The 144,179-nt window shown below is 45.1% G+C and overlaps 2 protein-coding genes across 5 annotated transcripts; both read left to right on the top strand.

The window, feature by feature from the left end:
* The first annotated feature begins 24,419 nt into the window (after positions 1-24,419).
* On the top strand, positions 24,420-98,441 carry exoc3l1 (exocyst complex component 3-like 1). The gene is made up of 14 exons (XM_069899431.1): positions 24,420-24,438; positions 25,814-25,897; positions 29,971-30,131; positions 40,881-41,100; positions 54,020-54,692; positions 65,604-65,724; positions 69,073-69,198; positions 70,087-70,187; positions 71,698-71,805; positions 72,591-72,744; positions 76,708-76,830; positions 80,623-80,778; positions 95,688-95,812; positions 96,888-98,441. The coding sequence occupies exons 1-14, from the start codon at positions 24,420-24,422 to the stop codon at positions 97,072-97,074; spliced, it is 2,358 nt and encodes a 785-aa protein (XP_069755532.1). The 3' UTR covers positions 97,075-98,441.
* A 17,999-nt stretch (positions 98,442-116,440) lies between these two features.
* tmem208 (transmembrane protein 208) lies at positions 116,441-127,990 on the top strand. 4 transcript variants are annotated; one of them, XM_069901014.1, is made up of 6 exons: positions 116,441-116,823; positions 117,734-117,832; positions 118,493-118,552; positions 122,018-122,154; positions 123,600-123,684; positions 124,811-127,990. In XM_069901014.1, exons 1-6 carry the CDS (start codon positions 116,818-116,820, stop codon positions 124,946-124,948), a joined length of 525 nt encoding a protein of 174 aa, XP_069757115.1. In that variant the 5' UTR covers positions 116,441-116,817; the 3' UTR covers positions 124,949-127,990. The 4 variants fall into 4 exon arrangements, with proteins under 4 accessions (XP_069757115.1, XP_069757118.1, XP_069757116.1 ...); XM_069901017.1 differs by lacking the exon at positions 118,493-118,552 and adding an exon at positions 118,587-118,744 and having other exon boundaries at positions 116,445-116,823; positions 117,701-117,832; XM_069901015.1 differs by lacking the exon at positions 118,493-118,552 and having other exon boundaries at positions 116,445-116,823.
* The last annotated feature ends 16,189 nt before the right edge of the window (positions 127,991-144,179 follow it).

The raw sequence follows: 144,179 nt of genomic DNA, 5'->3' as shown, positions 1-144,179 counted from the left end.
CTCATTATTGTCGTGTCACCTCAAACTTGTTCATGCTACTGCCCTGCCCCTGTTCATGCAACTGACCCAGAACTGGGTCTGGCCATGCCATTGTGGGTCAGTAGCACGATCAGGAGTGGGCTGAGCACAGCCTTGAGGTGCACCCATGCTCAACATGATAGTGCTCGATGTTTTGCTTCCGACCCAGACAGCTAATGAAGGAACTGAGCCAATTGCATTCCGGAGGAGTACCTTAACCAATGGCCCTTTCTGCTTGAGGCACTGAATCCACAGGATCTGTGAGTTGACAATGTGAATGTATATAATTCTTGCTGATTCATTCTCTGATACTTAAAAACAATCCTCTGGAGGATCTCAGCAGATGAACAGCATCAGTGGGATAAAGAGAATGGCTGAGGTTTTGGATTGGAGCCCTTTTTTTGAATATTTTATTTAAAATTTTCTCCAAACATGAAGTAGTCAAGCTTAATATAGTACAGATTATACAAAGGGGAAAAAATATTAACTCTGCATACATGATGGTATATAATGCCCCCAGAACCTCCCTCCCCTCCCAACCCCCCTCATAATAGTAAGTATAAAGATAAAATATAGTTATATAAAGTGAAAGGAAAGAAATAAACTTTCATGGTTGCACAGAGGGATATCGATCTAACACACATATTTGGGGGAAAAAAAAATCCTTTAATACAATTCAGAGGAGATTCTCACAGGTCCAGGGGCACAGGCGCAACACTATAAATTTAAACCTAATAATTTGAGTATACGGGTGCCAATTTTGTAAAAATGTAGCATATTTATTTCTCAAATTATATGTAATTTTTTTCTAAACATATACAACTTTGAATTTCTGCATTCCATCATGCCATATCCAAATGTAGTTCTGATTTCCAAGTAACTGCAATACATTTCCTTGCCACTGCTAATGCAATTTTAAAAAAAAATTCTAATGGATATATTGACAGTTTTGACAAAAATAAATCTGGGTTTTGCATAAATTGTTCCAAACAATTTCCCAAGTCCAACCAACCAAAAGGATCTTAACTTGGAACAGGACCAAGTTGAATGTAAAAGAGTTCCTGTATCCTCACCACATCTAAAATGTTGGTCTGATAAATCTGATTTCAATCTATTCAATTTTTGTGGTGGAAGATAGAACTGATGTAAAAAAATTATTCTGAACTAACCCATATTTTACATTGATAGTATTAGTCATGCAATCTCTGCAGACATCTCCCCATCTTTGCTCATCAATTGTTATTTAAATATAGTTCCCACCTCTGTCTATATTTATGAACTCTCCATTTAGGAGTTCCTAATTGTAATAAAGAATATATTGTGGAAGTAAGTTTCTTAACAATTCCTCTCCTAATAAGAATTTTTACTTCACTACAGCCCAGCAACAACATGGTTGGTCCTAACTTGTCTTTCAAATATGGTCTCAGTTTGAAATAGCAAAAAAGAATATTTTGGGTTATTTCATATTAATTGTTCAAATAACATCAATTGACCTCTTTCATAACAGTCTTCAGCATTTATAATCCCCTTCTAAAGCCACATATCTAAAAATTGATAATCTTTTGAAAAAGATATGAGAAATGTAAGTCAAGGGCATTTTGGGTGATGTACATCTTCTTGCACCAATTTCATCATTTATTTTATTCCATATATTAAATGTTTCAACAATGGTATTTCTATTTTTTTAAAGCAGCTATGAAATTTATATATAAATTCTTCGCTTTTCTTTCTCCCCTTTTGTCCAATTCTATTTTAACCCTTGCCGGTTTTTCTTCACTTCCAAAAAAAGATGTGAGAAATTTCATTTGTGCCGCTTGATAATAATTTTTGAAGTTAGGAAACTGTAGGCCTCCCAATTCATATTTCCATGTTAACTTCTCGATAGAAACACTTGACGTTTTAACTGTCCACAGGAATTTCCTTACATATTTGTTCAGTTCTTGAAAAATCTTTTGAGGGATTAAAATAGGTATGTTTGAAAAATATACTGTATTCTTGGAAATATATTAATCTTAATACAATTAACCCTTCCTACTGAAGTTGTAGGTAAATTAACTGATAATCCATTATCAGTTACAGAGATCAAGTTTGTTCACAAAATGTCCAAATTTGTCTTCTATCAAACTCACAAAAATCTTTTCTTTTCACTGACAATGAATTCAATCTCCATCTATAAATCATTTTCTCTTATTCAGGCATTTCAATCACTATTAATAAAGGCAAATGATCCGATAAGAACCTCGCTTTATAATCAGTTTCAAGAATCCTAGTTTGAATTTGCACTGAAATTAAAAATAGATCAATTCTAGAATAAGAATCATGTCCATGCGAATAAAATGAATAATCTTTCTCTCTAGGATGAATCCTCCTCCGTACATCTATTAAATTCAAATCTCTCATTGAGACCAATGTAGCCTTTGGTGATTTTGTTCTTGTCAATACTTGAGTAGATATATCAAACAATGGATCAAAACAAAAATTAAAATCCCCTCCAAATGAAATATTTTCATGTGCCTCTGCAAGGTTAAGAAATGTTTCCTAAATAAATTTCTCATCATCAATATTTGGAGCATACATATTTAAGGAAGTCCGCAAGCTGGAATATATTTGACAATATACCATTATATTAGGGTCTACCATGACATTTTGAATTTTAATTGGAAGATTTTTAAATCAAAATTGCCACACCTCTTCTCTCTTCTTTGGCTTGGCTTCATGGACAAAGATTTATGGAGGGGTATGTCCACGTCTGCTGCAGGCTCGTTGATGACTGACAAGTCCGATGCGGGACAGGCAGGCACGGTTGCAGCGGTTGCAAGGGAAAATTGGTTGGTTGGGGTTGGGTGTTGGGTTTTTCCTCCTTTGTCTTTTGTCAGTGAGGTGGGCTCTGCGGTCTTCTTCAAAGGAGGTTGCTGCCCGCTGAACTGTGAGGCGCCAAGATGCACGGTTTGAGGCGATATCAGCCCACTGGCGATGGTCAATGTGGCAGGCACCAAGAGATTTCTTTAAGCAGTCCTTATACCTCTTCTTTGGTGCACCTCTGTCTCGGTGGCCAGTGGAGGACTCGCCATAGAATACGATCTTGGGAAGGCGATGGTCCTCCATTCTAGAGACGTGACCCACCCAGCGCAGTTGGGTCTTCAGCAGCATGGATTCGATGCTTGTGGACTCTATCAGCTCGAGTACTTCGATGTTGGTGATGAAGTCATTCCAATGAATATTGTGGATGGAGCGGAGACAGCGCTGATGGAAGCGTTCTAGGAGCCGTAGATGATGCCGGTAGAGGACCCATGATTCGGAGCCGAACAGGAGCGTGTGTATGACAACGGCTCTGTACACGCTGATCTTTGTGTGTTTCTTCAGGTGGTTGTTTTTCCAGACTCTTTTGTGTCGTCTTCCAAAGGCGCTATTTGCCTTGGCGAGTCTGTTGTCTATCTCTTTGACGATCCTTGCATCAGATGAAATGGTGCAGCCGAGGTAGGTAAAATGGTTGACCATTTTGAGTTCTGTGTGCCCGATGGAGATGTGTGGGGGGCTGGTAGTCATGGTGGGGAGCTGGCTGATGGAGGACCTCAATTTTCTTCAGACTGACTTCCAGGCCAAACATTTTGGCAGTTTCCGCAAAACAGGACGTCATGTACTGGAGAGCTGGCTCTGAATGGGCAACTATTACCTTAGAGTTAAATGAAGAAGACACTACTTATCCAACCCAATCTATTTTTAATTTTATTGGAGTCCTTCCTCAAGACTCCAGCATCTGAGGTCACTTGTGTATTTCCAGTATCTCTTGCTGTTGTCCTTGTTGATGGAGGATTGGAACCTGCAATGCTGGTTGATTGAATACTTGAACCTTTAAAGCTTGCTGACGGGGCATCTAAAGCAAGACCATGAACTCATGATACACCTTAAGCTTTACCGTTTACTGCTGGAGTAGTAGCAGCAACAAGGATGGAACTTTATGTCAATAACAGTTCTTTAATTAAGAAATAAAGCATGGTAACAGGCCCTTCTAGCCTGCAAGCCCATGCTACCAAAATACACCTATGTGACCATTTAACCTTCTAACCCCTTCTAACTTTGGAACGTGGAGGAAACTGGATCACCGAGAGGAAACTGGTGCAGTCACGGAGAGACTACTCACTCGTGGATGCCTGAATGTTCAGTGGTTGCCAATAATGAATCCAGTTGGGTTTTTTGCTTTTTTTGTGAGTCGATCTCTCTTGTTTCCCTCTGTGAAGTCTGACACAGCATCTAAGGCAAGTGACCAGGAAATGGGAGACTTTGGCACTTTACCCACTTTGCTGCCAACTTTTACCCCGACCTCAAATTCACTTGGTCCATCTCTCGCAGAACTCTCTTCTTTCTCAACCTCTCTGTCTCCAACCTGATAGACAAACTCTTGATGGATATCTCCTACAAACTCACCAACTCCCATAGCTACCTCGACTACACCCCTTCACAACCTGTCCCCTGTAAGGAGTCCATTTCTTTCTGTCAGGAAGGGTGTGCTACCCACCTGTTTCAAACAGGCATCAATCATACCAGTACCTAGGAAGAGCATAATAACTTACCTTAATAACCACCGATCAGTAGCACCTACATCAACAATCAAGGTGTTTTGAAAGGCTGGTGTTGCCTATCATAGTAACATTTCTACAGCAATTGCCATCTCCCTGGCTCTACACAAAGCTCTGGAAGACTTGGAGAGTAAATATGCATAAATCAGGATGCTTTTTATCGACTCCAGTTTGGCATTTACACCATCATCCCCTCAAAACTGATCAGCAAACTCCAAGACCTAGGGCTCAACACCCCATGTGTAATTGGATCCTGGATTTCATCACTACCAGATCACAATCAATGAAGATTGGTCAGAACTTCTCCACAATTTCCATCAGTACCAGAGCACCACAGGGTTGCATTCTTAGCCCACTGGTCTACCTACTCTCTTTATACCTATGATTGTACGACAATAACACCATCTACAAATTTACCGACAATGCCATGGAAGAGGGTTGCTTAAAGAAAGACTATGAGTCAGCGTACAGGATGGAGAGTGAAAACTTGGCTGAATGGTGCACCAACAACAACCTCGCACTCAATGTCACCAGAACTAAGGAGCTGATTGTTGACTTCAGGAAGGGAAAGCCAGAGTGTACAAACCAGAGATCATTGGGGGATCAGAGGTGGAGAGGGTGAGAAATTTTATATTCTTGAGAGTCACTATCTTGGAGGATCTTTCCTGGACCCAACACACTAATAGCAACATGAAGAAAGCACCTCAGCACCTCTACTCCCTCAGGAGTTTCTGGAGGTTTGGTATGACACCAGAAATCCTGGCACATTTCTACAGAGGTGTGGTGGAAAGTGTGCTGACCGGGTGCATCACAGCCTGGTAAGAGGACACCTATGCCCCTGAGCATAAAGCCCTCAAAAAGGTAGTGGACCCTGCCCAGGACCTCACAGGCAAAACCCTCCCCACCATTGAGAATATCTATGGGGAATGCTGTCGTCGGAGAGCAGCAGCAATCGTCAGGGATCCACACCACCCAGCACACACTCTGTTCTCACTGCTGCCACCAGGAAAGAGGTGTAGGTACCACAAGATTCACACCAGCATGTTCAGGAACAGCTGCTCCCCCTCCACCATCAGACTCCTCAATGACAAACTCAATCAGGGACTCATTTACGGACTCTTACTTTTGCACTTTATTGATTATTTTTTCTCTTTATTGCACAGTCAATTTGTTTACATTTCTTTACTTGTTTACATGCATATGTATCTTCTTGAGTACAGTTTTTCTGCACTACCAATAAATGGTAATTCTGCCTCTCCCATAGGAAAAGGAATCTCAGGGTTGTATGTGATGTCATGTATGTACTCTGATAATAAATCTGAAATCTGAAGTTCTCTGTCTTTGTAACATCTGCTCCCAGGACAAAGACTACCATGCCAGATCATCCGAGATGTCTTCCTTTTCAGAAAACTTGGCTTCCTTTCTACTAACACCAACTCGGCCCTCACCCACATATCCTCCATTACCTGCACATCTGCTTTGGCCCCCTCCACCCCCACACACAATAAGGACAGGATTCTCCTTGTTCTCATCTACCACCCCACCATCCTCCACATTCAACAAATCATCCTCTGCAATTTGTATATGATCCCACCACCTGACACATTGTCCCTTCTCCTCCCCTCTCTGCCTTCCACAGGGACCGCTCCCTCCATGACTCCCTCGTCCACTCCTCCCAACTCACCAATTGCTCTCTTGGCACCTACCCCTGTGAGCATGGAGTGGATCCACGTGCCCACACCCATTCAGGGCCCCAAACCATCCTTCCAAATGAAGGAACTCTTCACTTGTTTCTGCAGGGGTCATCTACAGCATTATGGACTCTTCTACATCGGAGAGACTGGGCGCAGACTGGGGGATCACTTTGTTGAGAACATTGGTTCTGTCTGCCACAATAGTGTGGCTCTCTCAGTGGCCGCCCATTTCAATTCCCCATCCCATTCCCTTGCAAACATGCCTGTCCATGGTCTCATGCACCTCCTAGAACTGAGAACACCTGCAAATTGGAGGTACAACACCTCTTATTCCATTTGGGCACCCTCCAAATGATGACATTAACATCGAATTCTCTAGCTTCTGTTAGCTGCACCCTTGCTGTACCCCCACCTCTGATCTTTCCCCATGTCTTCTTTACTTTAGATTTCTCTCTCTCTCTTGCTTTTTCCCTCTGTCTCCTTTCCCCCAGCTCTGCTTTCACAGAGCCTAAAACAAACTGCCCCAACCTCTCTTCTCTCCTGTCCTCTTGTCCATGTCCAGTTAACACCTTTTGTCTGTTGGTCTATACTCCTCCCCCTCCCATTCTTCCCTTCACCCCAGGAGCCTGTCTGCTTTTTATTGACACCTTGCAGAAGGACACAGGCCCACTGTGTTGGTAATATATCTTTACCTCCTACAGATGCTGGGAGACCTGCTGAGTTCCTCCAGCATCCCTGTGTTTTGACCAGCAAGTCTCTCGATTTCTGACTTGTAAATACAGATTCACACCTATCCATCCCCAGATTAGTTCAGGGGCCCAACACTCTTCATATACAATAAAACCTCTGGAGTCCAGCATCTATGGGGATTGGTTAGAATCTGGATAAGTGAATTTTCCAATGCTTGAGATTGCGTGTGGCATGATTGGCAACCTAACAGCGAGGCGTGCCAGTTCTAAACTTCTGTAATTTTTAACCTGTGTTATTTTCTGATTTTTTTTGCCGGTTGCATGAGGTTGCCAATCGCTTGAATTCTGGATAACAAGAATTTTTCCATATTTGTAAAAATCTTTAGCTTTGCCTTGATGTTGTTAAGAGATTTTTTTCCCCTCTCGTTATCCTTCTTCACATTGTCTGCCAGACTGTGATATGTTGCTGGTTTTTGTCATTTTTCAAATTCTTCCTTCCTTGGGTTTATTGAGCTGGTTCCCTAATTTCTTCAATAGAGCCCTTGTTACATTTCTTTGTCATAAAGTACCTATGAGAGGATCCTATGAGAGGATTCTTCTGCGAGCAGACCAACAGGTTACGTCTGGCATTCATATGGCTGTGTGAAGAGTGCAATTTAGAGTAAAGAATTACAGTGGAGAAAGGAGGATTAATTAGCGCCAAGCAAGGGCAGTGTGAGAGTTCTTTTATAGGGTTCATTCAGGAGCCTGATGACTGCAGGGTAGAAACTGTCTTTAAGTCTGTTGATGCATAAATTCACACTCTTGAGCCTTCTCCCGATGGGAAGAGGGAGAAGAGAATGTATCCCAAGTGTGATGGGCCCTTCAGTATGTTCTCTAGGAATGGAGTCCGCAGAGGGGCCGTGAAGTTTGCTTGATGTTCTGAGCTGAATTCTCCACCTCCTTCAGCTCTTTCTGATGTCCATCCCATGCTGTGATGCACTCAGTAAGATTGCTTTCGATAGTGCACCTGTAGAAGTTCTCAAGGGATAATCTTCATGGAAGGGAGAGGTGTTGGTGCATTTTCTTGACCCAGGTCATTGCAGATACTTATTCCTAAGAACCTGAAGCTATCTACTCTTTCCACTTCACAGCAGCATTAATGTGGACAAGGGTGTGGACTTTCTCCTGAAAGCAAATGATTATCTCCACCATTTTAATGATGTTGAGAGAAAGAGGTTGTTATCTTGGCACCATGCCACAAGACTTTCAATCTTTCCTGTGTTCCATCTCATTTCTATTTGATACCCAACCCATCGGCAAAGTTGGTGTGGATCTGCTTTTAAGGGTTTGTCCAGAACATTTGGATCTGAATTTTGTGGAATAAATGTTTACTGTTTCCTGCATAATTACAGAATAATTAATGTGGTCTTGTCACGAGGAGGTGCAGTGAACAAACCAAACCGGCAGACGTAAGTGAGCTAGACCAATTGATTTCAATGGAACTCGTGCCCGGCTATATATCTCAGTTCCAAACAATGCTTGTGACTCTTGGGATGGAAATGATGTCAAATCCGAGGGCTGGAAGTTCCCCCAGTAAATCAGAGCTCTCTGACCCCATCAGCCCTTAGCTCCGTAACCTGGTTCACTTGCAGAGTGGTTCAGCCCAACACAGGTATATTTATTATTAATGCATATATGTGTGTGTGTGTATATCTATAGATATATATGTGTGTGTATATCTATTTATCTATAGATATACACACACACACACACACACACACACACACACACACACACACACACACACATAGATAATATGTATAGATATAGATATATGTGTATGTATACATATGTAGATATATGTATATATTTTAATTTTTTTTTAAATGTAGACATACAGCACAGTAACAGGCCATTTTGGCCCATGAGTTCATGCCATTCAATTTACACCCATTTAACCTGGGCGCCCGGTACATTTCGAAGGGTGGGAGGAAACTGGAGCCCCCGGGGAAAACCCACGCAGACATGGGGAAAACGCACTAACTCCTTACAGACAACCCTGGTCTCTATAAATATAAGACAATATATTATTGCTATAAATATATGTGTTTGGTTTGTTTGAACTTATTGAACCACTTTTCCGCTTTGAATTTAATATTGAGCAGTAAACTATAGTCTGCAAAGTTAGCTGTCCATGGTTGGATGATCAAGAGGGTTTCAGATACCTAAAACTAGAAATGTTATGATCTGCTGAATATTCTGCACCTTTATGTGTGAGGTAATGGTGGGATCAGATTCCCCAAACAAATGAATATGCTCCTGGCAACCCTAAAATCACAGAATTAATGGTTGGCTGCCTGTGATGCAGTCAGTCATGAGTCTGATGCTTAATATGAGTCAGTCAGAGTCTCCGGGAGAAGAGAGACTGCAGCATTTGGGGAGGAGCTGGTAATTAGTGGAATTGTAAATACACTGGAATAGTGTTAGATTCTGTACAGTCAAACAGCAGAATGACACCAATTCCTGCTGACATGAAGAACATTGGATGAATTTGCCAAAGGCTGCTGCCATCTGTATCAGTCGATCTCCAAGCTGTCAATTTTTTTTGTCTTCTGTTCTCATTCCCATTTATCCCATTTTTCTGTTGTCTTTTCCTCATCTTCTCATTCCCTCTTTTACTCTTTCCTCATCTTGCTTATTCAAATGGAACCCCTTGAATCAACCTCATTTTATTCTCTTTCCCTTCCGTCTCTCCTGTCCCCATCCTCTGTCCTGCTTTCCCTTTTGCATCATTCCCATTCCCTCTCTGCCTTGTGGACCAAGTGTCACCATGGTGTGACTGGGTTCCGTCTTCCAAGTGCTGGTCAAAGTCAAAGGAGCAGGAGCATCTCAGGAAAGCCGGCTCGGGTTTTCTTGGCGATCTTTCAAGTGGACACTGCACTGTCGGGGGAACAGTGTATGAAAGGAAGATGTGGATTTTTAAAAAAAGCTCCTTACACAATCTCACGCCCAAACTACTGTCTTGCCAATAGCCATTAGCTCCTGCCTTAAAAATAAGAAAAATCTTTACTCACAAGCTCCCACAAAGAGCCATGCAAAAATGGGTAAATTATCTGCTTTCTGTTCTATTGATGGAGATACAAATGTTAGCCAGGATACTAGAAATATTTCAAAGCAGTCAGACCATTAAGTCATCTGAAAGCAGCATCACTGACAAGGCAGCACTCCTCCGTTCCTCATGGAAGTGTTTGTATTTGGGTCTTGGCAGTGCAGTTATCATTCCAGATGTTTCCAGCAGACAGCTCTATGCACTCGGTTTTCCATTCAGTGGAACCAATGCACGTAAAACCACCTCTGGGCAGGATGCAGAAGCCTGTCAGTTTTTTTGCAACCTCTATCGGGTTCTTGAAACTTCTCCTACTGCCTTTACCCTAACCATAAACCTCACTACAACCAAAGTAGTCAAGTCAAGTTTATTGTCATCTGATTGTACAAGTTCAACCCGATGAAACAGCATTCTCCGGTCCTCGGTGTAAAACATACCTAGACATAAACATACAGACAATAAACATGCAGGACGAGTGGTATATCTTTAAAAGTAAATACACATCATTTTGAGAGACTCAGAGGGTTAGTGTGAACAGTTGCTTTGGTTGTTCAGTGTCTCACTGCCTGTAGGAAGAAGCCTGGCTCTGACATTCCTGTATCTATTCCCCGATGGGAGCTGCAGAAAGATGCTGTGTGCAGGGTGAAAAGGGTCTTCATTGATTTTGGACGCCCTCTTCAGACAATGATCCTGGTAAATCATGTTGATGGAGGGGAGGGAGCCTCCAGTGATCCTCTCTGCCACTCTATGGTCCTGTGGATTGACTGTTATTATCACATTTTGTTTTGCAGTAACTGCAATTGTGAGTAGCCATCTTTCCTTTCATGTGTTTTTTTTGTCTCTCTTGTTTGGTCATTTAATGTAGGCATAATCTTTGTGTGACAAGTTGGGTGTTGGGTTTTTCCTCCTTTGTCTTTTGTCAGAGAGGTGGGCTCTGCGGTCTTCTTCAATGGAGGTTGCTGCCCGCCGAACTGTGAGGCGCCAAGATGCACGGTTTGAGGCGATATCAGCCCACTGGTGGTGGTCAATGTGGCAGGCACCAAGAGCTTTCTTTAGGCAGTCCTTGTACCTCTTCTTTGGTGCACCTCTGTCTCGGTGGCCAGTGGAGAGCTCGCCATATACCACGATTACCCCTCCATGAATCTTCGTCCGCAAAGCCAAGCCAAAGAAGAATCTTTGTGTATTTTGCATAACATGCGGCTGCAAGAAGTAGGAATTTCAGAGCCTATGTACGTTGTAATTATGAATATGACAATAAACTCTCAACATCATTATCATCCTATCAGTGGCATCGGCCATGGCAAGTGCACCGCTGTCATTTGATGTGAGCAATGGATGTAATCTTCTCACATTTCCTGTGCAGCAGATTATTAAAAACTTCCTCACTGATGCAGTGTCATTTTAAGGAGTCGGGAAAGAGAAGCCAGTTTATTTTCCAAGGCATAAAATGCCTGCAGTGATGGTAAAGAATCCATTCTTATTGTGCATTGCTAGGCTATCATTAGTGACCTTTGCAGTCATCTGGCTCAGGATCGATCTTGAGTGTGGAGTAATTTCAGGAGAGAATGATTTCATTTGTGCTGACTGAGACATTGCTGTGGAGTGATTCCTTCAGCCCTGCTGCATGGGAAGCCGTTTGCTTTTGATGAAATGACTAACCTATTTGTATTGTCCAAATTCATGTTGAGGAGGCAATTGGGTGGGAGGTGATGCCTAACATTGTCTGTGTCTTCGACCCTTTCCATTTGCCTGAAAGACTGGCATTCACATCCAGTTTACACTGATGGAATGAGAGCAGGGCCCAATCAAGGCCAACGGATGCCCTAAGCACAGCCCAACAATGGTTTCCCCCTCGACCCTTCCATTGTCAACTGACAAGACTCAGTAAGTGCTGAGTGTGAAATAATAGATTAAAGGATCCGTTTTTTTTCCAGGCCAGACCCAGTAACTATATTAAATACAACCTACTAATATATATAATGTTTTTTTTAACCATTCATTGTGTGGGGCCCTAGTTCAGCTGCACCATGGTAAATCCAACACTGGAAAAAACTGTTTCCCCTTCCCTTGGTGCCCTAAGCATTATCGTGCTTAATGGTTAATCCAGGCTTGAATGAGAGCCTTCAGCATGTATCTAAACTTGCACTCTTTGGAAAAGGTATCAACAGCTGTCAGGCCCTTGAACTTCTGTTAGCACCCTGCTCCCAACCATAAACTAATCCAGGACCACAAGGGGATGTGTCTACAGAGAAAGTCACCGTTATCTTGCACTAACTGCAATTGTGAATGTTTATTTCTCTGTCCTTTCATATTTGTTATCTCTCTCTTTCTATCTTTGCCCATTGTGGTCATTTAATGCATGTAATTATTGTTGGTGCACCTCACATGCCTGCGTGGCTGCAGCAAGTAGGTTCAGAGCATTTGTAGATTGTTCTCATGTGTACGACAGTAAAAACTCATCATCAACATCATCGCCAGATGAAGAATATTGGTGCCCTTCGATGGGCATTGATAATTGATGCAAAGTTATAATCTCAATATTTGTGAACTAACTCCAAAATTCTAACCCTCTGACATCCTGCAGCCTTGGATTCATCCTTGATTTCTTTATCTCCACCAATGGCAGCCAAACCTTTCTGCTCTCTGGGCCCTATTCTCCAAAATGCCCTCCCTAAACTCCTCAGCCTCCCTCTCCTCCTGTTAAAATTTCCCTCATCAAAATATAAGTAGGCTTATTTTTATACATATTTGCAATTCTAATAATTAGTTAATTGTCACACACATGAGTACAATGTGTAGATTCGCCAAAGTTCTTACCAACTGTAGTCAAACAACTCCAATAGTACACATCAGTGGTTCTCAACCTTTTTCTTTCCACTCACATACCACTTTAAGGATTCCTTAGGTGTTCTGTGATTAATGAGGGATTGCTTAAGGTGGGATGTGGGTGGGAAGAAAAAGGTTGAAAACCACTGTTTTAATTGTCCCTCATTGACTCGTTATGTGGATGGTTTCATAACTCTAAAGGAAATGGGCCAATGACAATTTTTCTCAAGCAAAATATTTCAGTAACAGTTGGGTCGAGAGCAGTGGTTCTCAACCTTCCCTTCCCTCTCACATACCACCTTAAGCAACCCCTTTCTAATCATGGAGCACCTGATGGCACAGGGATTATTTAAAGTGGGATGTGAGTGGAAAGAAAAAGGATGAGAACCACTGGTACATTAAATTAAGAAGAACACAGGTACAGGAGTCAGCCATCCAGCCTGTTGAGTCTGCCCTGCCATCCAATAAGATCTGATCGTGGACTCAACTCCACTTACCTGTCTTTTCCCCATAAACCTTCATTCTTTTACTTTGCAAAAATCTAATGGTGACTTAAACACATTCCAAGAGGCAGCCTCGACTGCTTCCTTGGGCAGAGAATTCTACAGATTCACTACTCTCTGGGGAAAGCACTTCCTCCTAATCTCCATCCTAAATCTACTTCCCCGATTCTTGAGACCATGTCCCATAGTTGACACTAATAGCCTTATTTTTATAGATAATATCCACATTTATAGTTAGAGCAAGGTGAAAACTGATGTTTCTAGACAGACCTTTCGGTGCCGGAGTAGTTCATGGTTAGGGTCGTCAGGAGAGCCAACATTTCTGACCTGATGCTTGAGTGCTAAAGAGGACACAGGCAAAAAGAAAATGTCCTTTCTGTTAGATTTCCACAGCCTTTGTCGCTTGTGTTGAGGTTTGAACATTATCCCTTGCTTCCACACTGATATTATTTCATATTTCCTCAAAGGTCTTGATCAAGAGATTTGACCTGAATCGTTGACCATTCTTTTTCTCCCACTGATGCTGCTCAACCCACTGAGATCCTCCAGAAAATAGGTTGTAGCTCCTGATCCGAGCATCTGCGATCTGCTGTGTCTCCTGGACACTAGAGCTCTTCTCAGGTCCTCCTGACCTAGCCCTGTCTGCTCACCCTGTCCTTGGAGTATGAACCAGATAATGGGAATCCTAGTGGAATGCTTCAATTGCTTTACTTTTATGATGAAAACAAGTCAATTTGATGATTGAATGACTTCCCAGTAGGCAGCACATTTTGGCATTAACTTGCTCTTGATGCACCGGTAGGTTTCACATCTGCTGGCGGGAGCTGCAAAACGTGCACTAATTTGATTAGTTTGGGTACTCTGTGTGTTGAGCCATTGCTTCATGTGTGATTACATTTTGGTAAGTGAAGACAGAATCCATATGAATGCCAGCTATTTTGAGAATTGTCTGAGATAATGGAATGTTATACATGATCATCATGTTTGCTTTCACTGGATTCTACCTGACGTTGCAGTCAACCTGCTTGTTAGTTAGCCTGGTCGCCGAGAAGCACATTGGTGCTCAGGTGAAGGAAGACAATGGAGTGGCACAGCCATGGGAGCTGCTCCCTCATTGCTTCAGCAAGCCAACTTGGTGTCTGCACATTCTCCCCATGACTGTGTGCAATTCCCTCACCCACCCACCACTCCCCCCCCCCCCCCGGGTGCTCTGGGTGCCTCCCACATCCCAAAGGCATGCAAGTTGGTGGGGTGATTAGTCAGTGTGCGTTGCCCTAGCGTATAGGAGTGTGGCAGGATCTGCTCTGAATGTGGGGGAGAATAAAATGAGATTGGTGTGAATGGTGCTTGATAGATGGACTGAAAGCCCTGGTTCTGTGCTGGGTGACAGGATGATGCAAGGAGGCATGGTTAATATGGCAGTTAGTGAGATGCTATTGCTATGAGTCCAGAGGACCCATAAACCCAGCAGCAATAGAAATTCATCAAGACAAATGTTTACTTAAACAAAAGTTGTTTTTAATTATCTTTAAACATGAAAATAGAATCAAACTTTAACTTAACTCTATTGACTTACTTAACCCAACTTAACCCCCTTCTAATTCTAAGCGCATGTATATGTAATGTGTGTGTAAGTTCAGAAAGTTCTTTGGTTCAGTCCAAACTCACTTCTCATTCCTCCAGGTTCACTGGTTGCAGGTAATTCTTATACTGTGCACAGAATTTAACATTTATAAAGTTCACCAGGCTTTGGTGCTTGAAAGGTAAATGATTACCACTCAGAAAGGTTCTTGTCAGTTTTCAGAGAGAGATTTGTTGTTCCAGGACACCCACAACTGATGTATTTCCATCAGCCACTCCATTGTCTTGCTGATGAAACTTTCCCCTTCAGAGTTCTCCAGGTGATAACCTCTTTCTTTCAGGTCACCACAGAGTTCCTTTTTGTTTCACTTATTCCAAGTGAAACATTGGACAGCCATTCCTCTCCTCTTGCATGAACCACAAGGGCTTTGACCAGACAGTCTTCCAAACAGGCTTGCCAGCTTGTTCTGTTCCAGTCCCAGCAATGTCTGCTGGCTGTAACACTGTACAAGTGATCTCTGTGTCTCTCTCTCTCTCTCAGAGAGAAAGCCTGTTTGACTCTCTCTGCTTGCAAAACCACATGACTCTCTTCCAGACAGCAGCGGCTCCAACATGGTCTTTTATATGTTGCCTTTGGTAAACAACAATCCATTAGTGAAGTCTCTTGAGCACTCTTCAAAGCTCTTGCAAATGGTCTGAATACCCCAATATGTCTAGCATTAGCAGAGCTCCAGTATTTCAAATAAGATCTGTTTTAAAGTGTTTGTATGTGACAAACCTTTCCCAATTTCTCTCCCAAAAACATATCTATATACTCTCTATACTCTGTCACACTATTACAGTGCCAGCATTTCGGGTTCAAACCTGGCACTCTCTGTAAGGAGCTTGTATATTCTCCCCAAGTCTGTGTGATTTTCCGCCAGATGCTTCAGTTTCCTCCCACCCTTCAAAATTTATGGGGGTTGTAGGTTAATTGGGGTATTTGGATGGCATGGGCTTGTGGGCTGGGAAGGCCTATTACAGGCCTAAATAGTTTTTAGAACATAGAATATTAAAGCACAGAACAAGTTCTTCAGACCAAGATTTGCCAACCTATGTAAACCTACTCTACAAGAATAATTTTTTTTCCCCACTTCATACCCATGACCCTCCATTTTTCTTACATTCATGTGCCTATCTAAGAAGTCTTTTGAATGTCCCTATTCCACCAGCACTCTTGGCTAAACGGAAACAAGATGCATGTTACATGCTTGCCATTAAGGTTGAAGATTCTAGAGTGAACATGTTTATTTTTATTTCAAAAATACACTGTATTTTCAAAAAAGTACAAGAAATATAAAGCAATACTTAATTTACATTGGAAGTGCTGCCAACCCTTTACATTCGTGGTGTCATCCAGTTAGTACATTCTGTGTCCAAAGCACCAATGCCACTTGTGTCCCCACTCAGCAGGACGAGCTCGATTCTACACCTGACTTGCACCCTCTGAGATGCAGTGAGTAAGATTGTGACAAAAACTGGTGAACGTTTTACAAAGGACAAAGGAGGATCCAAGAATTGCTTTCTTTTTATATAACTTTATTTATAATATATAAAATACAGAAATATATATAAAGAACCCCATATTACAATTCATTATTCATAAAGTACATAGTGATAAGTTAGTACTCTACCCCTCCCCCCACCCAACCATCCCACTACAAAAAAAAAACCCAAGCTACCCCTATCTCTACAAAATAATGGAGCCTTTTACAAATACAACTTACAAAAATGAGTGCCCTTTTGTTTCATAAAAAATAATTTGCATATAGACAAACCCATATATTTTAAGTTTGGTTCCCACATTTTAGTAAAAAAAAAACTAATTATTATGTAAATTATGTTATTTTTTCTAAATAAATGCATGATTTCAACACATTGTGCCATCTTTGAATATTTATCTCTACATCATCCTTCCATGTTACCGCAATACATTTTCTAGCCACAGCTAGGACCAAGCAAATGAATGCAATTTTAAATTTATCCAATCCTAATTCCATTTTTTAGATTCGTCATAAATCCCAATAAAAAGAATATTGTACAAACATTCTAAAAATTCTCTAATTTTCACCAAGAAACTTTGCACCTTTGCACAAGACCAGACTGAATGTAAAAATGTCCCTTTTTGTGTTCCACACTGAAAACATAAATCCGAATTTATTTGAATCCCTAAAACCATATCGCTTTAACTTTTCTGGTGTCAAATATAACTGATGTCTATCTCACAAAACTATATCTCACGTTAGTCAGCCTAGTTACAACATCTTCACATATCTTTATCCAATCTTCCTCCAATATAAAAAGTTGTAATTCCTTCTCCCATTTATCTTTTATTTTAAAAACACCAGGTTTGTTCATCTTTCCTTGCAGCAATGCGTACATTTCTGATATAAAACCTTTTTTCAAAGTTTCTATAATCAACTTTTCAAACCTAATCAAATTCGGAAGTTTAAGTTCCTCTCCCAAATTTTCTTTTTTAAAAAAAACTCACACTTGATTGAATTCACAGCAAATATTGAATTCACTGATATCCCAAATTTCCCTTGCAATTGGGCAAAAGAAAGAAAAACACCCTTCTCTAATACCCTTCAATTCCCAATCCTTTAAATATTGACTATCCATCAAAAATGGAATAATCCTATTCCGATAAATGGGGGTCTGAGCAGTAATTTTACCTTTAGTATCAATCATATGATCTCACTTACACCAAATTTCCAATAAATGTCGAAGTACAGGTACATTATAAGTCTTTAAAATAAAATCGGTCTCCATTAATATATAAAATAATTAGCATTACTCTCTGATATCTGTGACAATTCAACTTTAGCCCATAATGGAATTTCTTCAGTGTCTGACATTCATCACACATATTTCAATTGTGCTGGTTCATAATAATTCTGAAAATTTGGTAACTGCAAACCTCCTAAAGCGTATTTCCAAGTCAACTTTTGCAAAGGGACTCTAAATAATTTACTTTTCCATAAAAACAATCGAACTGAAGCATATAATTCCTTTTAAAAAAAAAGCCTTTGGTAGAGAACAAGGAATAGATTGAGAAAGATATTGTATATGCCCTGGATTGCTTTCAATGCAAATATCATTCTTCCCCACCCCCACCCCCGGTTTATTCCTGGAGGTGGTGCTTGAACTGTTAAGTAATGACTTTGGAATAATCTTGGTGATGATTGAATAATGCAGCAAGTCACAGCTCTGAAGATTGATGAGCTGCCTCTGAATGGGAAATATGAACATGTTTATTCCTGAGGCCCTTATTCCAGTAAACATAGCCCTGGAACCACCTGGGAGCTTCCTGACAAGTCTCAGTCAGCAGCAAGGGTACCGTCTGACTCACTGCCTCCCACTGACCAGGCATGCATGAGAATGACTTTTCAGCGCCATATATCAACTTAAAATAAATCAGTTACAACAAAGCCCACTGCTTGGATTAAGGGAAAAAGGTACATATTTGCATAGATTTTAGATGGAGGCTACCTCTGTAGCAGGTGGTTAAATCTGTGTGACTGTCAATAGAGGTCTTAAATGTGTGTGATTACCAGTAGCTGTGGATAAATATGTGTGATGACTGTAGCGGAAATTAAATTTTGTTTGATTACCTGCAGCAGTGGTCAAATATGCATGATTATCTGTAGCTGTTGTTAAGTGTGTGTGATGACCTGTAGCTGTTAAGTGTGTGTGATGACCTATAGCTGTTAAGTGTGTGTGATGACCTGTAGCTGAGTTAAATGTGTGTGATGACCTGTATCTGTTAAGTGTATGTGATGACCTGTAGCTGAGTTAAATGTGTGTGATGACCTGTAGCTGTTGTTAAGTGTGTGTGATGACCTGTAGCTGAGTTAAATGTGTGTGATGACCTGTAGCTGTGGTTAAATGTGTGTGATTGCCTGTAGCTGTGGTTAAATATGTGTGATGACTGTAGCTGAGATTAAATTTTGTGTGATAACCTGTCACTGTGGTTAAATGTGTGTACTTGCCTGTAGCTATGGTTAAGTGTGTGTGATGACCTGCAGCTGTTGTTAATGTGTGTGATTGCCTGTAGCAGTGGTTAAATGTGTATGATTGCCTGTAGCTATGGTTAAGTGTGTGTGATGGCCTGGAGCTGAGTTAAATGTGTGTGATGACCTGTAGCTGTTGTTAAGTGTGTGTGATGACCTTTAGCTGAGTTAAATGTGTGTGATGACCTGCAGCTGTGTTGAGTGTGTGTGATGACCTGCAGCTGTTGTTAATGTGTGTGATTACCTGTAGCTGTGGTTAAGTGTGTGTGATTGCCTGTAGTGGTGGTTAAATGTGTATGATTGCTTGTAGCTATGGTTAAATATGTGTGATGACTGTAGCTGAGATTAAATTTTGTGTGATTACCTGTTGCTGTGTTTAAATGTGTGTAATTGCCTGAAGTGTGTGTGATGACCTGCAGCTGTTGTTAATGTGTATAATTGCCTGTAGCTGTGGTTAAATGTGTGTGATGACCTGTAGCTGTGGTTAAGAGTGTGTAATTGCCTGTAGGTATGGTTAAATGTGTATGATTACCTGTAAGCTGTGGTTAAGTGTGTGTGATGACCTGTAGCTGTGGTTAAGTGTGTGTGATGACCTGTAGCTGTGGTTAAGTGTGTGTGATGACCTGTAGCTGTGGTTGAACGTGTACGATTGCCTGTAGCTGTGGTTAAGTGTGTGATATGACCTGTAGCTGTGGTTGAATGTGCATGATTGCCTGTAACTGTGGTTAAGTGTGTGTGATGACCTGTATATGTGGTTAAGTGTGTGTGATGACCTATAGCTGTGGTTGAATATGTATGATTGCCTGTAGCAATGGTTAAGTGTGTGTGATGACCTGTAGCTGTGGTTGAATGTGCATGATTGCCTGTAACTGTGGTTAAGTGTGTGTGATGACCTGTAGCTGTGGTTAAGTGTGTGTGATGACCTGTAGCTGTAGTTAAATGTGTATGATTACCTGTAAGCTGTGGTTAAGTGTGTGTGATGACCTGTAGCTGTGGTTGAGTGTGTATGATTGCCTGTAGCTGTGGTTAAGTGTGTGAGATGACCTGTAGCTGTGGTTGAATGTGCATGATTGCCTGTAACTGTGGTTAAGTGTGTGTGATGACCTGTATATGTGGTTAAGTGTGTGTGATGACCTGTAGCTGTGGTTAAATGTGTGTGATGACCTGTAGCTGTGGTTAAATGTGTGTGATGACCTGTAGCTGTGGTTAAATGTGTGTGATGACCTGTAGCTGTGGTTAAGTGTGTGTAATTGCCTGTAGCTATGGTTAAGTGTGTGATGACCTGTTGCTGTGGTTGAATGTGTATGATTGCCTGTAGCTGTGGTTAAGTGTGTGTGATGACCTGTAGCTGTGGTTAAGTGTGTGTGATGACCTGTAGCTGTGGTTACGTGTGTGTGATGACCTATAGCTGTGGTTGAATATGTATGATTGCCTGTAGCTATGGTTAAGTGTGTGTGATGACCTGTAGCTGTGGATAATGTGTGTGATTAGCTGTAGCTGTGAAGTTCAGATTTCCTGTGGTCATTGTTTCTTAATACTTTTTCCTTTCCACTCACATCCCACTTTAAATATTCCCTAAGCCATTGGCACTCTGTGATTAGTAAGGGATTGCTTAAGGTGGGATGTAGGTGTAAAGAAAATGGTTGAGAACCACTGCTGTAAGTCTTTTATTTACCTGACCGGCAGTGTACCAGGGCCCTTCAGGGATTTCCTGGAGACTTTTCTACATGGCACCAAGCCTTTAGATTCTCAGTTCTTGATAAACAGTGTTTCACTAGTTTTGTGAAGGCACCAGATCCCTCAGAAGCAAGTGAGATAACATCTGCAGAGCCAACAGGATAGTCAATGTTTTGGGTAGAGATCCTGATCCAAAACATTGACCATCCTTGCCTTTTGCCATTCTTTCCTCATTGCCAGGGAGAAATCAGAATTCTCTCCCCATGAGCTAATGGAAAGTACATTCACTGCAAGCACTAAAGCCATTCACCTTCGTTTCCACAGGCCAGAGAGGAATGGGATAAATACTCAGTCACCAAGGAGTTACTGAGAGAATGAAAAGAAAGAATCCTACAAACCATTTGACTTTGTGGCTTCTTGATAAATCTGGACTCAATTTTCTGAAAATTTTCGCTTTGGCCTCCACAGTGCTGGTTGAATGTAATAATGTTTCCTGGTGTCTCTCTGTTGACCTCTCTCATTGGTGACTGACAAGAGAGTTGGACACTCTATGCTTCCCCTAAACTGACACATTATGTGGCTCTCACTGTTTCAACATCAGTCAGATTACTGAGTATGCCTTAATCAAAATGAGGGAGAATGATCTGATTATGTCCCAGTGGCCACCTAACTGCTGTACAAATTTATCTGTTGAACAAGAACAGGGTGAGCGCAATTTTATGATCATCCAGGTGCATGTCTGAGATCAGGGAATATCCAGACTTACCTTAGAGCAGCAGATCTCGCTGGGGTTGGGGGTCATGTGATCTTCATCATGCAGAGAGGTGTTGTTCCTGGATCAAGCATTGATAATGCTGTTCTCCCTCCTGATAGTTCTGTAGTAAAGGCTCTACTTTTAAAGGCTCTTTGGTTAGCGAGTTCTCTATGATGTTTCACAACAATTGAGGAACAATCTCTTCTCCCCAGTCCCCCTTCCCCATCTGGCTTCCCAGTCCCCCTTTCCCGTCTGCCTTCCCTCCTTTTCCCCTTTGCCCTGGTTCCCTTCCCCCAGGTCCCCTTTTGTTCTTTGCCCTGGTTCCCTTTGCCCCAGACCCCCTTATCTGCTGGCCACTTGCCCTGCAGTCCGCCTACTGTCTGCCATTTGTGTCAACCTGGTCGACATCCTGATGGAGGAGTCTTGGTTTTCACAATGACCAAAATGAATTGGCATTTACCAGATGGGAGCTAACAAGAGGTCAAAGTTTTAGTTTATTGTCGGTGAATATACTGTACCTCACATTACGTACAACCCTGAGATACCTTTTCCTGCGGGCCAAGCAGAATTGTTACTTGTTGGTAGCAAAGACTACTCAAGAAAAGATTCATATGCAAAGGGGGAAATGTGAACAAGAAAGAAGTGCTAACAAACTGCAATACAGAAAATAAATATTTAATAACAAATAGTGTGCAGACTCTGCCCAAGACATCACAGGTGAAACTCTCCCCACCATCGAGAAAATCTACAGGGAACACTACACTGCAAAGTGAGTGTCCTTAGACGAGTCCCTGATTGAATTTGTTGTCGAGGAGTCTGATGGTGGAGGGGGAGCAGCTGTTCCTGAACCTGGTGGGGCGATTCTTGTGGAACCTATACCTCTTTCCTGATGATAGTAGTGAGAACAGAGCATATGCTGGGTGGTGAGGATCCTTGATGATTGCTGTTGCTCTCCGATGGCAGCGTTCCCTGTAGATGTTCTCGATGGTGGGGAGAGTTTCATCTGTAATGTCCTGGGCTGAGTCCACTACCTTTTACAGGGCTTTCCGTCAGAGGTATTGGTTCGTTCATACCAAGCCATGATGTAGCACACTTTCCACAACAGATCTGTAGAAATTTGCCATGGTTCTCGATGTCATACTGTAGAGTGCGTCGAAAAAACCAAAGACTTGTTGATCTAAACCAAGGCTTTTATTAACTAAAAGACTGGAGCATATCACAAGTAGGTCAACCAGTCCAGAATGACCTGGTCTGGCTAGGAGCAATCCTTTAAGACCTGCCAGTAGGTGTGGCTACGCTCTCAGCCAATCACAGTCATCCAAAACTACAATCTGTACATATACACATTGGTGATAGAATCTGTACTATCACACATACCAAACCTCCGCAAACTCTTGAGAGAGTAGAGGCACTGACGTGCTTTCCACAAGAGGAGGAAGTAACTGTAACCTATCACAATCCACACACGCACGCACACACACCCACGCACACTAAAATATGCACATACATACATACCAATACACTCACGCTCACACCCATATAAAGATGCACACACACCACACACAGACAGGCAAACACACACACACATGCATAGACATATACACACCTACACAAATACATAGACAGACACAGACACACCCCCCCCCCCATGCACAAACACAGAGATACACGCAAGACAAAATGAAAAGAAGTTGAGGTTATTCAGAGTTATTTTTGAACTGTTTGTTAAGGCAGATGCAAATCCTTCCTCTCCATTGAAACAGCTCTGGATATTGTCCATTATTCTTGAGGCAGGTCAAATATTTTGCTTGCTATCTAAGTTGAATCTTCGTATTTATTTTAATTTCACGTCTAGGTCTTTCGAACTTTAAAAAAACATATTTCCATTAATCCACTACTGCAACAGTGGGGGGGGGGGGTTTCCAGAGACAACCCATTTCAATTTCCTGCCCCATTCCCATTCTGCCATGTCTGTCCATGGTCACTGCTAAATGGAGAGCACCTGCAAATTGGAGGAACACCTCATATTCCATCTGGGCTCCCTTTAGCCAGATGACATTAACATTGACCTCCAATTTCCATTAGCTCCAGCCATTTCTATCTTTTCCTATCCCTCTGTTTCCTTTCCTTCAGCTCTGCATTCACAGATCTACTCTCTCTCTCTCTGATCAATTCTCAGCTCTCCTCTCCTGCCATCCTGCAACATGTCCATCTATGGCCTCTTTTACCTTTCTTCCTTCCCTCCCCAAGCCTCTCTATTCAGGCACCTGCCTGCTGTGGTGCTACCACTATGTATATCACTAATAACATCATTTCTCAACATATATTCCACCTCCTGATCCATGATTTTACTCTTTTGGATGTTATTTTATGGGACTTGCTTCTCCCACATCCACCTCATGAAAAATCCCTGATGTCCTTTTTTGGCCCATCAGGAAACAAGTTTGTATATTTCAAAATTAATTCTTTCAACTGCATCTGCTCTTGTGACTTAAGATGGCCTAACGTTTCCTCCAAATTTTCCAAACTGCTGAGTTAGACAGGCGCGCAGGAACCATGGTTTCTTTAAGGTTGCCCTCACAAGATTCTGTTTCCATAATCTTATGATCCATCACTTCCTCAACCCTGTCAACAACTAACATCTCTGATACAGATTGTTCTCCACTACCTTTATCCTCATAATAAGGTTTCAACATATTTATGTGACAAACCTGAGTTTTATTCCTTCTATCTGGAGTGTTAACAACACAGTTAACATCATTCAGTTTTGATTTAACTACATATAGTCCAGAACATTTAGCTCTCAAAGGATTGTCATGTGTTGGAAACAAATTAAAACTTTACTTCCTGTCTTAAAATTCCTCACGTGAACTTTCCTGTCAAATAAATGCTTCATTTTACCCTGACCCATTTCTAAATTCTCTTGAGCCAAAGCTTGTGCAAAGGCTGTTGGGCCCGACATGTCTAAGCAGAGCTCCAGTATTTTAAGAAAGATCTGTTTTAAAGTGTTTGTATGTGACATACACTAAAAAACCTGCCCCAATTTATTTCCCAAAAGCATACCTATATTCTGTCACAATGTGCAGTATGGGCTGGCTGGCCCAGCCCCTGAACCTGTGACTCCTCCCTCCCAGATATCCCCATAAAGGCTGTTGTGCCCAAGCCCCCTCCCTCAGTACCTGCCTTGGAACTGGGCCAGCCACACTGCAAGCTGTGCTGACACTTTAAGGTGATTAAAGTTTATTAATCACAACACACTCATAGCTTGAAACGGTTGCTGCAATGTTTAAACATCTATTCTGGGGTGATATTTCCAGAAGGACTGCTGGGGTGTTGGAGGGGTATCCATCATTGGCAAAGACTCAGGCTGTTGTTTGAGGTCCATTAAAGTGTCCCTTCTGAGGAAGGGCATTATATAAGGAGTGAAAATGATAGGTCTCATAGCCAGGGGGCAATGGTACCAGGCAGACAAGCTAGAGCAGGGGTGTCAAACTCAAATTCACGGAGGGCCAAAATTAAAAACTTGGACTAAGTCAAGGGCCAAAATAAATATTTATTGAAAATTTTCAACAACATCTGCATGTTTTCTCTTCTTTCAACATATGTAATGTTAAACTTTAGGATATAACTTTAGGGGGATAATGTTACAGGTCAGGAGTAGGTAGCTCAAGTTCACCCTTTGCTTGACCTGAGGGAAACCTATTTGGTCCCTGTGGAGATGTAGTCAGCATTCACAGGCTGTGTCCATTTTGGCCTGCATCAGGACTCAGCATTTCCTGCTCACTCCTCAGGCTCTAGGCCTCTATTCACCCTCGACCCACCATCCCTCTACCTGACCAGTCCTTTACCCAACCTCTACTCACCCCTCACTCCACTCACTCTGCCTCTACCCACCCCATCCTATACACGCCCCTCTACTGCCTCTCCCCTCAACCTGTTCCTCCCTCTACCCGTCTCTCACCCTCTAATCACCCCTCCCCTACTTGCCCTGCCCCTCCCTTTTACCTCTTCCCTATCCACCCCTCCTTCTACTCATCCCTCCCTCTAACTGCCCCTCGCACCACCATAACTTCCCCTGCCCATTACTCCTCACCTACACCCTCTGCCCACCCCTTCTTACCCACCCACTCAGGCCCAGCGCGCTGCCGATCAGCCTTTGCGGAACAGCAGGGGCCGTGCGCAGCCTGCCATGTCCGTCGCGCCGACAGGAAATCACAGGCGCTCGCCAATCCGCCGCACCGCTCGACAGGTGGGAGAAATGACTGGTTGTGCAGGGAGCCTTCCAACCGGCTTGCCGGCTGATGACATCGACAGACTTCTCGTGTTACAATTTTGTTTTCCCCGTTCTCAAAGTTTGCACGGTCAACCTGCAAAACTCTTGCTCCCTCCGCGTCCCATGGATCTGATGCCCGGGTGTTGTTAGGATTCCCAGCAGAAGGTTTGTGGAATTTTACCATTCTGGATTCATTTTTGAGAATATTCTGGCCATCTTTTAAGGGGGGTGGTTTTAGGGGGGAGGGGATAGTTAGGGGGTGGGGAAGGATGTGCAATGAAGGGGGAGGACGGTGGGGGGTGACATTACCAAAAAACAGCATCGGCTCTCGCTGCAGGGCGGGCCACCTCTAATACATTTTTGAAATGACCTTGCGGGCCAAATATAATTATATCGCGGGCCAAATTTGGCCCGCGGGTCAGAGTTTGACATGTGTGAGCTAGAGGGTTATGAGTTACAATCGTATCCCAGCTAAAATTGAAATTGAAACAATAAATTTGGTTACTTGTGGGCTGAGGCCAAAGCAGGAATATCCTTGGAAGCTGGTATGCTGTTGTAAAAACATGTTTACTTCAGTGATGTCCCTCATCCGTCTTTCAGATGGGATGTTAAACCAAGACTTGCTCTATCCCGTCGGATGAAAGGGAAGATCCCACAACCTTATGTGGAAGTAGGGTAGTTCTGCAAACCTCTAATCCCAACAGCAATCACCTAGAACATCACTAAAGCAAATTATCTTGTTATTATTTCACTGCTTGTAGGAGTTGACAGTGGAAAAAGATTAGAAGCATATGTGTGAATACACAAGAAAGATAGCTGTAAAAATGCTGGGCTGTACCGAGGTTGTGAATGGAGCAATATTAATTCAAATCTTTTTATCTTTTCTCTCTATTATCTTTTCCCCTCTCTCATTCTCACTTTTCTTTGTTTTTCTTTTCCTTCTTGTTTCTGTTTGCCCACTCTCTCTTGCTTGCTTTGGCTCAAAACCAGAATGATACGACTGCTCTGGAGAGAAGGCAGAGGAACTTCACTAGGATATTGGCTTAATTGGAGAATCTGGTGACAGGAGAGAGAGGGGGGGGGGGGGGTGGGAAATAGATTGGATATTCTCCCTGGATTGAAGGAGATTGATGCGTTTTGAGAGGCATGGATAGGGTAGACAGTCATAATCTTTTTTTTCTTATGGTTGGGGCAGCTAAAACAAGGGCATAGGTTTAAAGTGAGAGGAAGGATTTTAAAGAGAGGTTCTGTGTAAGCAAGTGATTATTATCTGGAACTTGCTGAACTCTCGTTGGGCAGAGGATGGACGAGTTTGAAACATGCAGCACCAGATTCTAGGAGAGATCTTTTTCGTACTGTTATCAGACTCTTAAATGGAGCTCTGAGCAATAAATTGATGATGCAAAAATAACTGAACTTCTCAGTAACTTTATACTCTGCACTTTTGTTTATTTTTGCACTACACTTGAAGATAGACTGTCTAGCCTAGATAGCACCAAAAACAAAGTTTTCACTGTAACTTGGCACGCAATTCGCAATTGTTGGCAATTTTACTCAATTGGTGGGGGGGAGGGGGGTGGAAACTGATACAACCATAAGTGAGAGAAGGATACAATCCGACTCTGAGCAGATGGACAGAAAGGTTGGGACAGACATACTGCCCTTCCAGTGCCATTGCCTCCTGATATGCTCAAGACAGCTACGGGGGGAGTAACCTCCAGTTGGTTGATCTAATGTTTGTATTGCAGGCCCACTGTGGTTGGTTCTGATTGTGACTCGTTACTGCAGACTTGTAAATCTGATTCCTATGGATTGCAGGATCTCTTGTCAAATAGGTGCGTGAAAGTAGGAGCCAAGAGATCGCCCCACATATAAAATGGCATGACTATAATGTGCTAGTTTCTGTTGAACTAAAGTGGATCCACAGTAGGTTGAAAAATGTGTGTCAAACATGAAAATCTGCAGATGCTGTGATTGTCGTGCAATACACAAACGTGCTGGAGAAACCCAGCAGGTCACCCAGCATCTATCAGAAGTAAAGAGGAACTAACATTTCAGACCTGAGCCTTTCATCAAGGTATGAGCAAAAAGCAGGCAGGCATCGGAATAAAAAGGTGGTGGGGAGGAGAGGAGGAAGGGACAGGGAAAGAAAATGTTTGAAACCCACTGTTTTAATCGTCCCTCATTGACTCGTTATTTGCATGGTTTCAGAACTCCAAAGGAAATGGGCCAATGACAATTTTTCTCAAGCAAAATATTTCAGTAACAATTGGGTCTAGAGCAGTGATTCTCAACCTTCCCTTCCCACCCACATGCCACCTTAAGCAATCCCTTACTAATCACAGAGCACCGATGGCATAGGGATTACTTAAGGTGGTATGTGAGTGGGAAGAAGTTTGAAACCATTGGTCTAGCTCTGTGCTTTCCCTTATTTTCCTCCTGTTGCCTGAATTTTTGCATAGGCCACTTTAGTGTCATTGTAAGTTGGATCTCTCTCTCTCTCCACCAACTCCAACTTTGTTACAAAACCCGCAAGGATGACACGGTTGGTGTAGCAGTTAGAGCAACGCTGTTACGGCGCTAGCATTTGGGACCGGGGTTTGAATCCAACACTGTCTATAAGGAGTTTCTACATTCTCCCCATGCCTGCGAGTGTTTCCAGGGGCATCAAAATCCTCCCATCCTCCAATGGGGATGCAGGTCAATTGGGTGTAGTTGGGAAGCACAGGCTCATGGGGAAAAAGGGCCTTACCTTTACCTTGTGGAGGTTTAAGGTGCTGCCTGACCTACTGACTCCCTCCAGACTCTCCTTGTTCACCCAGCATCTACAGTTGGCAGCTCTGTGGGAGGACAGCAGCTCCCTCCCAACTTCCTAACGGATTCAGCTCTGGGCAATAAATGCTGATGCTCGTATTGAGTGAATGAAAGAAATAGTCATCGCTTTATAATGTCATTTATTTAGTTGGAAATAGATAGAAAGGGAAAAATATCCAAATAGAGGAATTCATATGGTCCCATTTATAATAAGAGTCAGGCAGTTGTTTTATGGCTGATTTGCATTATTATATTTTCAGTATGCAGGGTTCTTTGTACAACATGGTACTGGGTGAGTGGTGCTGTACAACTTGGTATTTAATAACCTGGAAGATAGAACGTGATTATACATAATTTAGAAGGGAAAGGATACCTTTCATCTTCCTGCGTCCATCCATCAAAATTGCAGTCAGGCACAATGCCAAGCTTGCGAGTAGGTCTGATGGGGTATATAGCTTGATGGACCAGCAATGCACAATCTGCCACTTGGTCACAGATCTTACATACTGTGGTTGAAATAGCAGGGTAGCGAGCACCTCACTGCAGAAATAGGCCTGAGAGCACACACCACGCTCCTCTTTGACGTCAGCCATGGCTATGGCTTCCACCAGCTGCCTGGAGCTGAGGCAGACATTGCTTCTAGACCTTGACAAGGACTAGAGTTGGTGTCAGCCTTAGGAAGACCCAAGCAACTTTCAGCAGGGCTAAGTGAGGAGACTGCAGACGCTGGGGTCTAGTGGAGCACATGGAAATGCGGTGGGAACTTGACAGATCACACAGAATCCATGGAAGGCAATAAGCAGATGATGTTTTGGGCCTGAGCCCCTTCTTCAGGTATGTCGAGGCTCATGCAGACATCCGCATAGGAAGATGGGGGAGCAGAAGGGAGAGCCCGGGCTAGTGGGAGGGGGAAGGAGGTGATAGGGAGATAAGAGTGAGAAAGATGCTCACTGATAGGAGGAAGGAAGGGAAGGGGTGGGGAGTTGGAGGAAGCAAGGAGTGGGTGATGGGCAGGCAAAGAAGGGGAAAGGTGTCAGAGAGATGATGGGGGGGGGGAGGGAGTTGCTGGAAATTGGAAGTCGACATCGATGCTGACTGCTTGGAGACTGCCGGTGTTGCTGCTCCAATTTGCAGCAGTGTGGCAGTGGGGTGTTGGTCACTGGGAGGTCCACACTGTGACAGCAGACAGACCTGAATAAAACGATCTCCCAATCTGTGTTCAGTCTCCCCGTCTGGAATGGGGGGTGGGGTGGGGGGGAGAGGGCAGAAGAGGTCCCAAGCAGGGTCAGCAACCAGACCAGCTTGATGAAACTGACCCCTTGGCACAATATTCCTTTGTGCTTTTCAAAGATCAAAAGGGAGGCTTTCTACATATTGGAAGGGAAGGTGTTTTTTGAACCCTCTGTCCACTCTATTTCTTTCAGACAGTGTGTGGCCTGAGTTGGAGAAAGCTGAAAAGCTCGCCCGGGGAGCAGCATTAAAATGGGCCTCGGGGATCTTCTACCGCCCAGACCAACTGGAGAGATTGGGCCACTATCGCAATAGGGAAACACAACGGACATCCTCTGTTCAGTCCAGATTAAAGGTAAGCATGAATAAGGTTATATGAAAATGAGGTCATATAGAATTCAGGAATGGTTAGCTGCAAAGCTATCTCCCTTTTAATACAAAGGTCCAACACAGAAATTGGCCCAACAAAGGACATTAGGGGAAGCATCAAAGAAAAGGGCTGAAGGGCTGAGAATATTTTAGCAAAGGAGCAGCGAGAAATGCAGGTAGAATATCAGAATCATCCAGCAAGGAAAAATAAATAACAACCTCACCTTCGATTGAAATGCAAAAATGGAAGGATTGACAATGGTTCATGTAGATCCCACGTAGCCTGACTGGGGAAGAAGGAAATGCCAGAGAAATTAAGCAAACAGTTTGGCGTCTGTCTTCACAGGAGGCACAGGAAACGTTAAGAACTGAGCATCACCCAAGAGAATGGAACTGGAGTGATGGATGGGTTAAATTGCCAATAAATCCACATGATCTGATTATCTTGGATTTCTCAAGATGACTGACTGTCGCCTTTCAAAATACCATGATCTACAAATGGTTCTGACCAATTGAACGCACCATATGTGGTAGTACAACATAAGAATGGAAGGAGAGAGAACTACAGAACAATTAGCCTGAGATTCAGTTGTAGGGATTTCCATATTTGCTTATGACATAGAAGGAGGCTATTGAGCCCACCAGTTCAGTTCCACTGTTTGACCAGCTGAGTTTCTCCAGCATTTTCTTTACTTCACCCATGGTGTCTACGGACTTTTCCCCTGTTACCTAATCAGCCATTATTTCCCTCAACCTCATCCCCCTCACCTCACCTCCATCCTAGTGGCCAATTAACCCACCAACCCTCACGTCTTTGGAATGTGGGATGAAACTGGAGCACCCATTGGAAAACTACATGGAGGCAGGGAGAACGAGAAAACTCCACACAGGCAGCACCCGAGGGCAGGTTTGAACCCGGGTCACTGGGACTGTGAGTCAGGGGCTCTTCCACCATTGCCAGCTCTGCTGGAGCGCATAATGAAGGGCAAGGATATCTTGCACAGACTTTGGACAATGCCCAACCATCTCCATGCGTGGACTTATCAGCCTTCATTTCCCTCCTCCACCACCATCCGCCGATTTCCCCTGAGCAGCCAGGACACCTACGCAGGAGCCGCCCTTTCCCATCGCTGCGGCCCAGCTACTGCTCCTGCCCCCACACCGTGGTGCACTGAAGTCAGGATCTGAGTGGCAAAGTCCTGTGACCCTCCGGCTTCCACTCCCCAAATGGAATGGTTGCCATAAGCAGGGCCTTAAAAGGAGAGCACAAGACTGTAGGGAGAGGCAGATCAGGCCTTTCTGAACATTCTGAATGGAAGAGGTTGAGTGATGGGATGCTCGTTTCATCAGTCTATTTCCCATGGGAGGGAAGACTAAAACTTGAGGGTAAAGGTTTAAGATGAAAGATTTAAATGGAACGTGAAAGGCTAGTTTGTCACACAGAAGGTAATGGATCTATGGCACAAGCTGCTAGAGGAAGCAGCAGAGGCCAGAACAATTACGATGTTTAAAAGACATGGATAGATTTGAGATTTCTTTATTGTCATGTACAAAATGATAACTTTTGTTTGCCCATACGAGTAAACCAAGAGACGTCAGTGGTTTGACTCCCCCACCAATGAGAAGCAGAAGGGGGGTCCCCTATGAAAACACTGAATATCTGTAGATTCACCTCCTGTGCTCGAGCAACCTCTGTAGCCATATGGCCTCCTGTCCGTTCTAGCTGTGACCCCCCCCCACCCCAGCCCGCCCGAGCTCCCAGTTCCAGACCCAATAGGAGCACGACACTCTCAGCGCCCAAAGCCCATTCAGCACCCTCTCGAATCGTAGTCCTGGTTCCCATGAACTGGTCTGGATAGAAAAGGTTTATGGGAATGTGGGCCAGTCGCAAATGGAACGAACCGAGGAGCGCATCTTGACCACCATGGTTTAGGAGCCTGCGTTTGTGCTGTGTGACTCTACGATTCCTAATGATGAATAATGAGCTTGAAATCATTTTTAAGGATTCGTGATCTACCTCACAGTCACTGGCACCCTGTCCTCCCAGCGTAGCATTTCCTCATCCCATTGCTGATGTGTCTCTGAGTGTAAACAACATGTGCCTCAAATCACAGGACAGATTGTTTTTGCATGTTTCAGCCACTGTTGAATACCTTGCTTTATGATACTACAGCATTCCTATGAAACCTTTCATAAGCTAAAATGGCGTAAAGTGAAGACCCATTCACTATTATTGGAGGCTATTTTCGTAAAAATGAAAACCCATTTAAAACCCATTCAAATTCATTCGTAAAAGTGAACACGGCTTTCAAAGCGAATTTTTGTAATTTTTGTAAAGCAGGCCACACCTGTAGCTGTAAAAGTGTGCACAATATTCAAGCCCTTGGAAAAGGGAGAGGTGGTGGGTCTTGACTGATCCTGCGTGAAGTGGGACAGGCTTCTTTGGTTTTCACAGTCGGATACTGACTGCTCCATTCATCTCCCTCCATGGCCTTGGGACTGCCCTGCTGCCCCACTGCACAATACCTCCCTTGTGCTCTCCCTACACTGACCTCAGGACCACCCTCCTGCCCTGACCACGCAGCACCTGCCTTGGGCACTTGCCTTCCCCCCCAACATCCAGAAAGGTCCCATGTTGGAGCTGCTCGAGGTGATACTGTTGGCTGTGCCCACCAGAGCTAATTGCCCGCCCTGACAAGATTCCACAGAAGTGCGAGATTACCATTTAGCCCATCAAACCTGCCCCACTGGTTGTGGCTGAGCTTGCACTATGACATCGTTCTCCTGGCCTATCTCCCTATCCCATGATTCCTGCTGAAAGCTGGAATTATCTATCCATCTCTGTTTCGATACAACCCATCCCCACTGGGACAGACGATTTCAGAGACCTCATCACTCTCTGTGTGAAGATGTTTCTTCTCATTTCTGTCCTGAATGGCCAATCCCTTATATTGTAACCACTAGTTCTATAACCTCAGCTGGAAAAAACATCCTTGCCAAAACTATACTCAAAAACATTACGTACTTCAGTGAAGCCACCCTTCACACATTGTGGTTGAGATAATAATTCATGAAAATAACTGCAAGAAAAGCTGTGCATAGCATTTTTTAACACCCTTTGTTGATCAGTCTATACATTCCTATGTTCTGTACACTTGTGGTGTGAGCATATTCCATGTTGGTTCATCATTATCACTTGCTCTGTTAACGTTCTGTTGTTTGAGGGTTTAGCCTCTGTGTAAAAGCATCACATTGTCTACACTAGTGGTCCTCAACCTTTTTCTTTCCACTCTCATCCCACTTTAAGTAATCCCTATGCCATAGGTGCTCTGTGATTAGTATGGGATTGCTTAAGGTGGGTGTAAAGAAAAAAAGTTTGAAAACCACTGGTTTAATCAGACTTCATTGACCCGTTATGTGCAAGGTTACATAACTCCGAAGGAAATGGGCCAATGACAATTTTTCTCAAGCAACCTACTTCAGTATCAACTGGGTCCTGAGCAGTGATTCTCAGCCTTCCCTTCCCACTCACATCCCTCCTTAAGCAATCCCTTACCAATCACAGAGCACCGATGGTCTAGGGATTACTTAAAGTGGGATGTGAGTGGGAAGAAAAAGGTTGAGAACCACTGATCTAGCTTCTGTGTTTCTATCTCCTCATTAGTGTAGCCTCAATGTCTAGTTACTAATTTGGAACTGGTAAGGCAATGTCTAGTCTCTGTGTGTGCCTCCTAGTTAATAGCCCCTCAGAGTCTTGGAGTTGGTAATGCAGATCATCTCCTCAATCCTGGCTATCTAAGGTCTTTCGAGAGGTCCTTCCCCTCAATAGCTCTTCATTGATTCAGTACGTGCTCCTGCATCCTGGAATGTGCCAGTAGGCAGTTGTACTGCTAGACCCAAGAAAATTCAAGTGACATGCCTGTCATCGCAGTAACCAGCCTGCTGCATCTGTGCTCCCTTTAGAGCCACCAAATCCTCCTTTAGGTAAGCAAACCAAAACTGCACACAGAATCGTATTGCAAGTGTGGTCTCAACAATGTCTTGTATAAATTACTGGAAGATACCCTATCTCAACTTGGTTTTGTTAAGCAGGTGCACTGAATTGATGAATTGACTCTCACTCACCATGTTTTGATAGGTTGGACTTAAGTGCAGGAACATATGAAAATTAGACAGAAAGTGCTCTAGAACAAAGAAGCACAGACCCCCCCCCCCCGCCCCACCTTCAGGTTGTCATCTGAGCAGACTTGTTTCTGAAGGGCTATTGAATCCCTAGCCTATGGTCCATGGAGGTTCACAATACAAAGGTCAGCTTTGTGCCCTCCGACCTTTGGCCTGGTTTGCCACCAGTTGTGTGGCTAAAACTTTGGAGGGGGGGGGGCGCGGGTGGTCAGGAATATGAGCTTTCAGCTCTCATCCAGAAGCAAAACCACTGCCAACTGTATCAGTTACTCCTGCTGACATGTTGGGAAACCCAAGCCCTTTAGTTCACAATACTCCCTTTTAACTGAGATCCTGAAGCAGGAACATATCTGCCTGGCTGCATTTATCATTCTTCCCCTCGTTCCATTGTTGCCAATCACAGGGCCATGAACAGAGGTTGCAGGGCCTCATAACCTTAGGAAGTCTCCGAGTCATAGAATTTTACTGCAGAGAAACAGGCCCTTTGGCCCATCTTTTTCATGCTGACCAAGCAGCTACTCAAGCTCATCCCATTTGTCTTTGCTTGGCACGCATCCTTTCCTATTCATGTTCATGTCTAAATGTCTTACATTGTACAATTGTTTCCCCCCCCCACAACTTCCTCTGGCAGCTCATTCCATGTGCCAACTTTCAGCTGGATCATGGAATAGGGAAATAGGCCAATAGGAGAGCGATGTCATAGTGCAAGCTCAACCACAATCAGTGAGTCAGGTTCGATGGGCTGAATGGTAATCTCACACTTCTTCTGTTACATCGTATAAAAGGACATCCCTTTAGAACAGCGATGAAGAGACATTTCTTCAGCCAGAGGGTGGTGAATCTGTGGGATTCGTTGCCACAGATGGCTGTGGAGGCTGTGTCATTGGGTAGATTTAACGTGAAGATTGATAGGTCCTTAATTAGTAAGGGGAACAAAGGTTATGGGGAGAAAGCAGAATAAAGTTGAAAGAAAAATGCATCAGATAGGTAGATGGATGGGGGATGTTGTGTTAACGAACAAGAGCAGGTGAATGGATCTTGCGGAATAATGGTTGGCGCAGATTAGAAGGGCTAAATGGCCTGTTTTCTGTGCTGTAGCATTCTATGGTTCTATGTGGAGCAGACTCAATGGGCCAAATGGCCTGATTCTGCTCCTATACTATTCTGGTCTTTTTAAAATCTTCCCCATCACCTTAAATCTATGCTTTCTAGTTTTAGATTTTTCTACCTATTGATGCCCCTCATGATTTTATAAGCCTTTTCCTCCTATGCTCCAGGGAGAAAAATCTTGTAATTTGAGCCCCCCCACCCAAATCCCAGTTACTCTCTTGTGAACCTTTCCCACGGAAATATTTTTTTAAAATTTTTCCTAGACTCATACAGAACATTATTGCATATGTTATATAAATAGTTTTTTAAAATTAGAGTCTCATATAATTGCCCCAAATCTCACCCCCACACGCAACTGCTAAGATTTATATTAAAAAAAATTCTCTAAAAGAAAAAGGAGGGGTGTTTGAGCCTTCACTAATTAATCCATATCCTGATCTTTATTAACCCAACTATACTATTTAAACCTTTCCGGGAAAGTTAATTATATCCTTAAGCCAGTATGATTCCTATAAGGTTGCCATATTTTAATAAACACGCCATATTTCTTTCTAAGGTTATCAGTCTCTTTTCCAGCGGGGCACAACTGTGCATTTCCATGTTCCAGCGAGTAATAAGTAGGGGGGAGCTGGACTTCCATGTAACAGCGATACATCTCCTGGCCACAGGTAGTGTAATCCTCACCAACTGGATTTGATATGTTGATAATTTTGTGCCAATAACCATAAGATGCTCAATAAATACAGTTCTGGTTCCAATGGAAAATCCACTTCCATAATTTCTGCCAAAAGGAGCTTACTTTCATGCATAGCTAGGTTGAATGAATAAACGTTCCAACCTCTATACTACACCTAAAACACAAGTCCGGAATTTCAAACCGTGTAATTTTTACGTTGTAAGGTATAATTGCTGCTATTACGGAGTCCAGAGGACCCCAAAACCAGCAGCAAGATATTCACAACACAGGGTTACTTCAACAAAAGTAGTTTTTAATTATATTTGAACAAGAAAACAGAATTAAACTTTAACTTATTACTTAACCTACCTAACTACTTAATCCCCCCTCTAATACTAAGCACGGGTGTGTGTAATGTATATTTAAGATTAGAAAAGTTCTTTGGATCATAGTCCAATCTCACTGGTTGCAGGCAATTCTTGTTCTGTGCACAGAAGTTAGCATTAACAAAGTTCACGAGTCTTTGGTGCTTAACGGGCAAATGGTTACCACTCAGGAGGGTTCTTGCTGGTTTTCAGAGAGAGATTCCTTTTCCAGGACATCTGCAACTGATTCCTTCTCAGTCAGTCTTGCTGATGAAACTTGCCCCCTTCAGGGTTCTCCAGATGATTCTCTGTCTTTCAGGTCACATTTCAAGCCGCCAATCTCCTCCTTTGACCAGGCGGCCTTCCAACGTTTGCCAGCTTGTCCTTCTGGAAAGGATTTCTGTCTCCTCTCTCTCTGTTTCACACCCACCCTTCTGAGAGTAAAACTCTTCTCTTCTGCCTGCAAAGATCACATGCTCTCCCAGGCAAGCTGCTGTTGATACTTTGTTGCTTCCTGCAAAAAGCATTCTGCAAAAGTCCTGCAAAAATTCTGTTTTAAAATGTGTGTGTGCAAGCTGCTCTAACAATTCCTCCCAAATCATCTCTAAATACTGTCATTCTACCAATCTATATCTGACATTAATAAATGATGTCATATTCTCAGAGCACAATTTTGACCAATATTGTTCTTGAATCCTTTTCCCCAAGCTTTTCTGCATCCTTTCCATCTTAATGACATTTTTCTTGTAGCTGGATGACCAGACTCTGCACAGAACTCCAAATGTGGACTCGCCAAAGACATGTCCAATTGTAACATGATGCCCATGCTCCTGTTCTGGATGCCCTGAAATGCAAGTGAGATGTAATCCCAGGCCTGAGGAGCTTTGGTTGCCAGGAGAAAGCAGAGGTTCCAGAATTATCCTTAAGGGGATTAAGATCAAGGAAAATGAAGACCAGTTCGGATTGATTAGCAAGGGGGAGAAACTGTTTCCACTGACTTAAAGGTGATGGATGAGATCATTGGAAAAAGTGGGAAGTGGGCGAGAGGTGGGAAAGAGAATTTTTGTTGCACACAGCACATCTTAGAGAAGGACAAGAAATGGAGACACAGGAAACTTGGGCAAACAAAGTGGAGCTGCGGAAACTCAGCAAGTCAGGCAGCATCCATGGAGAGAAATGGTCAGGGTTGGGCAGAGTCAGTGTCAGAAAAAATCTAGTCGGGGGGTGGGGCACAAACCACCGTTCGAGAACTTACTCGCTCGGGGGGGAGTGGTGGGCGGGTGTCATACCTGCCATGGACCTCTTCTGTCTGCTGCGCTGTCACACTTCCCCCTCCTTCCGGCGGGCTTGCTTATAGCGCATGGAGATAAAACCACGTGATTCATTTTGGGGACACCCCCTCCCCCCTGATGGCATCACCCGCTGTGGTCCGCAACCCCCCTAGTGATGCCAGAGCTGCAGGTGGGAGGGGCCACAATAACTCATGGTGGGGTATAGGCCACGAATGCACCCCCCCTCCATCCATGACGCCGAACCTGAAGTATTACAGAAGGTTGAATTCCAACTCTGGAAATGGAGTTAGATTAACACTCGGCAGCATAAATCTGCAGGGCAGTGAGGTTGGCTGGAACTGGGGTGCTCTGTACAATGGGGATCATGTCCCTCCAAGAGGGAACAATTAGAGTAGCAGTTAACACAACTCTATTACAGCTAGAGGCCCATGTTCAAATCCACTGCTGTCTAAGGAATTTGTACATTCTCCCCACATGACTATGTGGCTTCCTCTAGGTCCTCAGGTTTCCTCCCATATTGCAAAGACGGACAGGGCTAGCAGGTTAATTGGTCGCATGGATGTGATTGACTGGTGCAGGTTCATGGGCCGAAGGGGCCTGTTACCATGCTATATCTCTCTATACATGAAAAGTGTGATAACACTAGAGAAGGTGCAGAGAGATTTACAAGGATGTGGTTGATTTCTACAGCATGAAGTTGGCCCTTTAACCAACTGACTCCACAGTGACCATGAATGCATATTCATGCTAATCCTCCGCTAACCCCATTTTAATCTCCCCATGATCCCATCAGCACCCAGGGGGAATTCACAGTGGCCAACACATCCTGCCCGCCCATGTGTCTTTTTGAGATGCGGGGGGGAGGGGGGGAGCCACCCAGAGCGCCCAAGCTAAGTCCGCAGGGTCTCGTGGATCACATGCCAAATCCACACAGTCAGCCCTGGAGGCCTGCAGTGTACACTGGAGCAGTTAACCGGCTGCACTCATAATTCCCCAAGGTTGGAGCCAGTTTGTAATTGTTTTTGAAGGCTGTCTCAGCTGGTCTTATTTTGTTTTTTTGGAACACGGGAGACAGAGCGAAGGTTTGGCTCAGCTGAATACTGACAAACTGAAAGAATTAAGAGAGCAACAACCAGTTGTAGAGCTCATCGAAAGAATCAAGGACTTGTTGATCCAAACCAAGGCTTTTATTAGCAAAAGACAGGAGCTCTTCACAGGTGGCCGACCAGTCCGGAATGATCCGACCTGGCTAGGGACACAACCCTTTAAGGCCCAGACAGTAGGCGTGGCTTAGCTCTCAGCCAATCGCTGTAAGCACAGTCTAGATACTGTAACTATATACACTATATACATTGGTGATAGATCTGTACTATCACACCAGTACAGCATAATTAGTAGGAGTGGAACAGAGTTGATCAGGATATTTCATTTAACAAGTAGTTGGAGTACCTAACTCTTGAAGGGGTGATGGAGGAAGAACCCTTCCTTGCATTTAATCAGGGCCTGGAGAAGCTCCTCAGGAGCCCTGGTCTGCAGGATTATGGATGGAGACCCTGAAGTGGGATGAAGCTGGATCTTTGGCCAGTATGCACATGACCTGTTGAATGGCCTTTCAACCTGAATTCCTTTGGTACTTTGAATTGGAAAGCTCTTTCCAAGGGTTAGCATGGGCACAATGGGCTGAAGAACATCCTTACATGACATAAGGTCAAACCACAATAAATAGAACAATTCAGCACAGAAACAGGCACTTCAGCCCACAAGGTCCGCGCCAAATGAGACCAAATGAATTGCAGAGAAACGGATTGGAGGTCAATCCACAGGACTATAAGAGTGGCAGAGAGAAATGCCAAAGGCTCTCCCCCCACACCCCCCCCCCCCCCCCCACCATTGGCATGTTCTACTGGGATTGTTGACTGAAGAGAGTGCATAAAGTCATTGAGGATCCCTTTCACCCTGCACACAGCATCTTTCAGCTGCTCCCATCGAGGAAGAGATACAGGAGTAGCAGAATCAGCACCACCAGGCTGTGGAACAGCTTCTTTCCACGGGCAGTGAGAACGCTGAACGACCAAAGGAACTGACCTTCTGAGGCACTCATTTGTACAAAACAATATGGATTTTAATAGATGAAACCCTTGTCCTGCATATGTGTTATTTGTTTGTATGTGTGTTACGTCTGGTTGTGTGTCTGTGTGTTTTTGCACCGAGGACCGGAGAACACTTTCATCAGGTTGGACTTGTACAATCAGATGGCAATAAACTTGACTAAATCTCCGCTCTTTGCTTATGACAGATATCTCTCTAATTCCTACATGTTCAGGTGCCTATCTTAAAAAAAACACTTATGTGCTTCCACCACTGCTCCTGACGGCCCGTTCCAGGCCCCCACACTCTGTGCAAAAAATAAAGCTCTTTTAAACTTTACCCCTCTCTCCCTCAATGCATGTCTTCTATTATATAACATTTTTTTTACCCTGGGGAAAAGATTCCAGCGATCTACCCAATCTATGCCCCTCGTGATTTTATGCACTTCTATCATGTCTCCTCCTGGCCCCCAATGCTCCAGAATAAACAGCCCAGGTTCATCCAACCTCTTCTTGCTGCTCCCAGCCTCTAAACCCGGCAGAATCCTTATAAGTCTACTCTATCCTTTATGCAGCTGCCCTGTCCTTCCTGTACTGGGCCTAACCAAAGCTGGACATTGCTGCAACATCACTTCATTCATCTCATTCTCATTGCCCCCTCCAATGAAGGGAAGCATGTCGTGCGCCTTCTTTTCCGCCTTGCGTGGCCACTTTCAGCGAGCTATTGACCTGAAGTCCAGATCTCTCAGCACATCGATGCTGTAAATATTCCCCTTGTATTTGACCTTCCAAAGGACTAAATCTCACGCTGCTTGGGTTATACTCCACATGCCATTTCTTTGCCTATTACCAGTAATCGATCTAATCCCATGTTCCCCTCCACGTTGCCCACAATTCTGCCAACATTTGTGGTGTTTGCACACTTCCTAACATGCCCCACAGCAGATCCAGCGGCTGGTAAGTAGTGTGGGAGCCTGCATTTACCGTCTGCCTGAGGGAGCTTTCACTTCTCTTGTACTGCAGTCTGCCGTTCAGTCCTATCTGGAAGGGGTCGGGACAGGTCTCGGGCAGCTGAGGGCCTCACTAGACGATATCCGAGCCGTGTGTCGCACGATGGTGGAGGTGCAGGAGGAGTGCCAGAACAAGGTGAATGGCTTCACAGGCTTGGGGCAGCTGAGCAGCCTGGTTTCCGATCACATCCAGTTGGCCACTGCAGTGCACAACCTGCATCAAGTCTTCTCAGGTAAGGAAGCTCTGAGAAAACTCTGTGCACCCTCTTCCTGTGTCCCATTCTCTAATTAATTCCTATATTTAGTTTAACTTGTTTAAGTTTAAATTGTCACAAAATACCTTGAACAATGAGAAGGGTTCTCCTGTGAGCAGACTAGCAGGTTATCTATAACTTTCATAGAGCACAATTTACAGACTACAGGATTGCAGTGATGAATTAGTACCAAGCAAGGGCAGTGGGAGAGCACTGTTATGGGGTTCCCTGATGACTGCAGGGAAGAAACTGTCTTTAAGCCTAGAGGAGAGAGAAGATTGCGCCCAGGGTTCATTAGTGCATTGGCTGCCTTTCCTGGGCAGTGGGAGATGAGGGGAGGAAGGTTTGATTGATGTTCTGAGCTGTGTTCACCACTTTCTGCAGCTCCTTCCAATATTGAGCAGAGCAGCTCCTGTCCCACGCTGCAATGGTCCCAGCACGTCTGCTTTTGACAGGGGACCTGTTGAGGGATGGGGAAGACATGCTGAACCTCTTTAGTCTTCACAGAAGGTAGAGATCTTGGTGTTCTTTCTCAACCATTGCACCAATGTGCTTGTACCAGAACAGGTCATTGGAGGTATTTCTTTGTAAGAAACTAAAGCTAAGTGTATTTGACGTACATGGTTCTCTAACCATTCCGTTACAGCCTGAATACACCTGGGATTGTCTGATCTTGGGAGCTAAGCAGGCTCAGGCCTGGTCAGTACTTGGAGGGGAGACCACCCGGGAACACCAGGTGCTGTTTCTGTGAGGGGTGCTGGACAAAGTGGCGACTCTCTGTCTGCCTCACAGTGGATAGTAGTCAAAGAATTTCATGTGTGTTACATTCTAAATGGCAATAATGGAACCTTTACCTTGTAAGTGACTTGAGTGGTCCAGGGTAAGTTATCAAGTACACCTCACCATCCCTGCCCATGTGCATTGAAAGAAAGAATGACATTTATTGTCAAGTATGTAAGTACATCAATACATAGATGCCTCCCAGGACATAAAGCACACGACACATAACAACACGCAAGAAAAGAGAGAAAAAAGATAATAATATAAAAAGAAAGGGGAAATAATTAAGTAATGATAAAATATTCACTTCCAAGTGAAGCAACATTTCCCTTGTGAATCTGCAGGGGTCATCCACTGCATCCAATGCTCCCGGTGTGGTCTCCCCTACATCAGAGGGATTGGGTGCAGAGTGGGAGAGCGCTTCGTTGAGCACCTCAGCTCTGACTGCCACAATAGCGTGGATTTCCCAATGGCCGCCCATTTCAATTCCCAGCCCCATTCCCTTGTTGACAGAATGGAGGAACAACGCGTCATCTTCTGTCTGCACACCCTCCACCCGGATGGCTTAATATCGACTTCTCTGGTTTCCGGTAAACACCCACCCCCACCTCCACCACCACCTTCATCCCCCTGTCTCCTTTCCTCTAGTTCTGTTCCTCTCTTTTTCTTCCTGTTACTCTCTATCTCCTTTGACAGAGCCAATTCTCACCTTTCCTCTTATCATATCCAATTACCACCTTTTGTTGGTCTGGACTCCTCCCCCTCCCGTTCTTCCCCCTCTTTCTCTCCACAATCTTTATTCAGACACTTTGAAGAAGGCCTCAGGCCTGAAACATCGGTAACATATCTTTCCCTCCTATGGACACTGCGAGACTGGCTGAGCTCCTGCAGCATTCACTGTGTTTTTACTTGAAGCTAGAGGTGCTGGGCTTCAGACCTCTGAACCCTCTGCCCAAAGGGAGAAGGGAGAAGGGAGAAGAGAGCAGATCCTGGGAGAGATTGAATGGGCTGGGCTTGCTTTCCCTGGAGCAATGGAGGTTGGGGGAATGGCCAGATAGAAGTATATACTGTTACAAGAGGCATAGATAGGATAGATGGCCAATATGTTTTTCCCATGATGGTGTATCAAAAACAATAGGATGTGGGCTTCAGATGGTAGGGTGGAATTTTAAAGGGAATCTTCAGAGTAAGTTTTTCTATAGGGAGTGGAGGAGCTGCCTGTGTAGGTGGTGTGGAATTTCAACATTTTTTGCAGAAGATTGAACACAGGCCCGGTGTGGATCAATGGGTCTAAGAGGATTAAATAGTTAGTCACGTACTAGATGGGCTCAAGGGCCTGTGGTGTTCTATGGTTCACTATGTTTAAGAGGCATTTAAACAAAAATTTCGATAGAAAAGCCATAGAAGGATATGGTCCGAATGTGGGAAATGGGATTAGTATAAAAACACAGAAATACTGGAAGAATTCAGCAGGTCCCACAGGGTCCGGAGGAGGTAAAGGTTCATAACCGACATTTTGGGCCCCAGCCCTTCAAGGTGCGATTGAAAAGCAGGCAGGAGCCTGAATCAAAGAGGTGGTGGAGGAGGGAAGAAAGGGCAGGGTGAGGAGCAGTGGCCTAGCTAGGGGGTAAGGGGTCTGATGCCACCCCCCGCTCCCCCCACTCTGGTCCACTGCCGCAGCCTTCTCCCCCCCCCCCCCAGCTCTGGTCCACTGCCACAACCCACCCCCCCCCCCACGCTCCAGTTCACCGCCGCTGCAACCCCCTCCCTCGCTCAGTTTCGACACTGCCGGAAAAATCAGTGCGGCCTGACATTCAACCACTGACTCACCATCTGGTATGTGTCGTGGCGCCTTACTTGATCCCTCCTAACTTCAGAACCTGGATACACCCCTGGTGAGGAGCACAGGCCAACAGCCAAAGGATGTCAGGAGATGAAAGGTGAGAATTGATGTGGGGAGGAGTGGCTCTGTGTCAGAGGGAAAGGGATGCCAGACAGAGCTATAGGAAAGGATAGAGCAAGGGGAGAAACTGGAGGGGGTTCTAACGGACACCGGAGAAGTGGATGCCATCTGGACGGTGCCCAGGCAGAATATGAGGTGTTGTTGCTCCAGTTGGCAGGTGCACGAGACCATGGACAGATTTGTCAGATGAAGCAGGGAAATGAAATGGGTGGCCGCAGGGTGATCCCTGCTATTGCAGCCAACAAAGCAAAGGTGCTCAATGAAGCGATCTCCCAGTCTGTGTCCAGTCTCAGTCTAGAAAGCCACAGCGGGAGCACTATATCACCGGGAAGGACTGTCTGAATGGCCAGAGTTTCCCATTGGCTCATTGCGCTAGAGAATGCAAGATCTGCAGGGTGCCCTCAGTATGGAAAGCAAGCACCGGGTTAGATTACTTACTCAAATCACTCTGTCTGAGAATCAACCTTGGGAAATGCCAAACATCAGGAGCTGCTTTCAGGTGCTCGGATGCAGATAATGCGCTGGCAGACGCAGCTAGGGGAGTGCAGCTGGGACATTCAGGTGGCCGTGGAGAAGACGCATTTCTGTCACCTGAACATGCCAGCTGAAGGAGAGCCACGTCCAAACAAACGCCGGCTCTTGTGGCCGTAGTCACAGCTTGTTTATGGAGCATCTTGTAGCAGTCTGTCCCACGCTGTCCCCAGTCCGCAGCGGGGAGGGTAGCTGTCACCAACGGGGAGGGTGGCTGTCAGCGGCTCGCCAACTGTCAACAGCCCGCCCATTGCTGGGCACCTGAAAGCTGCTAGCTGCTTTGCCTTGCTGTTTTCAGGTACCTAGGGGTAGTGCTCCGAGCCGGAGAATATACCTCTCCGAGGAGGGTTAGGTAAGTGCTCCTCGGCGCCGGGTTCTCCACTTTCAGGTGGTCTCCCGACAGCCGCATTCGGGTATTTTAGATGGCTTTACAATCGGGTATTCTGGCACCTAGAGAGCAGTACCTGTTGTGTATGAACAGACAGTGCTTTTCGTCACTGGCGTTTGAAAGAATGAATTGAAGAGCAAGAATCCAATGTCCTGTTTATTTGCAGCTCCAATGAAGGGCAGGAAACTGGGCTCAACTGCTCCCCCCCAGCCAGTGGCCAAACTGTGACTGCCCTGCCAATTGGCCCAGTAAATCAATCAGCAATGAGGAACAAGTCTTGCTCCAGTCTGCTTGGCCTAGAAGGATCATCATGATCATGGGTTTGTTGTTATGGCACATTTTACAATTTACATATGCACCAAAATTCTTGCTTGCTGCAACTGAACAGGTTCTTGTAAAGAAAAACGATAACAGTAAACTAATTGAATTAAATTCAGAGACAATAACTGCATAAGATGGGATAATAATCGCAGTAATCCTGGTGCAAAAAGGCGATTTGCAATAGCACAGAGAGCTATTTTGTGGTGTTGGGTGCAGTCCGTGGTTAGTGTACAAAGGGAGGTTCAAGGTTAGCATAATAACTGGGTTTGAGGTGGGTGGGATAAATAGCCAATATAATAAATAATTTAACCATGAAAATAAAGCACAACTGTTTTCAAAGTTTGCAGAGGGCATTGAAAGGATCAATATCAGTTGTAAATCAGGCGTCTCTCTGGGATAACAGCCCAAATAGAAGCCATGACAGCAGACCAATCAGCATCCCTTATTAATCCACATACAAGAAGGAAGAGGATACTTATTGTTAATGACCACATACAATGGCTGTTATTGCTGCAGGCAATAGAAGGTTTGGAGCTTGTCTCAGCCAATTGTGGAGGGAATAACAAGATGGGCAATGCTCCAAGGGTAAATTGACTTATTATTTATTTACAACTTCAATGGACTGGATATAATGTAGTCAAGATGATTGCAGCCAATCCAAAGTATACTTGTTTAGTGGACAGTGGGGGTTGGATGAGCTCATTACTGAATAAAGTCTCGGTCAAAGAATAAGCCCCATTGCGACTCAACCTCTGCAATTGATGGTGTCACAACGGACTCTTCCCTCCTTCTCTATTCTGTCTGCTTTGTGGCCTCAACCTTTCCTATTGCTATGTAGACGCTGCTTCCTTTGCTCTTCCTGTGGAAAAGAGGAAATAAATATTTTCCTTGAGTGGCTTTTATCTTGGGAGGGGAGCAGGTTGAGTCATTTAGTAAATGGAATGAATTGTTCTTGAACTTTGACAAAGACGTCAGCATTAGATTTAAGAGTAACGTAGGCAGACATTTCATTAGGACATTGTCCTAATGCAAATGCATGCATTAGAATGGATGGGTAAAATGGTTAGCAGGGACATGATGGGCCTGTTTTGTGCTGTATAACTATTATTGAATCTGTTAATGTACTGCCTGAACCAGAAATTCCATTTCTACGTTAACTTCTTGTCACTTCCACTTTAACATGTCTGATCGTGTGATCTTTCCCTGTGTACCCCAGTTGCCAAAGATCTATTGGTTAACCAGTCAGTGTGAATTGCTTCCAGTGTAGGTGGGAGAATTAGCATGAAATCTTGAAGTGGAGTTTAGGGTGTCCCGGTCAGTGTAGTGGTTTAGCGCCAAGCTATTCCAGCACCAGTGACCGGGGTTCAAATCCAGCGCTATCTGTAAGCTCGTTCTCCCCGAGTCTGCATGGGCTCCCTCTGGGGTGCTCCAGTTTCCTCCCACCCTTCAAAATGTACGGTGGTCGTAGGTTAATTTGGGATATTTGGGTGAAATGGGCCGGAAGGGCCTGTTACTGTGCTGATGGTCTAAATTAAATAAAATTAATGGGCGTATGAGAGGAGTTGGGTTCTAGGGAAATCAAAGAGCCAAGTGGCGCTGGCAGGATTGTTCTTGAGAGCTAGCATAGCCTTCCTCCCGAAAGGAAAATGTAAGAGAATTGAACAAAGTATAACATCCCCAAATCCAGTATATACTTTCTGAGGTGCTACCAAAGACCTAAAATAACTCTACCAAGGCTTCTTTACTTTTATAATCCAAGCCTTTTGCAATAAAAAAAATTATTTCATTTCCGAACAGCTACATGCCTGCAGCTCACTGCACTTCACAAACCACTCCCCCATGTCCCCTCCACACACCAGCGTTTAAGAGCTTCTTCCAATTCTAATTTTCGCTTGTCACTCCCCTGCCCCCAGGCTCCCTGTATCTGGCCAACAGCTTACTTTCCTAATAATTGATCTTATCAGCAAACCTAAATGCATTGTAATACATCCTTTTACTCTGTTCTATAAACAATCTTGCACTCCTGCCAATGCATTATGTAATGGACTTTTAAATGTTCCCTTGCCAAATGGTTTTTGAAAACCCACATATCACATATAAGATGGTTCTGCCTTATTTACACTTCAATTGCAGTCTCTTGATTAAAAGTTGCCATCATCTTTGTCAAAGAAGAATTTGAATCTGCCTATCCTCTGATGTACTAAATGCCTTAGTAATGCATTTTAACATTTTCCCAACATTTGATCTCAAGCTAAGTTTTCTCCATTCACGAATAGCAGTGGAGCATTTACTTACATTTAGAATGGCACAGATAGTGTCTCTTCTCTCTTTGGCTTGGCTTCGCGGACGAAGATTTATGGAGGGGGTAAAAAGTCCACGTCAGCTGCAGGCTCGTTTGTGGCTGACCAGTCCGATGCGGGACAGGCAGACACGATTGCAGCGGTTGCAAGGGAAAATTGGTTGGTTGGGGTTGGGTGTTGGGTTTTTCCTCCTTTGCCTTTTGTCAGTGAGGTGGGCTCTGCGGTCTTCTTCAAAGGAGGCTGCTGCCCGCCAAACTGTGAGGCGCCAAGATGCACGGTTTGAGGCGTTATCAGCCCACTGGCGGTGGTCAATGTGGCAGGCACCAAGAGATTTCTTTAGGCAGTCCTTGTACCTTTTCTTTGGTGCACCTCTGTCACGGTGGCCAGTGGAGAGCTCGCCATATAATACGATCTTGGGAAGGCGATGGTCCTCCATTCTGGAGACGTGACCCATCCAGCGCAGCTGGATCTTCAGCAGCGTGGACTCGATGCTGTCGACCTCTGCCATCTCGAGTACCTCGACGTTAGGGGTGTGAGCGCTCCAATGGATGTTGAGGATGGAGCGGAGACAACGCTGGTGGAAGCGTTCTAGGAGCCGTAGGTGGTGCCGGTAGAGGACCCATGATTCGGAGCCGAACAGGAGTGTGGGTATGACAACGGCTCTGTATACGCTTATCTTTGTGAGGTTTTTCAGTTGGTTGTTTTTCCAGACTCTTTTGTGTAGTCTTCCAAAGGCGCTATTTGCCTTGGCGAGTCTGTTGTCTATCTCATTGTCGATCCTTGCATCTGATGAAATGGTGCAGCCGAGATAGGTAAACTGGTTGACCGTTTTGAGTTTTGTGTGCCCGATGGAGATGTGGGGGGGCTGGTAGTCATGGTGGGGAGCTGGCTGATGGAGGACCTCAGTTTTCTTCAGGCTGACTTCCAGGCCAAACATTTTGGCAGTTTCCGCAAAGCAGGACGTCAAGCGCTGAAGAGCTGGCTCTGAATGGGCAACTAAAGCGGCATCATCTGCAAAGAGTAGTTCACGGACAAGTTTCTCTTGTGTCTTGGTGTGAGCTTGCAGGCGCCTCAGATTGAAGAGACTGCCATCCGTGCGGTACACAGATAGTGTAACAGTTAGCTTAACGCTGTTGCAGCCCAGTGCCTGGAACCAGGGTTTGAATCTGGTGCTGTCTGTAAGGAGTTTGTAAGTTGTTCCCGTGTCTGCGCAGGTTTCCTTCGGTTTTCTCCCACCCTTCAAAATGTACTGCGCTGAGGTTCATTTGGGTGAAATTGGATGGTACGGACTTCTGAGCCAAAAGGGCATGTTACCGTACTGTATGCCTTAAATTTTTTTTAAAACTTCCTATCTGCTGGACTATTCCAGAAACTGGGAAACTTTAGAAGATCATCTCTGATGCATTTGATATCTCTGCAGCCACTTGTTTTGCAATCCCAAGATACACCCAGGGTCTGTATCATTGGGTTATAATGGATCAGTTTTAAACTTTATGCCCTGTATTGATGCAGGTCTCGCAGTAAGCCAAGGAGTGGTTGGTTTGGGAGGATCGGGACCAGTACCATTAAGAGCAGGACCGACGATTGGCCATTCAGAGAGGTGCGCTCATCTCTTTGCTAATCTATCAGTCATTGCGAGGGCCAGCTGCCAATCGGTTTACCAAGGAAAAGTGGCCTTCCCAGTTTCACAATGTTGCACAATCAATTACACAAAGACTGAAGTTGCCGAAACTGAAGGCTTTCATTTACAAAAGATGGACAGCATCCCTTGTGTTGCTGGCTCACGTTGACCCAGACTTGAACTGGGGGCAGGCTTGTGGCATGACAGCCTTTATGGGGAGAGAGGGGAGGAGTCATGAGCCAGCCAGTGAGAGCAAGGTCGACCAGGAAAGGTCTTGTCATTTACAGATAACAAATATGTACAATAGTGGTTTCACTGTTCGCCGGTCCCTACAGCTCTTCGTTTGATAGAGGCACAGAGACAGTGTGTCATCCAGTGCAGAACTCGTTGTGCCAACTTGTCCTTGCCAACCATGTTGGCATTACGAGTTCGTCCAGTTTGCCGAAATTTGGTCCATATCACAAGAAAAGCAGAGGGTTACGGGCTGCAAGGTAGGGAAGGATTGGATTAATGTGGAAGGGTTGACAACATTGTGGGCCAACGTGCCTCCACTATGCTGTACATGCTTCTGTTCATAAATCTATCTGAATACCTATCCATTGTGCTCACTTCCACAGCTTCCTCTAGCAGCTGGTTCTAGATACGGACCACCCCCTCTCTGAGTCCTTTTTTCTTCTTAAACTATTTTTATTGATTTTAATTAAAAACCTATGCAAACAAAAAGGGTACAATTCAGTAAGATGAAATGGACAGTTACATAAACCAAATTAAGATACATCACTAGCATACACAAATTGTAAATCATATTCTAAATAGTATTTATCTTTGAAAACAAACTCTAATAATATTAAAAAAAGAGGAAAGAAGAAAATAGTAGAGGAGAAAAACTCCACCCCTTATCTAACCGCGTTGTCAGTTTCTATATATGACTGGTATTAAAAGAAAAACAAAGGTTTAAAAAAAAAAGGAACGTGGAAAAGATACGAGTCGGACAATTTAATTATATTGGAGTAAAATTATAAAGCAAGACAGAGAGTCATTAACGACTCCCCATAACTTCTGGAATCTTATATCAGAATTATTAATTGAATAATGAATCTTTTCCATATTCAAACAGGACCTGATGTCACACAACCACTGATCATGAATAGGTGAGGCATTTAAATAAAATCGCTAGCCTTGCCAAAAGAGAGAGCACGACTCTAGACCAGAGATTGGGAAGAATCATTCCCTCCTGTTCTACTGAAAATGGCCACCAAAGGATTTGGTTTAAAACCTATATTGAAAATGTAGGACCCTCTTAAACCTTTCCTGTCTCACCTCAAATTTTTGCCCTCTCATTCTAGAATCATTCACCCTGGGAAAAACACTTCATCCATGCCCCTCATGACTTCGTGAAAAGGTCAGTCCTCAGCCTCCCACACTCCAGGGAATAAAGACCTAGCCCATCCAACACCTTCTAATTCAAGCCCTCCTGTCCCAACAGTTAATACTGCTCCATTCAATCTCTCTTTGGTCTCCAGGCTAACCCATGTGTATAAACCTGTTCAGCCATGGTGACATCCTCCTGTATACCTGCAGCCTCTTGGGGAGGGGGTGGGGGGTTGGTATCCTTCCTGCTGTGTGGGGGTTGCAATGGAGCACAATACTCCAGTTGTGATCTGATTGGTGTTTCAGGCTCTTTCTCTACTGCTTTTCAGCTCTTGTATTCTGTCTTGGGCAGTGAGCACGACACTCTTGTCCGCCACCTCGTCCATCTCCTCTGCTGCCTTCATGGATCTGTGAACAGTCACCCAAGATCACAGTTTAGTTCGTAGAGATATGGTACTAGCACGGTTACAAGCCCTTCTGGCCCACAAGCCTGTGCCGCCCAATTACACTAATGTAACCAATTAACCCACCCACCCCACATGCCTTTGGAACGTGGGAGGAAACTGGAGCACCAGGAGGAAACCCACGCAGTCAAGGGGAGAACAGAGAGTGACGGATTTGAACCCCAGTTGCCAGCTCTGTAATAGCATTACTCCAACATGAACAAAGAGTGCTCGTTCTTCATGCCGCTTTGATCTCGGGGACCCCGGCCTGGTGAGTCGTTGTTGCTAAGTGCCAGCAAGGATTGCTCATGAGCAGAGATTTAAATGAGAGCTGCAGGAGTTCCAAGTGTTGATGAGAAACCCTGGCCCTCAAAGTGTTGAGGGGGAGAGATAGGGTAGATTTTAATAATCTCTCTTTCCAATGGAATGGATATCTAAAACAAGAGGCTGCAGATGTAGGCCGAGAGATAAGAGGCTTGGAGGAATTCAGAGGGGGAACATTTCACCCAGAGGGCGTAGAATGTTTGGCCTGAAGAGGAGGAAGAGACTCTATCACCTTTTAAGAAACATTTAAGGCAGCAGTTGAATTGCCAAGGTACAGAAGGCTATGTTTGGGCTGAGTGCGGATAAATAGAGTTAGCATAGGTAAGTACGGTGGTTAATATGGTGGGCAGAAGGGCCTGTTTCCATGCTGGGTGAGTATATTTCTCGCTGACTTGCCAATTAGAAATCCAAGGACTTGCATTGTTAATAATTAATGAGAAAATCTTGGCCTTCAGCTTGTGAATGGGTAATGGGGACAACGAGATGAGCTTCTGTCCTTCACACAGAATGTTTTACTTCTCCATCCTGACACAATCTAAATGGGTGTAGTGCACTACCAGTAACCACCAAGACTAGGCTGAGGGAACGATAGGCTTTAATGTACAGAAGAACCTTGCTGGCCCGGATCCAGGTATAGGAATGGCGGGAAGGGAGAGGTGGCTCGACCTTTATGGCCCAGGACCACGGGGGTGGGGGGGGGGGGTCGAAGAAGTCATAGGGTATGAGTCACCAGTGGGTGGGCCAGCTCCATATATCCAGCAGTCAATTATAACTATATACAATAGAGGAAACATATCACTACAATGGAGCTTCTTCTGGAGATAGTGAACATCCAGAAATCCATGGGCCAAAAGTAGGACTGAGGGGCAGTGCAGGCATTGAGCGGCAAGTGCATTTTTATTTAAATGATGATGATCTGAACCAGGGAGACTTTGCCAGGACTTTGATTGATGGCCCTGGATAAAGTTAGTTTGGACAGCAAGAGATGGGGGATAGTTTGCCGCATCAAATGTACCTTGAGTTGAATCAGCAGTACAACACACAGAGATGCTGGAGGAACTCAGCAGGTCCAGCAACATCCTGGGAAAGCAATCACCAGTTGACATTTCAGGCCTGAGGCCTTTTGCAGGGATTGAAATCAGAAAAGTCGATATTGATGCTGACTGGCAAGATGGAATATAAGGTGTTGTTCTCCCAGTTGACCTGTGGCCTCAACCTGGCACCATATGAGGTTCTCATATTTCTGTTCAACCCTTTCTTTTTTTTCACCCTCTTCACTCTCCCTCATCCCTCTGACTCCTTCTCTCCTCTTTCCCCTGCCCATCACCCAGACCTTCCTTTCCTCCAACTCCCCACCCTCTTCCCTTCCTTCCCCCTCTACTCCTTCCCCTGATCATCACTCAGCTCTTTTATGTTTCCCCCAGTCACCTGTTATTCTGTGCTCTTCCCCCCCCCCCCCACTCTTATTGGGCATTTGGCAGACCTCTGGCGTCCCTGATGAAGGAATCAGGACCAAAATCCTGACTTCCTATTCGGATACTGCCTGATCTGCTGAGTTTGTGTCGCACTTCAATGTTTCGTTTCCATTCTCCGGCATGTCTCCTTTCTCCCCCTCCTCCCTTCTCCCTCTGTCTCCTTTCACACAGATAAAATCAATTCTCATCTCTCCCCTTATCATATCCAATTAATACCTTTTGTTGGTCTGGACTCCTCCCATAGACAGCACTTGTCTCTATTCTGAAATTTCCTGTATTTTGCTTATTCCTTGAAGAAGGGCTCAGGCCAGAATTCCTCTAGCATTTAGGTGTGTTTTTACTACAATCACAGAGACTGTAGAGTTTTATATTTCAGATACCTTTGATCATACATTACTCCAACTTCATGCATTCTATTTGTCTTTTGTGCAATACCTTATTGAGGACCTGCAAATCGAAGTACACATCTACCTGTTCCTTTCTTATCCACTGTCCATGTTATAATCCTCAAAGAACTCCAGTAAATTAGATAAATGAAAACTGCCCTTTCTGAATCCATGCTGCATCTGCCTTCTTGCTCAGTTTATCTCTGTATATCCTGCAACTTTTTCCTAAATATTAGCTTTAACCATTTTCCCGACAATGGACTTTAAGCTAACTGGCATATAGTTACCTACCTTTGTCCACCTTTTTTTTAAACAATGGCATTACATTTGCTGAGACCTGCCCAAATTCCAGACAATTTTGATATATATTTCCAATGACTTCTTTCAGTACTATGGGATGCATTCCAGACCAGTAGACCTCATCTACCTTTTGGCCAATTAATTTGCCTTTTTATTGATAGCAATTGTATTGAAAACCTCATCACCTCCTTAACATCACTCTCTGGCATGTTACCTGCATCTTTCACACTGAAGTCTGACAAAAAATACTTGTTCAAGGTCATGGCCATTTCAAGTCCAACCTTTTGTTTTTGAGATCTCAAAATAGTGAAGATTTATTACAAGTGAATGTCCTACTTTTTGGATTCTTAAACCAGATTATTGTTTCATTATTTATTTATGTTGGTATCAATAATTATTGGGGAAAATAAAATTTTGGAGACCAAAATCAATTTTTTAATGTGGAAATAGAATATTGGAAATATCCAATAAGAAGACAGGAATAAAGATAATGCCCAACCCACCTCAGTCGGAAAACCCTCAGAACTCCTTCAGTTATAAATAAGTGGAGTTGTTCAAGTGAACCAGTACGGACTTGAAGGGCCGACATGGCCTGTTTCCGTGCTGTAAATGTAACCATTTAACCTCTCACGGGAGGTGACTTGTTTGCCTGAAATTTGGCAGGATAACAAACTGAGTGAGCTGTTTGCTTGCAGTCCCCGAGGTCGTGGCTGAGGCGCGGCGGCTGATAGAGGACAGGAGGGTTCTGGAGGCGCACACCAAGCTGATGGAGATGGAGTGCTGGCGGGACAACATTCTGTACCAGCTGCACCACGCTGGCAAACCAGATGCAGAAGGGGAGCAGGTGGTCCTCTCATACTTCAGCTGCGTTGGAGAGCTCAACGAGTACATTGCCAAGGAGGTTTGGGACATCGTGAGCTGCGCCCTAACCCTGGTCAAGCAGGACCCCACCCTCTTCGTCTCAGCCGTCCGTGTAATCGAACGGGAAGAGAAGATCGACCAGGTGACTGCTGACTGTCAAAGCCAGCACCGGTTCCTTCCCCCAGGGCGACCCAAAAATCTGCGACAGATGTTCTTCAAGGTGATTGAGCAGTCGGCTGCGGCCCAGTTCAGAGCGAGGCATACCGACACAAAGGGACCAGGGCTGTCGAATCACCTCGCCGCCCTCCAGAACAACGTCCTGAATGATCTGAAGGTGGTAAAACACCTCATGGAGCAATGCTGTCCTCCCCACTACAACATTATTCAGACCTATGCCACGCTTTACCACACCTGTCTCTCTGGACACCTGCAGGACATAATATCTTGGGATCTGGATAAGGGTGAGATCTACACTGTGCTGCACTGGATACGTCACGTCTACCACAGGTAGGTGCCAGAGGAAATTGGTCTGAATGCCTTTAGAGCAGGGGTGGCCAAACCTTAATTCTTAATTTAGACATATAGCACGGTAACAGGCCATTTCCCTTTGTGATGCAGGAAGGACTTTGATAAGAATGTTCTCCGATAATTCTGGCTCAAGGGAGTGAAGTGCCTTGGCTCGATGGAGGATCCCAGCCCAAAATGTTGCCTGACCATTTTGACCCCTGGATGCTGCCTAACCTGCTGAGTTCTTTCAGTAATTCATTGTTCATTCCACAGTGAGAAGGCCTGTGCAAGGAATCCATGCAACTGATAAAGGGTGACCATTAAAATAAACTGGGGAGAACCTCTAACACAGGGGTGGCCAAACTACAGCTCATGAACCACATGATGTATGGCTCACAGAAATATGTTGGCTGAAGCAGGAACTTTATGAGCAAGTGCTCTCGCCGTGGCCCCAGCCACCTTCCCATCCAAGTTCCTGCAACTCAGCTGCCCTCCCATCCAAGCCCCTGACAACCCGACCATCCTCCCTTCTGAGCTCTCCACACCCCGATCATGGACTTATCACCAGGTCCCACCCACTCGAGCACCCCTCGACGCCCTGAACGACGCAGCTACTTACCGTGGTCAAAAGTAGTATGCTTGTAATAGTTGAAATTTGACTCTAAAAATTGGTCCACAAAATTTGATTATTAGATACGTATGTACAGTGTATGTACTTTTTAATTATTGAAACAAATGCAAACTAGCAGTTTAAAAATGACGGTTGGCGGCACAGTTAGTATAGTGGAATGCCGTTACAGCGATCGGGACCTGGGTTCGAATTCTGTGCTGTCTGTAAGGAGTTTGTACGTTCTCCCCGTGGCTCCAGGCATTTTCCCCGGGGGCTCCGGATTCCTCTCATTGTTTGAAAAGTACCGGGGGTGGAGGTTAATTAGGTTTAAATTGGGCGGCGTGGACTCGTGGGCTGAAATGGCCTGTTACCGTGCTGTATGCATGCATCTATTTCTTAATGTGTATCACGGTCTGGTTCCCCTTAAAGAATGTTCTTCAACCACTCAGAGAGATCCTGGACCCAAGCACCTAGGAGGCAAAGCACTATCCTGACATCTCTTTTGCAGCCGTAGAATCTTCTTTCTGTTCCCCTAATAATTGAGTCTTCAATGGTTTTCGCTGTACCTGACCACCCTTCCCTACTGAGGCTCAGAGCCAACAACAATGATGGTGGTCTGGCTGCTGCCTGGCCCACTTGGCTTATTCCCCTTCAGCAGTATCCAACGGTGACTACTTGTTGCTGAGGGGAATAGACACGGGGTACCTTGCACTGGTTTATTTCTCCCCTTACCTCCCTCTATTCACTGAATCCTGCACACTGGGTTTATCTTATGGATATCTTACTTGAACTTACCTGTACCTGTAGTGTTACGAGCCCAGAGGACCCCAAAATCCAATAGTAATAGATATTCACCAAGACAAATGTTACTTAAACAAAAGTTGCTTTTAATTATCTTTAAAGATGAAAATAGAATCAAACTTTAACTTATCACTATTGACTTACTTTAACCTAACTTAACCCCCTTCTAATTCTAAACGCACGTGAATGTAATGTGTGTGTAAGTTCAGAAAAGTTCTTTGGTTCACAGTCCAATCTCACTTCTCATTCCTCCAGGTTCACTGGTTGCAGGCCATTCTTATACGGTGCACAGAATTTAACATTTATAAAACTCACCAGGCTTTTTGGTGCTTGAAAGGTAAATGGTTACCACTCAGGAAGGTTTTTGTCGGTTTTCAGAGAGAGATTTGCTGTTCCAGGACATCCACAACAGATTCCTTTTTAATCAGCCATTCCAGTGTCTTGCTGATGAAACCTGCCCTGTTCAGGGTTTTCCAGATGATAACCTCTTTCTTTCAGGTCATCACAAAGTGCCTTTTTTGTTTCTCTTATTCCAAGTGAAACATTAGACAGCCAGTCCTCTCCTCTTGCATGAACCACAAGGGCTTTGACCAGGCTTTCTTCCAAATGGGGCTTTCCACAAGCTTGCCAGCTTGTCCTGTTCCAGTCCCAGCTTCTGTTGCTGGCTGTAACACTGTAGAACTGATCTCTATTTGTGTGTGTCTCTCTCTCACTCTGAGAGAAAGTTTGTTTGACTCTCTCTGCTTGCAAAGCCACATAATCCTCTTAGAGCATCTCCAGAGAATCTGAGCCTCCAACAAGATCTTTCACCTTTTGCCTTTTGTAAACAACAATCCATTAGTGGTCTCTTGAGCAATCTACAAAGCTCTTGCAAAAGCTGTGAAGCTGTTATGTCTAGCATTAGCAGAGCTCCAGTATTTCAAATAAGATCTGTTTTAAAGTGTTTGTATGTAACCTACCCTAACAAACCTTTCCAAATTTATCTCCCAAAAACATATCTATATATATCTATCTACTCTGTCACAGTAGCATGTCCTCAGCCTCTGCTCACTTAAGTGTCTTGAACCAAAGCCTCTCGCTCTCCACCCCTACACTGGTCTCTCCACACTGGCTGCTCCACCGGAACCTCCCTATTTTATTTGGTACTGGCTACAAACTCCCACCAATCTTCATTCTGCTTCATTTTTTCTTTTAAAAATATTTTATTAAAATATAAACGATTGATCAGTACAATTATACAAGGAACAGAAAAAGAAAAAGAATTAAAGCATCAGAATCAGGACTTATTGTCATAAACAAGTCATGAAATTCAGTGTTTTGTGGTAGCAACATAGGGCAAACATACATATAGTAACCATCTTACAACATTATTATAAAAAATAAAATAAAATAATAACTACAATTGTGCACAGTAAGTGAGGCAGTGTCTGTGGATCATTGATTATTCAGGAATCTGATGGCAACGGGGAAGAAGCTGTCCTTGTGCTGCTGAGTACTTGTCTTTAGGCTCCTGGACCTTTTCCCTGATAGTAACAGAGTGAGAAGGGAATTGCCTGGGTGGTGGGGGTCTTTGAGGATAGAGGCTGCTTCATGTGGACGTCCTCGATGGAGTGAAGTCTGCTGCCTGTGATGTCGCAGGCCGAGTTAACAACCCTTTGGAGTTTTTCCTTGCCCTGAGAGTTGGCGCCTTCATACCAGGCAGTGATGCAACCAGGCAGAATGCTCTCCACAGTACACCTGTATAAATTTTCGGTGACATATCAAACGTCCTCAGACACCTCACCAAGTCTAGCTGCTGGCGTGCCTTCTTTGTGATTGCATCAACATTATACAATATTCTCATAATAGGGAAATCCAGAACACAATCATAATAAAAAGATTTAACAAAACAAACCCCAAAAAGTATAACTTCAAAACCCCTTCCTCGAAGCAAGGTTGAAAGTTTCCAACTTGGAAAGAGACAGCTCAGCGCCAACGTTCCAGAACAACCTTAAATGTTAAGGTTATGATAATAGTCCACAAATGGGACCCATGTTTTTTGGAAATTAACGTTTGAATCCATGATAGCATTTTTTTTTCTGGAGTTAAACAAGCCATAATATCCCTTCGCCATTATGTATGTGTAGGTGGAGTATTATCTTGCCATTTAAACAAAATTGCAGGTCTGGGTAACAATGATGTAAAAGGTAATATTTGGCTTTAAATTTGAAGTCAGTGTTACATTCTGCTTCACTTTTAAATCCCCCTGAAACAAAGCACAGCTCCCGGCACTCACCAGGTGCTAAGTCCTGGCCCTGCTTTGCTCTGCTTCAAGACAGCGTTTCTCCAGAGCATGGTGCACACATCAGAAAGCATTTCATAATCACATATATACATACAGATATAATTTAGAATAAATATTTGGAATAATTTACTCAGATTCTCATCATTCTCAGTCTTCAAGGAAAAGCTATTTCCCAACCTGCCGCCCAGATTTTGATGCTCTTCTACTTCTTTGATGGGAGTGTGTCAAAGATGCTGTGTGCGATGGGTCCTCATAAATCTTTGAGTTGCTTGTGCCTCCACATGCCTTTGTCAGTGCCGCACATGGCAGGTATTCAATCGTGATGAAGGGCGACAGCCCACTGATGTTGCTCGAACACTCTGAGTTCCTCCAGGAGACTGTGCTTGGCTTCAGATTCCAGGATCTGCATTCTCCCCTGTGTGTGTGTGGGGGTGGGGAGTTCTTTGCCCTGGGTGATGCTGAGCTTCGACATGAAGGGTATTCCATCATATTCTTAACCTGGATACATGAAAAGTTTTGGCTGTTGTTGCCACGTTGTATCTATTGCTGGCCCATACAACAGTGATGCAGAGACTTGTCACAAAATACCGTGTACAGTTAGAAGGGTTCTTCTGCAAGCAGGTTATCCCAGACATTCTTGGTTAGAGTGGCACGGTTAGTGCAACACTATTCCAGCGCCAATAACCAGGGTTCAAATCCTTCACTGTCAATAAGGAATTTGTACGTTCTTTCCCATGTCCTGCGTGGGTTTCCTCTCGGTGTTCCGGTTCCCGCCCACCCTCCAAAAATGTACAGAGATTATAGTTTAATTGGTGTATTTGGGGTAGCATGGGTATTTGGTGCAGAAGGCCTTGTTACTGGGCTAAATTTTAAAACTGAAATTTAAATTCATACAGATATGTTGAGAGCACAATTTACAGAATATAGGATCAGAATGAAAAGGAGGATCAATTAGCACTAAGCAAGGATACCCCAAGTATCTACTACGTGGACCAGGGAGTTCTCCTCCTTTTACTGAAGTCTCCTTAGTCGTGCTGACATTGAGAGGAATCTGGGATAACACCGATCAGTATAATAGATATTTGACAGGGAAGAACCCTGTCAGTGTTGGGTAAAGTACGTGAGGTTCACAAGGGTCAGCTCGGCTGTCTTCATTGTAATCCATGCTTGGGTTGATGCCTGTTGGATCATCCAGTCTCAATCTTTGACACTGTAGAACACGGTGGGTCGTCGCAAGAATCTGAGGTTATGTGACAATACCTTCAGAATTCAGTTTCCATTTAATTAACAATAATCAGTGAAGCCGCAGATGCTGGAAGCCTGAAATCAAGACGGAAATGTTGGGAAATCTCAGCATGCCAGGCAGCATCAGTGGAGAGAGGATCAGGTAATGTTTCAGGCCCTCAGAATTGTTCAGTTTAATAAACAATTTAATTTATGGGGTGGTGAACTCATCTCTCTGAGTTTATAGTACCATGTACAGAGGGACTAAAATTTGTACTTGCTGCAGGCACATGGGTACGCAAGGTACAAATACTATACATTAAATAACCACAGACAACATGCTAAGTTGGAAAAAGAGATGATAAATATTAAAAGATAATAAATAGTCACAATTGCAGTTAGTGCAATAAAAATTTCATGACCTTTCAGTAATGCGGACAGATCTTTTAGGGGGCTCCAGAGTAGTTTTCGGTTAGGGTTAGGGTAGGGCAGGGAGGTATCAGGAGCCTGATAGCATTTGGATAAAAACTGTTCTTGAACTGGGAGCTGCTGGACTTCAGGATTCTGCAGTTTCTGCTCAAAGGTAGCAGTGAGAAAAGATTGTGACCAAGGTGTTTTATGATGTTGGCTACCCCACCTGAGGCAGCATCATACACTGATGTGTTTAATGGAGGGATGCCAGCAAGTATGACGCACTTGGCGAGGTATGCCTCTTCCACCTTCCTGAGTACTCAAGTTTACAATCCAGGCTGTGACCCAACCAGTCAGCATATTTCTCTCAGCACCTCTGCCCACAGCTTGAAACTATTGATCGAGTAAGAAAACCATTGTGCTGTACTCCCTGCACTGTGGCAACTAATCTCTGTGATGCCAACGGGGCCATGCAGGTACTAGGTACAAAAGCGCAGTGGTTATATTTCTTTGATTATGGTCCAGAGAGTGCAAGTTCAAATTCCACCATGCCACTCTGAAGAAGGAGAGATCTGTTTACTTGCCCAGTGAAGGAGTTAAAAGGTCCAGAGATTAATGAGGAATGTGCCTTGCATTGTGATGTTTTATTTGGCCAAATAGGCTCCCTTGCTTTTACCAGCAAGGCTGCTCCAGCTGTATGGCCTTTGGACAGCAGCAGTAAAACAAAACTGATTTATTTGTCAAAGCCCTTTCAGTTTCCAAGATGCTGAAAGTTGTGTTATCTTTCCTCAAATATTATTCTTGAGAAATTCTCCCCTACACTTAATCTGGCTGATTTTACTATTTGAAGACCTTCCAAAATGTTGAATTGAAATGTCTTCACATGCATGGGGTGGGGGGGAACAAAAAAAAGTCTTTGGGCATTCTTCACTGGACCCTCTGGCATTATACTTGCTTTGGACCACAGGCACTGTCTTGAATCAGAACAGTATCCTGGTAAATCTCTCCTGTCCCCCTTCCGAAGTCTGCACGTCCTTCCAGCAGTGGGGTGACCATAATGATACACAGTAGTCCAGGTGCGGCTTGGCCAAAGTGTTATTATGGCTGCAAGGACTCCAGTCAAATGACCCGTCCTTGGGTGTCCGTGCCATTGGTGAGGAGTTGCAAATGGAATTGAACATGGAGAGTTTCTTATCATGCCCAAATTATTAAATTGTTTGCATCATTACAGGAAAAAAAATGAATAAAACCTAACCATAGCCAATGACACAAAAAAAACATATATTTACCAAAAGTAAGAAAAGAAACATTTACCATTTAATATACAATAATATTATCATCGATAATCATTAATTGTTATTTAAAAAGTACTAATTAAGAGGAGTGGATAAGATAGAAGAGGTGGACAGAAAATTATCCATAAAATCCATAGATGGTTTCCAAATACTATAAAAAAAATTCAACTCAATTCCTTAAACTATACGTAATATTTTTCCAAAGGAATACAATTTTGCATCTCACTATACCATCTGCTTAATAACACTTCTCTCTCATCTTTCCATCTATGCATTTTCTATTGCAATATTTTTTTAAAATTCTTGGTATTTGTCCAATTTCAATTTTATATCCTTTTCATAAATATCTCCAAGTAAAAATATTCTTGGATCCTTTGGTATCATTATCCTTATAATTTGCCCAAATAATAAACTCAGTTCATTCCAAAACGTTTCCACTTTTTTCACAAGACCACACTGAATGCAAAAAATAGTCCCCATCTATTTTGCACATCGAAAACACTTATTTGAATAATTAGGATTAAGTCCATTTAACTTGTGTGGAGTACAATTGATGGAGAAAGTTATATTGAACCATTTGATATCTAACATTTACTGTATTCGTAACACTTTCACAACATGATTTTAACCAAATCTCCTCCTGAATTTGTATATTTAAATCTTTCTCCCATCGGAATTTTGATTTATATAAATCTTTTTTCTTTACAGTCTCTTGTAATTTTATATGCATATGTAACAAATTTCTTAACAACAAATGTATCTGTTATTATATTGCAAATTGACTTTGTTTAGGGAGTTGCAAATCTGCTCCCAGCCCTGAAATCTTTCTCGTTTTCTGCACCTACACAGATACAAAAAATACACTGATAAACTATCAGTAAAATTTTAATGGCCATACATGAGAGGAACAAAAAAGTAAAAAGATAGATAAATATTCACAGAAACATCTCTGGTGCAGAACACTCAATCCAGTACAGCCCATCCCCTTCTGGCCTTATCAGTAATCCACTCTTTTTTTTAAAAAAAAGCTATCTTGCAGCCATTCTACAAATTCTCTCTCTTGAGATCTATTCCCAACCTGGTTCTTACCAATCTAGTTCCATGTTAAAATCTCCCCATGACTATCATGACGTTGCCCTTCTGACATGCTTTTTCTATTTGCTGTTGCAATTTGCAAGGGGGTATGGTGACAATGACAGATGAGATGATGGATAGGGAGGCAAGGATCAGTTGAATGTCACTCTCAACAGGGAACGCTTTGGGTAGGAAGAGTGTCCAGTGCTACAGGGGAAGAGCAGTGTGGTTAAGTGAAGCAACAAAAAAAAATATGCTGGAAACCCAAAGCAAAAAAGAGAAAGCACTGGAAGTTCTCGGCAGCTCAAGCAGTGTCCATGGAGTGAAAAACAGAGTCCCTGTTTCAAGTCGAGCACCCCTCATCAGAACCAGGAAAAAAAACTGAAAACAAGTAGGTTTAAAGGAGGCTGAGAGGAGGATACTTTGTTACAAATAACTTGGGTCTAACTCAGGGTCAATGGCTGTAGAAAAACATAAGAAGGGGGCCACTCAGCCCCACAATCCTGTCCCTCCATTCCATACGATCATGGCTGATTTGTCCCAGGTCACATCTCCCTTCCTGTGCCAGTTCTCCATAGCCCTCAAATCCTTGGTCTTTTGAAAATGCATAGAACACTACATCCCATCAGCCCATCTAGCCTGTGCTGAACTACTATTCTGCCTCGTCCCAGACTATAGCCCTTCATACCCCTCCCATACATGCACCTATCCAAGTTATTCTTAAATGTCAAAAACAAGCCAGCATTCACCACCTCCACTGGAAGCTCCTTCCACTCACTACCCTCTGACTGAAGAAGTTCCCCCTAATCTTCCCTTTCATCATTTCACCTTTAACCCTTAACTGGGAAAAAGCCTGTTTGCATTTACTCTATCTATACCATTCATAATTTTTTTTAAGCTTCTATCAAATCTCCGCTCATTGTCTGACGCTCCAGGGAATAAACCCGTTGAACCTTTCCCTGCAACTTAGTCTTTAGATTCTTCCAATGATCCAGTGTCTGTGACCCTCCCCCCCCCCCCCCCCCCAGAATAGGGAAACCCAGAGATACGCTCCCCTGAGAGAGGAGTTCCTATGCACCTCAGTTATAAATCACTGGTCCTCTTATTTTCTAGCCATTCATTGGAGAATTCCCCACTGGTGGAAACATCTATCATGTCATGCCCACGAAGGATAACTTCACAGAGTCACGGGGTTGTTCAGCACCAAAGTGGGTTCCTTGGCCCACCACATCCATGTACCATCTATACATCTGGTCTATACTATCATCCAAGCGAATGATTCACTTGATGCAAAGCCATTTAAGTTGCCGGCACATGCTCAAACGATACAACCCAGGGTGCTCATGGGAACCATGGAGGAGGAACAGGAGTCCAGGACAAGTCAGGAGAGAAGGTTAGGACTAAACAATGTGGTTGCTGTGGAGATTGAGAGCCGCAGTCAAAAGAGGGTAATTGACAGAATGTGATGTCAAATAACCAATCTCAAAAGGCTGCCAGTCCTCTTTAAAGAGCAGGAGTCCGTTTCCTTGCCCACGTCTACTGGTTGTCCGCCTCTTGTCACATGTGCGGCAAAGGAGGTTAGGGCTAAACAAGACAGTTGTACCTATCTCTACATCCTACTTGGCCATATTGGACCCATGGCCTTCTATGGACCTTGTATGCTTCAATAAGATCAGCCCTCGCTGTACTAAAATCCAAAGCTTCCATACACAGTCTGCTGGAGGAAGTCAGTCGGTCGAGCTGCACAAGTGGGAGTAAATGAATGGTTGGCATTTCAGGCCGAAGCACTTCATCGGGATTGGGACGGGGTCCCTTTGTGGGATTGGTGGAACAGGGAGAGGAGAAGAACGATGGACAGAGGCAGAAGATTAGCAGGTTCCAGGCAAAGGGAAAGAGGCCAGAAGAACTAAGTGGTCAGGTGGGTGAAGACGAATCACTCAGAATGGGGTGGTGGTTGGAAGATGAAGGCTGTTGCTGCTGGGATGTCATGAAGAAAAAGTGAGAATGATGGTTTAAACTGGGAGGGGTGAAGATAGCAAAAGAATCCAATGTGGAGGTGGGGTGGAACCAAAGAGGATGGGTTTTGGGGGGGATGAGAAAGGAAACAAACGAGGGAGGGGAGAGGAAATAGACAAGAGTGGAAGTGGAATGGAGGAAGGGAGGAGACTCATTAACTGAAATTGGAAATTTCTGTATTCGCACGTTGAGGTGTGGACTGCCCAGGTTGTGATATGAGGTGTTATCCCTCCACTTTGTATGGGCTTCACTCTGTCAGTGGAGAAGGACCAGGTCAGTCTGGGAATGGGAAGGGGAGGCAAAATGGCAACAACTTGGAGCTTGGGGTGGTACTGTGGACAGAGCCTAGATGCTCTGTGAAATGGCCTCAAGTCTGTGTTTTGGACTCAGTATCTTTCCAGCATTGATAACGAGTTAATTGTCATACACATTGTATAGTACACATGTGCCCAAAATTCCTACTGCAGTTATCAACAGCCTCCAGTGCGTCTCCAAAGATTCCAATGTCTTGAGTCTGAGTCTTCCTTTCACGAGTTAGAATAAGAATTTGTCAGGAAATTTGTTGTTTTGCGGCAAACATTTCTAGAAACCAAAATAAATAAAAATAGAGCATTGCTCATTGATTATTCAGGAATCTGATGGCAGCAGGGAAGAAGCTGACCTTGTGCCACTGAATGCTCGTCTTTAGGCGTCTGTATATTTTCCCCGAGGGTAGCAGAGTGAAGAGGGGGATGAGGGGTCTTTGAGGATAGAGGCTGCTTTTTTTAAGACACCACCTCTCTGGGTGCCCTCGATGGAGTGGAGTCTGGTGCCCGTGATGTTGCAGGCCGAGTTAACAACCCTCAAGAGTTTTTTTCCTGCCCTGAGTATGGGCACCTCTGTTCTAAGCAGTGGTGCAGTCAGCCAGGACGCTGTGTACGGCACACCTGTCGAAGTTTTTGAGAGTCTTCGATGAATCTCTCCAAATTCCTCACCAAGGTGTAACTTCTGGCTATTTAACAAAATTATCCCCCTCCCCCATGAGTCCCTCCTCCACTTCGAACTTTCCAACTGATGAGAAACATGCTTTGAGTGAAGGGAACAGGCCCTGCCACAGAAGAAGCTGGAGCTCAGTAAGTGTCTTGGTGTTAATCTTTTCTCCTGGTTTTACAGCATCGCTGCTTCCTGTTTTCCTTCTTGTTGTCTTTCTCCCTCAGCAGTCCTGAAATGATGGATCATCCTGATCTTTATCCCGATATTGACGTTGCCTCACTGGGCCCTCTCATTTCCCAGGATGCACTGGAGCAGCTGCAAAATAAATACGTTAATGCAGTCCGGGTGAGTGTACAAGGGTTTAACCTTGGGAGGACACGTCAGTAGTTGGATTTATATGATGCTTTTGGAAAGCCACAACTTTAAGGAGAGGCCATGTAAATATACTTAAGGCAAATCAAAGCAGACATTCATGGTGTGTTACGGGTGTTCTACAGCAATGGATGAGTACAGTGTAACGGCAGTGGCTACATTACCAGGCTGGTATGCAGCGGGCTGCCTTGATTCACAGGCAGACAACAAACCTACAACTGATGGAATTAAATTCAAGCCATCAGGAAAAAAAATGTAAGGATTAGAGACCATGAATTCATCTGGATAGTTATATTCAACTGGATAAATGGAGTGAAAGGTGAGGGTGACTTAATAAAGGTTTACAAGATTATGAAAGACATAAATGGGGATTTACAGTGTGTGTGTGTGTGTGTGTGTGTGGGGGGGGGGGGTGGGGGGGGGAGGTAGTTCAGGGGAGACGTCACAGGTAAGTTTTTTTTTATTCAGAGAATAGTGGGTGCCTGGAATGCATTGCCAGGGGTGGTGATGGAGGCTGGTACAATAGGGACATTTAAAGAGACAGGCACATGGATGCGAGAAAAATAGAGGGTTATTGGTGTGAGGTAGGGAAGGTTCAGAATGTGGTGTACGTTTAAAAATACAGGCTAGCACCACATTATGGGCTGAAGGACCTTACTGTGCGGTAATGTTCTTGTGTTCTAAAAATTCACATGGTTGTTCAAAGGTTCTTTAGGACAGGAAGTCTGCCATCGTTAACCAGTCTGGCCTATATGTGACTCCATTCTTAACTGCCTCCTCCGTCCCCAGTTGGCAAAAGAACATCTGAAACAGGAACAGGAATCAGCCTTCTGGCCTGTCAAACCTGCTCCGCCATTCAGTAAGATCTTGACTGAGCTGTCCGTGGACTCAGCTCCACCTATCTACCTTATCCCCATAGCCCTTAATTCCCCAGCTATGTAAAAATCCACCTGTGTTTTAAATGCATTTGGGCAGAGAATTCCTCAGGCTCACTGTTCTCTGTGAAAAGCAGTTCCTCCTAATCTTCATTCTAAATCTGCTTCCCTGAATCTGGAGGCTATGTCCCTTAGTTCTAGTGGAACTAAAAGTACCAGTGGAAACCACTTTCCTGCCTCTATTTTATCCATCTCTTTCATTTTATGGTTCTATAAGATCTCATAATTTTTCTGAATTCCTGTATTGTCCCAGGGGACTCAATCCCTCCTCAGAGGCTAACCTACATCTCTGGAATGAATTTGGTGAACCTTCTTTGCACTGCTTCCACAACCAGTGTACCTTTCTCCAGTCAAGAGACCAGAACTGCATGCAATACTCCAGGCACAGCAGAACTCCCCTGCTCTTAAGTTCACTCCCTCTGAGTAATGAAGGCCAGCATCCCATTTCCCTTCTTGAAGACTTGTGGCCAAGACATTTAGCGGAGCCCACAGTAACTGAACTTTGTGGCTGAAGGGAAAAGTTCTCCAGTACCAGATCAGTTCCTGTTGGAAAGCGTAAGCCCGTAAACTTGGAGAGAGCAGAGGAATGCTCAGTTTGGTGACACCGCACCATAGGGGGTATGGTAAAGTAGTGGGTGTGCATGGAGCAGTAACGTCTCCAGGAGAGGACTGGTGAAATAGCCATTGACAACGAGCCAGGGAACAAGAAAGGCAATGGATCACTCAGCATATCTATGAGGGACTGGTTACCCCCCCGCCCCCACAAGACCACGTGTCCCTGCCCCTGGGGACTTCTCTGTTACCATTTCCCTCGAGCTCAATCATAAGTGTCAACAGGGTCTCAGCTTCAGCCAATCAATTCCACAATTTCATGACCAACTCATGTAAAAAAAGTATTTCTCTGCCCTTTGTCTCAAAAATGAGGGTGGATTGATATCTAATGGGAAATGAGTCAGGCGATGGAGTGGGGTGGGGATTGAGTGTGGGAAGATGTTGAGATGAATTGTTTATCAGCATGCTCGCCAAGATACAGTGTCCAGGCAAGTCAGCTGTGGTGGAACATGAGCCTTGATCTTACAGGATTCAATAGGCTGAATGGCCTCTCCCTATTTGAACATTGAATGGGAAAATAGGCGGGTTGGCCTGCCAGAAGCACAAAAGCTGCAGATGCTGGAACCTTGAGCTTAAATTGCTGGAGGCAGGTCAGGCAGCATGCGAGGATAGGAAAGGTCAGTCAAACCCTTTATCAAGACCAAGAACACTGAGATAGGGTGAGCCTGCCTGTTGTATTTATGATACTGTTCATGTGTGTGTCCTGGCAGCCACAGAACGGTATTGTGTGATAAGGATTTAATCGTCCACAGCTGATTTAGAATTACATCACTGGATCTGTTATTTTTTTTTAATTTCACTGAGCTGAGATACAATGATTCAAGAGACTGATCAGAAACTGTCCTCGAATCTGGAGGAGCTGCATTTTCAAATGTGTGTGAGGGGAGGGGTCGGAGGGTGGTGGAAGAATCTGTGACCAGGGTCAGCAGCTTTCCCAAGGCAGCGGGAGGTATGGACTGAGTTGACGGAAGGGAGGCTGGTTTGTGTAATGGCCTGAACTCTGTTCACAAGTCTGCAGTCTTCTGTAGTCTTGGGTGGAGCCGATCCGGTCCAGTCGAGGTACTTTCTGTGGTTCATCTGTCGTAGTTGGTGAGAATATTTGGGCATGTGTCAAATTTCCTTCAGTCTATTTATTTATCTATTTGTGGGAGGGATGGTTGACGTAGCGGTTAGCGCAATGCCTTTACAGCACCAGAGACCGGGACTGGGGTTCAAATCCTGGACTTCTGTCAGTATGGAGTTTATATGTTCTCCCTGTAACTGTGTGGGTTTTCACCGGGGGCTCTGGTTTCCTCCCAATGTTCAAAATGTACTAGGGGTTTGGTTAATTGAATGCAAATTGGGCGCATGGACTCCTGGGCTGAAATGGCAAGTTACCATGCTGTATGTCAAAATTTTAAAAAATTTAAAGTATAGCGCAGTAACAGGCCATTTTGGCCCACAAGCCTGAGCTGCCAAATTTACACCTCATTGACCAACAACCTTGTACGATTAGAATACTGCAAGGAAACTGGAGCCCAGGGAGAAAAACCTATGCAGACATGGGGAGAATGTATAAACTCCTTACAGTGTGGGATTTGAACCACAGTCCCTGATGCTGTAAATGGTGTTGCACTAAATGCCACACTAACCGTATCGCCCCTTGGCTTCTTGGGAAGTTGAGGATTTGGTGCCCTGTCTTGGCCGTAACATCAATATGGTTGGACAGGGCAGGATGCTGGTGATTTAATTCGTGTGAATGGAGCCCTTGATGTCCGCCATTTGCCTGTTGCAGGTGGCTGTGTCAGACTGGATGCAGAAGGCACTGGAAGCAGAGGTGGGCGACTGGTGCAGTGAAGGGGAGCCAGAGACTGACCACAAGGGCTACTATCACTCAAGCCTGCCGGCTATTGTGACTCAGGTCAGTGGGTGACAGTGTACGTGCGCCTGGCACCACTGCTGAGCTCTCCCTCCACATAACAGAGCTGAAACATCTCAGGTGGTTCTGGAGAGAGTCTGTGGTGGCAATCCACCCCATGGGTCTGTGTGCTCCTTGGGAAGGCCAAGATTGGGATCAAACCTGGGTCGTCGGAGCTGCTAGGTGATGGTTCTCCTGGCTGTGCCTTAGCCTTACTCTGGTGGTCAGCAGCTTAGAGCTGAGGTTTAGTCACTGCTCACAGCCTACGACAGCCAACCCTTGAGGCTGGTTCATCACACAGAGACATGGGAAGCGTTAACTGTGAGATGTAAATAGAAAATGATCACGAGTTTATTGTCATACACATTGTGCTCTGTACATATGCCCATAATTCTTACTCACTGCAATAGAACAAGTATTTCCCAAGAGATGGTGTCCAGCAGCCTGTGTGGGTCCTTGTCTCCAGTTGCTTGTGGATGTCCTCCAGTGGTCTGCATGGGTCGTTCAGTCACTGAGCCCCTCCTTTGCCATGGTCTCCCAGGCTTCTCATTCTCACTTGGGAGGGGTGTTCTACCAGTCTGGTGCTCTGCGCTCATGATGCACATGGGCACTGGCATCTTGGACACGGACTGACGTGGTTTTAAAGATGTTTAAGATAAAACACTGTCAGCGCCTTCAGCAGGCTGTTTAAAACCAGGCGGCAGGACCCCACAGAGGAGTGGAGTGTCTCCGGTCCCCTGGATCCTTACCAGTGGCAGGGCTGCCATTACTACAGCTCCCTCATTTTTTGCAGCGAACTTTGACACGCCTCGTGAAACGTGTCAAATGATGAGTTGTGATATGCTTTATGCACACTGGCCTTGACCTTCAGACTTTACCTTTCCCACACAGATGCTGGAAGAGAATGTCCATGTGGCCACGTTGATTGGTGACCGGCTCAAGGACCAAGTTGTGGCGATGGCTTTGCAAGAACTTGAGAGCTTCCTGTACAGGTAACATCCGTCAAGTAACAGGAAAAATGCCACATCTTTCCCTCCTTGTAGAAGAGATGAAATAGTGGCTTTTGCCAAAGTGGCATGTCTTCCTGAGCCAATCCTTTGGTTATGAATCATTTGTTTTTATTAAGGTGACCTGACACCAATCCTGAAGCTGAATTTTCATGTTGGGAGGCCCATCCCCAATTGCCTTCTGTAAGGTAAAAACATCATGAGTTGGGACCGGAGAAGGAGTCACCCAGTACTAAGGAGTAACAGGATGCAGGTGTGACCTTGTACGCTCAAGATAAGTGTGGCAATAACAAGATGATGTGCAGCAGACTAACAGAGAAGGGTAGCAACAGCTTATTCATTGGACAATGTAATGGTATGATAATTTACTAAGTGCGTGTCCTGAGGTATAAAAAAAGCACCACTTGCTGATATCGGGAGAATGCGCCTTCTCCAACTAACACTGTTAGTTGCAAGTGTTACAATCCGGTAATAAAGAACCTTGATTTCGACTCAGTCTGGTGTCTGACTCACTCATTCTCGAACGGAGAGGAACCTGAGCAAATTATTGGTCCCAACTTCAGCAGTGAAGATGTTAACTGCTGCATTTTTACCCTCCCATTACTCTGTGTTTACGTTATTTAAATCCTTCATCTCAACCTTTTTCTTTCCACTTTCCACCACTTTAAGTAATCCCTAGGCCATAGGTGCTCTGTGATTAGTAAGGGATTGCTTAAAGTGTATGTAGGTGGGAAGGAAAAAGTTTGAAAACCACTGTTTTAATCGTCTCTTGACTCGTTATGTGTACAGTTTTATAACTCCAAAGGAAATGGGTCAATGACAATTTTTCTCAAGCAAAATATTTCAGTATCAATTGGGTCTACAGCAGTGAGTCTTTCCACCCACATCCCACCTTAAGCAATCCCTTACTAATCACAGAGCACTGATGGCCTAGGGATTACTTAAGGTGGGATGTGAGTGAAAAGAAAAAGGTTGTGAAGCACTGGTCTAAACTGACATTGTGAATCTTTTGCCATGAACTGAACTATTTCAAAATGCCAGCTCTCTGAACTATATGCCAAGGATAAACCCATGACAAGGAACAAGTTCATCGATTTTATAATGATTGAAAGTTACTTTTAGTTTAAAAACTTCTTTATTATCCTTCCGTGATGGATGCCTCCATGACATTTTCAATGTTTTAAATTTTAATTCTATTGGTACAGCCCATGGACCTGTGCTAACCAATTAACCTACCAACCCTGTTGCTTGAGTTGTGACCTTGTGGAACACACAATGGTCATTAATATCTCCATCTGTTTCAGTGTAACGTGCAGATCTTTGAAATGTGCCTGAGAACAAAACCAGTCCCAATAACGGGTGCAGGATTTAATGAATTACAAACATCATGCCTCTGTGTTTGCTTGCTGGAAATGGTACCCAATTTAGCCAATGTGGCTGGCAGCCTGCGATCAGTGTGGACTGATCCTGCTTCCCCATGTGGTTTACCTTTTAGGTTCCGAGAGGCTATAATCAACTATGGGAAGGAACGGAGTAAAGGTTCCCAGCCCAAGCATTACCTGCTGTACCTGCTGGCCGCTGTTAACAATTGCATCGCGTTCAGGTACAGCCAGTCTTCTGACCTACTACATGTGGATGTAACTTGAGGCCTTATGTTAGAAGGAGAGACTGGGGCAGAGAGTTTATAAAATCATAAGAGGTATAGATAAGGTGAATGTCAGAGTCTTTTCCCCGGGCTGAGGTGGGGAGGGGGGTCCTAAATCTAGACGGTATAGGCTTAAAGGAAGAGGGGAAAGAATTAAAGAGGTCCTGAGGGACAGCTTTTACAGGCAGATGGTGGACACTGTGAGCAAGGTGGAGGTGGGTTTAATTCGTGATGTTCAAAAGGCAGGTATGTGAACAGGAAAGGTTTTGTGGCATAAGGTCGGACATAGGGCAATGGGACAATCTTGAATGGACAACTTGTCAGCATATCTGTTGGTCAGATGGCTGGGCTGAGAGAACAGAGATTTGCATTTCATGCAGCTCCGGGGTGCAGGCCAAGGAATCCATGATCTGCTGTCCATGTGTGTGCACCATTGCGGGGGCGGGGGGGGGGGAGGGAAGGCTTCACCCTCCCAACTTGTTCAGCCAATAGGCCAGAGCTCGGGAGCTGAGCCAGGGTGCTCTTGGTCAGTTACTCAGGGACGAGATTGTTGGCGGGGCAGAGGGTTGAAGCCGCTTGACTGGATGATCCAAGGACACCACGGGAAGGATAGCCTCTTCACCAACTCGCTGCCCTGGAGTTTTGAGATGCCAGGTGCTGAGCTGTTGCATTCGGCCACACGTTGAGTGACATCATCCATCCCTCCCCCCCCCCCCCCCCCCCCCACCCACCTTGTGTTTCAGGAGTTCAGTCCAGTGGCTGAAGCAGCAGCAGAGTGATGGGAGTACCCGCAGTGATTGCTCTATGAAATCCCCTCCCTCCATTGACACGGCGGTGGATCGAGCCATGAAAAAAGGCTGCAGGCTGCTGATCGATGAGATGCTTCTGGAACTGCAGGTACTGACCAGAACAAGGAGCAGGGAGGATTGGACAGGGCTCAGCCAGAAAAGCCAGGCCAATGACCAGTGTAAAGACTAATTTGGTAACTCAGAAGTCACAAAGCAAACTGTGAGTTCAAGTCCCTCCCTGGTACTTTCGGATTTAAGAATTCAGTCTGCAGTTCTGGCATCAGTAATAGTTGCATGGATCAGAGTTAAAAAGAAACTCTTCACTTTGGGGGATCTATCCCATGCCAACATTAACTCCCCTGGAAATAGCCTGTTAAATTCAGAAACGCGCTGAGCAAACAAAGCTTTTCAGAAAACAGTATCTTCCCTGGGAAAAGAGTAAGTCTCCAGACTGCTGTGATTGTCGTTAAATGCTGGAGGAACTCAGCCAGTCTCGCAGTAACCAGAGGAGGTAAAGACACTGACGTTTCATGCCTGAGGCCTTCTTCAAGATGTAAGCATTGAGCAGGCAGGTGTCTGAATAAAGAGTGGGGAGAGAAAGGGGGAAGAATGAGAGGGGGAGGAGTCCAGACCAACAGACAAAAGGTGGTAATTGGATATGATAAGAGGAAAGGTGAGAATTGATTTTGGTTCCATGAAAGGAGACGGAGGGAAAAGGGAAGAGAGAGATAGAAACTGAACTAGAGGAAATGAGATAGGGGGTGAAGATGGTGGTGGGGGAGAGGTTTAAAGGAAATCAGTGTAATCAATACCATTGGTTTGAGGATGCCCAATGGACGATTGGGTGTTGCTCCTCCAATTTTGTGGATAGTCTCTGACTAGCAGTGCAGGAGACTTGTCAGCTAGGGAAGGGGGTGGGGAATTAAAATGGGTGGCCACAGGGAGATCCACGCTATTGCAGCAGACAGAGCCGGGGTGTTCAACAATGCGATCTCCCAGCTTGGGCCCGGTCTCTCCGATGGAGAGGAGGCCATAATGGCAGCACCAGGTGCAATAGATGATCCCTGAAAATTCACGTGGAGTGGGAAGGACTGTTTGAGGCTGAGGGAGGAGGTGTGGAGCATTTCTTGCTGTAACTGGGGTAGGTGCCAAGGGGATGATTGGTGGGGAGGAAGGAGTAGGCAAGGGAGTCACGGAGGGAGCGGTCCCTGCAGAAGGTGGCAAGGGGAGGAGAGTGAAAGCTGTGCCTAGTGGTGGGATCATGTCATATGTAGCAGAAATGGTGGAGGGGGATGTGTTGGATGCGGAGGCTGGTGGGGTGGTTGGTGAGGACAAGGAGAATCCTGTCCTTGTCACACATGGGGAAGGAGGGGGCCAGGACAGATGTGCGGGGAATGGAGGAAATGTGGGTGAGGGTTGAGTTGATGATGGTAGAGGGAAAGCCATATTGTTTGAAGGAGGAGGACATGATCTGGCATGGAAGTCCTCGTCCTGGGTGCAGATGAGACAAAGAAATGGAATCCTCACAAGGGTCAAGGGCGTGAAGAGATGTAGTCAAGGTTGCTGTGGGAGTTGGTGGATTTGAAGAAGATGCCTGTCGAGAGTTTGTCTCCCGAGATAGATGCAGAAAGTTTGAGAAAAGAGTGAACGTTGCTAGAGGTGGACCAAGAGAATTTGACATTAGGGTGAAAGTGGATAAAGTCGATTTGCATGAGGCAGCACCATAGTAATCGTCGATGTAGCGGAGGAAGAGTTGTGGGGCCTGCTTGAGTAGGTTGCAGCATGAAATACTCCACGTAGCCAGCAAAAAGCCAGGCACACCTGGGGCCTGTGCAGGTACCCATGGCTACTCCTTTGACTTGTAGGAAATGGGATGAGTCAGAGGAGAAGTTACTGATGGTGAGGACAAGCTCTGCCAGCTGGAGGAGGGTGATGGTGGAGGGGATCTGGTTGGGTCTGTCGTGGTTGCATACTTGCCTTTCCTGCGAGCAGTGCTGGCTGCCGCTAATTATGTAAGCAATGTGACGCATGGGGTTAATAGCGCATCGCTTACGCCATCTGCGGCAGCCAGCACAGCTCCTAATGAAGGTAAGTATGCGACCTCGACAGGTCTACTGCCGAGAAGGAAACAAAGGGCTTTGAGGCCTTCAGTATGGGGATGGAAGTGGAAAGTGACTGTACATCCACTGTAAAGATGAGGTGTTTGAATTCAGGGAACTGGAAGTTGTTGAAGTGATTAAGGGTGTGTGAAAATATCCTGGATATAGGTAGGGAGGGACTCACTAGGAGGGGAGTAGACCATACCGGATGACACCATCAGAAAGGGTGACACCAAAATTACTGTCCATAAAATTTTTGTGCAGCGTTTCAGCAGAAATCTTTTTTTTATAAAAATTTCCCTCGAGTTAGTTACAACAACAAAAACATTTTTCATAAGCCCAGCTTACCTACGAGGCTAAACCTCTTCGCTCATTTACTTTTTGAACCTTCTAACATGGCCCGGTCAGAGCTGTCTTTATTACCCAATGACAACGACGCTTCGAACCACGTGGTTCCATCAGCAAGCACTGTTGTTTTTGCTGCTGGTGTTTTTATAATCGCTGTTTTTGTCAAATTTTCCAGTGTTTCAGCTACAATATTGTGGTCATTAGTAATCGTGAGCCTAGATCAATAACATTTTTTGAGAATTAAGTAGTAATTAAAGGAAAAGAGCATGAAAAATCAAAAAAGTGTTTCCACTCAGTTACTAATAATGTAACTATTAATGTAGAAAGATTTTATAAAACAATTTTGTTGTTATCTAAGAAATATTACTTTTAAGCAACTATATTTACAAATATATTACATGTTATTCTATATTTTAACAATTATATACAAAAAATATACTAAGGATTCTGTATGGAGTGGTATGGGAGGAGGTCCATAGTTGGGGGTGGGGGTTAGTGGTGACACCATGAGTAACTGCATTGGCTGACACCAACACTAATGATACCACTAGAGGGACTGGACTGGGGGGGTGGGGGGGACAAAACAGAGTCGGGGTAGGCAGAGACCAATTTGGTGGGACAAGCGGAAGCGGACATGATGGGTTTGCTGGGACAATTGGATTTGTGGATCTTGGATAGGAGGTAGTGCAGGGCTGGGAAACATTAGGCTGAAGGCTGTTCTAGGGAGATGACCGGAAGCGATGAGTTCAGAGTTGGTGCGTTATATAGTGCTTTGATGAGTTTTGGTGGGGTCCTGTGGGAGGGGTAAGAGAAGATGTCTGAGAGAGATCATTGCGCCAGGCTACAACAGCACCACCCTTGTCTGCAGGTTTGATGGTGATGTGATTATTGCGGAGCGATTGGAGGGCCAGGGTGTGAGATTGGAATGAGTGAAGGGAGTGGTGAAATCAATACTGTTGATGTCTCAGTGGCGGTTGGAAATATAAGGGTCCAGAGCAGGCAGAAGGTTTAAAGTGGGAGGATGGATCTGTAGTGGGGGACTGAGAATCTTTGATGTGGAAGTAGGTGTGGAGACAGAGCCGGTGAAAGAAGAGTTCAGCATCAGGCGTAGAACTCATTGAGGTGTGGGCAAAGGGGGACAAAGTTGAGGTCTTGACTGAAGACAGAGCGTTCAGTCTCCGAGAGGGTAAGAAGGAATGGTGAAAACCAGGCAGGGGTTGAGGAGAGGGTCAGTGGGGTGGAGGGCATCGGTGAGGGGAGGAGGATGGGGGTGGATCGGGGGGTGGTGGAGGGTAGGAATGATTCAAGGAAGGAGGGGAAGGTTGGGGAAGTCAGAGGGTAGAAGGGGAGGGTAAGGGGGGCTGCTGGAGCCAGGGTGAGAGATTGTGGGCTGCCAGTCAGGATGAAAGTTCACATCAGAGCTTTCGTCCTACAAGTCACCAGGGTAGGAGTGCATGATGGAGGCTTATGGGAAAGTTGGATCTGAATCAGGGATAGGGGAAAATGGGGGAATATCCCGTTCATTTATTTATTGGTCGCTTCTTCCTGAAGTTACATGTGGCATTTAATATTGTTATTTCCTGTGTGGTAATTGGATGCTAACTCACTGAGACTGCTCTCCCCAGCCTCAGTTCCTCCAGTTGCTGTCTGGGTCATGGCTGTCTAGTTCCGAGTTTATTGGCTCCACCTGCACTGTGGTAGATACGTACTATAGCTACTTCAACCGTATCAGGGAGCCCACCTTTCAGGTGAGTATCAAGCTCCTTCATTCACTCAGTTCCTGCTTCCCGTTCAGCTCTGACCCTCCAATGAGATGAGGAGCTGCATTTATAAGACAGGATGGTTGGGAATCTAAAACTAGAGGGCACAGGTGAGAGATTTTTGTGTGGAGGTTGGCACATAGGTAGAATCGTCTGCCAGAGGAAGTGGGAGAGGTGGGGATGATTGCAACAATTTAAAAGACATTTGAATGGGTACATGGATTGAGAGGGTTTTGACCAGTGGTCTCGAAACCTTTCTTTCCCTCCTCTCACAGTAAGGGATTAATTAAGATGGTATATGAGTGGTGTGGAGGTGGGGTGGAAGTTGAGAACCACAGATTAGGACCAAATGTAGGCAAATGGGACTCTTGTTCTTTTATCGCATGAAGCAGCCCAACTTGCTGAGTATTTCTAGCACTGTTTTATTTCAGATTTTCAGCATCTGCAGGTGTTCTGATAGTAATTTTATTTCCTGTATTATTTTGCTGAGGATGTAACAAAAGAAAACCTATGGCCATCAGTTTCCTTTCACTTTTAAATTCCTTCCAATCTTTTGGTCTGAGAGAGGTGAACTGGCCTGGAAGAGTGCAGGTCTGTGAGAATAGGGATTGAGTGTGAAAGACACTGCTATAGATTTGTGGGGAGACGATGGGGCCCAGAGTCACTGAGATCAAAGGGTACTGGGGCCAGAGCATGTTCAGGTCATGGGACACTGGGGCCAGAGCATGTTCAGATCATAGGACACTGGGGCCAGAGTATGTTCAGGTCAAGGGACACTGGGCCAGACCATGTTCAGGTCAAGAGGGACTTGGGCTAGGACATCCTCAGGTCAAGGGGGACTGGGACCAGAGAATGTTCAGGTCAAGGGCGACTGGGGCCAGAGCATGTTCAGGTCGAGGACTGGGGCTAGAGCATGTTCAGGTCAAGAGGGACTTGGACCAGGACATCCTCAGGTCAAGGGGGACTGGGACCAGAGAATGTTCAGGTCAAGGGCGACTGGGGCTAGAGCATGTTCAGGTCGAGGACTGGGGCTAGAGCATGTTCAGGTCAAGAGGGACTTGGACCAGGACATGCTCAGGACAATGGACCCTAGTGCCAGGGCATGCTGTGTTCAAGGGACACTGGGGCCAGGTCATGCTCAGGGCATGGGGCACTGGGGCCAGGGCATGCTAAGGTCAAGGGACCCTGAGACCAAGCATGCCTGTTGCCACTCATCTGGCCACAACTAAGGGTGCCAATTGAGGTGACATGGTGGTGAAGAAGGTGATTGACATGGTTATCTTCATTGGGCAGGAGACTGGGTCCAAATGTTGGGACCTCAAGCTACAGCTGTGTAGTACTCAGCATAGCTGAAACCACTCTTGGAGATCTGTGCATAGTTCTATTCACTCAGCTGTAGGAGGTATAGCAATGTTGGAAGGGGTGCAGAGGGAATTTGCCAGAATGTTGCCAGTGTTGGAAAGTTTGAGTTAAAGAAAGAGCTTGGATGGGCTGGGTCTTTATAGCCTGGAGAGCAGGAGGATGAGAGTTGACCTTTACAAGGGTCTAGAATCTCCTCAGGGAGCATGGATGAAGTAAATGCTCACAGTCTTTTTCCTGGGGTGGATGATCCCACAACTGGAGGGTAGAGGTCTAAGGTGTGTGAGAGAGAGAGAGAGATTTAAGAGAGATCTGAGGGGATAGTCTGAGGGTGGTCCATACCTTGAACCAGCTGCCAGAGGAAGCTGTAAAATTAGAATGTCCTAAAGGCATTTGGACCAATATGCGAATTGAAGAATTTGGTGCAGAAGGATATTGGCTAAATATGGATACATTGGTCAGCATAGACAAGTTGGGCTGAAGGTCCTGTTCTGTATTGTATGAATCTTGAAACAAAATACTCAGCAGGTCAGACTGCACCTGTGAGAAGAAGACTCTTCCTCAGAATAGGGAATAAGGCAAAAGAAGCTTTTTAAACTTTATGGAAAGTGGGGAGAGAGGTGTCTCTGATAAGGATGAAGCTGGACTGACCATGGAGATACGATGGAGAATGGGGGAGAGGGTCTCTCTGATTGGGTAATGTTGGACTGATCATGGAGATATGATGGAGAATGGGGGAGAGGGGTGTCTCTGATTGGGTAATGTTGGATTGATCATGGAGATATGATGGAGAATGGGGGAGAGGGGTGTCTCTGATTGGGTAATGTTGGACTGATCATGGAGATATAATGGAGAATGGGGGAGAGGGTGTCTCTAATTGGGTAATGCTGGACTGACCATGGAGATATGATGGAGAATGGGGGAGAGGGTGTCTCTAATTGGGTAATGCTGGACTGACCATGGAGATATGATGGAGAATGGGGGAGAGGGTGTCTCTAATTGGGTAATGCTGGATTGACCATGGAGATACGTTGGAAAATGAGGAGAGGGGTGTCTCTAATAGAGTGATGCTGAACTGACCATGGAGATATGATGGAAAGTGGGGAGATGGATTTCTCTGATAGGGTGACGTTGGGGTGACCATGGAGATATGATGGAGGGTGAGGAGCAGGCTGTCTCTCAAAGGGTGATGCTGGGGTGACCATGGGGATAAGATGGAGATAAGAGAAACATAAGAAACCTTAGAAGCTGGGTTGTTGAGCAAGCAGTGAGAAGCTGGAGGGACTCAGCAGGTCAGGCAGCATCCATTGGACAGAGATGGTCAGTCAGCATTTCAGGAGGAGATACAGCACAGTAATAGGCCCTTCTGGCCCACGAGACCATGCCAGCCAAATACACCAATTGAGCCACAAACCCTATACATTTTTCTCATAAAGTAGTTCCATCATGAAGCATTGGGTATCCATTTCTCTTCATGGATGCTGTCTGGCCTGCTGACCACCTTTTTGTGAGCTGTAAACATTTATCTGACCAATGAGTGAAGGGGGAACATTGTCAAAGAATGTGAGGTTTCATGCTGGGCAGTGCATTCGCATGGGGAGACACTTGTTATTGGCTATTGATGATCTGATCGTGCAGGAGGCTTGAGGATAAGGAAGGGGCAAGATTAACCTGGACACAGAAAGGAAAAGCAGTGGCTAATGAGGTTAAGCTGCCTGTTTGGAGTTACCACATGTCCTTGGAAGTAATTGTCATATCTCCATGTTGTATAATGTAATCTATTCATCACAAAATACTTAGTACAGTGAGAAGATTTTTTTTTTTCAAATTTAGACATACAGCACAGTAACAGGCCAATTCAGCCCTTCCAGTCCATGCTACCCAATTTACACCCTGGTACATTTTCGAATGGTGGGAGAAAACAGGAGCCCCCCAGAGAAAACCCACACAGACACAGGGAGAACATACAGACTCCTTACAGACAGCGCAGGATTTGAACCCAGGTCCAGCCCTGATCGCTGGTGCTGTAAGGGCATTGTGCATACCGCTATGCCAACCATGACCCCCTTCTGTGAGCAGACTAATGGGTTACGTCTAACATTCATGCAGCTGTGTAAACAGCAAAATTTACAGATGACAGGTTTGAAAGGGAAAGGAAGGTCAATTAGCATCAAGCAAGGGCAGCGGGAGACCACTTTTATGTGGATTCATTCATGAGCCTGATGGCTGCAGGCAAGAAACTACCTTTAAGCCTGTTGGCATGTGATTTCACACTCTTGCACCTCCCTGATGGGAGGATGGAGTGTGTCCAGGTTCCTTCCCAGGAAGGGGGAGATATAGATGGAGTCCGCAGAGGGGAGGGATGTTTGCTTGTTGCCCAGTGCTGCATTCACCCCTTTCTTTGCTGTGCTGACTCCACAGTTCATGCTGGTCGAGGGGCTGCGTTTGGTGGTCATTGAATACATCAGCAGGCTGATGCTGAAGAAGGTCATTTGCAAGAATCCCTCCGAGCGAGAGAAGATGTCGCAGAGAATGTCACAGGATGCCACACAACTGCAGGAACTCTTCCATAATCTTGTGAGTGAGATTGCGGTAAAGCCATTTGATAAGTAGGCTGCTGTAAGTTTCCCCCAATGGGGTAGATGAACGGTGGACTCTGGGGGCTGGTGATAGACATGCAGCAAGAATAAAGTGTGGGTCATGTAGGACACAGAGAGCTAACAAGCCTGTTCCCATCTCTACCTCTCCATAGCTCTACCATTTTAAATCGTGTCACTTATCACCCATGAAGCATTAACTGAGCTTGATTCTCTTTCCCCTTCTGTTTGAGGGTGTGCACCATTCGTAGCAGGCTCATGTACGGGTGTGCACCTGAGTCAGTAGCCCTGTGCTTAAGGAACAACTCATGGCTCAGTCCTCCACTCTCAGCCGGCCAGAGTAAATCAGCTGGTCTGGTGCCAAATGAAGCCGTCAGGAATTCTTCTGCGATACTGCACAGTTACCCACATTAATGTGGTGTGCGTCATCGTATATATGCTGGACATTTTTATATTTCTTATGACATAGAAAGAGACCATTTGGCCCATGAATTCTATGCCAGCTCTCAGAGCAGTGCCACTCCCACACTAATATTGCCTGTAGTATACTCCCCCTCCTCTTTCATCAACCAGCCCCAGAAACCCTCCACTCACCTACACACTCAGGACAACTTTCAGCAGCCACACCTTTTGAGGTGTGGGAGGAAACCTATGTGGTCACGGGGGGAGCGTGCAACCTCCACACAGACAGGGCCTAAGAACCCAGGTCTCTGGAGCTGTGAGGCAGTGACTCGACCTGTGGAGTGAAATTACCTTTGGATTTGGTGTGCATTCGCACGTTCCTGTTGGGCAACATGTGCACATTGAATGGTACCCAACACCACAGTGACTGTCATGTGGAGAGCCCATTTTCCCATGGGTTGTCCTCTGGTGTGTCTCCTCTACTCAGTATCCCAGCGCTGACCTTCTTGAAGGGCAGGCAGCTTGAAGCAGAATCATAATATTTCAGCAACTTTGATATTCAATTGGAATATTAGTTAAGATGGTGCTTGATGGTCAGGATTGAAGTGGTGGGTTGAAGGGTCTATCTCTGTACTATATGAAAGCCCTGCACAAAAGGTTTGGAGATGGTGCCAATGAACATAAGCACAAGGAACTAGGACCAAGAGTTGGTCACTCCTCCCCTTAATCCTGGTCCTCCATTCAATGGTATCATGGCTGATACTTTTCATACCACCCCTGCCCCTAGTGGTCCAGACTCCACAACCCACTGGGGCAGAGAATTCCAAAGGTTCACTGCTCCCTGCAAGAGGAAGCTCCCACCTCCCTCAGTTTTAAGTGAGCACTTCCTTGTCTTGCAGCCACATCCCCTTGTTCGAGATTCACTCGCGAGTGGGAACACCTCAACATGTCCCCATCATGTCCCCATCTGATGAAAGAATTTTTTATACATATCTGTATCATTTTATTTAACTCATGGATCACCTCACATGTTGCAGGAGGAGCAGTGTCAGGAGAAGGGGAAGAGTTAATGAATTTGTTGAGTTTATTGTCATGTTGTCACATACATTGTACAATGTACATATGCACCAGCATTTTTACTTTGTGCGGCCAAACTTTGTAGAAAAATGCTACAATAGTGTACATTAAATCACCATAAGGAAAGAAATAATAATAAAAAGATGGATAATAAATATTCAGTTCCCATTCTGCATGAAAGAAGAAAAAATGAGATTTCAATAGTGGAGACAAACCTTTTGTGGGGCTAGAACAGTTTATCAAGGGGAGGTTCAAGATCCTGATAGCTGTTGGACACAACTGTTCTTGAACCAAGAGGTGCTGGACTTCAGAAGGTAGCGGTGAGAAGAGGTTGTGACTAAGATTGACGATGTCCAGCCAAGCTGGGTGTGAAAAGGGAGGGGCAGGTGCAACAGTCAAGAGTCTGTAGGTGGTCATGGATAGGAGGGGGGTAGAGAATAGCTGAGGGGAGGAGGTGGCTCTGTGGATGCAGAGCTGGACAAAAAGAGAAAGAAAGAGACAGGGTTGGGGGGGAAGGGTGTAATAGAATCTGGGGAAGCCGATGTTAATGCCATCTGTTTGAAAGGTGCCCAGACAGAACATGAGGTATTGTTCCGCCAATTTGCGGGTGGTCTCAAACTGGCAGTGCACAAGACCATGGACAGACATGTCAGCAAGAGGGATTGATATGGGTGTCTGCTGGGAGATTCCCGCTATTGCAGAGGACAAAGCGAAGGTCCTCAGCAAGGCGATCTCCCAGTCTGCGCCCAGTCTCTATGACGTAGAGGAGGTCACACCTGATGCAGTAGATCAGCCATTCTCAATGGGGGGGAAATGTGACATATAAGCCAGGGGTGGGGGGGGGGGTAAAAGTATGATAGAAACCAACTAAACTTGACTGCTTTATATTGAAGGGGACCCATAAACTTTGAGTTGAGTCCTAAGGGGCTGTAGCCAAAACTGAATGATGGATGATACATGATGCCTCTAGATTCACAAGTGAAAACTTGCCCCGATTCTTTTTCAAAATGGCTGATCACTGATTTTTTTTTTTAATTTTAACATTTCTTGAAAGTGGTCATGCAAGAAGACAAGTTGTTAAAGAAGGCATATGGCTTGCTTCATCAAGTGGGCCATTGAGTGTAAGGGTAACGGCCGTATAAAACTTTGGTTACCCTGTGTTTGGAGGAATGCATGGATTTTAAAGCGACAAATAAAGGCGTCTTGACTTCATCAAGTGGGCCATTGAGCGTAAGGGTAAAGGCCGTATAAAACTTTGGTTACCCTGCGTTTAGAGGAATCCATGCATTTTAAAGCGACAAATAAATGCGTCTTAACTTCATCAAGTGGGCCATTGAGCGTAAGGGTAACGGCCGTATAAAACTTTGGTTACCCTGCGTTTAGAGGAATCCATGCATTTTAAAGCGACAAATAAATGCGTCTTAACTTCATCAAGTGGACCATTGAGCGTAAGGGTAACGGCCGTATAAAACTTTGGTTAACCTGCGTTTGGAGGAATGCGTGTTTTTTAAAGCGACAAATAAAGGTGTCTTGACTTCATCAAGTGGGCCATTGAGCGTAAGGGTAACGGCCGTATATAAAACTTTGGTTACCCTGCGTTTGGAGCAATGCATACATTTTAAAATGACAAATAAATGCGTCTTAACTTCATCAAGTGGGCCATTGAGCGCAAGGGTAACGGCCGTATTAAACTTTGGTTACCCTGCATTTAGAGGAATGTATGCATTTTCCTCTTCTTTGGCTTGGCTTCGCGGACGAAGATTTATGGAGGGGGTAAATGTCCACATCTGCTGCAGGCTCATTGGTGACTGACAAGTCCGATGCGGGACAGGCAGGCACGGTTGCAGCGGTTGCAAGGGAAAATTGGTTGGTTGGGGTTGGGTGTTGAGTTTTTCCTCCTTTGCCTTTTGTCAGTGAGGTGGGCTCTGCGGTCTTCTTCAAAGGAGGTTGCTGCCCGCCGAACTGTGAGACGCCAAGATGCACAATTGGAGGCGATATCAGCCCACTGGTGGTGGTCAATGTGGCAGGCACCAAGAGATTTCTTTAAGCAGTCCTTGTACCTCTTCTTTGGTGCACCTCTGTCTCGGTGGCCAGTGGAGAGCTCACCATAGAACACGATCTTGGGAAGGCGATGGTCCTCCATTCTGGAAACGTGACCCACCCAGCGCAGTTGGGTCTTCAGCAGCATGGATTCGATGCTTGCGGACTCTGCCAACACGTGTACTTCGATGTTGGTGATGAAGTCATTCCAATGAATGTTGAGGATGGAGCGGAGACAGCGCTGATGGAAGCGTTCTAGGAGCCATAGGTGATGCTGGTAGAGGACCCACGATTCGGAGCCGAACAGGAGCGTGGGTATGACAACGGCTCTGTACACACTGATCTTTGTGTGTTTCTTCAGGTGGTTGTTTTTCCAGACTCTTTTGTGTCGTCTTCCAAAGGCGCTATTTGCCTTGGTGAGTCTGTTGTCTATCTCTGTCGATCCTTGCATCAGATGAAATGGTGCAGCCGAGGTAGTTAAACTGGTTGACCATTTTGAGTTCTGTGTGCCCGATGGAGATGTGGGAGGGCTGGTGGTCATAGTGGGGAGCTGGCAGATGGAGGACCTCAGTTTTCTTCAGGCTGACTTCCAGGCCAAACATTTTGGCAGTTTTCGCAAAACAGGACGTCATGTGCTGGAGAGCTGGCTCTGAATGGGCAACTAAAGCGGCATCGTCTGCAAAGAGTAGTTCACGGACAAGTTGCTCTTGTGTCTTGGTGTGAGCTTGCAGGCGCCTCAGATTGAAGAGACTGCCATCCGTGCAGTACCGGATGTAAACACTGTCTTCATTGTTGAGGTCTTTCATGGCTTGTTTCAGCATCATGCAGAAGAAGATAGTAAAGAGGGTTGGTGCGAGGACGCAGCCTTGCTCCATGCCGTTGTCAATGGAGAAGGGTTCGGAGAGCTCATTGCTGTATCTGACCCGCCCTTGTTGGTTTTCATGCAGTTGGATAACCATGTTGAGGAACTTGGGGGGGGGGGCATCCGAGGCGCTCTAGTATTTGCCAAAGCCCTTTCCTGCTCATGGTGTCGAAGGCTTTGCTGAGGTCAACAAAGGTGATGTAGAGTCCTTTGTTTTGTTCTCTGCACTTTTCTTGGAGCTGTCTGAGGGCAAAGACCATGTCAGTAGTTCCTCTGTTTGCGCGAAAGCCGCACTGTGATTCTGGGAGAATATTCTCGGCGACACTAGGTATTATTCTATTTAGGAGAATCCTAGCGAAGATTTTGCCTGCAATGGAGAGCAGCGTGATTCCCCTGTAGTTTGAGCAGTCTGATTTCTCGCCTTTGTTTTTGTACAGGGTGATGATGATGGCATCACGAAGGTCCTGAGGCAGCTTTCCTTGGTCCCAGCAGAGCATTTTAAAGCGACTAATAAAGGCGTCTTGACTTGAGAAACAAGGTGCAGATGTTGGAGCAGGCAAAGAATTTCAGGAGGGAATAGCTTCAATGGGGCAGAAGTGATGAGTCAATATTTTGGGTCAGGACCCTTTATTGATTGTGATAAAGGATTCAGACCCTAAATAATTTCCCTCCTGGATATTTATGTTGTGTCATCAATCCTGTTTTTCTGCTCCTGAATCTGATTTAATCGTTCACCAGGGAGTTCATGGCATTTTGTTTCCTTTGAGTCAATGCAAACAGCTCAACCTCCTGAGGGATCCAGACCTTTTACAGGATTTGCTGACACAAATCCCACTTGATTCCTTGGCTACTAAAATGGAAATTGTGTTAAAATCCATTTGTTTCACTGATTATATGTAATTTCAGCTCTTCTCTATTAGTCTTGATGAAGTGTTCAAACCCAGAACATTGACTGACCATCTCTTCCCTGTCTGACTCGTTGAGTTCCTCCAGCAATTACCTGCCTGCTCTAGATTCCAACTTGTCTGAGAACAATTAAGAAGCATCCAGATTCATCACCAATGAATCGCCAAAGTGAAGAAAGCTACTGGATCGAATGCGGATCAATGGGGCTTGTTTCAATAAGTTAGAGTAGACATGCTGTGATGAAGGGCCCGTTTTCATGCTGTAGAACTTTGTGACTCAGCCTGTACCTTCCCCCACTTCTGCGCTCTTTCCTATCACTTGGAATCCAGATCTTTCCTCTTGACAAACACTTTAAAACGCTGCCACCGACCTTTCCATTTGTAAACTTCTTGTGCCTTCTACAGTAAAGCACTTGGTATCTGGCACCTATGGGGATTGGCAGATGCCAGATAAGTGCATTTTCCAGTTGCTTGAGATTGTGTGTTGCGTGATTAGCAAACTAATTGAGGGGGGTGGGGTCACCAATTTTAAACTTTCATATTTTTTACCAATTTATTTTCTGCAATTTTTTTTGCCCGATTGCTTGAGTTCCAGATAATGGGGATTTTACTGTTTGGCTTTGAAATTGCAAATCCCTTCACAGTTAAAGTGTGTTTGTTACACTCAACTTTGGTATTTAAGCTTTTTGGTGCAACCTAGAGGTTATGAGGGGAATTACATCAATTCATCTTGACCTTTTTTATAGAACCATAGAACACTACAGTATAGAAACAAGCCCCTTTGGCCCTTCTCGTCTGTGCCGAACCATCTTTCTGCTTCGTTCCACTAACCTGCACCTATAACCTATAATGCCATGGCTAATCAAGGACTTCTTCCTTAAATACACCCAATGACCTGTACCCTACAACCGCCTGTGGCAACAAATTCCACAGATTTGCCACCCTCTGGCTGAAGAAATTCCCCCACACCTCTGTTCTAAGAGGACACCCTTTGTCTTGGGTAAACTTATACCTCTCATTTTGTTCATTTTAGATTGGTCACAGTGTTTGAGCTACCGAAAGAAAATAGACACATACACCGAGAGCAGTTCAGTTTATACAAATGTTTATTACAAATTCAAAAGCTGATTTCACACTACAATATGCAAGCCCTTCCCAACTATACTTATCAACGCTTGGACTGGTCCCAACTGCCGAAGCGAGGCAACGACTGCACACTTGTAGTAGGTTGTCAGGGAGCCGGTAGCAGCTTCTCCACCTCCCCTGACCGGGACGTTGGCTGGACTCTAGAAGTTCTTCTTCTTGCTGAGAGATGTTGCCACCTCTCGGAGAGTCTCAAACTTCAGCAGCGGGACCATGGCTTATATTACCCAAAAACTGCTTACCCAAGCACCTATTCCCAGCACAGCAAGAAAAATAATTGAGCAAGCTAGCATGCTAGGCTTCTATTGAATAACATAATTTTCAGCTTATCACTTTGAATACAATGGTTTATTTTGCATCAAGGCTAGGCCTCTGACAGTCTGTGACCAAAACAAGCAGGAAGATTAAATGTTCTTGGTACACAGATGTCCCTTTTTCGGATAACAGCATCTCTGGCCCCTCGGTGGAATTTAGCTTATGTCTGCTGATTCTAAAAACAAGCAGGTTCTCAGCCTTGCAGAAGCAAAAGGCTGCAAAAGTAAAAAAAAAACAGTTAGAATCTTCCATTACACCCTTCCATCCTGAAGTTGTGCCCACTTGTCCTGGAATAACCATGGGAAACAACCTTTCTACATTGACTCTGCCCATGCCTTCCAGCATTCAAAATGATTCCATGACGTTCCCCATTATTCTCCTAAGTTCCAACGAGCACAGGCCAAGAGATGTCAAACATACCTCATTCAATACCCCTTTGATTCCTGAAACCTGGAAGGGACCCATGAACAAATACTTGAAAACACTCCATGTTTTACCACAGCCTCCATCCTGGGTGTCTGGGCAGGGCATCATAACTGCTTAGACACTTCCTCAAAACATTGGTGATGCACCATCAATAACTCCAAAACACTGGAAGTTAATTAAAACTGATAGGTTTTTATTCGCCATAGTGTGGAGCCACGTCCATGCTGGTCGGCTGCCCTAGACTGGGGAGGGGGCTGTGGGACAGTCACCATTATTCGGGAGACTGTAGGAGGAGCAGTCAGCCCATGGCCGTGTTCAGACTGTTTCAAACAGTGGTTTACCACATTCACCCCTTGTTTTTAAAAGAGTTTGGCAGAGTGAAGGGCCTCCGATGTTCAGGTGTTCTGTCTGCCGCTGTGACTGTCATAGTGCCGGCTGCAATGCAGCAATGGGGTCCTGGACAGTCTGGGGCACCTGTATGCATTGGTGGGTTGGATGTGTGGCGACGTGACTGGTATGCCTTCTATTGGGGTTAGGGTAACCTGGTATGGCTCTGGTGCTAAATGGGTGATGATAGGTGAGGGGGATGTGGCCTCTGAAACCCCTGAGGGCGCCAGTTCCCTAACAGAGTCTGCATCCTCGTTTCCATCAGGGTACGCCATATAGGGTTGGCATGGAGGAGGTGGACCCTTTCAACTAGTGGGTCAGACTTGTGTCTCCTCATGTACTTCTGGAGTAGGACTGGCCCTGGGGACTTCAGACAGGCTGGCAGTGTGATCCCTGTTGAAGACTTCCTGGAGAAGGAAAAGAATTATTTCATCTGGAGTGGCATTGGTGGGGGTACCTAGGAGTGATCTGATGGAGTGGAGTGCCTCAGGGAGAATGTCTTGCCTGCGGGAGTCTGGAAGGCCTCTAGAGAACAGGGCTAGAAGGATGGCCTTCCAGATGGTGGTGTTGTCCCTTTCCACCTGCCCGTTCCCTCAGGGATTGTAACTCAGATCCTGCTCGTGGTGATGCCTCTGGCCACCAGGTACTGGTGCAGCTCGATGCTCATAAAGGATGGCCTACGGTCGCTCTGGATATAGCAAGGAAACCCAGAGTGAAGAGGTGGCGTAGGGTCTTGAAGACTGTGGCAGCTGTCATGTCTGGGCAGGGGATGGCAAACAGAAAACATAAGCATTCATCAGTGCTGTTGAGGAAGTACACGTTAAGGTCAGAGGAGGGGAGGGGTCCTTTGAAATCTAAGCTCAGAAGTTCAAAGGGGCAGGCGGCCTTTACCAGCTGAGCTTTGTCTGGTCTGCCCTCCTCCCAGACCTGGCAATTTTTGGTCATGGTCCTGATCTCCTTGATGGAGTACGGCAGATTGCGGGCTTTAAGAAAGTGGAAGAACCTGGTGATCCCAGGGTGGCAGAGATCATTGTGGAGGGTTTGCCATCAGTCTGGCACATGTTCCGCAGGATAGGGCATCTGGAGGGTCATTGAGTTTCCCAAGATATCATAATTGTAAGTTGAAAATTCGATTCTCCACCTCAATATTTTGCCGTTTTAAATTTTAACTGGCTGCTGGTTGTTGAACGTGAAAGCCACTGCTCATTGGTCAGTCGGCAAGTTTGCCGGCAAGGTAGTGTCTCCAGTGCCACACTGCCTCGACAATGACCTGGGCCTCCTTCTTGACAGAGGAGATTTGAATTTCGGGGCCCTGGAGGGTGCGGGAAAAGAAGGCAACGGGTCTGCACACCTGGTTAAATGTGGCAGCCAGGGCGAAGTCTCCACCTCCACCAGCATGCATCGTAGCCTTGGCAATGTCTGCCTTGATGCGGCTGAAAGCTGTATGGTGCCAGAGAAAGGAGGTAGATTTAATGAGGAGGTGGGCCTCGTCCACATAATTGGGGACCCACTAGGATAGTAGGAGAAGAAGCCCAGGCACCTTTTCAGGGCTTTGAGGCTGTGGGGAAGGGGGAGTTCCAAAAGCTAACACATGCGATGGGGTTGGGGCCAATGACTCCGTTCTCCATGACACAACCAAGAATGGTGAGTCAGGTTGTGCGAAATACACACTTAGCCTTATTGAATGTAAGGTTAAGGAGTCTGACAGTCTGGAGGAAGTTTTGGAGGTTGGCGTCATGGTCCTGCAGGTCATGGCTGCAAATGGTGGTGATGTCCAGAGACGGGAATGTGGCCTGCAGCTCGTACTGGTCCACCATGCGGTCCATCTCCCGCTGGAAGACCAGGACCCGTTGGTGAGACAATAACCACTATCATCTTTTTCAGGAAGACAGGAATTAGCTTGAAATGTTCATTCTCACATGCGCAGAGAGAGCGTGAGAAACTCAGTTTTGCGTGCTATCCAGGCAGCTCAAAAGAAAAAGTGTCACCCTCCAGTGCTGATTTGCATCCACAAAGGAAAGAAAACGGTTACAAGATCAAACATGACAGTTGTTGCATTTAGTTCTAATACAGCAGGCAAATCAAACTCGCAACTAAAAATCAAAAGTAACCACAGGAATCGGGCACAACCTTTAAAAGTCTCTGAAATAGGCATATGGTGTGAGGAGGGGAAAAATTAAATGGTTATGATATCAGCACACAACATTGTGGTTAAGGCCCTGTACTGTGCTGTAAGGTTCTATGTTCTAGATTATGAGGGGCTTATGTAGGGTAGATGGCCAGTACCTTTCCCTCAGGCAACAAAAGCAACCACCAGAGGACATCTATTTAAGGTGAGTGGAGGAAGTCGTCAGGGGTAAGTTTTTTACTCATCGAGTGGTGGGTGCCTGTAATGCTATGCCGGGGTAGTGGTGGAGGCTGATATAACAGGCACATGGATGTAAGAAAAGTTGTAGAATCAAGGGTGTGAGATAGGGAAGGGTTGGCTTGATGTGAAGTCGGTTTCCATCAGTAAAAACAACAGCATGGGCTGTTCTGTGCTGTAATGTTTTAGGTTCCATGGTGGTTAGAACTCTCCCGGCCTCTCTCCCTGTCATTACGATCCGCTGCCCTGGGTTACAACAAGATTCCCTTCCCAAGGACTGTTCATAACCCGGAAACAAACCCAGGGGGTGCGTGGGAGAGGAACACAGCCTCGCTGACTCGCTGTGTGAATATGCTCCCAGCTCCGCTCAGCTGCATGCAATCCCCGATTGCTGCGGCTCAAGGTGGCAATGAGGGGAGGCCTCTCCCACCCGACAGAAGATGCCTGCAGCCCTGCAGCACCTGCTAGATCCAGCCTGGCCATCCTGCCGGCCTCCCAATCGCTCAATCCTATGGCGGACATTCGTGGGCCAGGAAAGAGCTGTAAATTGGTGGTGGGGTGATGCTTTAATGGGGGAAGCCTTGATAAGGGTTCCAACTGTTCTCTTTGTCCAACAGGGGCTGCTTGATTGCTAAGACCCTACAGAGATTATGTTTTGCTGAGGACCTGTAAATTCCTCATTGTTCATACCTGTAAGGAAGAGTTTTATTGCTTGCAAACAGAGAAGAACTTGCATTTGTATCAGACCTTTCTTAAACTCTGAAGCAGATGGTTTTTGTGGTGACTTTGGTCATAGAAAGAACTTGGTAAGGTCCCACAAACAGCAAGGAAATAGGTGGCCACCTCATTTCTGTAACCTGGTTAGAACTTACCATCGATTGGGGTGGGATTGAGGGAATTGGGAAACTGAAGAGGGGTTCAGATTCAGGTTTATTGTCAGAATACATACATAACATCACATGCAACCCTGAAATTCTTTTTCTGTGGGCATGGCAGAATTGCCACTAATCGGTAGTGCAAAAAGTAAAACTGTCCACAGCGTAAACATGTAAACAAAGAACTGCAAACAGATAATGAATGTAAACAAACTGGCTTTGTAATACAGAGAGGACAAAAAGAAAATCAATAATATGCACAAGGAACTTCCCAGCAATTTCCCCCACCTCACTGCAGTGCTACCATCGAATCTCTCACTCTGAGCTGATGGAACAGACCAGATTCTTAGTCATGGCCACGGAAGATGGCAAAACGTGGCCAGGTCCATCGCAGGCTCCAACCTCCTGTCCAGTGAATGCATCCATGTGAGGCACTACCTCAAGGAGGCAGCCGACGTCATAAAGGGCCCTCATCACCCAGTCACAACCTTTTCTCACTGCGACCTTCAGGCAGAAGGTGCACAAGCCTGAAGACCAGCACCATCAGATTCAAGAACAGTATTTTGCAACACCTATCATGCTCTTGAACACCCCCCACCTCCCATTTACTGCCCCAACCATAAGCAGCACAACAGAAAGACCTGTCCGCACTATTGAAACAGCACTTGTTTCTTGTAACCGTGAATATTCAGTTTCTGTCCATTATATTTATTACCCCTTTCCATGCTGGGGTAGATAATGTATGCCATTCAGGTTGCTTGGCTGCAGCTGGTAAGAATTCCGGTGCATATGTACATTGTACTTCTGTGTATGACAATAACCAGAATCAGAATGTATTGTCCTAAACATGTCATGAAATTTGTTGTTTTGCGCCGCTATTACAGTTGCAAAAATTGCGATAAATTACATTTTTTTAAAATAAATAATTCATGCTGAATAAGAGAGAAGGTGAGGTACTGTCTGTGGTTCATTGTCCATCTGATGGCGGAGGGGAAGAGTTGTTTTTGTAATGTTATGGGTGTATCTTCAGGCTCCTGTCCCTCCTTCCTGATGGTAGCAGTGAGGAAAGGGTGAGGGTCCGTGATAGCAGAAGCTGTTTTCTTTGGACACTGCTTCTTGTAGATGTCCTAATTCCCATGATGCCGCTGACAAAGTTCACAGCTCTCTGTAGTCTTTTTCTGTCCTGTGCATTGGCACTTCCATACCAGACAGTGATGCAACCATTCAGAATCTCCATGGTACACCTGTAGAAATTTCCAAGAGTCATTGGTGATGTACCGAATCTCCTCCAGCTCCTAAGGGATTATAGCTGCTGGAGAGCCGCCTTCATGATTGTGTGGACAAGTAGGCCAAGGATAGATCTTTGGAGATGATAACACCCAGGAACTTGAAGTTCTTTCCTCTTTCCATTGCTGACCCCTCGATAAGAACTGGTTTGTGATCTCCTGATTATTTCTCCTTCCCTGAGGTCCACAATCAGTTCCTTACTTTTGCTAATGCTTAGTGCAAGGTTGTGACACCACTGATCTCTCTCCCTCCTGTACACTTCCTCATTGTCATCTCTGATTCTGCTGACGACCGTGATGTCACCGGCAAATTTGTAGATGACATTTGAAATGAGCCTGGCCACACAGCCATATGTGTGGAGCGAGTAGAGCAGTGGGCTCATTATACACCCTTGGGGTGCACCTGTGTTGAATGTCAGAGAGGAGGAGACATTGTTCCAATTCGTACTGATGAGGAAGCCAAGGATTCAGTTGCAGAAAGAGATGGAGAGACCCAGGATTTGAAGTTTGCTCACCAGTACTGAGGGGTTGAGAGTTTTGAGCTATAATTGATGAAAAACACCCTGATGTACATGTCATTGTTATCTAGTTGATCCAGGGCTGAATGGAGAGTCAGTAAGATCAGATCTGCTGTGGAGCGACTGTGCCAGTAGGTGAATTGCAGTGGTTCCAGTCCTTTGTTTAGGTACATGTTAATTCTAGCCATGACAAATCTCTCAAAGCATCTCATCACAGTAGACATGAGGGTTACTGGGCAGTCATCGTTGAGGCAGCTCGTGCTACTCTTCTTGGGCACCAGGATAATTGATTTCCTTTTGAAGCAGGTGGGAATGCCCAACTGCAGCAATGAGAGACTGAAGAGGTCTGTGAACTCTCCAGCTGGTTGGTTGATACAGATTTTCGGTACCCTGCCAGGTAGGCCGTCAGGGTCTGACACTTGCAAGGGTTCATCCTCCTGAAGGATGTTCTGATGTTAGCCTCAGAGACACCTATCAAGGATCGCCAGCTTCTGCAGGGATTTTCATGGGTAGCGTTGAGTTTTCCTTTCCAAAGCAAGTGCAGAAATGGTGTTCAGCACCCCGGGGAGTGAAACATCGCAGCCATTTACAATGTTAGGCAGCTCCTTGTGGCGTGCAATGGGCTGCAGGCCCTGCCACAGCTGGCAAGTACCTGACTCTGTTTCTAGCTTCACCCAGAATTGCCTCTTTTCTGCTGAGATAGCCTTCTGTACCTGGACTTCGAGTAGAGATCTGGATCACTGGTCTTAAACACCATTGACCTAGCCCACAGTAGGTTGCAAATCCTTTGGTTCATCCACAGCTTTTGGGTAGGGTACTCACAGTACATGCTCCTGGGCACGCACATGCCTACGCAGGTCTTGATGAAGTCGGTGAGGCCATGGCATATTCATTCACGACTGAAGATCAGTCCTTGAATGTGGTCCAGTCCACCGATTCGAAGTCCTGCAGGCACTCCTCTGCCTCCCTCGATTATACTTCCATCGTCTTTACCACTGATGCTGTAGTCCTCAGTCTCCGTCTGTACACCAGGAGCACAAGTACAGCTAGGTGATCAGACTTGCCAGAGTGTGGGTGTGGGATGGTACTGTTGGCACTCTTGATAGTGGTGCAGCAGTGGTCTAGTACTTTGGCTCCTCTGGTTGCCCAGGTGAGGTTTGTCAGAGACTTGTTCAGGTTGACCTGGTTGAAGTCCCCTGCAATGATCAGGAAGGCATCAGGATGTCTCATGGTTCCTGATCACAGCACTCAGTCCCTCCAGTGCCAACTTGAGGTTAGCCTGTGGTGAAATATACCCAGTGGCCAGGATGATGGCAGAGAACTCCCACAGCAGATAGAATGGTCGACACTTGATCGCCAGATGTTCCAGGTTCCGGGGGGACGGGGAGAATAACCGTCATGTGCACCGTGATGAATTGATGATGAGACAAACACTGCCACCTCTGCCTTTACCTGACACCGGCGTCCAGTCCGCGCGGTGGAGAGTGAAGCCTTCAGGCTGTAGTACGGCGTCTGGAACGCTCTCATTCAGCCACATCTCACATCACTCAGCAATCCCTGATGTCCCTCTGTTGTTGTTCATCCAGTTTTTTTTCTAAAACTGTACATTGGCCAGTAAGATGGTAGGGCACAGAGGCCTCAAAACCCAGTGTCTTAGTTTAACCTGTAGTCTACTTCTGTGTCTGTCTTCTTTAATTGCCCCATGTGTCGGCTTTTTGAATCGCCCGCAGTCCACCGGAATTTGCTGTTCCTGACAATAGCTAGGTCTACCAACTCATTATCATTTTCACTAAATGATGGAGAGATGTAGCTTAGAAACAGACCCTTCAGTCCGTCAATCCCATGCTAACCATTAACCATCCTTTAACACCAACCCTACATAAATACCTTTCTATTCTCCCCACTTTCCCACCAACTCTCCCCCCAGATTTTATCACTCACGTACAACTTGGGGGCATATATGGCTGCCAATTATCATACCAATCTGTATGCCTTTGGGATGCAGGAGGAAACTGGAACACACGAAAGAAGCCAATGCGATCACGGGGAAAACGTAGAAACTCCAGCACAGACAATGGCAGAGGACAGGATTGTCCTGGGGGAAGGGGGGGGGTAGTGTTTTCAGTGACCATGCCATCTAACCTTTCCTTTCACATTTTCTCTGGAAGATAGTATTTCCAGCATGAACAATGAACCAAGTTCGGTGGGACACGGAGAAGGTGCAAATCTGGAAGGGAAGGGCAGGGTAGGGTTGGCCTGGTTCTGGTCCTCACTTCTTCTTTCCACAGGGACTGGAAGAGGCTGAGCGCCTGACCAACGCCATATCATCCGTGTCGGAACTCATCAAGCTGAAGGACAGCTCCCTGCTCAGCCTGGAGGTCTCTGGTCTGGTGGCCAATTATCCCGACATCAGGTAAATGGAATTTGACAGTGTGGCAACCAGTAACTAAATGTTACAGCATGCTCCCCTATAACTTTGGGCTTTGAACTTGGGGAAAACTAGCTTCAATTAGGTGGAATGGTCACTCAACACTTCTCTATTGGCATTGCTCCCTCCCCAACCCGGTACTTACCTTGAACTTCTGCCTCCTTCCTCAAAACCATTCGGGGCCCTAAACGTTTTTTTGCCAGAAGTAGAATTTACTCACAATAAATTATTTGCAAAAAGAACACTTTTCAAAGACTTTTCACATGCATAGAGTCGATCATATCTATGCATTCCCATAAGTGTACATTGTTAGATTTGTTCACTAAATGCTCCCAATGGTCCTTCCAAGTGAAACAATACTTCATCTGTGATCTGCAGAGGTCATCTCCTGCATCTAATGCTCCCATTGTAACAACCACTACACCAGGCAGACTGTGAGATCATTCCGTTGAGCACCTTCACTCTGTCTGCTGCAACAGTAAGGACCTCCCAGTGGCTAACTATTTTAAATCTGCGCCCCATTGCTGCACCAACATGTCTGATCGTGGACTCGTTTTGTCATATTCAGGCCACTCGTAAATTGGAGGAGCGACACCTTATATTTCCATCTCCACAGTCTCCCACCAGACAGCATTGACTTTGCCATGCCTGGTCACTTTGGTCACTTTCCCTTTGGCATGCCTGGTCATTTTCCCTTTGGCATGCCTAGTCACTAGCATGCCTGGTCACTTTCCCTTTGGCACACCGGTCACTTTCCCTTATCTCTCGGCCTTCCTTCCTCCAGCTCCCCAGCCCCTCGCTTCTATCAGAAAGCCCTCTCCCCATTACATCTCAGCTCCTTTCACTTACTCTCTCTCCCACCTGTAGCCACCTACCTGTTCTCCTCCCCTACCCCTCTGCCTCCCCGCCCCCCCCACCTTCTTATTTGGGCATCTGCCTGATTCCCAGCGCAGGGCTCAGGCCCAAAACCGTGACTACCATTTAATTCCTGTGGGTGCTGCGAAGTTTATCCAGCGCTTGGTGGGACGGCACTAAAAGATGTCATCACTTTCCTTCCCAGCGACGAGCATGTTTCAGTGCTGCTGGACATCAGGGGAGACGTGCCCAAGGAGGTCCGCACCACGGTGCTGGAAATGTTGGAGCAGAACAGCCAGACACCTCCAGAAGGCTGCCAGCTCATCTTCTCCGATATCCTGGTGCCAGCTCCCGTTCTACCTTTCTGCCTCCCCAGCGTCAAGTGCAGCTAGGCAGCCCAGCTGTCGATTCCGTCCTTGGGGAAGCTGCTCCCTAGACCGGTGTGACGGAGGAATATTGGGCTTTGTGACCATGGGCGACTCAGGCTCTGCTCTCTCGTGCACCCGTGAGCGGGTGCTGAAGCGATATCGAAGGCCATCATATACACTGTGGCATGTTCAGGTCTGTCTGAGTCACAAAGCACGTCTGAAGTTGTTGGGCTGAGTTCCCTCCTTGGCACAGTTGTTGATGCCCACAGGCATGTATCCAATCTAACTGGTCATAACCCTGCCTGGGATCCTCACCCAATCATCCATCATTGCATTCCAACAGAGCACGTTTGTTAACATAGAGAGCAGCACCAGATTAGGCAGGGCTTCAAATAGACTGAATTCAAGGTGACCCTTGAGGGCATGGGATCTGAGTGACCACTGGTCTCTGAAAGGATGGGATCTATGTGACCATGGTCTCCATGAGATGGGATCTGAGTAACCAATGGTCATGAGGAGTGAAGAGGTGGGATCTGTGTGACCATTGGTCTCCATAGTGGAGAGCTTTCTGATTGATTATTGGTCTCAGTGAGGGATGGAATCTGAACGAACAATGGTGTCAGTAAAGGGTGGGATCTAAGTGACCATTGGTCCTGGTGAGGTGGGATTTGAGTGAGCATTGATCTCAGTGAGGTGGTGGTTTCTAATTGACCATTGATCTCAGCCAGGGGGTGGGACCAAAGTGCTGCTGAGGGGGATGTTACTTGTCCTTAAGGCAGACAGGAACTCCTGCACTAGAGGGTGAGCATGGACTTGAATCTCACTTTACTCGTAGACCTGGGACTCCCCTCACTCACAGACTGCCAAAGAGTCACAGCAAACACATTCCATATTGGCTCCACCACCAAAGGTCATCCTGAACTTCAGATGCAACTCTGCCTGAAGGTGATTCAGAGCTGCTCCCTTGCAGCTATGCACACATCCTCCTACCCATTCCACCATACCAATCATCCGCAGTGGTAATGCCCCTCCCCCACCCCCCAGCACAGGCAGTTTGCACTGGAGCTTGTTGGATTCAAGATGACTGTTGCCAGGGAGAAGGAACCCAGCTTTAAGGTCCTGCTCTCTTGATGGAAGATTTCCCTTGTGCAATATACTGGATTTCAATGTAAATTAATGCTTAAAAGCAGCTGAAAGAATCCACTCCTACCTCCAAGAGGTGGCAAAGCGACTAAGTTATGCAAACAATACATTGTGTGTAATTTCCACGGTCCCAGGAATATTCTGCATCCTCAGGGAACTGCTGGGTATTTTTGGTTCAGAGGCATTTTAGCCATGATCCTAGCCATGCTAATTTCTGCTTGAGAATAAAAGTACAGTGGGGTTGGGCATGGAGAGTGTGTCTGGCCCCTTCTTTGCAAATGGCATTCGCTCTGTCAGAGCTGCAAGAATAGTCCCACACCTTCATTGCTGTGGGACAACCTCAAGTTTGGGACTGAGACTGTCAAACCTCAGCACACCTTTCTCAAATCATTCCAATGACCCGAAATCACGATGAAATCCTTTTTCTGGGGATGTGTTTGTCACGCACGAGTTAATTTTTGGAAGTATTCCATTCTTCTACTCTGAAGCCTTGTTTGGGGGTTTGTGTGTGTAAGATGTAATGCATAGGCTGTGTGTGTGTTTATGGTAGACACTGAGAATGTGTGTTTGATAATGAGTGAAATAGGGAGCATTTGATAAACTGTGTGTAATAGAGTGAAAAAATTAATGTGCATGGGGAGATGTATGTGACTGTGATAGAGAGAATGTGCATGTGTAAATGGAGTGAAAATATGTATACGATCGTGCATTTCTGAGTGATTGAGTATGTAGTGTATGTAACAGACAGTGTGCATGTGTGATGAGTGTATGTGATAAAGAGATTGTGAGATAGAGTGAGTGTATATGTGAGAAGTTATAAAAATGGTCGGAAAAAGAACCTCAGCGTTGTATGTGATGTTAGGTATGTTCTCCAAGTTGAACTTTGAACCATATATACTAAACAACCAAAAGAACACGTTTCAGTGTTCACAACCAAAGAATCAGGTCATAACTCTGCAGTTCAACCACATATAGTCTAGAATGATGATTTACATTGAAATACTGAGCAGATGGAGGCTCCAATAACATCCCCTCCTCATAGATGACAGAGCCCACTGTCGAGTCAGCACAGAAACAGGCCCTTTGGCACATCATTTTCAAGCTGTCATACACCCATCTACACTAATTCTGTTTTAAATTTGCCGCACGCCCTTAACATTGAACACGACAGCACAGTACAGGCCTTTCAGCCCTCAATGTTGTACTGACCCATATGTTCCTTAAAAAAAGTACAAAACCCTCCCTACCCTGTAACCCTCTGTTTTTGTTTCATCCATGTGCCTGTCTAAGAGTCTCTCAAATGCCCCTAATGTTTCAGCCTCCACCATCATCCCTGGCAAGGCATTCCATGCACCCACAACTCTCTGCGTTTAAAAAAACTTACCTCTGATATCTCCCCTAAACTTCTCTCCCCTCACTTTGTACACATGTCCTCTGGTGTTTGCTATTCCTGCCCTGAGAAAAAGACGCTGGTTGTCCTGCCTATCTATGCCTCTCACAATCTTGTAGACCTCTATCATGTCTCCTCTCATCCTTCTACCCTCCAAAGAGAAAAGTCCCATCTCTGCTAACCTTGTCTCATAAAACTTATTTTCCAATCCAAGCAACATCCTGGTAAATCTCCTCTGCACCCTCTCCATCGCTTCCACATCCTTCCTATAAAGAAGTGACCAGAACTGAACGCAATGCTCTAAATGTGGTCTTACCAGAGATTTGTAGAGTTGGAACTTGATCTTTCTCTTCTTGAACTCAATCCCCCTCTATTAATGAAGCCCAGCATCCCATAGGCCTTGTTAACTATCCTATCAACCTTTGTGGCAACCTTGAAGAACGAATGGATTTTGACACCAAGGTCCCTCTGTTCATCCACACTCTTAGGTAACTGACTAGTAACCCTGTACTCAGCCTTTTGATTTGTCCTTCCAAAATGCATCACCTCACACTTATCCGGATTGAACTTAATCTGCCACTTTTCCGCCCAACTCTACATCCTGTCTATTCACTCTTGTAACCTTCGACAATCTTCAGCTCTGGAAAGAGGTTCTGCCCATCACTCCCTCAGACAGTGTGTTCAGGTGCCGACCACTTTCTGGTGAAAAAAAATCTTTCTCCTCCCCCCACATATCCCTCCTGAGTTAGGCACCTCTGCTGTGGAATCGTTTTTTAATACCTATCCTATCTATCCCCATCCTGAAGTATTTTGGATCTACCTCAACATCCTCCACTCAGAGGAAAATAAAGCCTCTCATTGCTGAAACATTCCATCCTGGTGAATCTTGAGCGAAAAAAAAAACCCACCCTGCAGGTCAAGCAGCATCAGTGGAAGAAAAAGAATGGTTGACGTTTCAGGCCGGAGCTGCAACCTCCACTGTACCCTTTCCAGTGCAATCAGAATCTTTCTGTAGTGTGTCGACCAGACTGCATACTTTACTCGACTGTAGTCTAACTAAAATTTGATAAATTGGACCATGACCTGCCTATTCTTATATTCTTTACCTTGTCATATGGATTTTGAATGGCTTCTGAACTATCTTATCTACCTATGCTGCAATCTTCAGAGATCCTTAGACTTGTGCACAAATGTTCCTCTCATCCTCAATATTCCCAAGGCCTCTACCAGTCTTTGTGTGTAGTTTAACCTAAATAGCCCTTCTAAATTTCACCCTTCATACTACCAAAGAACATCGTAGATTAGACCACAGTGAAGGCCCTTCGGCTCATGACGTTGTGCCGACCTTTGGAAACTGACACCACAACAATCTCATATTTCCCGACCTCACATCCATAACCCTCTATTTTGTTTTACATCCACGTGCCTTTTGAATGTCCCTCTTGTACCAGCCTTCACCATTACCCTCAGCAATGCATACCAGGCACCCTCCACTCCGGGTAAAAAAAACTTACTTCTGTCATCTCCCCAAAACTTTATTCCACCCACCTTAAGCAGGTATTTACTATTGAAGCCCCAGGAACAAGGTGCTGGGGCTGTCCAGGACTAAATGCAATATCCAAGTGTGGTTCATGGCTCAAACTCAAATAGGATTTAATTCCACTTCCCTTTGATCTTCAAGTTCAAGTTTATTTATCATCCAATTGTACCAGTACAACCCAACAAAACAGCTTTTTCCGGACCCTGGTATGAATCGGTGTAAACACACATGTAGACATAACACACAAACAATACATATGCAGAGAACTTACAGTATATATGTATATTAAAATAAAATAAGCTCTTCCCATCTTGTCAACTCATTGATATCATCCTACAGTCAACAAAGATTCTCACGACCAATGAAATAATTTTCATGTCATTTGCATACCTTCTACAGTCATATTCAAGTTGCTGATGCATCAAATAAACCATCTATAAATTTGCCAGTGATACCAGAGTAGTGGGTTGTATAAGAAAGGGAATGAGTCAGCAGACAGGATGGAGATTGAAAACTTGGCTGAATGGTGCACCAACAACAACAACCTCACACTCAATGTCACCAAAACTAAGGAGCTGATAGTTAACTTCAGGAAAGGAAAGCCAGAAGTGTACAATCCAGTGATCAGAGGAGGAGAGAGTGAACAAATTTAATTTCTTGTGAGTGACTATCTCAGAGGATCTCTACTGGACCCAACACACTAATGGCATCGTGAAGAAAGCACTTCAGCACCTCTATGTCCTCAGGAGTTTGTGCAGGTTTGGTATGATACGTGAAACCCTGGCAAATTTCTACAGATGTGTAGTTAAAAGTGCACTGACTGGTTGCATCATGGCCTGGTGTGGGAACACCAATATTCTTGGGTGTAAAGCCCTACAAAAGGTAGTGGTCACAGCCCAGGACATCACAGGAAAAACCCTCCCCACTATTGAGAAAATCTACAGGGGACACTGCTGTCGGAGACCAGCAGCAATCATCAAAGACCCTCACCACCCAGCACGCACTCTGTTGTCGCTACTGCCATCGGGAAAGAGGTATCAGTGCCACAAGACTCGCACCCCCAGGTTCAGAAACACTTGCTCCCCCTCCACCATCAGACTCCTCAACAACAAACTCAATCAGGGACTCTGAATTGTGCACTTTATTGATTTTCTTTTGTGCTCTCTGTATTGCACAGTTTCTTTACATTCATTATCTGTTTAGTTTTTTATTTGTTTACGCTGTGTACAATTTATTTTTTGCACTACCAATTAGTGGTAATTTTGACTTGCCCACAGGATAAAGGAATCTCAGGGTTGTATGTGATGTTCATGTATGTACTCTGACAATAAATTTGAAATCTGAAACCCTAAGGGTCCCAGCAGTGACCCCTGTGGTACACCACTGGTCATGGGCTTCTTCCCACAGAAAGTACATTGCACCATTCCTGATTAAGGGTTTTCAGCTTGAAACATTTGTCCATTGATTTCCATAGATGCTGTCCGACCCATTGAGTTCCCCAGCACTCTCTCTATGGATTGTGCAATCTCCCTCTGTATCCAATTACGAAGGGAATTTTAGATAAAATTAGCCAGGGATTTTAACTTTTTGAACTAGTCTGCCATGCAGGACCTTTCTGAAGTTCTATATCAATTGCCCTGCCCTAAATATTGCTTCTAATTTAGGGATGTATCACGGTAACAGGCCCTTTCCAGTCCACGGGCCCCTGCTACCCAAATACACCCATGAGACCAATTAATCTACTAACCCTGTACATCTTTGGATTGTGGGTGGCAACTGGAGGAATCCATGCGGGTTACGGGGAAGAACCACACCAGAATCCTTTTGGACAGCGCTAGATTCGAACCCTGGACGGCACTAGATTTGAACCCAGGATACTGGCACTTTAATAGCATTGTGATAACCACTACACATTAAATGTGCTGCCCAAAGTGAGTGCTGAGACCACACTGAAGCTTTTGTACCCAGGTTTGGCCGGAAGCGTAGAGTCGGTGATTGATCGCTGCTTTCTTCAGAGATCCACACCAGTGCAGAAGCCAGTCTTCAGTTCATTCGTTCACTCCACGTGATATCAAGAAATGACTGACAGCACAAGATACAGCAAATATGAGACCAAATAACAAGCAAAGCGTAGTTCTGAAGACCTACATTCCAAGCAAACTGTTCCAATATCACGGCGTCACCCGATAAAGTAAATAATTGCTCTGTCCTGCAGGAAACCACTGATCTGGTTAACTACTTCCATCCACTACTGAGAGCACTACTACGTGAATGATTCTGACGCAAAGACCACAGACTGTACTTGTACTTAAACTTGTACACACCAGTCTCAGTATATTGCTGGGTCCACGTGTCTGACTTCCCGAAGGGGCCAGCTCGAGTCTTTATATGGGCCGGTGATTGACCACCGGCAGGTGGGACCAACCTGCCAGGTTGCCCCCTAGGAGTGTGGCCAGTGTAGTGGTTGTATCACTACAACTACTTTTGTCGAAGATTACAGCACCGTTCGGGCCCTTTGGCGCTCAATATTGTGCCGACCTATATATTCCTACCAAGAAAAAGTATTAAACCCTTCCGACCTGGTAACCCTCTATTTTGCTTTCATCCATGTGCCTGTCTCAGAGTCTCTTAAATGCCCCTAACGTTTCAGTCTCCACCACCACCCCTGGCAAGGCATTCCAGGCACTCACAACTGTGTTAAAAACACACCCTTGATGTCTGCCCTAAATATTCCTCCCTTCACTTTGCACAGATGTCCTCTGGTGTTTGCTATTCCTGCCCTCGGGGGGAAAACACTGGCTGTCCATGCCTCCCAGAATCTTGTAGATCTTTCAATCAATCACTCTGGAAGATTTATTGAAGCATTATTAACCAGCATCCACAAAAGGAGCTTCTTGGAGTTCACACCTGAAATGCTGACTGACCCTTTATACCCAGGGATCCTGTCTGATCAGCTGAGTTGCTCAAGCAATTGTTTGTTTGGACAAGATTCCAGCATCTACAGCTTTTGTGTTTTTCAAGATGAGTAGGAATTCAGGACTTTTCTGTAGCTCCACAAGATATTCTTTCCCACTTAATTTTATTTAATTCCTGGATTATAATACAATTTGTACAATGGATTAACAATAAGGCGATTTCCCTGGTGCTGGGGGAAGAAAGATTAATCTGATGAATATTCAACCCCAAAGGCAAGTATATTGTAGATGTTAAGGAGTGGAGAATCAAAAGTATGTAGTAAAACGCTAGTGTTACAGAGTGTTGTGTATTGGCCTATGTGTGATGTGGTTTTATGTTAAAATGTGACAGTTTGCCAGGTGACAGGTGAAGGTGGACTGCTGAGAAAGTGGGAGATGGACTGAGCATGTGCAGAAAATGATCTAAAAATTTCTGGACTTGGACGATAAACCACCAATGTGGTTTGGAAGGCAGCCCAGAGCATGAGTCATGGTCTGGAGGACAGTTTAGAATGTTGGGATTTCAAAAAGGATGAACATTCCGAAGGCAGCCAGAAGGATCCAGACCAAGCCAGTGGTTCCTCTCCCTGCAAGCAACACAAGACAACTTTGAATTTTGTGCTCTCTCTCTCTCTCTCTCAAATATCTTTTGGCTTCAGTTTACCAAACCATCTGAATTTTGTTTATGATCTTTGCTTTGGTTGAGATCGAAGTTTTGTGAGTCATGTGTATTTTGTGTCTAAGTTTTTCTGTGGGCTGGTTGGAAATATAATTTAGTCTTTAATTACATGTTATATTTAGGCTGGGGAATTTATTAGTTTTACACTGTTATAGAAATTTGTATATTAACCAGTGGGCATTGCTATAAAAGGGGGGATTTTGAATTAAAGTTTGAAGGTGAATTTTTGTTAATAAAGTAATTGTTCATCTTTACCCCTGTGTGATATGCCTTCTTTGTGGTTGCTGGTTTGATCTTGTAACATAATTTGAGGGTATTGTCCGGGATCAAACCAATTTGGAAGCTTTAGGGGTGATTGACTTGTTCTTAGTTATCAGTCATCTGAGTTTGACTCAACCTTCAGCTTGAAATTAAAAATAAACGGTGAGTGTATAAATCACCAGCAGAAAAACCAGCAACTATGAATATTGACCAGTTCATCGCTAACCCTTCAATGGTTAATTTTAAAATGGCTAAAAAGTCAGAACTGATGGCAAGTTAAAACTTCTCACAGTAAGAACTGGGATGAAAAAAAAGGAAATTGCCCAAAAGATTGTTAAGCATGATGTAGGAAAGGGGGTATTTGAAGAAGCTGCATTAGAACATTTTCCAAAGGAGAAAACTTCAGAAGAAATAAAGTTGGCTTTGAGAAAACTAAAGTTAGAGGAAAAAAGAGAGACAGAAAGGAAAGCCAAATGGGAAGCAGTAAGGCAGGCAGAAATGGACAAAAGGGCAGCTGCAAAGGATGAGAGAGAGAAAGAACAGAAGCATGAGCTAGAACTAGCTAAATTAAAGCTGACACAAACACAAGGAGAGGGAGAAGCCCAAAACCCATGTGCTGGTCAGGAGGAGAAGTTTCAGGTCACTAGAGAAGTGAGGTTAGTTCCTCCATTTGAGGAAGCTGAAATAGACCAGTATTTTCAGCATTTTGAGAAAGTAGCTGTAAATTTAAAATGGCCACCAGACCAGTGGTCACTCCTGCTACAAAGTGTTCTGAAAGGGAAAGCCCAACAGGTGTAATTATGTCTCACGGTACAACAAGCAGCTGATTACAAATTTGTAAAGCAGGCTATACTCTGATCTTATGAACTAGTCCCAGAAGCTCATAGACAAAAGTTCAGGAGTTTTAAAAAAACAGCCACCCAATCTTACCTGGATTTTGCTTATAGGAAGGTTGTGTGTTTTGATTGGTGGTGTGCCGCAATGAAAGTAGAAAATTACTTTGATTTATTGAAGGAAATCGTTCTGATTGAGGAGATTAAAAATTGTGTTCCTGATGATATTCAAGTGTACTTGGCAGAGAAAAATATAAAAACTTGGCAAGAATTGGCTAAATTCACAGAGGAATATGTTTTAACCCACAAGCCTAAGTGGACACCAGGGAAAACCTTTCAAAGGAATACTGCTGATAATCCAAGTAGAGTAAAAAGAAAATCTAGAAGTGAGGTTAAAAAAAGAGAGGAAGAGAAATGGATGAAGGAAAAATTTGAATGTTATTTGCCACTATTGTAAGAAGCCAGGGCACATAATAGCAAATTGTCCTGTACTGAAAAAGAAGAAAGAGAAAGGAGTGCTACCAACTGCCTATGTTCAGAGTGAGAAAGTTAGGGATATTTTTAAACCATTCAAGACTGAAAGTTTCATTTCGGTTAAAGAAGGATCCAATTAAGTGCCAGTTAAAATCCTGCGGGATACTGGAGCAGCCCAGTTGCTTGTATTAAACAACCTTTTGAATTTTGGTGAGGAGACAAATACTGGAGATGTGAATTTAATTAAAGGCATTGGTGGTGAAGCAGAGCCTATATGGCCCGGTTACAATAGGGATAAGATCAAGTCTGCCGGTGGATGGAGTTTCTCTTTTGTTAGGGAACGATTTAGCAGAGGGTAAAGTCATACCTACAGTGAAACTCACAAGTAAGCCATTGGTTTATGAGTCCAAAAAGGATTTGGAAATCTACCCTGCGTGTGCCATTATTAGAGCCACGTCTAAAAAAGAGGTAGAGGTAGAGAAAGTCTGTGATGATCCTGTAGTGGAGGCAAACATTTGAGGATAAACCTAAGGATCCAGTTTTGCTGTTGTCAAGAGAAGAATTAATTAAAGCATGATCCTGATCTTGCTGGGATAAGAGATAAGATTCTGTCTAACCAGGAAATTGAAACTGTGCCAGTAGGTTACTTTGTTCAAGATGAAATATTGATGAGAAAGTGGAGACCACAAGTGATACCTGCCAGTGAAAAGTTGGCAGTAGTAAGGCAAGTTGTAATTCCCAAAACATACAGGAATGAAATATTAAAGTTGGCTCATAGTACACCTTTAGGAAGTCATCGTAGAGTGAAAGATGAGGAAACAGTTTTATTGGCCGAAATTAAGAAAGGATGTTGTGAACTTTTATAGAATCTGTCACACTTGTCAACTGGTGGGCAAGCCTAATCAAGGACCACCAGTAGCACCTTTACAACCCATCCCTGCTTTCAGGGAGCCCTTCTCAAAAGTGATAGTGGATTGTGTTGGCCCATTGCTAAAAACCAAAGCAGGAAATGAATATTTGTTAACACTCATGTGCACAGCTTCAAGGTTTCCAGAGGCTATTCCCCTGAGAAACATTAAAGCGAAGACGATTATGAAGGCTGTGCTAAAAAAATTTCACACTGTTTGGCCTACCAAGGGAAATTCAATCAGACCAAGGGAGTAATTTTATGTCTGGAATATTTCAACAAGTGGCGTATGAATTGGGAGCCCATCAAATTGTGTCATCTGCCTATCATCCTGAAAATCAAGCGGCCTTGGAAAGGTACCATTTAACTGTGAAAAATATGATGAGGGCTTATTGCGTGGAAAATAAAAAGGATTGGGATGAAGGAATCCATTTGTTATTGTTTGCTGTTAGAGAGGCAACTCCGGAGTCTCTTGGCTTTAGTCCATTTGAGTTGGTGTTTGGTCATGAAGTCAGGGGTCCATTACTATTGTTGAAGGAACAGTGGATACATAATGATATACAATCAAATCTGTTGGATTATGTTTACAAATTTAAAAACAGATTACATCAGGCTTGCAAGATGGCAAGGAAATTTTAAAAACTGCTCAGGGAAAAATGAAAATTTGGTATGATCAAAAAGCAAAAATTAGGGACATTAAACCTGGCAACAAAGTATTGGTTTTGTTTCCAATGCAGTGAAACTCAGTTTTCAGGACCATATAAGGTGAAATCAAAAATTAACCAGGTCACCTATGTAATTGAGACACCTGATCATCGAAGAGAGACACAGGTCTGTCACATGAATATGCTCAAACCTTACTTTGAGAAAATGACTGAGGAGGAGACTAGGATTCCAACCAAGGTGCTAGTTATAGAGGAAAGTAAGGAGGAGATAAGTTTCGTGGAAGGTCATGGAGCACAGAAAGTGATAAGCCCCAGGCTGGAAAATTCCATAGTTTTGCAAAACTTAGACACCAAGTTAATGCATTTGACTAAATCAGAAAGGGAAGAAATTAAGACATTACTAATGAAATTTAAGGATTATATTCCCAGATGTTCCAAGAAGAACTACTGTGGCTTGTCATGATGTGGAGGTCAGTGATGCTAGGCCTATTAAGTAGCATCCTTACTGAATTAATCTGGAAAAGAGCAGATTGTTGGATCAAGAGGAGGATTATATGCTCAAAAATGACATCATCCAAAAATCAAGTTCAAATTGGAGTTCACCCTGTGTTCTGGTGCCTTAGCTCAATTAGGTTTTGTACAGATTATCAAAAGGTAAATTTTGTTGATGGTCGTTAAATTTTTTTGAGAAGTACAAAATAGGATGTTCTACTTCATCACCATCCTTCTTCTGTAACAGTACAGCACCAACCACTTCATCACTGGCATCCACAGCTAAAGAGAATGGCTTTTCAAGTTAGGGGACAAAAGTACAGGCTGATAGCATAAAATGGCCTTTAACTTCAGAAATGCTTCCTGGCATGCATCTGACCAGATAAACTTTTCTTTCTTTCCAAGTAGTTTTATTAATGGGAGTGCAATTTCTGCAAAGTTTTTACAAAATCTACGAAAGTAGCCAATCATACCTAGAAATCTCCGAAGAGCTTTCTTATTACTGGGGATAGGGAACGCAGTGATAGCCAATACTTTCGCTCCAACCAGTGCCACCTGTCCCTGTCCTACCACATAACCCAGATAAATTACAGTGGCATGTCCAAACTCACTCTTGGGCAAATTCACTGTGACAAAGACTGATGCGTTCCCTATTCCCAGAATAGATGATTGTATATATAAGGTGGGGAAGGCTAAGTTTCTTACAAAAATTGATCTCTTAAAAGGATACTGGTGTGGTCCTTTGACAGAGAAAGGCAGGGAGATTTCTGCATTTATTACACCTTCGGGATTGTCTGAGTATAATGCTATGCCTTTCAGGATAAAAAATGCATCTAGCACATTTCAGGGAATGATTAATGCAGTAATTCAGGCTTTAGCGCACACAGGAGTCTATAGCGATGATTTAGTAATTAGTACGGATACATGGGAAGAACACATGCTTGAATTAGAGCAGTTATTTCAGAGACTGGTGGAAGCATACCTCACAGTGAATTTGCACAAGAGTGAGTTTGGAGTTTGGGCTGATAGCCTGCGCTAGCTGTCTCAGCTGACAGACAGCCATCCTAAACTTGACAACTCAAGGGACAGGAGCCGGAGTGCACTCAGATGCACAACCCTGTGCAGCTGTCCTTTCAGGTGGCCAGCGCTGCGCTTTTAGCGCTGCCACCTGAACGGCAAATCAAAGGGAGACTTTCTCTTCTTCAGGCGCATTCTTAGTGGAGAATCCACCTGAAGAAATCTAATGTAAAGCTGCATATTCTACCCTAATACAGCTGTCAGGAGGCCACCTGAAAGTGGAGAATCCGGCCAGGAGAGTAAAGCTGCTGTTAAAACTCCAAGCCACAATTAGGATAATGTATTTTCGAGAGTTGTGAAATGTATTGGGCAGTTGAGAACAGCCATTGACCCAGGGAAATGATAGACATGAGAACCACTGGAGATTTCCAGTTAAGGTATTTGGTCCCATTGAAATGCAACTGCACTTTGTCTCGAATTTATGCACAGTTCCGTGGGAAGCCTCAGAGAATTATCTGGCCACCTGGTCTCTCATTAAAAATGGTCATGATTGTATTTGATGAGCTGTCAATCACCTGTCACAATACTATAATTGTATCTGGGAGATTATTTCACTCACCTCACCTGGGTCATGTAACATCTTTACATTCAGACTCCAAGTGGCTTTTCAACCACCATATTTGTGATCAACCTTTTTAATACACATAACTTTACAAGAGAATTGTTAGTCTCTAACGGAGCAAAGCACACTTGATCCAGGCTCATTAACAGTCATTGTATTTCATGTTTAATGTTGGAATCGTATTCAATATGTAACTATTAATAACTCATAACAGAGAAAAAGAAACTTAATCACCATCTAATCAGATTAATGATGTGTTCTTATTTAAAGATTAATCATTATGGTTGTCTATTCCTGCTTCTGATCTATATATTCTCTTTCGGATTCGGATTTCAGATTTATTGACAGAGTACATACATAACATTACATACAACCCTGAGATTATTTATCCTGCTGGCGAGGCAGAATTACCACTTATTGGTAGTGTAAAAAAAACTGTACACATATAAACAAATAAAGAAATGTAAACAAACTGCAATACAGAGAGGGAAAAAAAACAATGAAGTCCAAAAGTCAGAGTCCTTAAATGAGATCCTGATTGAGTTTGTCATTGAGGGGTCTGATGGTGGAGGGGTAGCAGCTGTTCCTGAACCTGGGGGTGTGAGTCTTGTGGCACCGATACCTCTTTCCTGATGGGAGCAGTGGTGGGTGGTGTGAATCCTTGATGATTGCTGCTGCTCTCTGAAGGCAGTGGTCCCTGTAAAGGTTCTTGATAGTAGGGAGGGTTTTGGCTTTGATGTCCTAGGCTGTGTCCACTACCTTTTGGAGGGCTTTACACTCAGGGGTATGGGTATCCCTATACCAGGCTATAATGCAGCTGGTCAGTGGTAGAAATAAATTTCTACCACACATCTGTAGAAATTTGCCAGGTTTGTATTGTCATTACCAACACTCCTCAAACTCCTGAGGGAGCAGAGACGCTGATATGCTTTCTTCAAGATGCCATTTATTTGTTGGGTCCAGGAAAGATTCACTGAGATAGTGACTCCCAAGAACTTAAATTTGTTCACCCTCTCCACCTCTGATCCCCCAATGATCACTGGATTGTACACCTCTGGTTTTCCCTTCCTGAAGTCAGCAATCAACTCCTTAGTTTCGGTGACTGTAGAGCACGTCAAAAGAATCAAAGGCTTGTTGATCCAAACCAAGACTTTTATTCACTAGAAGACTGGATCGTATCACATGTAGGTCGACCAGTCGAGAATGATCTGGTCTGGCTTGGAGCAACCCTTTAAGACCTGCCAGTAGGGCATGGCTACGTTCTCAGCCAATCACAATCATCCTACACTGCAATCTACATATACACATTGATGATAGAATCTGTACCATCACAGTGACATTGAGTGTGAGGTTGTTGTTGGCGCACCGTTCAGCCAGGTTTTCAATCTCCCTCCTATATGCTGACTGATCCCCCCCTTATTATACAACCCCACGACAATAGGATGGTCAGTGAATTTGTAGATGGTGCTGTTGTACTGACCCACACAGTCATAGATGTAAAGTAAGTAGAGCGGGGATGGTGGGGGGGTGGGAGATAAGAACACAGACCTGTGGAGCTCTGGTACCGATGGACTCTTGTACATTAGGTTAAAGAGAAATCTTCCCATTTATGAGAAGAGTTCAGAGCCAGGGAACATCAAATGGAAGGGACTGGTAAAAAAAAATCAAAAGGAACAGGAGGGATCATTCATTCCTGATGGAGGGTTTTCAGCCCAAAATGTCAACTATTGCTTTACAGGGATGCTGCGTACCTGCGTACCATGGCGTACCTCCTGCACTCCCTTAGTGTGTTGCTCCAGTTTTCCAGCACTTGTAAACTTCTTCTTTACCTGTACATTAGAGCTGAGATGAATGAAAGGTTATCTTATCAAACCATAAGATTATGAGCAAATTACCTCAAGGATGAACATGTTATTCCTGCAGAAGGTTGGCATGATGGTAGATGGTAGCCTTGCCCACTTCAGTCTTCTCAGGAAATGCAGTCACTGTTGAGATGATGAGTGAGGAGATGTCATGTGTCCATGGTAGGTCCCTAGTTAAGTGAACTCCAAGGAACCTGGTGCTCTCCACTCTCTCAACTACAGAGTTATTGATGTGTAGTGGAGGGTCGTCATTCCCTGTCCTCCTGAAGTCAAGGTGCTTGGACCAGTCAGAGGTAAAACATGAAAATTTGTAGATACTGTAGTTGAAGTAAAAACACAAAATGCTGGAGAAACTCAGCAGGTCAAACAGGGTCCCTTATACATAACTGACATTTCGAGCTTGAGCCCTTCATCAAGAAAAAATGTTGGCAGGTGTCCAAACAAAAGAGTAGAGGGGAGGGGTGGTCGCAAAGGTAGGAGATGATAGGTGGAGAAGGGAGGGAGGGGACAGCAGCGATCAGGGGGAGGAGGGATGGCTGGGTGAAGAGAGGGAGGAGAACTGGAAAGGGGAAGGGGAGGAAGGGAGAGGGAAGAGGAGAGCAGGTTAGCAGAAACCAGAAAAGTTGACGTTAATGCCACCTGGCTGGAGAGATCTCAGGCAAAAAATCAGGTGTCGTTCCTCCAATTTGCGGGTGGTCTTGGTGGGATAGTACACAAGGCCACGGACAGACATATGAGTGTGGGCGTAGGACATAGAATTGAAAGAGTTGGCCACTGGGAGGTCTCTGTCAGTGGTGCGGACCGAGAGAAGGTTTTCAGTGAAGTGATCTCTCCGATGCCACAAAGGGAGCATCAGATGCAGTAAATCAGTCCTGTGGTTACATTGGTGGCTTGTGTGTGGTGGGATTTTTAGCTTGGAGGGTCCGGCCCAGGTATCAATGAGGCAATTAAAGGGGCCAATGACCAGGTGTGCACTAACCTGTGGGCAAGGCTTAACCTTGATTGGCAGGTGAGCCAACATCCAAGAAGGTTCCAGATGGAGAGGTCGCATGACCCTCCACGATTCACATTCCCAACAGGTTTCAGGCGGAGAGGTCACACGACCCTCCACCATCTACATTCCCACCAGGTTCCAGACAGAGGGATTACATCCCCCTCACAATCCACACTCCCACCAGGTTCCAGCTGGAGAAGACACATGCCCTTCTACAATCCATCATCCTTCAGACCTCCCTGGTCCACCAATCCCCTACTGGCCCCTGTCTACACTGTACAGACTATCTCCCCTCTGCACCATCAGTCCAGAAGAAGGATTCAATCTGAAAACTATTCCATTCCCTCCACTTACGGTGCTCAACCCACTGAGTACTCCCAGCAGATTGCTTTAGCTCCAGATTTCAGCATCTGCAGTCTCCTGTTTGTCTCATTCAGATTCAACTGAGATACATCTACTGTGATTAAATGCTTTGAGAGGTTGGTTATGGCCAGAATTAACTCATACCCAAGTAAAGATCTGGACCCACTACAATCGCTCCACAGCAGATGAAATCTCACTGGATCTCCATTCAGCCCTGGATCACACTTAGACAACAACAATGCATAAATCAGGCTGCTTTTCATTGACTACAGCTCAGCTTTCAACACCATCATCCCTGCAGTGCTGTGGACAACAAGCTCCAAAACCTGGCCCCTGCAATTGGATCCTTGACTTCCTCATCGGAAGACCACAGTCAATACGAAGGAAAACGTCTCCTCCTCACTGACAATTGACACAGGTGAACTTCAAGGATCCAGGTATAGCCCTCTGCTCTATTCGCTCTTCACCCACGAATGGCTGGCCTGGCCCATCTACAAATTTGCCGGCAACACCACCGTTGTCGGTAGAATCACAGACGGCAATGAGGAAGCGTACAGGAGGGAGAGAGATCAGCTCGTTGAGTGGTGTCACAACAACAGCCTTGCACTCAACGTTAGCAAAACTAAGAACTTCAGGAAGGGGAAATCAGAACACAATCTCTTCCTTGCAGACACAAGGGACAGCAGATGTTGCAAAGAGCAAACTGCTGGATAAACTGGTGAATCAGACAGCTTCTCTGGAGGCAGAGGGTTGGTCGACGTGCCAGATCCTGATGAAGAGTCTCAATCCAATGCGTCAACCATCTCGCTTTGTCCTCAGATTCTGTCCGGCTTGTTGGAGTTCCTCCAGCAGTTTGTTTTTAGGTCTCTTGTTTGCCCCAATGACATCATCATGAAATAGTTCACTGCCTTCAATAACTGGAGGAAATATTAGGGAGTTCTGATCCTTGAGAATCAGGATATTAAAGGTTACACAATGGGAGTGTGGATGTTTCTCCAGAATCCAGCGTATAATGAGCAAAGTGAAATTAACTACACAAAGTGCTACATTTAAGGTGGTTAGCGTAGCAGTTAGCGCATCGCTGTTACGTCACCAGCAACCAGGGATCAAATCTGGCGCTGTCGATAAGGGGTTTTCCCCTTGTCTGCCTGGGTTTCCTCCAAGGGTTCTGGTTTCCTCCCACCCTTCAAAAATATACAGGGTTGCAGCTTAATAGGGTGGCACAGGTTCGTGGACGAAAAGTCCTCTAACTCTGCTGGATGTGTAAATCGAAACCAGTCCTTCTCGAAGGGGCAGCAGTGGAAAGGGTTGAGAACATTAGGTGTCAACATCTCTGAAGATCTAACCTGGGGCCTCATGAAGGCAATCACAAAGAAGGCTCGCCAGCGACTATACTTTGTGAAAAGTTTGAGGAGATTCATTACGTCACCGAAGACTCTTTATCAAATTTCTACAGATGGAGAGCATTCTGACGGGTTGCATCAATGTCTGGTATGGTGGTGCCAATGCACAGGACAGGTAGAGACCACGGAGAGTTGTGAACCCGGCCAGTGCCGACACAGGCACCAGTCTTCACTCCATTGAGGACATCTACACAAGGCGGTGTCTTAAGCAAGCAGCCTCTATCCTCGAAAACCCCTCACCACCCAGGCCATGCCACTCTACTACCATCAGGAAGGAGGTACAGGAGCCTGAAGAGGTGCACCCAATGATCCAAAAAATAAAGGCTTCTTCCCCTCGGCCATCAGATTTCTGAATGGACAGAGGAAACCGGAGACCCCAGGGAAAACCCTTACAGAGAGCGTGGGATTCGAACGCGTGTCAGCGACGCTGTAACATGTTGCACTGACTATTACGTTGACCATGCCACCCAAATGTAAATACAATTTATAGCAAAATTTGCCCCTGTAACGGTGGCCACTTTCAGGTGGCCACAATACCCGACTGTAAAGCCACCTATTGTACTCCTATGTGGCCGTCCAGTGGCCACCTGAAAGTGGAGAACCCGGCCAGGAAGTTTACCTTCCTAACCCTTCTCCTGTAGGTATAACATCCTGCTCCGAGAATCCCCCGTTGCACCTGAAAGCAGCTCTGGGCAAAGCTGCTAGCAGCTTTCAGGAGTCTAGCAGCGGGCAGGCTGTTGACAGTCAGCTGGCGATCCGCTGACACCTACCCTCCCAGCTGGAGACGGCCACCCTCCCCGCTGCTGACACCTACCCTCCCCGCTGCCGACATCTACCCTTCCCGCTGCCTGACAGTCCCCCGGCATGGGACTACGGGGCTGGGGCGACCAGCGGGGATTGCGGGTTTCAACTGACAATTGTGTTCGGTGTTGATGTGGGGGCTGAGGTGCCTGAACCTGTGCTGAACTAATTTAAAACCCAATTTTCAAACGATCCAGCGCTGCTGCTGATGGAGAGGTCAGCGTCCGACTGCTGAAACGGCCGCCCCAGCCCTGCACCGGGGGGGGGGGGGGGGTTGTTAGGCAGCGAAGAGGGGACAGTCAGGCAGCGGGGAGGGGACTGTCAGGCAGCGGGGAGGGGATTGTCAGGCAGCGGGGACAGTCAGGCAGCGGGGAGGAGGATGTCAGGCAGCGGGGAGGGGGCTGTCAGGCAGCAGGGAGGGGCTGTCAGACAGCGGGGAGGGGACTGTCAGGCAGCGGGGAGGGGGCTGTCAGGCAGCGGGGAGGGGGCTGTCAGGCAGCAGGGAGGGGCTGTCAGACAGCGGGGAGGGGACTGTCAGGCAGCGGGGAGGGGGCTGTCAGGCAGCGGGGAGGGGATTGTCAGACAGCGGGGAGGGGACTGTCAGGCAGCGGGGAGGGGGCTGTCAGACAGCGGGGAGGGAACTGTCAGGCAGCGAAGAGGGGACAGTCAGGCAGCGGGGAGGGGATTGTCAGGCAGCGGGGACAGTCAGGCAGCGGGGAGGGGGCTGAAGGCAGCGGGGAGGGGGCTGTCAGGCAGCGGGGAGGGGCTGTCAGGCAGCGGGGAGGGGGCTGTCAGGCAGCGGGGAGGGGACTGTCAGGCAGCGGGGAGGGGCTGTCAGACAGCGGGGAGGGGACTGTCAGGCAGCGGGGAGGGGACAGTCAGGCAGCGGGGAGGGGATTGTCAGGCAGCGGGGACAGTCAGGCAGCGGGGAGGGGGCTGTCAGGCAGCGGGGAGGGGGCTGTCAGGCAGCGGGGAGGGGGCTGTCAGGCAGCGGGGAGGGGCTGTCAGGCAGCGGGGAGGGGGCTGTCAGACAGCCCCAGACTCGGGAGCCGACGTTTGCTCCGCGGCCCCTCTCCCAGCTTCAGACCTTTCAGGAGGCCCAACACCTCCTTCAGCGCTACCACCTGAACGTCCCTTCGCAGACCCCCCGGAGCCGCATTCTCCAGGCGATTCCACCTGAAAGCGGCTAATGATTCTGGGGCCATGTCCCCACTTCCTGGTGGTCCGGAGACTGGGGGCATCCTCTGACTGACGTGTCCGTCTTGCTGCCTGTGACGTCACTGTCGTGCGCCGCGTTGCTGACGACAGGATTGTGCGCCGGAACGTGATTGTCCGTTCGGTGTCTGTGAGCCGGGGTCGCGTGAGCCATGGCGGTGAGTACAGAGTGCAGTGCCCCGGCAGCGGGGATGGGCCTCGGCGCCTGGCGTCCATTAACCCGCTTCCTGGCCGAAGGTTGGGGCTGACCTAGGGATTGATTCTGGGGATGGAGACGTGGATGCTCGAGCGTCGGGGGCCCCCTCACCGGGACGCGGGGGCGGGAGGGTCGGGGTCTCCCTCACCGGGACGCGGGGGCGGGAGGGTCGGGTCCCCCTCACCGGGACGAGGGGGCGGGAGGGTCGGGGCCCCCTCACCGGGACGCGGGGGCGGGAGGGTCGGGTCCCCCTCACCGGGACGCAGTGGGGGGGGCAGGTCGAGGTCCCCCTCACCGGGGGGCGGGTGGGGTGGGTCGGGGTCCCCCTCACCGGGGGGCGGGTGGGGTAGGTCGGGGTCCCCCTCACCGGGGGGCGGGTGGGGTGGGGCGGGTGGGTCGGGGTCCCCCTCACCGGGGGGCGGGTGGGGTGGGGTGGGGCGGGTGGGGTGGGGTGGGGCGGGGCGGGGCGGGCGGGGCGGGGCGGGTGGGGCGGGGCGGGTGGGGTGGGGCGGGTGGGGCGGGGTCCCCCTCACCGGGGGGCGGCGGCATTGATGTCGGTGCCCCCGGAATTCTGGAGTGTCTGGCGACTCCGCTCAGTTTTGAGATGAGTGCCAAGTTGGAGGATCGAGACTGTGTTTCCGGAGCTCTCGGTGGGAAGCTGGGGTTGCCCATGATTCTCTACATTTTTTTGGGTTAATATTCCAAGCGATGAAACCTCATTGTTCACTTCCCTCATTCCATATTCACTGTTGCTGAGTGATTGCTTTTGCAATGTTCTAGTTACATCTTGGTTAAGGATTTTGAGCTGGGGACCAATTTTTTTTAATGCTTTCCCTCAGTGACTCTGATAAAATTGTGTCTCGGTTGTGCAGCTGAAAACGGGTAAAGTTGGAACAAAAGGCAAGAAACAGATTTTTGAAGAGAACAAGGAGACACTGAAATTCTATCTAAGGATTATCCTGGGAGCTAATGTAAGTTGTTGATTTGTGTTGGAAGGGAGGTTGTGTAATGTAACGTGTGCCGGGTCTTTTATCATCTACACAGTTGTGCTGGAGCTTCTGCCTCCTGGTGGGTTCAGTCCTGACCTCCGGAGCTGGAATTTGAACATTCTCCCATTCCCAGTGTGGCATTCATGGCTGTTGGTATCCTGTCGCATTCCAAAGCCACAGGCTCTGAACTGAGGGGTTCTGTGTCTATGCTGCATTGGTCATTAATCTAATTTTTCAACAACTCCTCTTGGCCTATTTTTTAACTCATTCTATTTAATAATTCATCTGCTCTGTGTCCAACATTATTCCACTTCCCTGCCCACCCTTTGCAGTAAGTTGATTGTGCATTAAATTTCTCTGTGTTTGTAGAGTCTGACCTTATCAACTTTTACTGGATCATTCTGATCCTGTTTTGCTTTGTTACTGTCTGTTGAAGTTCAATTTCAATCAGGTGTAAGTGATACTCTGGATAGCATCAACTTCATGTGCTGCATGTATTAATTTGGTCCCTATTCTGGGGTTCCAGCCTAGTGAGGTATGTGCGAGTTTGCTTCCTGCTAATCTTGCTCTATCCAAGCAAGCGATCAATATTTGGTTTGGTTTGTTGTCCTTTTTCTAACACCCTCGTTGCCTTTTCCACAGGCTATTTATGCAGCACTCAATTTTTTCGTGTTTTATAGTTCAGTCACACTCTGGACCTGGGTAAGTCGGAAAATGTTTTTCTTTTCCTTTGCAGTCCCTATATGAAGTTGGAACCTGATGATATCCTCATTTAATTGTACACACAAGAACACCGTCTGGGTGCAGCATGATTGACGTAGTGGTTGGTGCAGCACCTTTACAGCGCCAGCGATCGGGACCGGTCTCGAATCTCGCGCTGCCTGTAAAGAGTTTGTACGTTCTCCCCGTGTTTGTGTGGGTTCTCCCTGGGGCCTCTGGTTTCCTCCCACTGTTTGAAACGTACCGGGTGATGTAGTTTCATTGGATGTAAATTGGGCGGCACCGTCTTTGGGCCGGAATTGCCTGTTACCCATGCTGAATGTCTAAATTTATAAATGTCAAACTGCTTGTTTTGCTTGTAGCCCAGCTAGTACTGAGGCTAATTGTGAGTTATATTTTATATTTTATGCCAGTAAATGTTGAAATCTGAAGATTGTTTGCTAATGGCTTATTTTGCATGAACTAACCATTTATTGGTTACAAATGTAAGTAATGGTGGACTATTTGACTGCAAAATGCATCACAAGAAACCAGTCGACATCAATTTAAATTCATGTGTGTATATTTACCAACAGAGGTTGCTGGGTGGTGGGCAGCAAGTTGTGCTGCTGCTTCACGACTCCAGCAACCCCGATTCAATCCTTTCTGTGCAGCTTCCACATTCTTCCTGTGGCTGTGTGAGTTTTTCCTGGGTGCTCTGGTTTCCATCCATGTCCCATGATTGGTCTAATGAACACTAATACCCGGTGTGTGTAGGTGACTGGAAGAATCTGGGGGAGTTCATAGGAATGCAGGAGAAAACTGAGTGGGGGTGGGCTACTGCTCTCTTGAGTTGAAATGGTCTGTCACAAGGAAACATAGGATGAAGAGTGGGCGTGATAAAACAAATACTGCCCCCTAAACTAAGGTACCAATTGATTATGAATAGTCTGTTTTCATAAGTAGAACCCCCTTCATTCTGGATGTGTATGCCAGTGGGTTATGCAGGACTATAAATCTGTGGTTACTGTCTGCAAGAATTCAGAACGCCTCCGGTATCTTTTCATGTAATGAGAGCTATCACTTATCAAGGAATCTTGTGTTGCAATCGAATTTCCTGTCGAAAACTAAATGCACAGCCATTGTTTCAATCAGAAAGGTTGAGGGTTTCTGAATCTCATTGGAAGAATAGGGTTTCTCTACATTTCTGGGAGTGAGAGAGACCTTGGGAGCTGGTTCTTGTATTTGAATGAAGGGCTTGATTCAAACAACATCAGGTTCCCAATGGTAGGTCTGGAGGAACATGCTTCAAGAATTCAACGCTGCATCACCCTTTGCTCAGTGTTGTGTAGCTATGACCTATGGAGCAAAACATCCCAGAGCCTATTTCCTCTTGGCACCAACCCCCACTATCGAAAACATATACAGCAAACGCTGCCATCGGAGAACACCAGCAATCATCACAGATCCACACCACCCAGCACCCGCTCTGTTCATCACAAGGGTATGGGGACACCTATGCCCCTGAGCAGAAAGCCCTCCAAAAGGTAGTGGGCACAGCCCAGGACATCACAGGCAAAACCCTCCCCACTATTGAGTTCATCTACAGGGATCACTGCCACCAGAGAGCAGCAGCAATCATCAAAGACCCTCTCCACCCAGCATACACATTGTGCTCACTGCCACCATCAGGGAAGAGGTGTAGTGCCACAAGACTCATATTACCAGGTTCAGGAACAGCTGCTACCTCTCCACCATCAGACTCCTCAATGACAAACTCAATCAGGTACTCATTTAAGGGCTCTTACTTTTGCACATTATTGATTTCTATCTTTCTTTGTTTTGCAGTTTGTTTACATTTATTTGTTTCCATGTGTACAATAAGTGGTAATTCTGCCTTACCTGCAGAAAGAAGAATCTCATGGTTTACATGAAGTCATGTATGTACTCTGCCATTAAATCTGAAATCTAGAAATTATCCTGTTGCTATAAGTAGAGAGGGCCTTGACTGTGAGCTGGCTGACATGAGATTGCAGATGAAACTTGGCCCCTTGACAGGATCGGTCAGGACCCAACACCCCTACCTGCTGGGCAAGAGTCAGTAGCTGAAGGGATGAGAATGGAGGTTGTCAGAAAGTGTTCGAGATCCTTTTATTTGCTCACCAATATTGTTTTCTCCTCACCCGAGGAGGTCGACTCTTTTCCCCAGGGGATTCTGGATATCATTTCTGCACTTTGTCCAATTTTTGAGTTGGAGGGTACGATTATGGGGAAGGAGAATACAACGTGCAGCTCTTGCTTCAAGTAATTCTTAACCCAAAGTCTGTACAGGCTCAGCTACCACTTGTACCCGACCTATTCTCTGCTAAAGGAAAGGCTACAGTTGCCTTCACTATAACAACAGGTCTTGTATATCACCAGACTGGCACATGAACGTTGTGTTGAAGACCTGGGCCTCAAAACCCCACTGTGTAATTGTATCCTGGATTTTATCACCTCCAGTTCACAATCGGTGGATTGTAAGATCATCTCCACAATCTCCATCAGTACTGGTTCACCACAGGGCTGAGTTCTTAGCCCCCTGCTCTATTCACTTTACACCTATGACTGTTTGGTTCAGTACGAACATAACACCATCTACAAATTTGCTGACGAGACCTCGGTGGTGGGTTGAATAAAGGAAGGGGATGACTCAGCATACATGATGGAGATTGAAAACTTGGCTGAATGGTGCACCAACAACAACCTCACACTCATTGTCACCAAAATCAAGGAGCTGATTGTTGACTTCAGGAAAGGAAAGCCAGAGGTGTATGATCCAGTGATCATTGGGGGAGCAAATTTTAATTCCTGAGAGTCCCTAATTTAGAGGATCTTTCTTGTCCCCAACAGCCGAATGTCATCGTGAACAAAGAATGTCCTCACCTCTACTTTCTCAGCAGTGTGCGGAGCTTTGGTATGACATAGAAAGCCTTGTCGTAGGCGCTTAGGGGAATGAATGCTGACCGGTTGCATCAATACCTCTGAGCAGAAAGCCCTGTAAAATGTAGTGGACACAACGCAGTACATCACAGGTACCATTGAGAAAATCTGCCATCAGAGAGCAGCAGCAAATCATCAAGGATCCACACCATCCAGGTGTTCTCACAGAAGCCATCAGGAAAGGGATGTAGGTGCCTCTAGACTCGTACCACCCTGTTCAGGAATAGTTGCTACCTCTCTACCATCAGTCTCTTACTTTGCACATTATTTATTGTTAAATATTTATTTTCTGCTTTGCACAGTTTGCACTTTCGGGCCAGTTTACATTTCCCTCTTGTAACGTACTTTATCTTCTAGCGCACAGTGTTTTGTATTACCAATGAGTAGAAATTCTGCCTGGCTGGGAGGAAAAAGAATACCAGGGTTGCATGTGATTTCATGTGTATACTCTGACAATAACTTTGAACTTTACTTTTTCTGTGGCAGGTATTGCTGGGCTTTGCCCTGGTTGTCTACAGCTTCAGCTACCGTTGGATGCAAGGAATGGCCCAGCCTATATTCTCTGAGGACAACACTCTGCTTGATGGGGGGATTGACTTGAACATGGAGCAGGGTATGGCAGAGTGAGTAGGTGCTTTCAAATTGCACCTGGGTAGCCCTCCTGGGGCCCTGGTGAGATTTACTGGGTCATGTGTGCCTCCTGCACCTTTCAAACAGCAGCCTAACTTACCTGTTAAATCATCAACCCGGCAATTTAAGGGAGACCCCACCCCTGCAATGATGTGGTGAGTGACACGTCACGCAGCCAGAGGGAATCCCCTGTTGCCTGTGTTCTTTCTGTTCCTTTTCTGGGTAAAGTTGCAGAGTAACCGGGTCGGCCATTTCCCTTTTCAAATAGGCAGAGGAGGGCACCTGGGTAAGTTTTACTGGGCCCCCTGACCACCTCTGAGGGACCCAGGTAGATTGTGACTGGGCTTGCCCAGTTCAGCCCTTTCAAATAGCTCTGTAACTGGGTCTTCAACCTAATAAATTACCCAGTTAATCCCATTTTACAAGGCAATTTGACAGGGCCAATTGTCTTCAGTGCTGCCAAAATTGGCTGCAGTTAACTGTGCATTGTTTGAACATTTGAGTGTTGTTTTGATTTGTGCAATCAGAACATACTTCAGTCATTATTTTCTGATTGTATGCTGACTTTATTTTAGTTATCCTTTTACCTGCCTCTTATGACCTGCCCCATCATTTCTCATTTCCTCAACCATCCTTCACTCTGGTCTTTCCCCTGTCCTGGGTCTGTTCATTCGATTACATGAAGTCCAGCAGATTGTTGCTACAAATTCCAGCATCTGCTGTCTCTCTTGTGTCTGCAAGGGATGTGCCCTCTTTGGTGAGCCATGTACTTCACCATTAAAGCAAATTGCCTGTTTATAGGAGCTTGCTTTTTCCTTGTGAAATCTTCGTCCGGGGTAGTGAGAGTGTGCTAGGATGTGATGAATCTATTAATGTTTACGGCTTTTCCAGTGCAGCGGGAGTTATAGATCGAGTCGGTGAAGGGGAGGGTGTGCCCTGAGCCACGTTCCCGACCCTCTGCAATTTCTTGCGACCTTGGGCAGAGCAGTTTCCGTACCATGCAGTGATGCCCTCGGATGAGCTGCCAATCTTGTTAAGGGATGCCAAATTTCCCTCGGGCTTCTGAGAAAGTTATGGCATTGGTGCACTTTCTTGTTCAATAATGGGTAGAGCAGGACAAGTCGGTGGAAATTTTTCTCTTCTCCCCCCCCCCCTTAAATCTCTCTGCTCTCTATCCCTACAAACACTACAATCACAACGTCTGCAGACAGATGCCCCTTATCTCCCACTCCTTCCAACCCACCTTTTTATTCAGGCTTTTTGCTCATTGCTTAACAAAGGGCTGAGGCCCGAAACATTGGTTATGTTCCTTTTGCTTCCTGAAGACGTTGCGTGGCCTGCTGAGTTCGTGCGCCACTTTTGTGAATTGCCCCGCTCTCCACCCCTGCTCTGCAGAGGTTGACTTGATTGATAGTAACCTGTATTCTTTCCCTTGCAGGCATTTGAAGGACATTATTTTGCTTACTGCTATTCTGCAGGTCCTCGGCTGTGCATCCACCTACTTCTGGTACCTCTGGCTCCTAGTAAGTTCAAACTCCAGCTGCAGATCTTTTCAAGGAATTTGCATGTTGGCTGATTTTTTATTTTGAATTGGTGATAGGATGCAGTTAATGAAGGCACAAAATGTAAGGGCACAACATGTGGAGGAGGTGAAGGAGATCTGTCCACTGCCAGTGTGGCGATTTTGGTTTAATGTTAGTGCCTATGCTCTACGAACAGCTAGGTTGGACATGTGGAGTGAATTGTTTTTTTTTTAATATTTTATTTCAAATTGAACATTGCAAACATAACAATAGTTACTACAATTAAGTACATACATAGTGTGATTAATCATTTTATATATAAATAGAAACCCAAACCTCCCAACGAATATCCTCCCTCTTCTCTCCCCCAACTACAAAGAAAGAAAAAGGAGATCATTATTCAATACTACAGTTTTATAACTTAAAAGCTTCTTGGCTGCAGGAGCAGAGTCATGCACTGGAGCGGACAGAGACCACACACTTTAACATCGATAGTTTTCAAATAAGGGCTCCAAACTCCAAACAAAAATAAGAATATTTATCTCTCAAATCATATGTAATCTTTTCTAAAGGGATATTGGCTTTCATTTTATTGTGCCATCTTTTCATCCCTAAATTCAAATCTGATTTCCATGTAAATAGCAAAACACTTTTTAGAAACCCCCAATGATCGGCGCAAAAATTCAATTTGATGCATATTTAATTTCAATCTTAAAGCTATTGATTTAATATCTTCTAGTAAAATCAACATTGGATCGAAAGATACATTTATTTTTAATATCTGCTCTAAAAATAATTTAATTTGCAACCAAAAATTTTTAACCTGGAGTGAATTGTAAGGTCCGAGAGAAGGGTTGAGGAAGAAGGAGATCTTGGTGCACAATTGCAAAGATCCTTGAAGACGGCACCACACACACACAAGGAGGCAAGGGAGAGTATCAGCTCAAAACATCAACCATTCTCTTTCTTCCACTGCTTAACCTGCTGTTCCTGCAGCCGCGTGGATTTGGCTTGGTTTTACAAATTGCTTGCATATTTATAACTTTCTGAAGGAGCTGTTGCTGCTCTGCTGGGAGGATCCATTCAACCTGCATCCCGGACCGACACTGACTTTTCTTTATCCCAGGCACCAGGGCGAGCTCTGTACCTACTGTGGGTGAACATCCTTGGACCTTGGTTTACTGCAGAATCTCCCACGAACCCAGATGTATCTGAAAAGAAGCAGAAGCGGCAAGAGCGACGGCAGATGAAGAAGCTGCAGTAGATGACGCAGCTCTCCCTGGCCCTTGTTTACAGGTCGATGCCTGGAATCTAGTCACCTCCTATCCTGCCTCCTGAGCCAAGGATCCCAGCCGCCACCTCTTGCCACGTCACTTCATCACGCAGTCCCTTAATTTCTCGGCTGCATTTAATTCCCCAGCCTGCAGAGGGAGCTGCTTTCAGAGATATTGGCTCTGTGCTTGGGTGTTAACCTGAGCTTCAAGTCCTGCCTTGATTTGTCACTGAACCTGGTGGGTGGAGCTTGGGTAGAAGAATGAACAAAGCTGACATGGCAGTGAGTGACTACCTCGTGTTACAGTTTCGGTCAGCTACCTGCTGTGGTTGCTTCTTGCATTGTGTCCCTCCCCAACTCCTCATCCATTCAAGGTGTCATTCTTTGCTCGATCCCTGAGATGCCAGTCATCTTTTGGGACTATCTACAATTGGACACAGATACTGTGAAGCCCTTGATGGTAATTATTGGCTAGACGATGAACCGATCTAAACACGGATAGAGACCACAAGATGCTCGTGAAAGTTGGCAGACCCCCATTCCAGCGGGCTATTTGTTCAAAATGTGTTCCAGATCTCCAGATGAGCTGAATAAAGAATAGGTTCAGAAAAGAGTCCTTAACCCTCTGCAGTCCCTTCCAACATTCGTGTAATTCCATCCACTACAGTGGCTCTATTTACTTGGCTAGCTAAAAAAAACTATCAGTATTGATTTTTAAATTAATTGAACGAATGCTTGCTTTTTAGTACCAAAGAATGCTAGCCTACTGAAAATGCTCTCTTGATTTTAAGATTATGACTTGTGTTTGTGAGATTGGAATGGTTTCTCAAGAGATCCTATCAAATTGTTTCAAGTTTGAACCAAAAAAAAACTGCAGTTGTATCATTCTTATTTCGTCAAATACAAGCGTAGTTTATCACACAGGACAACAAATGTTTTCAAAAGATTTGCTTCGTGACAAAAAGTGTTGGGAATTGTGATAGATATCATCAAGCTGAACACAAAGATAATTTCAGATTTGCTGTATGTAGGAAGTTGGAGAAACATTAAATTAACTTTTATTGAATTTAGCATAACGAGGCAGACACATTGCGCTAGCTCAACTGACCTAAAGACGCTTTCCCGCGCGCTTTTGTTGGTGCTCAGTATCTGATGCCTCTCGTGTCAGTGTTCAACAATAGTTGGCCAGCACTGATGCCGCTTTTCCATCGTTGCAATGTCCTGGTGAAACCTTTCTCCTTGTTTGTCACTGACTACACCAAAATCAGCAGGAAAGTCGTCCAAGTGCGAATACAGAAACTGAATTTTCAATGACATGTTGATCTTCATGGTTTTGTGTGCTTAAAGCATCTTGTCAGTCAGCTGGATATGTGAGCTGCTTTTATAGCCTTTCTGCATCTACCCTGACTGAGCAAAACTGCATGCTTTGTGGGCAAAGGTGGGGAGGGGGGGGGGTTGACAGCACGGTTGGTGTAGTGGCAAGTGCCGATTATTGGGACTGAAGTTTGAATCCCACACTGTAAGGAATTTGTACGTTTCCCCCCCCCACCATGTTTGCGAGTGTTTTCCCAGGGTCTCTGGTTTCCTCCAAAAACAAACCAGGGGTGGAGGCCGATTGGGTGTAATTGGGCGGCACGGGCTTGTTGGCTGAAAGGGCCTGTAGACAAAATATGACAGGAAATCTCAAAAATATGTGATAATCTTCAAACACAGAACATTATAAGAACATTTTAAGGCGATTGCTGTGATCAGCGCACAAAAAACATTCAGGAAGAAAAGTCTTCGACGTCCAGCATGATTGCTCCTCAGTCTCCCTGTAGGAGTACTGAAATAAAGCAGGGATCCTCGTCTGAACTTTTGTCTCCCAGACTTGTGTTCTGAGCTATTTTTTTTACCTTGGTCGTCCACAACTCAATTGGTTGAACTCTTGCAACTCGTAAAGTCACGCTGTGAAAACCTGAGCTCGGGGTCTCGCCTGGCGCTGCAGTGTTCCGTGGGGTGACAGATGCACTGTTAAATGATGGCGTGTCTCGTACGAGATCCTGAGTTCCTCCAACATTGGTGAGAGCACAAAAGTGTTATTGCAAGAAGAGCAAGTCCCATCTCTTCCCAACATCATCTGTTCTGCCCCTCTGGGTCCATCCAGTCCTATCTATCGTTCCCGAACAGCTCTCGTTACAGTGGTCATCACCCTCTTTGTAGATTGCAAGACTGGCAGCCTTTGTCTCTATGCATCACTGTACCCCTGTATGACTCACCTGACTACCGCCCCCCATCTGCCTTCTCTCCCCCTTTGACACCTGCGAATCAATTGCTTCTGTCTGCCATCCTTCACCCCTGCTGGCCCCAGTCCAACCCCTCTCACATTCATACCAGCTTTTTCTCCTCTGCATTCAGTCCTGACAGAATCTGAAATGTCAACAGTTATAATTATTTTTTTTCACTTTCCCCCTCTCTCCTCCCCCCACCCCAAAGATGCTTGACTCACTGAGTTTCTCCAGCAGATTGTTGCTGCAGGTTCCAGCTAATGCTGTCTCTTTCATGCCTGCAAGGGATGTGCCCTCTTTGGCGAGCCATGTACCTACAACATCACCGTTAAAGCAGATTCTGGTCATTGCCTGTTTATGGGAGCTTGCTTTTTTTCCCTCGATGATGACCTTGGAACGAGTCCCTCATCGACTGCCCCATCCGCGAGAGGCGCCATGTAAATTCAAGACTGTTCATGCGTAAATTAATTCTGATGCTGCAAGTCTTGATGTTTGCAGACTACAATGCTCAGACATCAAGTTTCATAGCGTCTTATGGCTGCAGGAGCTGGGCATCGGAAAGGGCAGGGTGACACAAGGACCGAATGTGCTTGCGTGAAGTCATCAATGTTTCTGGGCACCACACGATGTGGCAAACGAGTGAGGGAAAACTGACAGCAGAGGGCAGTGGTCTCACTAAAGATGTTCAAGCATCTACTACATTGAAATGAAGCAATCAATTTACAGAATCAAATATTGAATAAATGCTATATCATGTGCTACCATATTACAGTTTGTAGCAGTGTGTTTGCTCAGTGGTCATGTGTTGTCATGAGTCTGTGAACTCCATGATAGAAGTAAAAATACAATGCTGGAGAAACTTAGCAGGTCCCAAACACATGAGGCAGCACAAATTTGCAGGAGTCGTCTACTGCAGCCAGTGCTCCAGTTGTGGCCTTCTCTACACCGGGGAGACTGGACGCCAACTGGGTGATCGCTTCACTGAGCACCTTCACTCCCATGTCGGGGATCTCATAGTGTCCAACCATTTCAATTCTGCATCCCACTCCCACACTGACGTGTTCATCCATGGCCTCATGCACTGCCAGACTAAGGCCACCTGTAAATTGGAGGAGCCAATTACCATCTGGGCACTCTCCAACTGGGTGGCATTAGCATCGACTTCTCTGCATTTCGCTTACCTACTCCCCGCTCTCCCTCCCTTCCATTCTCTCTGTCTTCTTTCTTCCAGCTCTCCACCCTTTTCCTTCTCCATTTACAAAGCCTGTGCCCTCCCTGTTCCACGTCCTGCCTTTCGGACTGTGCTCCTCAAACCTCACCAATTTGTTCGGGTGCCAGTCTACATTTCATAGCTTGATGAAGGGCTGAAGCCCAAAATGTCAGTTATGTATCTTTATCTTTGCTATATAAAGTACATTGACCTGCTAAGATTCTCCAGCATTGTGTTTTTAAGTGTTGCCACTGTGGCAGCACAGTTTGCGCAACACTGTTACAGAACCAGCAATCAGGGCTGGGGGTTCGAATCCTCGCTGCCTTTAAGAATTTGAGTACATTTTTTCTGTGTCTGGTTAGGTATTCTTCGGGGGCTCTGGTTTCCACTTGTTCAACTACTAATTCTACACACTTCTGGAAACTCGTGTCCCTGGAAGCTGCTTCTTCAATCTCCCACGCAGGTCTCCACCCTGGCCCTGGTAACCTACAGGACTGTGTTCCTGACACAGGTTTCCACCTTGGTCCTAGTGACCTATAGGACCGAGCCTCTGTTCCAAACTCTCCCCCCTGGCTTTGGGAGGGCATAGGTCTCTCTCCCTCCACCCTCTGACTTTCCCAACCCTCCCCTCCCTCCCTTGGAACCTTCCTACCCTCTGCCTCCTGACCCACCCCATCCTCCTCCCTGCCCTGACATCCTACACTACATTGGTCCTCTTTCCCCTTACAACTGCCTGGTTTTCACCATCCTCTCTGACCCCCCCCCCCCTCTCAGAGACAGAATGCTCCATCCTCAGTAGAGGCCTCACCTTTGTCCCCCTTCACACACACCTTAATGAGTTCCACACACGCCATGATGCTGAACTCTTCTTCTGTCAGTTCCATCTCCACGCCTACTTTCACAACAATGATTCTCCACCCCCCACTACAGATCCCTCCTCCCACTTTAAACCTTCTTCCTCTTCCTGGACACCTCATTCTGGTCTTCCACCTGCTCTGGACCTTTATATTTCCAACTGCTGCTGTGACATCAACCGTATCGACTTCACTAACCACCTCACTCATTCCAATCTCACCCTCTCGGAACACCTGACCCTCCACTCTCACCACACCAATCCTAATATCACCATCAAACCTGCAGACAAGGGTGGTGCAGACAGAAACTCAGACACTTCCTCTTACCCCTCCAACAGGACCCCACCAAAATTAATCAAACCATGTATCATGCACCATCTCTGAACCTATCACTTCCAGTCACCTCCCTGGCACAGTTTCCAACCGCATTGTTTCCCAACCCTGTACCACCCGTTTCTACCTCCTACCCAAAATCCACAAACCCAATTGTCCCGGCAGATCCATCATGTCCGCATGCTCCTGCCCCACAGAATTGGTCTCTACTTACTTCGGCTCTGTTTTATTCCTCCCCCCCCCCCCCCCAATCCAGTCCCTCTCCACCTACATCTAGATCACTTCAATAACTTCCAGTTCCCTGAACTCGATCTCCTCAAGCTTACCAGTGATATCCAATGCCTATACACCTCTATTCCCCATAATGAAGGCCTCAAAACCCTTTGATTCTTTCTGGACAATAGACCTAACCAGACCCCCCCCCCCCCTCCACCACCCCCCTCTGGCTGGCAGAACTTGTCCTCACCCTCAATAGTTTCTCGTTTGACTCATTCCACTTTTTCCTGGTCAAAGGGGTAGGAATTGGTACCTGCATGGGCCCCAGCTATGCCTGTCTTTTTGTTGGCAATCCAAATCCATGCCACAAGCCTACATAGACAAGGGCTTTCAAGTCTTCCTCGAATAAATCTATGACTACCTGGTGCTGCCTCATGCACCCATGATGAGCTCATTGACTTCATCAACTTTGCTGCCAACTTCCACCCCGACCTCAAATTCACTTGGTCCGTCTCTAGCAACGCTCTCCTTGATCGCTCTGTCTCCATCTCAGGAAACAAACTCTCAAAATACATCTTCTATAAATCACCATCTCCCACAACTACACCTCTCCACATCCTCTCCACGTAAGATTTCCATTCCGTTCTCTCAATTTTTCTGTTGCATCTGCACCCTGGTTGAGGACTTTCATGCCAGATCATCAGAGATGTCCTCCTTCAAATGAGGTTTTCCCTCTCCTATCAACAACTCGGCCCTTGTCTGCATATCCTCCATTACCCACACATCTGCCCTGGCCCCCATCCCCCTATGCAACAAGGACAGGATTCCTCTTGTCCTCACCTACCACCCCACCAGCCTTCGCATCCAACATATCCTCCACCATTTCTGCCACCTTTTTCGTGATCCCATCAATAGACGTGCATTCCCCTCTCTGCCTTCCACAGGGACCGCTCCTTCAATGACTCCCTTGTCCACTCCTCCTGCCCCACCAACCATCCTCCTTCAAACCTAGCAGAGTGACTGCAGGAGATGCTCCACTTGTGCCCACACCTCCTCCCTCACCGTCTTCTACTGCATCCAGCGTTCCCATTGTGATCTCTACATCAGAGAGACTGGGTGCAGACTGAGAGATCACTTCATTGAGCCCCTTGGTTCTGTCCTTCGCAATAGCGTGGAACTCCTAGTGGATGCCCATTTCAAATCCCTGCTCCATTCGCTTGCTGACATGTCTAGCCACAAACTCGTGTACTGCCAGACTGAGACCACTTGCAAATTGGAGGAACAACACCTCGTCTCCTGACAGTTCACCCTCCAACCGGACGGCATTAATATCAACTTCTTTGGCTTTTTTGCTCATCCTACTAATTCCTCAAGAGGAACATCAGGCCCAAAACATTGGCAATGTATCTCTATCTCCTATGGACACAAACACCAGTTGAGTTCCTCCAGCATTTCTGTGTGTTTTTGCACTGGTTTCCTCCAAAATGTTCAAAATGCACTGGGGATTGTAGGTTAATTGGACGGCACAGGCTCGTGGGCCAAAAGGGCCTGTAAATGAGCTGCATGTATAAATTTTAAAATAAAAAAAAACTCGTGCCCAATTGTCCTGCTGACTCAGCAATTGTGCAACTTGATTATTCGCGGGATGTGGGTTTCACAGGCTGAGCCAGGATTTCATGACCCGTCCCTAATTGACCTTGTGAAGGTCAATTAGTGTCACCCATTGTGGTGAGCTGCCTTCTTGAACCGCTGCAGACGCTGAGGTGCAGAGGGAGAGAGTGTCGAGGACTTTGGTTCAGCAATGGTAAAGGAACACCTGGACACTAACTTCCTGCAGCCAGGTGGGAACGGGATGGAGCTAGGGGGGGATGCACGACTTTGTCAAATACCCTGTCAAGTCTCCATGGCAGACACACAGGAGATCGTAGTTGATGTTTGTGGACTGATATGGAAAATGCTGGGCGGGCTACTGCTATTTTATGAAATATCTGGGTGGTACAATTTTGCATTCCTTCGCCTGTGAATGCTTCACAATGACCTTAATAATGCAAGAGATTCTGAATGCTCTGGACTTTGATATCACAGAAATTAAAAGTCAAATGGCTGCAAATACTCAGCAGCCCAAGCATGCACTGACACACAAAGCTGGAAAAACTCAGGTCAAACAAAGATACATAACTGACATTTCAGGCTAGAGCCCTTCATCAAGGTATGGAAAAATGTCAGCAGGCGACCGAATGAAAAGATAAGGGGGAATGGGTGGGTGGGGGGGGGGGGGGGAAGAAGGCACGTTAGCAAAGGCAGGAGGTAGTAAGTGGAGAAAGAGGAGGAGGGATTAGCAGAAAGCAAGGGGAGGGTGGGTGAATAGAGAAGGGGGTGCAGGGAGAGGGGGGGAGGGAGAGCAGGTTAGCAGAGACCAGAGAAGACCATGTAAATGCCATCCAGCTGGAGAGTGACCAGTTGCACTGCAATGTTTCCCCTTCCACAAGTGCTGCATTTCCAACATTATCTATTTTTAATTTAGATTTCCAACCTTTGCAGTTTTTGATTTTCATTTGGGGCCCTTGACTACTCCGGGCAATAATCAAGGAGTTTCCCAGCTCCTGATTCTATTTGGTCATCTGTGATGAGCTGTGATGCAGCTCAGAACATAACCCACATTTCACTCCTCTCCACGGACTCCATTTACATCTCCGCAGCCTGGAAAAGGCAGTCAATACACTGTAGGTCTCACCTCAACCAGGGTACACTCTCTTCTCCCTCTTCCCAGATTTTCTTTCATTGTAATTCTACTCTGTAAAAATAGTAAAACAACCATGATGTGGGGCAGATGATGGGCAGAATAGCCTAATTCAGCAACTCTGATTTGTGGTCTTCTCTATAAACAGTGCTTTTCTACTTTATATGGCTGTAAGAATGTTAGAGCCAACCTGTTTTACTGCTCACAGAAGAACTCTTCTCTGTACAAGGTCTAATGCAGTGGTTCTCACCCTTTTTCTTTCCACTCAAATACCACTTTAAGTAATCGCTATGCCATTGGTGCTCTGTGATTAGTAAGGGATTGGTTAAGGTGGGATGTGGGTGGGAAGGGAAGGTTGAGAATCACTGCTCTAGACCCAATTGTTACTGAAATATCTTGCTTGAGAAAAATTGCCATTGGCCCATTTCCTTTGGAGTTATGAAACCTTGAACATGAGTCAATTAGGTCCAATTAAAACAATGGTTTTCAAACTTTTTCTTTCCACCCACATGCCTCCTTAAGCAATCCCTTACCAATCACAGAGCACTTATGGCATAGGGAATAATGAAAGTGGTGGTCAGTGGAAAATGTTGAGAACCACTGATCTAATGTGATGAACAAGCTTGAAACTTGCTGAGTGAGCAACGGATAGGGTTAGACCTCCTCATCCCCACTTTGGTATTCCTATTACACGTGAGGAGTGGATATGAGGGAGTGGGTATTCAAATGGTGGGCAGATAGGAATGGAAAGGATATATTTTTTAAAAAGATATTGATTCAAAAGATAAAGCTATATCCAACCAGACTATTCAGTAGTTCCCTAGTTCAAGATGGTAATGAGGCTGGCTGGCCCGAATTTCATTCTTGTGGTTAATGAATCATTCCAACACTTTGATGTGGAAATGCCTTGTATATGGGAATAGCATAATGTATGACTCACCTCGATATTTTCCCATCATTAGCTGTGCTTATTTCTACAAATGAGGGGTCTAACGACCGCCCAGGATTAAGTCCCCATTCCCTCTTGTCCATTACAAGGACTCCATCCCCATAATTTGCCGGTTGTCAAGTCAATTTTATTGTCATCTGATTGCACAAGAACAACCTGAAGAAACACCGTTCTCCAGTCCTCAGTGCAAAACATGCAGACACACAAACAGATGTACAGATAAACAATAGACATGCAGAACAAGTATTCTATACAAATAAATAGTGTTACATGACTATGCGAGTCACGGATGGTCAGTGTGAGCAGTTCTTTTAGTCGTTCACCATTCTCACTGCCTGTGGGAAGAAGCTGTTCCTCAGCCTGGTAGTGCTGGCTCTGATACTCCTGCATCTCTTTCCCAATGGATGCTGTGTGCGGGACAGTAGGAATCCTCAATGATTTTGCACGTCCACTTCAGTCCTGGTAGATCACGATGATGGGGGGGTGGACGGAGGGAGGGAAACTCCAGTGATTCTCTCTGCCACTCTTATACTCCTGTGGATTGACCTCCGATTCATTTCTCTGCAGCAAATGTACCGCACTGTAATGCAGCCAGTCAGGACTCTCTAGATAGAGCTCCTGTAGAAGGTTGACATAATGGTGGCTGGGACCTTGCCCACTTCAGTCTTCTCGGGAAGTGCAGTCACTGTTGTGCTTTCCTGACAAGAAAGGAGGTGAATGTCCATGATAGGTCAAGAGTTAAGTGAACTCTGTGGAACTTGGTGCTCTCCATTCTCTCTACTGCAGAGTTGTTGATGTGTGGTGGAGGGTGGTCATTCCTGGTCCTCCTGAAATCCACGATCATCTCCTTCATCTTGACCACATTGAGACTCAGGTTGTTACTCTCACACCATATCACGAGACATGGTTGTGCCATTTGTCTCCACAACGGTTGTTCTAAATTTAAATTTCATTAGACATACAGCACGGTAACAGGCCCACAAGTCCGTACCGCCCAATTTACACCCAATTAACTTACACCCTAGTACGTTTCGAACGGTGGGAGGAAACCAGAGTACCCGGGGGAAAATCCACGCAAACACAGGGAGAACGTACAAACTCCTCAGACAGCGCGGGATTTTAACCCCAGTCCTGATGGCTGGCACTGTGAAGCCGTTGCGCTAACCGCATGACTTTGCTTTCCACACTGACACAGAGGTTGCTTTGTTCCCTCTCGGTCGGCATGATGCGGGTTCAAGTCCCACTCTGGGGACTTCACCACAAGATTCTTGCTCCACTGCAGTGCTACCACAAAGCTGAGAAGTTCCTGAAGTTCCTTCACTTACAAGAGATGTTAAATTGAAGTCCGGCTCCTCAGTTTTCAATTCCAAAAGTCAAACAATGAATAGTTGCAACAAACTGCTGGGGTGGATGTACAAATGTGTCTGACCACAAACTTCCCGAATCTATAAGGTCTTTGGTCCAGACTGCACACTCTGTATTTATTATTCCTAACTGTGATTTATAGTTGAAAGCAAGATTTGCTCCTTTTGGAGTCTGAATCATTCCCAATTAACAACAAAAATGAAGGCATTTTATATTCGGAGTTTTGGAATCTACTTAATGTATATACACCTAACGAAGAAGATCAAAAGTTTATGCAAGATATCTTTTTGAAGGTAGCTAATACGCAAGGGAACATACTAATAGGAGGGGATTTCAACCTGAATTTGGATCCAAATATGGATAAAACGGGGAAAAAAATTAACAGGAAGAACAAAGTAACCAAATTTATAATTAAATTAATGCAAGAAATGAAACTTTTGGATATATGGAGGAAACAAAACCCAAAAGAAAAGGAATACTCATACTACTCGGCTAGACATAAAACATACTCAAGAATAGACCTATTTTTGTTATCAGCTAGTATGCAGGATAGAGTAAGAAAAACAGAATATAAAGTGAGAATGCTATCGGACCATTCACCCTTAATATTGACAGTAAAGCTAGAGGACATCCCTCCAAGAATGTATAGATGGAGATTAAACCCCATGCTACTTAAAAGACAGGATTTTAGAGAATTTATTGAAAAACAATTAAAAATGTATTTTGAAGTAAATACGGAATCAGTGGAAGATAAGTTTATACTATGGGACGCAATGAAAGCATTCATTAGAGGGCAAATAGTAAGTTATGTAACCAAGATGAAGAAGGACTATAATCAGGAAACAGAGCAGTTGGAAAGGGAAATAGTAAACATAGAAAAAAAATTAGCAATGAAGGAAGATACAACTAAAAGAAGAGAATTGGCAGATAAAAAAATAAAATATGAAACATTACAAACATATAAGGTAGAGAAGAATATAATGAAGACAAAACAGAAATATTATGAACTAGGTGAAAAAACGCACAAAATCCTAGCATGGCAGCTTAAGACAGAGCAAGCTAAGAAAATGGTATTGTCATCAAGGAAAAAAGACAAACAAATTACATATAATCCAAAAGAAATTAAGGAAAACTTTAGAGAATTCTATGAACAATTATACCGAACTGAAAACAAAGGGAAAGAAGGGAAAATAGATGAATTTTTGACTAAAATTGAACTACCAAAACTACAAATAGAGGAACAAAATAAATTAACAGAACCATTTGGAACAGTAGAAATACAAGAGATAATAAAAAAATTACCAAATAATAAGACACCAGGAGAGGATGGATTTCCAATAGAATTCTACAAAACATTTAAAGACTTATTAATACCGCCCCTCCTGGATGTAATCAATCAGATTGATGAGACACAAAACTTACCAGATTCATGTAAAACAGCAATAATTACAGTAATACTAAAACAAGGGAAAGATCCACTCGCACCAGTGTCATATAGACCAATATCTTTGCTAAACACAGATTATAAGATAATAGCTAAACTATTAGCAAACAGATTAGCAGAACAGGTACCGAAAATGGTAAATTTAGACCAAACTGGATTTATCAAAAAAAGACGCACAACAGACAATATTTGTAAATTTATTAACTTAATTCATGCAGTAGAAGGAAATAAAGCACCTACAGTAGCAGTTGCTTTAGACGCAGAGAAGGCCTTCGACAGAGTAGAATGGAATTATTTGTTCAAAGTATTGCAAAAATTCAGTTTACCAAAGAAGTATATTAATTGGATTAAAGCATTATATAAGGGACCGTTAGCGAAAGTGACAGTAAATGGACATGTATCAAAGCAATTTAACTTAAGCAGGTCAACGCGGCAGGGATGCCCACTATCACCTTTATTGTTTGCGCTAGCTATAGAACCACTAGCAGAATTGATAAGAATAGATAATAATATAAAAGGAATAAAAATAAAAGACAGGGAATATAAAATCAGTCTATTTGCGGATGATGTTATAGTGTACTTAACAGAACCAGAACTATCAATAAAAGAATTATATAAGAAATTGAAGGAATATGGAGAAGTGTCGGGTTACAAGATAAACGTAAATAAAAGTGAAGCAATGCCTATGAATAATGCGGATTTCTCAAAATTTAAGAAGGAATCTCCATTCAGATGGCAAATGCAGGCAATAAGATACCTAGGTGTACAAATAAACAAAAATCTAGGCCAATTATATAAACTCAATTACAATCCACTAATGAAAAAATTACAGGACGATTTAGAGCATTGAAAAGATCTACCACTAACACTGATAGGAAGGATAAACTGTATTAAAATGAACATTTTTCCAAGGATACTATACTTATTTCAGGCATTGCCAATACAACTGACAGAAAAATTCTTCAAAGAGTTAAAGAAAATAATAAGGAAATTTTTATGGAGAGGGGGGAAACCGAGGATAGCACTAGATAAATTAACAGAATGGTATAAACAAGGAGGCTTACAATTGCCAAACTTCAAAAATTATTATAGAGCCGCACAATTAAGATACCTATCAGATTTTTATCAAACAAGGGAAAAACCAGACTGGACGAGATTAGAATTAGATAAAATAGGGGAAAAGATACCTGAACACATATTATATAAATGGGACGAAAAATTGGTACAACATAGAACTTCTCCAGTATTACATCATCTCCTCAATATTTGGAAGAAGATTCATGTAGAAAGAAATAAAACAAATTATCAATTACCAAAACTAATATTGACGCAAAATAAGCTACTCCCTTTTACAATAGATAACCTTTCCTTTAGAGAATGGGAAAAAAAAGGGATTAAAAGAATAGAAAATTGTTTTTTAGGAAGTAGATTCTTATCCTTTGAACAAATGAGAGATAAGTACAATATAACTGGAGATACAGCGCTGGCATATTACCAACTGAGATCCTGCTTGAAAGATAAATTAGGAAGCAATTTGAGTTTACCAGAGGAAAGTAACCTTGAATATGTGATTACAGATACAATGTTAATCAAAAGATTTATAACAAATATGTATATTAAACTGCAAGAAAAGGAGAATGAGGAAACAAATGGTAAAACTAAACAAAAATGGGAACAAGATTTAAATATAAAGATAAAAAAGGAAACATGGGAGAAATTATGTTCTGGAACGATGAGAAATACAATAAATACGAGGCTACGTATGATACAATATAATTGGTTACACAGACTATACATTACACCGCAAAAGTTAAATAAATGGGACCCAACAGTATCTGATAGATGTTTTCGATGTAAAAAAGAAATGGGAACAACAATTCATGCAATCTGGACATGTGAGAGAGTAGAAAAATTTTGGGATGATCTCAATCAGATATTAAATAAAATAACAGAAAACAATATACCAAAGAATCCAGAGATCTTTCTCCTAAGTAACATAAAAAACAAAGAATTTGGAATTGATTTGGAGGATGCACAAAAAAGATTTGTTAAGATAGCCCTAGCCGTAGCAAAAAAATGTATTATGTCAACCTGGAAATTGGAAGATAATTTGAAAATACAACAATGGTATATAGAAATGAATAAATGTATTCCATTAGAAAAAATAACATATAGTTTAAGAAATAATATTGAAATATTCGAACAAGTATGGGAGCCTTACATTAAATACAATAGCGAAAACCTACCGGGGACAAACATTACCTAAGTTGATGGAAGGAGAAGGAAAGAAAAGAATGGACTCAGTAGAATTTCTGGTGTATTTTTGTTGAATGACAACATTGTCTGACTGGTTTAATGCAACCTAGATTGTATACCTAAAATGGATGAGAGGGGGGGGTGGGGGGGTGGCTTGGGAGGAGGGAGGGGGGGGAGAAAAAGTCACTGTATATGTGTGAAAAAGAAAAAGTGTATATCATGGCTAATGTGATTTATGGTGTGCACTGGTCTTTTTCTGAATTAATTCCAACATGATCTCATGACTGAAAATGGTGGGGTGGGGGGGTGGAATGTCCATGATAATAACAGAACAAAATCCTGTGTCGTGTCCAGTGATGACTGAAGGCACTGGTGGTTGTATGTACAAATTGGGAGCTGGAATAGGAGACTTGGCCCCTCAAATCCTGCACTGCCACATACCAAGATGATCGCTGTTCTGATTGCCCTAATCCCAGTAACCTTTCACTCCCTTGCTTATCATGAAACTAACCCTGCCGGAAAATATTCAGGCTCAGCTTCCACTGCCGTTCAAGGAGGAGAATTGGGGAGGATAAAAAGTTTCTTCAACTCTGTTTTAAATGACCCATCTCTTTGTTTTAAACAATAGGTGTTTTCAAGGTGCCGCATAAAATGGGGTTAACCGGGTAATTTGACCAGTTAGCGCCCCACTGACAAGGCAGCTGGAAAGGGTCCGACCTGGTCAGCGTGCTCCTAAATCAACTGGCTCCCTGCCCTACTTCGGAAGGAGTCAGTTGAACTTACCTAGGTCGCGCCCACCAGCGGCTTGAAAATGACCAACCCGATTATTCTGGTGATATCAGCTCTTGCGTCCGTGCGTTACCGGGCAGCATGTTGGTGCCGAGTTCAAATGTAGAGGAGGTACTCAATGTGGTGATATGTAATTACACCACGAGGTCACCAGGGGTCATCCCGGTGACCTTGTCTATAAAGCAGTCCAGAGCTACAGTCGAGCCTTCCAGGTTTGTCTTGAATAGAGACAAGACCTCTTAGTGTACGTTAGTTTATTAAAGCTGTCTTATACTCGCACTGCTGGTGTGGTTATTGTCAGTACACTCAGCAGTGCAGGTCCGGAAAGGGGATATTATAACGTGGTTTAAACGTGCTTCCCAGGAAGAGTAAGGTTGAAATCTTCCACTTCATTTCATCTGGTAAATGTGTGACACGACGCTAACTGCATCATCACGGGGCGGGGGGCAGGATCCCCCTTAAATTGCCGAGTTGGCAATTTAATGGGATGATCTCCCTGCAGGTTAAAAGGTGCTGGGAGGGCTACCCAGGTGCAGTAGTTTAAAAGTGCCTAATGACAAGCATTCATTCACTGAGTTATTTACAGCTCAGAGGAGGAAACTCTGTCAGCAAGTACGTTGGTTCGCACAGGCCAGCATTTCTAAGAATAGCTTGTGTTTATGCGCCATACTGAACAAAATTTAACAAGATTTAGTTTATTATGTGCATAAGATGCACAAAAATCTTTGTTGGCAAAGGGAACCGAGGAGTCGCCAACTAATCCAGCCCCATTACTAAAACCAAGAAAGAGAAGCCAATGAGAGTCCTTTCAGAGACATCGGATGGTCTCGGACCTTGCCACCTGCTCTGATGTAGCTGTCTCCATAGCTGTGTGGCGTGTTCTTTAGCAGGGGTGTGGTCTGAGTAGATAGAAATGTGTGATCAGAATCAGGATTTATTGTCATGGTCTTTTGTGGCAGCATCACAGTGCAAAGATTCATATAACATCTTACAACATTACTATAAAAAATTAAAATAATAGTACACGAAAAGTAAGGCAGTTCATTGATCATTCAGGAATCTGCGGGGAAGAAGCTGTCCTTGTGCTGCTGAGTTCTCGTCTTCAGGCTCCTGTACCTTTTCCCCGATGGTAGCAGAGTGAAGAGAGCATGGCCTGGGTGGTCTTTGAGGAAAGAGGCTGCTTTTTTAATACCCCACCTCATGTCGATGTCCTCAATGGAGTGAAGTCTGGTGACTGTGATGTCGCAGGCCAAGTTTACAACTCTCTGGAGTTTATTCTTGGCCTGAGAGTGGGTGCCTCCATACCAGGCAGTGATGCCACCAGCCAGAAAGTTCTCCATGGTACACCTGTAAATGTTTATGAGAGTCTTCAGTGACATACTGAATCTCCTCAGACACCTCACGAAGTATAGCTGCTGGCGGGCCTTCTTCAAGATTGCATCAATGTGGAGGCTCCAGGACAGATCCTCAGAGATGTCGACACCCAGGAATTTGAAGTTCTTGACCCTCTCCACTACTGAGCCCTTGATGAGGACTGGGTCATGTTCCCCTGACTTTCTTCTTGAAATCCACAATCATTTCCTTGGTTTTGCTGATGTTGAGCATAAAGATTAAAGTAAATAGTTGATGGGTGTGTGGACTTAGTGGGGGACTCGGGGCTGGTTTCCATTTCTGTACCACTCTCTGACCCACCAATGGCCCAGCCCAGACGCAATCTCTGCCTGGTCTGGGGTCTAACAGGACTGTCATCACATCAGCCTTCTCAGTCTTACTTCACATTGCTTCAGTCAAGATTTGTCGCTGGGGTGAAGGCATTTCACAGAGCTCTCAAACTCACCGCAGAAACAAGCTCACCCTACCTTCACTCATTTCATCTATAGTATGAGATGCTGGATTTTTTGGTGGGGGGGGGAAATCCTGATTGAGAGCAAAATATTTTCATTTGAATAGTGCCTAGCAATTGTCTGTGCCCACTTTGGTCCACCTGACTGTCGCATGTTCAATGGTAGCCTACAATGGACATTCACAGTACAGGGGAGTGAGAGAGCACAAAAGTTTAAATGTCTCAATGAGAGGATTCGATCCAAAGCTCACACCTGCACCCCCCCCCCCCCAACTACTCACTGATACTGCTTGACCTGATGAGTTGCTCCAGTAAATTGCTCTTTGCTTTAGATTCCAGCTTCTGCAGCCTCCTGTGTTTCAAGAATTAAAAACCCACCCTCGGCTTGGATCTGAGCAACAGTGGCTCATTGACATATCAAATGAAAAACTGTAGTACATTAATATCAAGCAGATTTTCAGGTCTAGACTTGGGAGGGGTGGGGGTAAGTAAATCAGGGGTTTTAGGTGCCAAACATGGCACTGTAACATTGACCTGATATATATGCAACTGCTTTGACAAAAAAAATAATTAATTAAATAATAAGAATCATATTCTGGTCCCAGAACCATGTTTGCCCCTTCAAGGTTCTAGCGACAATGTAAACTCTCTGAGCTATTTCGATACACTTCAGTTCACAACTTGGAAGGGAAATCTACTTCAGTTCACAACTTGGAAGGGAAATCTACTTCATGTAGCTCACTTGATTGTCAGTCAAGTTTGGATTCAGTCAGCTCTCAGAGAGACAGATGACAATGGCCTTTCGGAAATGGGGTGGCAGGAACCAGAAGCAATGAGATTACTATTTCCATGCCACTCGGGCCAACTCGAAACCCAACCCCCATTCTAGCAACTCCAACTATACCTCCTGCTGCCTTGAGGAAGTGGTCCACATCTAAATGACCCATTCCCACCCTGGCCACACTCTTTCGCCTTTAGTCACATAGAAGATGCATGGGTTTCAAAACACAAACATCCAGATTCAAGGACAATTTATTGATGAAATTATTGTCATACACATTATACTACGTACACATCAAAATACTTGCTTGCTGCAGCTGAACAGGTACTTTGTAGTCTTGTGGTTTTTTTCAATGCCAGCTACAGGGTTCGAATCTGGCACTGTCTGTAAGGAGTTTATACACTTTCCCCATGGGTTTCCTCCATCGTTCCAAAGACATATTGGGTTAGTAGGTTAATTGCTCACATGGGCTTATTTAAGCTGTGCTGCCTTGTGGGCCTGTTACCATGCATTTTTTTTAAATAAAAACTACAGTAGTACACTTTAAGTACATTTAAAAATACATAATAAATGCAAAGAAAATGGGTAGTAAATACTTACAGATGCCCAAATACAAAAAAAGTGTCTGCAAGAGTGCTGACAGTCCTCGTGGTTTCAGAGCAGTCCCCAATCATTGTAACAAGAGGAGATAAAAGCCCAATAGCCATTAGAAAGAAACGGTTCCTGATCCTCAGGTGCTGGTCGTCAGGTTTCTGCACCTTGTTTCCAGCTGTTGTAAGATTTCTTTCATTGTTAAAAGAGGATGCGCTTGTGCTGTTTTAACTGTATTTTTCTCTAGATTCTGCATATTGACCGATTAACATTCGGTCCCTATGAGGTGAGAGCTTATTGTCATACCCATAAGTGCAATGTACAGATGAACCAGAATTCTTGCTTGCTGCAGCCACACAGGAACTTATTATTACACTGCCTGCTGTACTTACGCATGGGTTGACTTGCCTGGATAGCATACAAAAAAAACCTTTTAAAGAGATTTTGGCACGTGTGTCCATAAACCACTCACTTCAATGTAATTAGGGTGGATTTCCATTCCTTTGCCACTAGGTGTCAGACATGCAGTGCGGCCGTCTGGAGTGTTAACCAGCCAAGTGCAGACGCGCTGATTGTAGTGCAATACACAAAAGTGCTGGAGAAACCCAAAAGTCGTGAAGCATCTACAGGAACTAAGGGGTAACCAACACCTTGGGTTGGGGCCCTTCATCAAGGCATGAGTAAAAAGCATGAAAAAAACAAATAAAAAGGTGGGGGGGGGGAGGAGGGTGGGAGAGCACAGACTGCTCTCTGCAAATAAGAGGTCATAGGTGGATATGGGTGGGAGGGTAGAAGAGGTGATAAGGGAAGGGCGTAGCTCTCTGAATGGAGAGGGAAGAAGATACCAGTCAGGTCAAGAGAAATTCAAGACAAACTCAGCACTGGAAATTCTGCATGCCCAAACCTATGTTGTTCCTTAACTGGAATATTTTATTGAACAAATTGTGAAGGTGGAAGGAAACCCAAGGTAACAACGTTACTCTGATTAATCATTGCCATTTCTTGAATATTCCATGCAGTTCTTAGTTTTTTATTTGAAGACATGTGGCCAAATACTGCCCAGGCTTGGCCAGTGGGCTGTTCTGGGACAAGAGGCTACATGGCTTCCTCCTGTCCATTTATTTCTCAAGTTAAACTGCTTTGTAAGCTATTATTTGAGTTACAGTGAAGATTGGCAAAAATTAGGGTGTGGGTTTAATGACAACAATCAGATTAGCAAGTTCTGACCACAAGAGGGGAAACTGGCAGTCGTCAGAGTTTTTCCCTCCATTACGAGAGGTATCTCAGGAAGGAGGATCAATCAGGATCCCCCAAATATTTTAGACATACAGTGCAGTAAAAGGCCACTCCAGCCCACGTGCAGCCTAATTACCCCCTAAATCACCTACAACCCCTGTATATTTTTGGAAGGTGGGATGAAACCGGAGCTCCCTGGTGAAAGCCATGCAGACACGCTAGAACATACAAACTCCTAGCTGGCAGCGTGGGATTGGACCTCAGTCGCTGGCGCTGTAAACAGCATTGCACTAACCATCACACTAACAGAGCTGGCCAAAGTATGAAATGCAGCAAATATAACTACGT

This window comes from Narcine bancroftii, chromosome 10, assembly GCF_036971445.1.
Source record: "Narcine bancroftii isolate sNarBan1 chromosome 10, sNarBan1.hap1, whole genome shotgun sequence".
Taxonomy (NCBI): Eukaryota; Metazoa; Chordata; class Chondrichthyes; order Torpediniformes; family Narcinidae; genus Narcine; species Narcine bancroftii.
Note: the sequence above shows the minus strand (reverse complement) of the source record. Positions and strands in the feature narration are given on the sequence as shown.

Bases quoted from the DNA above. Each gene is read 5' to 3' on its own strand.
- exoc3l1 (XM_069899431.1), top strand. The intron at 30,132-40,880 runs GTAAGCATGAAT...CTTGTACTGCAG, and splicing joins CTGTTCAGTCCAGATTAAAG to TCTGCCGTTCAGTCCTATCT. The intron at 54,693-65,603 runs GTAGGTGCCAGA...TTTCTCCCTCAG, and splicing joins ATACGTCACGTCTACCACAG to CAGTCCTGAAATGATGGATC.
- tmem208 (XM_069901014.1), top strand. The intron at 118,553-122,017 runs GTAAGTCGGAAA...TTTCTGTGGCAG, and splicing joins CAGTCACACTCTGGACCTGG to GTATTGCTGGGCTTTGCCCT. The intron at 123,685-124,810 runs GTAAGTTCAAAC...TCTTTATCCCAG, and splicing joins TCTGGTACCTCTGGCTCCTA to GCACCAGGGCGAGCTCTGTA.